At 43.0% G+C, this 119975-nt stretch overlaps 7 protein-coding genes across 13 annotated transcripts; 4 read left to right on the top strand and 3 right to left on the bottom strand.

Annotated features, from left to right (window-relative positions):
• Positions 1–6094: 6094 nt before the first annotated feature.
• LOC118795629 (ELAV-like protein 1) lies at positions 6095–13512 on the top strand. Of its 5 annotated transcripts, none has more exons than XM_036554255.1 (7): positions 6095–6185; positions 8945–9004; positions 9443–9644; positions 10714–10817; positions 11887–12040; positions 12512–12737; positions 13172–13512. In XM_036554255.1, the coding sequence occupies exons 2-7, from the start codon at positions 8969–8971 to the stop codon at positions 13494–13496; spliced, it is 1047 nt and encodes a 348-aa protein (XP_036410148.1). In that variant the 5' UTR covers positions 6095–6185; positions 8945–8968; the 3' UTR covers positions 13497–13512. The 5 variants fall into 5 exon arrangements, with proteins under 5 accessions (XP_036410148.1, XP_036410149.1, XP_036410146.1 ...); XM_036554256.1 differs by having other exon boundaries at positions 6095–6237; positions 9443–9620; XM_036554253.1 differs by having other exon boundaries at positions 6095–6237.
• A 5861-nt stretch (positions 13513–19373) lies between these two features.
• LOC118795407 (excitatory amino acid transporter 5-like) lies at positions 19374–28703 on the bottom strand. Its single transcript, XM_036553866.1, has 11 exons — positions 28530–28703; positions 27272–27351; positions 26269–26484; positions 23793–23835; positions 23477–23687; positions 22810–22909; positions 22230–22463; positions 21534–21728; positions 21045–21179; positions 20216–20309; positions 19374–19769 (listed from the first exon to the last, which is right to left on the bottom strand). The coding sequence occupies exons 1-11, from the start codon at positions 28695–28697 to the stop codon at positions 19374–19376; spliced, it is 1872 nt and encodes a 623-aa protein (XP_036409759.1). The 5' UTR covers positions 28698–28703.
• A 6000-nt stretch (positions 28704–34703) lies between these two features.
• On the bottom strand, positions 34704–40714 carry LOC118795710 (small glutamine-rich tetratricopeptide repeat-containing protein alpha-like). 3 transcript variants are annotated; one of them, XM_036554401.1, is made up of 12 exons: positions 40656–40714; positions 39492–39612; positions 39279–39382; positions 38871–38961; positions 38626–38725; positions 38416–38520; positions 37865–38003; positions 37706–37768; positions 37281–37318; positions 36923–37018; positions 36228–36350; positions 34704–35355 (listed from the first exon to the last, which is right to left on the bottom strand). In XM_036554401.1, exons 2-11 carry the CDS (start codon positions 39589–39591, stop codon positions 36239–36241), a joined length of 948 nt encoding a protein of 315 aa, XP_036410294.1. In that variant the 5' UTR covers positions 39592–39612; positions 40656–40714; the 3' UTR covers positions 34704–35355; positions 36228–36238. The 3 variants fall into 3 exon arrangements, with proteins under 3 accessions (XP_036410294.1, XP_036410292.1, XP_036410293.1); XM_036554399.1 differs by having other exon boundaries at positions 39492–39645; positions 40656–40708; XM_036554400.1 differs by having other exon boundaries at positions 39492–39615; positions 40656–40703.
• A 1022-nt stretch (positions 40715–41736) lies between these two features.
• Positions 41737–51342, top strand: LOC118795802 (thimet oligopeptidase-like). The gene is made up of 13 exons (XM_036554534.1): positions 41737–41806; positions 43555–43761; positions 45915–46063; positions 46480–46587; positions 46737–46839; positions 47105–47265; positions 47711–47846; positions 48261–48627; positions 49022–49223; positions 49595–49781; positions 50221–50349; positions 50517–50653; positions 51102–51342. Exons 1-13 carry the CDS (start codon positions 41794–41796, stop codon positions 51261–51263), a joined length of 2061 nt encoding a protein of 686 aa, XP_036410427.1. The 5' UTR covers positions 41737–41793; the 3' UTR covers positions 51264–51342.
• Positions 51343–53484: 2142 nt separating this feature from the next.
• Positions 53485–62291, top strand: LOC118795803 (receptor expression-enhancing protein 5-like). Its single transcript, XM_036554536.1, has 5 exons — positions 53485–53809; positions 59409–59502; positions 60169–60307; positions 60718–60886; positions 61184–62291. The coding sequence occupies exons 1-5, from the start codon at positions 53692–53694 to the stop codon at positions 61222–61224; spliced, it is 561 nt and encodes a 186-aa protein (XP_036410429.1). The 5' UTR covers positions 53485–53691; the 3' UTR covers positions 61225–62291.
• A 91-nt stretch (positions 62292–62382) lies between these two features.
• LOC118795385 (adenomatous polyposis coli protein 2-like) lies at positions 62383–87349 on the bottom strand. The gene is made up of 16 exons (XM_036553841.1): positions 87243–87349; positions 80547–80705; positions 78301–78391; positions 77907–78192; positions 77482–77590; positions 77282–77395; positions 76988–77092; positions 74978–75058; positions 74355–74745; positions 73650–73748; positions 72792–72931; positions 72567–72644; positions 71878–71994; positions 71302–71426; positions 70946–71035; positions 62383–70545 (listed from the first exon to the last, which is right to left on the bottom strand). Exons 2-16 carry the CDS (start codon positions 80685–80687, stop codon positions 64857–64859), a joined length of 7656 nt encoding a protein of 2551 aa, XP_036409734.1. The 5' UTR covers positions 80688–80705; positions 87243–87349; the 3' UTR covers positions 62383–64856.
• Positions 87350–91780: 4431 nt separating this feature from the next.
• Positions 91781–109445, top strand: LOC118795305 (GTP-binding protein Di-Ras1-like). Its single transcript, XM_036553705.1, has 2 exons — positions 91781–91960; positions 105897–109445. Exon 2 carries the CDS (start codon positions 105952–105954, stop codon positions 106537–106539), a length of 588 nt encoding a protein of 195 aa, XP_036409598.1. The 5' UTR covers positions 91781–91960; positions 105897–105951; the 3' UTR covers positions 106540–109445.
• The last annotated feature ends 10530 nt before the right edge of the window (positions 109446–119975 follow it).

The following is a 119975-nucleotide window of genomic DNA, read 5'->3' as shown; positions in this document are numbered from 1 at the left end:
ATTGCACAATGCATTCTGGTATTTGTAGGCCTGTTGTTATGTTTCCAACAGCATCTTATGGTGTGATTGTCAAATAATTTTGTTCTTGTTTTTGTTTGCTTTTAATATTATTTTTTATACTTTCAATTAATGTCTTGTTCTGGCAAATAAACAAATGGAAAAAGCTAGAAAAATAAAGCTTTGTCACAGCAGAACAGTTCTATGTCACATTTTGGATCAAAACTGAATCAATCTTATTTTTAAGGTCAATCATGCAATATAAGTCAACAACCCTAATAAGTGTCTGAAATTTCCATAGTTTCATTGTTCCAGTAAGAATTTGTTTCATTTTCAGAAGTCTGTATTAAGGGGTATTAACATTTCAAAAAATCTACAGGTTATAGATGTGAATAATATCTTTAAAAATACAGTCAAGCGTGAAAATAAGATTGGACAAGGCTCATGTGGGTGCAGCAGGTGAATGCTCCAAAGTGGTCATGGCTTCCATCATTTTCAAAACAGACGTCTCTCATTCTTTGGAATAGCCCTCTAGACTGCTACACAAATATCTCTCCCTTTTTAGAATGGCCAGTGAGAAGACATCAAATAGCTCTTCCTTTTTATACAGGCTACCAGGATGTAGCAAATGTCTCTCCCATTCTGAAAATAAACTGCCAGGCTACAGCTAATATATCTCCCACCCAGACCACAAGGCTAAAGCGTCAGGCTCCCACAGGTGTCCACGTTTAGCATATGTTTGTTTTTTTGCCAGGTCATCAGTGTGATAAAAATCCAAACAGCTCAACCAACATGGTATCCCCTTAAGCACTTTCCTTTTTTGTGCTAAAATGGACTGGGTGTAAATGCACGGTAGGGAAGGAGAAAATATCAATCTGTGGAATCCATTTTTGACATTCAGAATGTGTCTCAAACAACGTGAACCGGAGCTTATGGTAATAAGTGTAATTCTGCCCATACGAAAATCTGGTGGATTTTTTTTCCCAGTTTCCAGATATATATATTCCATTATTCCATGATCTATATATATATATATATATATATATATATATATATATATATATATATATATATGTCTTCCAATTACTTTTACATCTTTTTACATTTACAGCTGTGGTGTGTGGTGTTAAAAATAACCTACAATGAGCATATGACACAGAAAGTAACTGAGGAAATAGTGCGTACAGATATTGATAATTTGATAGTAATTTAAAATAACAGACTAAAAAGGTATATGTTTTCACTGAAATATCTGTTAATATCCCAGCTGTATTATTGGATGCTGACAAATGCCACATGCTTGTGTACCTTTCTAGTGGATAACAGTTACAATTCCTTCTGGCTGCAGTGATCTTTTCCTTCATTTAACATACAGTTTAGCAAGGTAATTAACACAGGGCAGGCCATATGCTGCTAATTGATTGTGTGATTACATTCACAGAATCCTCTCTTTCAGGATACTCTCAAAGGTTCAGAGTGGTGTTATTAGAACAACAGGAGTTATTCAATGTTGCTAAAGCATGTTACTGTATAGATAGCATATAGATATACGTGTGTGTAAGACCATGCCTCTCCTCTCTGCCCTATTCTCACTCTGTCTCTCTCTCTCTCTCTCTCTCTCTCTCTCTCTCTCTGTCCCTCTCTCTCTCCCTGTCTCTCCCTCTTAAACACAAGAGGGTGACAAGCTGGCTGGCTTTTTTAATGAGCACCATCTGTACCAAAATCACACATTGCTGAAAAACTTCAAATTTGACTAGGCAGCAGTTAACTTTCTAAATATTTCCATAACTGCCAGTCTATCTTCCCCTGAACTTGCCTGAGATGCCATTTCTGAATCTGAAGTGAATATTGTGCTCTTGTATAAACTGAGATTTTTTTGGCAGGTACGTAGCTTTGGCATATTTAAAACCATCTATATGGTTCTAAAGAAGTATATTGCAGTCTGAGAGGGGTTAACCACAGCCTGCACACTGATGTCCACTTTTGTAGGCCACAGTTCAATTGCTGGCACACTAGTAGTTGTTTAAAAATATTTCAGAAACAGTTACACAGCATAATCTATACACCCTGAGAATACAGCAAAATGCAGGAGACCTTGTGGAGCTGCCAAATCATTCATAAATGTATAACTCAATATATTGCCAGCTGCCTACCCCCCACCACACACACACACACACACACACACAGTCCCTGGCCTGTCCCTAAAGGATGCCATCTGCCTTGCCCTGGATGTTCAGCCAGCTAAAGGATCCTTGTAGGCCTGAGTAAGTCTGGACACCCTATCTGAATAATTGATGAAGTGTAGACGTTGCCTGACTAAAAATACATGGGGGCATGAGGGACTCCCGCAAAGAGGCACTGCACCCTAACAGTCCATACATTATCTCAGTAGAGGGAGCTAAAGAGTCCTGTGTGCATTAGTCATTTGGCAGCTTTTGCTCGTCCATCCATTTTCAAGAATCTCGTCTCCCTGTGGAGGGGGTGTGGTGTGCCAGCGCCAAAATGGCCAGACACTGGGCATAAGGTCAAACTGTTCCCGAGATGGGACGCCAGTCCATCGCAGCGGACACAATTCAGGGTAAGTCTTTGGACTGTGTAGGAAGAATCTGGAGTAGCTAGAGGCAGCCCACATGGAAACTGTGAGAAATAGCGACACTTTATGCAGATGGGGGGGGGGGGGGGGGGGTATTTGAATCCGTCTTCTCCTCTCTCTCTCCCTCTTTCACTCACATATATAAAGTATGATTTACCGCTTTAGCAGGGGATTTTCATTCTTCGGAGAGACGAGAAAAAACGAAAGTGAATTTCGCTCAGACAGCAGCCACATCAGATGAAACTAGACAGTAATGATGTGGCTTTCTGTAGCGGCTGGGGCGAGAGAGGCGATCCTAGGAGTCAATCTGCACAGTTTAATCCCAGGCCCTGATTGCTGCAGAGGCTATATTAATATGAAGGGTCTCCCGTGATAGCCAGTCTGTATCAGCTCCTAATGAAGATAAAATGTGGAGCGTGGTGCGTCTGCTGACACCGTGTGAATGCAAATGTAGCCCTGGAGTTTTTGAGGCCTCCTCTCACTTTCCATGTAATGACCAAACAAAGGAGCTGTCTTAGGCTGCCTCTGACACAGGGAAGCCTAGAAACAGTTTTAAAAGAAATGTTTGTATCTGTTATTGTATAATAATATTTGATATTTTCTTTTATTTTTTAAAATAATTTTAATAATTCTGCTCCCCATGTGAGTCACAGAGCTCAGTTATCTTCGCTGTTTACCCAGTGAGCCTTTGATCTCTCATTATTCCTTGTCTTATTGTGCTGTGGTACACTGTGGGCATTTATTTCAACTGACAAGATGTATTTCAAGGTCATAACAACACAAGTGTTTTAGGTCCAGTCTTCTGTCATCAAAGCATATCATTATCTTTTGTAGAATGTCTTTGTTGTAGAATTATGATAATTTAATTGTTTGTTTGGAACCTGATACTCATAAATCGCCTGTTTCTCTTCATCTGAAGCAGGCCATGACGACACAAGAGGGAACAGAACACTTTGGACTTCAGCGGTAATTTTAAATGATTAGATCTTGCATTTGAATATTATGGGTTGCGATTGGTTTGAAGTCCTGTACTCGTTGAATGGGAATCGGTGCAAAATTGTCCTGTCGAATTCTGCACGAAATTATAGAGGGAATTCTGGTTCATTAATCTAACTACACATAAGCTAGTTGCTTTTTACTCCTGGTTTGATTAAAATAATCATGTGAGGACTCCCAAGTGGCTCAGCTGGCAAGTCCTTAGTTTTGAGTACAGGCTGTGGCCCGTGGCCCATCATCCGCCAACAGCAACCGGGGGTCTGTATCAGCGGAACAAATGAGTTCCATTCCGCAGGGGAATTGGGCTGGGTAGGCCTGCAAGGGTCCCCTTGTCACACCACTCTTGGCTCCCTGCAGTTCGTCTGGACGACATCAGTGGAGCAGTGGCTATCCTCCAGTTAGTGTCCACACTACTGTAGTGTGCTGTAGAACTTGAAATGTGAAAAACAGCTGCATTGGTGTGTGTGTGTGTGTGTGTGTGTGTGAGTATGTGTCTGTGTATGTGTGTGTGTGTGTGTGTGTGCGTGTACCAGAGGATTGCACTTGTCTGTGCTCCCATGTACAGAGGGTTCTCATGGCAAGACACCCTAGTAATACAAGTAATACAACTGGCAAACATAAAAATAGTTGAATGCAAAAGGACAGAAAATTCTAGAAGAAGAAGGTCATTTGGAACTGAATGGAACTTACTGTACGCACTTTTGTATGTCGCTTTGGATAAAAGCGTCTGCTAAATAAATAAATGTAAATGTAATGTAGATGAATGGAAATAGTAAAATCTGTTATGTAGTTGGCGGCATTATTGTCAGGGGTCTTTAAGCTTACTGGCTACAGTTAACCAGACCCTCCACCATTATCATTTATTCAATCAAACATACACACATGCATACACACATCTTGTACAGTAATAGTTACCTTGCACCTACTCATTAAGACCAGTTTCAATTCTGGTAAACTTTCTGTAGTGCAATGGTTGCTGTGTATCTCCCAGAAGGGACTACATATTGTTGGTGGTCCAGCTGAGTTTGAAATCCTGGAAGAAATAATAAGACATAATTAGATGTAACATAATAACAACATAATAATAACATAATAACATAATTATGAGATATAAATTATTCCACATAAATAAATAATTTGCAGCCTTTACAATGGAAATGACACTGAGCCATTTTAAAAGTACAAAATGGAGATCTGATTGTGATGACATACCAATTACCATTTTTATCTTTCAGAAAAGAGATGTATGTCCTATGTGGCATTACACCCTTTCTCTTACACAGTACCAAACATGGTTAATTTACACGTTTAAGCTTTTTCACCTTAAAATGTAATATTTAAAAATAGTATGTACGTTAGTGATCGACGCAAAAGCCACCAGGTCTTTGCTGGCCCCTCCTGGTGAGCGGCTGAATTACAATCGATAGTTTTCACTGTACATGCTTAAGGCTTCTCGTATTTCCAGTCTATTTTATTATTATTGTTGTAAGTTCAAAGTGCTATTGAACGCAACGAAAATGAAACAACGAATAAGCAATGGATGTCACTTTGGTTATTTAAAGTGTAAATATTTCAATTGTTATCATTTATCATTTCATCAAGTGCTGAGAAATCTGTACTCTAAAATATTTTTTCGACAAGAAGCTGTCAACGTACACAGATAGCCAATATTTTATTTGAATAAAATTACTTGTTTTTGTTTTGAATTTGCGCTACAAATTTGTCCAGATAATTAGTTTAACAAAGTAATTTCAATCCTTTCTGCAAGCCAACAAAGCTATCAATTCAGTGTATTCAGCAAACCATATTTTTGCAATCGTCTTTTGTTTGTTTATTTCATTATACATCTACGAATTGTACACCTGTGAAAGTTTATAAATTAAAGCCTCGTCTCTTGATTTCGGGGTTCACACCTACGCCAAAAACTGGCAAATATCGGAGTGAATTCTTGCTGTCACGCACAATTCCACACGGAAAACAAACGCTAGGACCAGATCACGTAACCAGAAGAGTACAGGTGCAATTCCCAGGTGGGCCAAAGCAGTTGTCCCCTACGCCAAGCTAGCCGAGCTGCGTAACCTAATTGTTTCAGTAAATAGCTATAGAAATGGGAAACGCGAAAATGCAGGTGATAGAATCCGTACCAGAATAGATACGAACGTTTACCATATGAAAAAGTAATGTGACATATTTCTGCATATGCATTTTTTACTCTTTATTCATTCTTTTCTTGTTTTGAGTAAATACGCCTCCACGTATTGAAATGGGCGTTAAAATGACCAACGGGCATGAGACAGAAAAACGAATTATCCGTGGTGTTGTTGTTTTGACAGACAGATTATATATCCAGTAAAATCATTCGGAATGCCCGGCATTGCACTGGTATGGGCGGGGTTATCAAAAATAGCCAATAGAAGATAGAATACTATTTGATTGATAACACTAGTTCCCAATAGCACGCCTTCGTAGGCGTGTTCAGTGTTGGTCATCGCTGCTTGGCCAGACAGTCGCAAAAAAACCTCTACCCCTGTTCGTTGTGTCACGAGAAGCTGCTCAACTTGATTTGCTAACGGCGTCAGCGTCTGCCTTCAAGGAGCAGGTTACCTGTTCATTTATTTTTTCCCAAAAGCACCGGACTCACTAAGAAACAGGCAAGGTTGTTAATAGAAACTGTACTAGACAGCTATGTACAATTTAATGTGCGCGGGGTTGCGGCAGACTGGCTAGCAGCCATGCGGGTGAAACAGGATGGCGGCCTAGCCCTTGCTACCTAGGCCTAAAGCCGCCCGAGCGTGGTTTTGAGTGTTGGAGGGATAGCATCTTACAGCTCCCGTGAAAAGAAGGAAACAGCGAGGATAGGGGGCCTTTGTTACGATACCAGTTGGGAAGGGTCCTGTATTTTAATCGGTAATTTGATTGTTGTGTCTGAAATGTCTTTTTTCTTCTGTCGTCCGCTAACGATATCGCGGTTCTTGTCTTGCTTGCTTAACTGGAAGAAATCCGTATATTTAGCTTAGCGAGCTGGTTACACGCCCCCTTTCAAAGCACTTAGCGGGCCAGCCAGCGGCACCAGGAACGTCAGATAGTTTGGTAGCTAGCGTTCGGAATGGAGGGGTCTTTGTGTGACGAACGTTGTAATTTAAGCATGCTAACCAGCTAGTTGGACCTGCTAAACGAAACCGATGCTCGCAGAGTGGACTGGATGCTGCAGCTAGCTAACTTGGGAGTTAACCTTCAGGAGCTGACCAGGTGGCGCATGTTTTCTTCAGGTTCTTGGTATTTATCTAAATGCCTCGTTGGTTAGCTAACTAGCTAATCTGTTACTGGTGAATGAGATTGCCAAGTTAGCCAGCCAGCTAAATCATTAGCACATTCAGTCCTACTGTGGACGCTGGCATACTGTGAAATTAAACTAATTTTGAAGAGTTTATCGCGCGCCTGTATTGCAGACTGGACGCGTTTGCTTAACCATTTGATTTTTTTTTTAAAGGCATCAGTGGAAAGGGCTTCAGTTGTCTTGAATCGGTGGATTTTGAAATAAGCATTTTCTTTTTTCCTTAAAGAAAAGTGGTTGCCCGCACAAACTACCGTGCTGACCAAGTTAACCCATTGATATCTTAGTTAGGTATCTTCCAACATTCTAAATCGATTAACGCGCTCTTTTGGTGTCATCTGGCTACCTAGCTAATGTGGGTTGAAGGCCGCCGAACGGAGACCGGTGTCTCGAATATGTGTGAAACATAAGTGTAAAATAGCAGCAGGAATTGTTCTCTCTCATTGCTTGGTTACTGAAACTAGTCGCTCTTTGTAACAAAATGGAGTGGAAAGCTTTTTCTCAGGAGAGCACTTTGTATTCTCACCAATCGTGGGATCTCAGTGAGGGAAGAATTGCAGAACAGAGCACTTCAGTAGTAACACCTTTGATTCGCTTTAGTGCTGTTTCTTCAAATAAATGTATACTTTTTGAAGGATGTTCTTGTACAAATTTAAATTTGATTTCTAAAGGGTTTTGAAAACTAGTCAGCATGACATTGTGTGTCTGAAAGTCATCATCCTGGAAATAGTTTTGGGTTGGTGAATTTGGGGGGGGGTTGGTTATGCTTAAAGTCCAAAATACAAATTTAGTTTGGAATTTTCCTAGTTGTAGATTTCTCCCAAAACCTCCTGCGCCTTACTAAGAGTCAATAAAGGAGAAATGTATGCTTACAGTGTTAACAGAAAGCATTCTGCGGACAGCTCACTGACCATTAGTTTGAAAAGGGTGGAGGTCACATTTTGACTCTTACTAATTAGAACCGTCCAAAGGGCTTACGGGAAAACCAAAATACTTTTCTCTTGCCCTGTTGACATATTTTACATTTTTAATTTGTGTGGTATGTTAACCTTAAGTAAAGATATGGTGGAATTGTGTTCCTTTCTGAAGGGACGCCAACTTGAAAAGAATGCGCCATTTCTCATTTTATTTGATGGTCCACATAACAAGTGAACTCTTTTTTAACTCGTAAACTTCATTTGACACTAGAGTTAGGCTTTGTGTACCATAGCAGGGAACAGAAAAGTTTATTCCCCAGGTCAGGGATTTTGCTGCTTTAGACCAGGGTGACAAAGAGCTTTAAAATAAGATTGAGATTAAGCACACTTGATGAGAGGCCCACAAACCCACAGCGTTCAAATGCTCATCCATTTGTGCTGACAGCACAGATTTTGGGGCTGATGGGACACCAGACCAAATAAGGCATTTGATTCCTCCTTCCTGGGAGGATTCACAAACAAATTATTTAGTCATATTGCATATTATTTAGTCATTGTGCATATCTGCTGGTTCTGCAACTCTTCTGTGTCTCTTCTGGATCTTAAAAATGCAGATAATTGTTGCTGTGTTTTCTGATTAAAGCAGAAACTGAAGTAATTTGTAATAATCAATCGAGCTTCTGAGAGAGGATTGGTCATATGAACTACACAGTTCAGAGAAGCGCATTTGGGTTGCAGCAGCTGTAATTCAGTATGTAAACGGCATCCCGTATTTCTGGGACAGCCGTGAAATGTGGGGGGGAAAAGACAAATTTCTCTTACCTCGTTTTGCTCCCAAGAGATAATTATCAGAATGCAGCAGGAAGTTTAGCAAATTCCAAATGTGACAGGGCTCTGAGTGACTGACAGGACAGAACACAGACTGCAATGCACACTGAGCGCTCTCTCGTTCTCCCCGCAGGTATTTTCTCAAGAAGACTGAACATCGCTTTCTGTTTTTTCTTTTGTTTCATTTTGTTTTCAGAAAAAAAAACCCTGTCCCTTCCCTACCCTACCCTTTTTTTTGTGAGTATTTTTATTACCTTTTTTTGTTTTTGATACCTTCAGATTTGGGGATCTTGAAGTTTCTTCATGGCCGTCAGAAGGGGACACATTAGATACTTAAAAGTGAGTGACCGATTTGACATTTCCTCCCAGATAGGAATACCTGTATAGGCTAACTTACAATTGAAAACTCTGTAAAAGTTGACTTGTACTATGGTTAGTTCCATTGCTAAGATCAGTGTACTGTGATAGCATCACTGAATGCATTCTTTAAAAAATAGAAGTTTGAATGAATGTGTGACAGATTACATTTTATACACAATATGTGGTTTAATTTTGCTTGGCTGTATTAGCAGAGATGAAAGCAAGTGTAGCAGGACATCTGCAAATTGGTTTTTCAGGTGAAATGCCTGCTCTCCATATGAGTACGCTTTGCATCTTTTTAGGTTGTGTGCCTTTACAGCCAGCCTCACACCCAGCATCTTCTTGATTGCTCTCGGCACTCCCTTTGTGTAAAACAGAAACCGTTTCTTTTCCCCCGTACGTCTTTGATCTCTGCAGGAGGTTTATGACATGTCCAACGGTTACGAAGACCACGTGGCCGACGAGCCAAAGGATGCCAAAACAAACCTGATCGTAAATTACCTGCCGCAGAGCATGACACAGGATGAACTGCGCAGTCTCTTCAGTAGCATCGGCGAGGTGGAGTCTGCCAAACTCATCCGCGATAAAGTGGCAGGTAATCCTCATGACAGCACCCGGAGTGAGTCCAAAAAAAACCTTTTTTCTGTTGTTGGTTTGGTTTGGTTGGTTTGTTTGTTTGTTTGTTTTTTTTAAAGCCTTGATCTTTCGACCACCCTCAAAAAATGGATGCCGTCACCATCGTCCCTTTCAGGGAAGTCTGTTTTTTTTTTTTTTTTTTTTCTCATTGGTTCAGTAATGTTTGCAGTTCTGGTAATTAACTGAGATGATTTCAGAATACTTCTCATTTGAGTGATACATGTGTGTAGCTAACTGTTGAATATGTCACAATCCAGTGACAATCCCTACCCTTGTCCTGTATTTCTCAAAAAATGGGCACTGGAAAATATTTCCTTGGTACTCATTTGAATGGAAAGAGATGCCAACTTTTTCCCTTTTTGCAAACTCCCTCAGTGTGGAAGCCCAGTCTGCCCTGTCTTATGTTTTTGTTGCTGCTTTCTGATCTACCATGTAATGCAGAGATCAGATTATCACTCCGGCCATTTCTCAGTCTGCAAATAATTTGATTTTTTTCATCGCTCAAAATTCTCCAATTTTCTATTTGATATTTATGGTGCACTTTTGCACTGTTCCTGCTGTTACTTTTTACCCCCATGTACCACAATACAGCAAAAAGTGGTACAGTTTAACATTACACTGTCTTTTTATGGGTTTGGAGGCTTCATTTACATTGTGACAACATTTGACAGTTTAATCCTGTTTATTTTGAAGTTTTTTTTGAAAGGAAAGGCGTTAATAAGTAGTGTTTCTTTTCAGAAATTCATCTTTACAGTTGACTGAGTTAAAGAAGTCTTAAGGAGTATTGAATTGTTTTGTCATGTTATACTGATTGGACTTTATCCCCAATTTTAATTTATAACAGATCTTACTGTTAATTGTCTGTAATCTGGAGTAACTTCAAACAGAACATTGAAGTTTTCTTTTGAGTTAAGAACATGTTTTATATTAAGGTTAGCATGCATTGTTTAGATTTGTTTTTTTGTTGACAGCTCATTTGTCCAGTCTGCAAAAATTTGGAACAATTAAACGTTTTTTTATTTTATTTTATTGTTTTCCTTTTTTTTCTCTAGGACACAGTTTAGGGTACGGATTTGTTAACTATGTTAACCCTAGTGATGCAGAAAGGGCAATCAGTACTCTCAATGGACTGAGACTACAGTCTAAAACTATCAAGGTAACGTGCAAAGAGGTGTTCTTGTATACATGTGTCAAAATGATAGATGTGACCTATCTTTCAGATAGCCCCTGGGCAGCAGATTATTTGCAGTGGAGGAACACGGCGGACGTTCTAGTTTCAAGTCCAGCCAAGCCTAGTGGTAGCATAGCAGGAACATTAAGTTTTTCATTTGCATTTGTTCACTGTAATCTTTAATTTATATGATTTGGTGGCTTTTTGTGCCAGTTAAGGTTTTTTTTTTTTTTGTTTTTTTTTTTTTTTTTTTTAACTTTTTATTAATTTTGTTTTAAGAATAACAGAGTAGCAGTTATTTGATCTCGACGTGGGCATGTCCTGCAAGACTTTATTTTCGGCACGGCTTTATTCCCAGAGCACGTGTCCATTCCAAATCTGTAAAAAAAAGTCTTCAGTGGTTCGTTTGTAAGGTTCATAAATTGCAGTTGACCCCAGCGCGCGCTCACCTCTCGGTTGAGTTGCCGAACTGAAGCCTTGCAAAGCAAACCCGTCCACTTTGAATCCCATTTTGTTCCTCTTGTTTTATTTCACAAGGGGAATCAGATCCCTTTGAATGCAAAGACCTTCCTCCTACTTAATTTTTTGTAAGACATGAGCAAGCAGGGTTTTTTTTTTAACACCCACATCCTCAACAGAGAGCAGTGCAGGGAGCGTTGATTTGGTTTATTTTTTTGTCACTTTTTAGAAGGGTGGCCCATGGCACAGGTCTGGCATTTGCATGAGAATGTTTTATTTTAAATATACACTGTGCTTGTGGAAAGTAAAAACCCACTCATACTAAACTTTTAAGTGGTAGGTAATTACTGAAAACAAAAAGTAACCTACCCATGCAAAAATCTTAAACAACTGTGTTGTCATGTTGTTTTTAAGAAACCAGCTGTTAGTTTTCCCATAGTATGTTCACAAATGCTTCTAGTAGCACAGCTATAACTGTAAAAAGCCTGTATTTATATGAGTTGTGAATATTTCTTTTTTAATAATTATTATTGTTTTGTGTGGTCTGTTCATTTTTGGAGCCTAAACTGTCCCCTTTTTTCTTTTCTTCTGTCAGGTTTCCTATGCCCGGCCGAGCTCGGACACCATAAAGGATGCAAACCTGTACATTAGTGGGCTGCCCAAGTCCATGACACAGAAAGATGTGGAAGACATGTTCGCACGCTACGGGCGCATTATAAACTCGCGCGTGCTCGTCGATCAGGCCACAGGTGGGCAGAAGGGCACTGCCATCTTTGGTTTGGAGATCATGGGCGCCAAATTGCACGCCAAACGGCAGGCTTTCCATGTGGCATTTTTAAAGACACCTTTCTTCAGGGTGACATACGATGCATTAGATAATTCAGAACATGGGCAGAAAATGCATGGAACTCGTGAAAAGGAATGGCTAATATACCAGTAGTTTGATACAGTCCTGGACAGAAGCAAATGAATATGTCATTGCCAAGAAAGGTGCATGAACAGTTTAAATTAGCAGCATAGAATTATGTGCAAAGGTAAGAGAATTTCTAGGGTATTTGAAACCCAGAGGTGTTTATGAAAAGGTATCTCTTTCGGGCATTGTAAAAGGTAGGAAGGAGACTGTAGTTGTGTTCATTTTACCACTGGCTGTTCGGAGAAGAGAAGGAAGGAGGTCTTGCCACATAAAAAGGAAATGACAAACGAAATCGTTCCACGTGCAGGTCTGTCACGAGGTGTGGCCTTCATTCGGTTTGACAAGAGGGCAGAGGCAGAGGATGCCATTAAGGACCTGAATGGTCAGAAGCCCCCGGGTGCCTCTGAGCCAATCACAGTGAAGTTTGCTGCGAACCCCAACCAGGCCAAGAACTCCCAGCTCCTCACACAGCTCTACCACTCCCAGTCCCGCCGGTTCGGGGGGCCAGTTCATCACCAGGCTCAGAGGTTCAGGTGAGCCTGAGACGGCATGCATGTACGTGTACACACAAACACACACGCATATCCAGGTGTACATTAACACCTTACATCCACTGTACACATTCACACCCAGGGCTTGTTCAAGGGAAAACAACAATCTTCCGAACTGACAACATTTAGAAATTAGCACCAACACATCTCCAGTGGAACAAAGGAGATTGAATGTAGAGTTGCTATAAGTTACACATGATAGCTCAATCATGTGTAATTGATTTAGAGCTCAACAGAGATGAAAGAAAGTATAGCCCTCAGGGCCAGTACTTGAGAAACCATGATGTGAGGATTTTTGGTGTTCCCGGGGTTAGCAGACAGAGATGTGAGGCTTTTGTGAACACCCATAGCCAGGGTTGGGATACAGTGCTGAAAGCGTTTTTTTTTGGTCTGTCTCCCACCCCCTGCTTTCTTAGGTTCTCCCCAATGAGTGTGGAGCACATGGGTGGCCTGTCAGGGGTGAGCGTTCCTGGAAACTCCACCTCTGGCTGGTGCATCTTCATCTACAACCTGGGCCAGGACGCGGACGAGGGTATCCTGTGGCAGATGTTCGGGCCCTTTGGAGCCGTCACCAACGTCAAGGTCATCCGCGACTTCAACACCAACAAGTGCAAAGGGTTCGGCTTCGTCACCATGACTAACTACGAGGAGGCGGCCATGGCCATCGCCAGCCTCAACGGATATCGCCTAGGGGACAAGATCTTGCAGGTGTCCTTCAAAACCAGCAAGTCTCACAAGTAAAAAAAAAAAAAAAAAAAAAGAACGAGACGAAATGAAGCTCTCGCTCTTTTCTTTCCGTTTTCTACAACAGTAAAAAAACAAAAAAAAACAAATGAGAATTGAGCTGACAGTTGAAAAAGCAAATTCTTTAGTCATACTGTTGAGTAAATATCCATTCGTTGTCAGTTTTCACGTTTTCTTTGTCCTAGTCTAAACAAAGAGTGTAGAATGTTTCTTTTCATTTATAATCTGGGATGCTACTAATGTGTTTTTTTTTTGTTGGTTTGTTTTTGTTATTTTAGATATCCCAGGATTTATTGACCAATTCTACATTTTTACATTAATCTGTCCGTCTCTGTTAGATTTGGTAATGTCACTACGTGCCATATGCATGGTCTAAACACTTTAACAAAGTTTGCCAGGTCTTTAAAACTCTGATTCCCCCTAAAATTCAGCAGATTTCAAATTGTTTTACTACCGAGCAAAGAAAAACATGCCTTAATTCAACCCTCATTTCATTTGTGAGTAGTGTTCAGTAATATGTTATGAATCTAGAAAAGTTACCTTACCAAGCAGTTAAGAATTGTTGGTTAAAAATTGAAGGCAGTTCCTGACGTGAATCAGAGTTTTCAAGCATGGCGTTCTTGGCACTTGGTTGAAAGCCAGTCCTGAACATAAAAAAGACAGGCGTTTGTGAAACGTTGAGTTTGTTGCCAGCAAGGAGAAATTTATTTAATTTTTTTTTTTTTGTTTTTTTGAAGTTGGAATTTTTGAAAGGGACCTTGTGTGAAAGCCCTAATTTAAATGTAAAGGAGGACCAAAGAGATTGAAGGAAAGAAATGTATGATCATCCACCCCCACAAAATGTAGACTCACTTTTTATGGACATCCCATCGAAACTTTCCAAAAACATGTTTGGTATTTCAAACCTGGTTCATTACGAGGAGGTACGTGTTCAAAACTGCAGAAAATTTGGTGTTTTCCTGCATCCATTTTGTCTGCTTCTAATTTTTTTTCCTTTTGGTTTAAGTCAGGCTTTATGTTGGGTTATTCTCGATTGAGGGGGGGGAAAACTGAAAATAACCTTTCTTTTCAATGCAGTTTAGTTTGATAGCATGGAAGTCTTTAAAGTAGTTTTATATATAAAAAGACTAATCCCAAGCTTCTGGAACCTGCCTTGCAACGTTTGATTAATTTTTCTTTTCTTTTGATTTGGTGTTTTGTTTGTTTTTTGTTTGATTGTTTTGCTTTTTGCATATGTTGTGATCATTAAATTTGGTTTTGTTTTGATTAAATTTTATTTTTTTCCTTTGTTTTAACATTTTGTTTTTCCTTTGCTCTTACAGTTTTTGTTTGGCTTTCTTTCAGTTTTTTAATTTTTCGGTAGTTCACGGTAGAGGCCCAGAGAACCTTGCCTGCTCTGGTGGCTGGAGCCGGGGAGGGTGTCGGATAGGCAGGAACTTCTCTCGTTACCTTTTCAAAGGCGGCGTTCCTTCATTTGTCTTACAGAGAGCATAGCTGATGATCAGACTCCTTTTGCTTTTCTGACGCAAGTTTAATCTTGCACACTCGTTCTGTCGGACCAAACGATACTTACATCTGGTTACAGTGGGGAGGGAAAAATACCCCTATCAGGTAATGTTGTAATCATCACCTTTATTCAGCAGATAACATTATACCATTCCAAATTATTTTCCTCCCTTGAGGAATTAGAGGTTCTTGTGGATTCATATTTACTGGTTATTTTAGCCTGTAAATATGTGTAAATGTGTGTCAGAACATTTTTCTATGGACAGCCACAGTTGGATGAAAAGAAGTTTATTCTACTGAAATTTTAACCAGTTAACTCTTGCTGTTTCTTGCCATGCCCAGTGCTTGTTTTGAGAAATTGTCTTTGAAAGGGTAAGGTTTTAAAAATTATTTTACTTTTTCAGAATTGGAAGTCGGTGTAGTTTGTGTTATTTTGGAACTTTGTTCAGTTGGAAAAGTAAGCATTCGGATATTCTTGGTTGAAAAACTAAGTTTGCCCATGAAAACTATGATTTATTAGGAAATGAAAACGGCAGGCTTAATGTCGGTTTCCCAGTGTGGTAATTGTTAACACAGTGGTAATTTAGAGACACCTGGTGGCTTTCAGAAGAATTAGCTTTTTTCAAAGAGAAATGTGTGTCAAGATTTGTGGTTTCGTAATGGATCACAAAAGGAGATCTCATAAGCAGATTTTTCAGAGTAAATATTTAAAGCAACATAAAAATGTGGCCATTTTAACCTGAGGACATTAGCAGGCGGTTTAAATGAAGGAAAATATAGGTTAGTGTTTATATATATATTTGTATTAACATGCGGTTTTCTCCAGCACTTGGATCTCAGAAAAGACAAGAAAAAAGTTTTTAAGAATTAAGCAGAACATGTCAAACATACACACGTTGTGGAATTAGTTGGTGTCCTCCTTTTCCATATATAATGTGGCAAGAAATACTCATATATACCTACAGATACGTACATAAAGCATGTATTTGCATACACTTTGTTCATTGATAGACATGTAGATCTCTGAACTTCCCCTCTGCTCTAAAAAAACATCTTCAATGGATTTCAAAACCTACTGTGTCTACTCCTCTTACACAGAAGGCACATTCTGCCAACAGTATTGCCTGACTGTTCACCTGGAACCATTTAAGACTTGCCCCTTGAAATTATCAAAAAAAACTGCAGTTTTTAACTTTTAGAATTTCACCTGTATGATACTTATTGATTTAATGATTATTAATGAATTAGTGAAGCCTTATCCTTGACTAGGTGCAATATTTCATGGTGTCACTGAGCTCAAGAAGCAGGAAGCTAACACAATGTTTTCTCTGCTTCACCTTAAAATCATCCCCCCCCCCCCCCCCTTCCCGAACAGCTTACTGGAATATGATATGGTCTCATTGCCATCAGCTTTCACTGTTGTCCCTGCCCCGTTTCGGAAGTTTTACTAAGTGGATTTACTGGAACGAGTAGTACGCCACCCTTATTTTTCAGCCTTAATTTATAGCGGAAAGATCAGGTCCGTGACAGTGCTCCGGCTGAAGGTAGCGTAAGCACCCGAAGGCTTTATTTATTTTACACATTGTACATGGTTATACAATTTTGTAAATTTTTAGTTTTAGTGTGTTTCTTTTACTCTTTTTTATTATTAATTTTTAATTTCTATTTTGTCTCGGTTTTGAATAAATATTAAGGTATCTGTTCAAAGCTTTACTGGTTAAAATTGAATTTTTTTTTTTTTTTAAAGTGAAGAAATTATTTTCTGAAAGGAAATTGAGCCAAAACGCCGTCACCGGTTTTGAATCCTGAGCTGGTTGAGTACAATGGTGCGTTTCAGGGCCTGGAGTCATGGGTCCTGTACACTGAGGAATATGCAGTATTCACTGCAAGGAAGTGGTTGCAGTATATTAGGTTTTGTGTGGCCTTGAGTATTTCACAATATTCTACCTGTGGACAACACTTCAAATAAAAGCCTCTGACAAGACATTGGCAAATTCTCACCAAAAAAAAAAAATCCTCACTAAGGCTAAACTATTTTTGCTTGCTTCTGCAGCTACTAGAGGGTATTCCCAAAAGTCTGAAGGGCAAGAACAGCAGCCGTGGCTGTACTCTGCACTGAGTGAGTGACTGGTGGGCGGTGATGGTGGGGGGGCAGGGTCAAGATGTGGGATACTCTGTGCTCATACGTTGGTTTTTATATCATCTGGAAGGCTCCCATCCTGTTTTATTCATGTCTACCATATTAGCCAGTCTGTAATGGCGCACAGCATGAGGTCGTCAAACAAACGGCCAGAAAGAAACGGCTGGAAGTTTTCTAGGTTTAAGCTGCAGGCCGTTGCTCAAGGGTTGATGGTAGTTGAAGTCTGGGTCTCGGAGGTGCAGTTTCTCACAGACTGCCAGAAGCCGAGAAATCTGATTGCTCAGAATTGAGGGCCTGATCTCTTGGTTAAAATGCACCAGCGGGGAATCTCGGCGCAGGCCTGAATTTGCTCCCAGAAACAATTTCCGTGTCATTTGAGATAAGCTTTTACTGATTATTTTTATCGCTGAAGATCCCTTTCAGCAGTTTTAAACTGTGAAGTGTCTGCACTGCCCTCAAGAGGTGTTTGCCAGTATTACAAGCCCCATTTTCACAGCCTTATTGTGTTTTCAGAGTGTTGTTTGAAGGCAAAGGGGGAAGAAAAGCAGAGAGGAAACTGATATTTCACGTTTGTTTTGATCCCACTGAGAAATATGAGCATTCACTGAAACATGTGTGCCTTGAAGGAGGGGGGGCTCATACCCCCATTTACTGCTCGCAAAAAGCGAAGGGTGGGGGGAGCAGAAAAGTGTCATTTCTCATCGCCCCTTATTTCTTCCCAAAAATCCAGGAGGTCGGGATCTGGCATGTTCCGTTTTATTAGAAAAAAATACATGCACAAGAACCAAAGAAAATTTACATTTACAAACAACCAAAATAATTTTACACACATACATATATTTTACATTTGTCTGATTTGCAGAAAGTCAAGTTCTAGGTTGCGTGATTTAGGTCTTCTAAATTGGGTGTTAGTTGCAATCCAGACCAATGATGAGTAAGAAGACTGGAAAAAAAATGCACTGTAGTAGGTGTGGACAACCACACTACAGGTAAGTTGAACTTAATGAAAAATCTCTTTGCCCAGTCAGACCCTGTGTTTTAAGGACACATTCAGGAGCAGATTTTGCTCAGGCGCTTTGAAAAACTTCTCTGTCAACGTAGCCATGTTTAAACTTTTCCCTACTTTTCCTCTTTGTGCTACAACCAATTAATTAGATTCAAACTGAAAACTTCTGGCCAATAGCCTATGACACTATGGAACTGTAGCAAACAGTTGGCATAGCAACGCTTTACTGAATTCCTTCACAAAGTAATGTCTGGAGAAGATAATTGAAGCTCATAATTTGGTGCAACAATGAGAGTAAAGCCTACACACAAACTGTATAAAGTGCATTCTGTGAACATTTTGGCTCAGCTGAGCTTTCAGCAGTGCATGTCTGTTTAGACCATGCAATGCTTAAAATGAGACAAAGTATTGCATGATTATATGCTATTTCATTTGAGAAGTGAGTAACTCTTCCTATTCAAAACTATTTGATGAGACCGATAAAGGAATCAACATTCAAGAAGGCACAACATGCTTAGGTCTAAACATTTTGAATGTCTAAATCTAATCTGTTGGTAACCTCTTTCTCTGCTGCTTCATTTTTAAACGGAGATGTACTGTCCATAAAGGGCCTTTTCATATGAGGAAAAAACTGCACTATAACAAACTGCTGAAACGTGTAAGGCAACCCTAAAACTTGGTCTGAAAAATCCCAAAACGTTATGACAATGTAATACAAACTAGGGAACTCGTAAAAAAAACTGATGCTAGGACAACTGTATACATAAAAAATAAATGTATATTAATGCACATTTATATTTTCAAGATGTTCAGCAGGTGTTTGATAGCTTTTCCAAATGCATGCCAGCACACATTTGTTCCACATTCCTCTTCACAAATGAGGACAAACTCCAGGACCTAGGACAATGCCTTAAGATTGCACCAGTCGAGAGCTTTTCCGCTTTGACATGAGTGAATTACAGAAGCGGGTGAATCCCAGAGTGATAGCTATCCTGAGCATTTCCTTCAGAACACCTAATGCCAGCTCTGTCGGGGCTTCCCTGAAGTTCACCTGCTTTTTGTGTACCAGTTAAACCACTGGCTTACAGAAGACGTCCACTCACAGGAAGGAAAAGTTCACTCACTGATGCTGCGTGTCATGGCACAGTCGGGTTGAAACTTTAAAAAAAAAAAACCTTCCATATCCAAGGTGATGATCCCTGCTGTGGTCTCCACAGAGAGGTTAGACATGGCAGATGTTGTAGTAAAAGTTTGGCCTCTCTGTCACCAGGTCCCCCATCACCTCCAGCACACAGTCCTTACAAGCCAGCAGTGGTACATCTGCCACAGGCAAGCCTGCCAGAGACATGCCAGTTTGGGACCGGCCCATCAGGGGAACCCCTGTTTGGGGCCCTCCCACCAAGGGAACGGCGGTTGGGGGAACAGCCGTCTGGGGCCCGCCTATTAGGGGAACACTTGTCTGAGGAGTGCTCGTCTGGGGCCCAACTATGATTGGAACGGCTGTCTGAGGACCACCTGGCTGGGGCACGTCGGCCGGGGGCACGGTTGGCGTAGCTATGCTTGTCCGGTGTGCGCTCTGCATGCCAGAGAGGCCGCTGAAGGATGTGGCAGTGCTCCGCTGAAACACAGGTAAAGCTGTCATTAACCCCGGGGCGAACCTGCCCCAACAATGCCTTCCTCGACCTGAACTGTCGCTTGGGTAACTCTATTTTTAACAAGCTCAGCTCTATAGTTCCAAAGCTAGGCGAGATTCTGCTACATGGATCCAGACCTGAGTAAAATGTGTAAGGCACAGGAGTTTCTGATCCAAATGTTTTCAATGAATTGAACTGAAATTTAATGGACAAGGTTTTGATGCTGGTGTTAACAGGGAAAATCTTGTGGTAGATCTTGGTCTCAATGTGAGAATGACTGAGCGGATTGGGTGCGTTCTTATGGAAATGGTGAAAGGAAAGTGGTATGCTTGAACTTGTGGCAGAAACAGTTGGAATTGATACAGAAGGGATGAGGGTTTCACTGTAGGAGCATAGAAAATGGACGTGGCAGGACAGAACAGAGCCTTACCCGGCTGGTGGGAAAGTCTTTTCGACATAGGTGGGCCATGATGCCCGCGGCCAAGGCATCTCCAAGCACATTGATCATCGTTCGGAATCGATCTCTGGAAAATTCCAGAACAAGACAGGGAACTATGTTACATTTTCACCAGCTTTCAAAAAGCACTTCCCTAAACATTCCAGTATTGATCATTCATACTGCAGTGCCCACCTGTGATTCTAAAAGGAAACCTGGCTTCAAGTGGGTTTGGATAAATTTGCTGGCCTTGCTATGATTCCAATAGTGTGCTGGACTGCTAAAACACACACTTCTAGTAGTGATTCCATTGTAGCCTCTTTTTAAAAAAACAGTGGAACCATGTGATGGGGCTAAGTCCTACATTTTGTGGAAAGCAATGACTTAATTAATCATTTATATCTGGGTTTTTCATAAAATCTGGTCAAAATGCTGATCAAGATTTGTACAAGTAGCAACTGTTTCTATTAATGCACATTTAGGCCAGATATTCAATATTTACTGGACTGTGGATTTAGGGAAAAAGGGTTAAACATCTCACAAATTATTATGAAGTCAATTAACTTTCATTTCTAATATGCACAATACCCATTTCCATTGGGCAAATTATGCAAACGACAAACTTCCTAAAGTGGTATAACTGCACGTTCTTAGAGATGTCCAGTAACTATGATGTATGGATGTATAGCTTGTGCCAGACAAACTCAAATTATAGGTAAATGGTGTATTCTTGTCATTAAAACATATGTGCATGTTTTTGTGGGGCTGAAATGCTATGCCACACCTTTTGCACACGTAAACCTGTTGATCATGTAAAACTTACAGCACCCAGTCGATGGCCACAATGAGTGTGATGTCATCTGGTGGCAGGCCCACTGATGTCAGCACAATCACCATGGTTACCAGGCCGGCCTGCGGAATCCCCGCTGCCCCGATGCTTGCAGCTGTCGCCGTGATGCTGGAGGAGCAAAAAGACCAGGATGCACTTGTGAATGTACTGGGTGAGTCACACCTCCAGTCAACCGGTGTTTGTTACTGGTATCACAACAACAAAGCTATATTGGTGCAGTTAAAATCCAACCAACTACTGCCCTCATTTGGCTGTAGCACCATACAATGCTCAGTTGCAAGCATCTGAAATTCCCCCACAGTGTATGCCCTGTTACACAGAAACAAAGAGCAAAGTAACAAACTGAAATGAAGTTGTAACAGCTGCAAAGTTAAGTGCTGCCATTGATGCCTTGACCTTGAAGGCTCTTCGATAGTTACAGACGAATTACAGTTTAATTCTACCTTAATAATAGCAGTGTACCTTATGGTGACCAGCTGCCCAAAGTCCAGCTCATACTCATTGACCTGCGCGATGAAAATGGCCGCCACAGCTTCGTACAGCGCCGTGCCGTCCATGTTGATGGTGGCGCCCACTGGCAGCACGAAACGGGCGATCTGGCGATCCACACCACAGTTCTCCAGCAGGCACTTCATGGTGATGGGCAAGGTGGCAGAGCTGTGAGGGAAAGGGGAAGCAGTTAAGAAGCTGGGGATTATAACCAGGAGGTTGTGGGTTCAAACCCTGGATGGTACCTTAATAAAAAGGCATGGATCATGTAAAACAAAAAATCTAAAGCATTCAGGAACAATTGTAAGAGTGCCATCTGCTGACACATTCATTCCACCCAAAGTGTGTGTCTGTGTTCTGCAGTTTATGTATTCTCTCTGTGTTCTTCTGGCCCTTGTGCATATTATCAGAACTGGCTGCTCTTTCCACTCTCCCACAGTAGTTTCTGTACCTGTAGAATTCTGAGGACACTGTTTGAACTTGCTGTCATCACCAGATAAGCTTAACAAACTCCTCCATTCCACTCCTCCTCCTCCTAACATCAACTATTACGAGAGCAATGATCAAACAGACCTTGGACCAGCGCTTGCAGGTGTTTTCTACCCAGAACATTGTGTTCGCAAGCTCACTCTAAAAGGAACATGACCCAACAAGCAGGCATGAGCTCACCTGGACGAGGTTGCCAGGGCGATGACCAGGGCCTGCAGGAGGCCGCGGATGAAGGGGAAGGGGTTCTGGCGCGTTATGATGAAGTAGAAGCTGGGGAGCAGGATCAGGCCGTGCACGAAAAGCCCCGCCATGACCGTCAACGTGTACATGCCCAGCTTCTCCCCGATGGTGGCGGGGTCCTGCATGTCCAGGATCTTCCCTGCCACCAGGAAGATGATGCCGAAGGGGAAGTACCTGCAGGCAGGCGTCACAGAAAACAACACCATCAGGAGATACTGTAAGCCTCCACTCTGCACTGGTACACACCAAAGCCTCTACACAGGAAGCGGGTATGAAAGTCTATGTACGCCCTTTACACTGAAATTTTATTCCCCGACGCCCACATTTCCAGCAGTGGGACTCTTTATTGACAGCAGACATCCTTCACTCTACCACAGCTACCAAAGCGTTTGGAAATCCCTTTCCACACGCAGGGTGCTTTGTCTAACTAGCGCCCCGCAGTCTGTGCACAGTCCCTGGTTCATCTCTGTGCGCAGAGGCTGATTGGCGCGTCGTGTGCGCTTCACTCAGGTGCACGTACCACATGGCAGCGTTGATGATCTTCATGACGCACTCATTGATGCACTGGCACACGCTGACCAGCGGCATGCCCCTCTCTCCCATCCTGCCCAGCAGAAGGCCTGTGGAGGGGGGGGGGGGGTGCACAGAGCTCAACCTCACGCTCCAGGCTGGGGCTACACTACACTACACTGCCCACCCACACTGCTTTCTGCGCATTCTTTCGTGGCATAAAGTCACCCGTCCGCCGAGTAATAATTTCATTTTCTATCTGAAATATCATACATGCACACAGGTGAAACAAGAAATTTTGGTGTGACAACAGCAGTCATTTGCTGTCCCATCATGCCAGTACTAATCATAACACTTTTGTTCCACTCATACAAGGCGTGCATGGTGGCTGATAGCTATCTCACTGTTATACAGGTAAAAGTATTTTAAGAATTTAATTGAACCCTGATCAGAATTAAGTATTCACTAATCAAAGCTTTTTGTGATAAACCTCCCTGATATGAAAAATAATGATTTATCTTAATGATTGTTTTTTCCCTTCCCACATGGATTCAGTCTGTTAAGCTGTGTCAGAACAGAACTTGTACAGAATTCCCTGTGCATCCTGATCAATAAATACGACCCTGTGACCCCCCAGCGTGATTGGTCAGTGCTTCCCGGAAGGCGGAGCGGCTCACCCATGGTGGCAGAGAAGATAACGATGCCCAGCACATTCATCTGCTTGCTGCTGCCTGGAACGTTCTTATACTGGACCTCTGGGGCAGGTGTGAGCTCCAGAAACACCGGATGGCCTAATCTAGGGTCATTGTAGTCTGGCATGATGTAGACGTAGTTGGGCTCCACAGTCTTCTCAGCAGGTTTGACCACGGGCACCAGATCCGTCTTATACTGTAAGAGAGGAGCACTGGAGGGTTAACATCATGGCCACAAGCTGCACACCACAAAAGCGGAAGGCTGCATGCTTTTTTTTTTTGGGTGTTTTCTTTTGCTTACCTGTTGAAACGTGGCTTCAATCAGATTGGCTGGAATCATGTTCCTTAAAAGACAAACATACAACGAAGAAACAATCATTAAATGGCATGAAGGTCAAGTAATGTCTGCCATTTTATAGCTGAAATAGACAAATGTTGTCCAGCCAATCACAATAAAAGCGCCTAGCTAACATTCTGATATTAAATAATTGAAAAAAGGACGAATATATGAAAATGACCCGCCTGATACACTACTGCTCTCTATAATGTGGGTGTGTAATGTTTTTTCAAATGCAGGAGTGGGTTCTTTGGAGCTCGACAGGAATAGCTCACATACTTCCAGTCAGGTGACGTACACTTTTTCCAGGTAAAATCCCTGGGTTGAGGTCTGATCCATAGGATTGCTTATTAGCTGGGCTGAGCCAGATCTATGCGGACAGTCTGTAAGTAAGTGAATGAGTAAATACGTCTCACTGCAGGATGCAGCTTAAGGTCTCACTGAGGGCACCTGGGGCCTCCACGGGGTGTGTGTGTGTGTGTGTGTGTATGTGCGCCTGCGTGCGTGTGTGCGTATGTTCGTGCGTGCGTGCGTGTGTGTGTGGTGGGGGGTGTTGTAAACATCATCACAGCATTCACACCAGATCAGAATCATGTGAAGAGGGGCAAAGACATTCCATTTAGGCCCACAGTGAGGGACAAGGTACAAAGTTATGTAACAATTATTCACTCTCCAGCTTCTCCTAACTTAGCTGGACACCTTGACGACCCATCCTGATTGCCAAAGCCAGCTCAGGGTAACTAGCTTATTAGCCATTATTAGCTCATTATTAATTTATAATAAAGTGGTTGGTCTGAAGACAATGATGATGTTTACACTAGCCTCCATCCTAAGCCACAGCTTTCAGCTGTACACTCTGTGGCTGGACCTTTCTGGTGTGAGAGGTGAAAGTCAGTGTATATTTAAACTTAGTCACGCTGCATGCCCATCCCCTCTAAAAGAGCTTGTTAAATCTGCTGGAGAGATCCTCTCTGCTGCTTACTGCTGAGGCTCTCCCATGTGCACAAGTCATGCTTTCGGACGGATTACTAAAAATACCTAAATCCGCCCTGAGCTTTAATGGGATAGCGCAGCAGACCAAACGCCGGATTCCGCCCCTCAGTAAAGCACTGTGCAAAGTCACAGGTGCGATTAGAGCAGTTCCTGGAAGACACGCAAGGCCTATACGGTGAACGATCTAATGGGCATTTATTTTTAAGTTTTGAGTTATCCTCCTTGTTCAGTTTTTTTTTCTTTCTTTGTTTTAGACCGACTGCCACTGATGACACTGAACAAGAAAGGTGAGATGCTCTCTGTTCAGATGGTGTTTAAAGTCACTAGTTTTACATTTCTACATTTACACTTACATTTACTCATTTAGCAGATGCTTTTATCCAAAGCGACTTACAATACGAGGGATACATTCAAGCTACAGTATGAAAGGAGGCCTTGTAGTAGGCGTGAAGTGCTAAGGGAGCTGTAAGGGATAAAGCAAGACAATGCAGACAGAAAGGTGCACCGATAAGTGCTATAAGATAAAGTGCAACAGAATAAGGTGACGGGTTAGAAATGTTAGTATAAGGTCCCCACTAGTGTATTCAAATAGTCCATGAGAAGTTTAACAGAGCCACGCATGTGAAACTCCACTCTGACTCCCATGATGCACTGCGTGTCACTGTGGCCAGAGAACTGAATGGTCCTGATCCCACTCGGATTCCTTCTGTATCATGTGTCATCTGGCGTGACTAATTAATTCCATTAAACCCACTGAAGACTCTTGGAGCCAAGCCAGATAAAGCCATGCGATTTTAGCCACATTGTTTCCACAATCATTGCCACAGTCTTTGTTGTATCTTAGCTAATCGTTTCATTGACCTAGCCTATTTATTGGTCTGTGCTACTGACAGACAAAATAGCCCATATACCCAACAGACATTTAAAAACCTGGTTCCACAGCTATACAGTCATACTAATTCCCTGGGGGGCTGTGTCAGGGTGCATATGTGGGATTTTTGTCAAAAACAATTCTCCTACTTTTCAGTCCAGTTTGTTACCTCATACCCAGAAATTTCCAGATCACCTTCATATATCATCTGACTTCACAGCTCTTAAATAGTGTTCATTAAACCAAAGAGCTCAATCCTTAGTGGTGTCTTTAATGCTCCTTGCCAAAGGAAAGGACCTGCACTCCTTCAGCAATTGAAACAATTAAGAAATTAATTTTATTATTTTCAGACAGTGTAGTCCAATAAAGCTAATGTGTTTCAGTCACAAGACTCTCCTTCACTGAATAGGTGTGATATTTCCAAGGTCCCCCGTTTATCAGTCTCACATTGGTATGTTTTGACCCCACAATTTACTTACCTTCCCTTTGTTACAGGCATTAATGTCTGTGCTGCACCAGGTGAGCAGTGCGCAAAATCAGGCCTCTCTTTCTGTCTGTACGATGGGTGTGGCTTACCTGATGAGGTCGAGCAGGGCGTCAGCTGATGTCATGACAGGTCCGCTCCCCTGATGGTGGCCCTCCTTCTCTCTGCCGGTGCCCGGGTGTATGGCGATCACCAGGATGATGCCCACGATGACGGCGATGAAGGTGGTCCACAGGTAGTAGGTGATGGTGAGAACGCCCATGCGGCTGCTGGCTTTGGTCTCCATTGCTGACAGGCCTGACATGAGACTGCACACAGGACACATACGCTGACAGGAGGGTGGTGATGTCACCATCCTCTGGGGATATAATATGGCATTCAGTTAACCTGAGCTCTCTTCCAATCTGATCAAATTCCCTTTGCAGACAGCCCTCATCCTGAGGAACTAACAGAGCTTACGTCTGTACTTCTCAATGAACCAAGCGATCCAGATTAAGCATCGTGCTCAAAGGCACGTTGACTTGTCTGGGAATGGTGCCCGCAATCAAGACGATATTTACACTCTGTTCTTTAATCACAATGGTACACTGCTAAATGTGCTTGGGACAGCCTAACTGGATAATGTTTAAGTGACAAAATGAAGCATGTCACATGGGCCATACTGTCCTGACGTCAAGACCCAAACAATTACCACAGTGCTCTTCCATGAAATCTGCTGCAACTCGCTTCTCTTCTAAGAAATACGCTCCATGACAACTGCTTTGTTAGGAACGCCATGCCGAATTCTGATTGGTTTATTTAATGATTAATTGATTCATTGATCCACACGAAGGCGTGGTTGTGAAAGAGATTGGCATTTTGTTGGCAGATGATTTCAATGCTCCCTGTTTTGAATAGCAGTCCTTTACTGCAACAAGTGCATGCTTTTCAATGACCATTTGGACAGCAGGCCCACAATCACTGACTGCCTGAGATCTCCATTTTTACTGTCAATAATCTCTGCTTGTGTATTGCATCTGTAAAATTTCATTGTCATGTACATTCAGAGGTTAAGACTTTATTGCGGACAGATACAGTGGACACTGAGGGCTTTACCTTGATGTGATCAGAGGAAGAATCAGCATCTTCAGCATCCTCATCAGCAGCTCCCCAGGGAAAGAGAAATAGATTTTCGCCTGCAGAGAAACAGAATGCGTGTCTCGTGGACCTGAAAGCAATTCCTTCTAAAACAGTGCTCTGATTAGAGCAAAAAAAGACACTTGACTTTCAATACAGACCACTTCACTGGCTCTGCTTCTTGTCATTTAACTCTGTGACTGCACAGACTATGATGGCATATTCAAGTTCAATATATTCCACGGAGAGACCATGAAAGGCAGGTGTTGTTGTTGTTATTTTTGTTAATATTATTATATTTTATGGCACGGTTTTATTCATGTAGAGAACAGAGATATCTCTGTCGACTGTGCGCAAACACAGAATACACACGGCATTCACCAGCAAGCCATAAACAGCAGAAAGCTTAGCGGTTGTTGCATGTGAGGAGCCTTATTGTAAACATGTTGACATGGGAAAGTTTGCAGACACTCTATGCAAGTCTTGGTGCCAGTGGCACGCTATCGCGGTACATTGGGATAATCCCCTCCATTGACCAGGGGAAGACAACATTTGTTTACTGAACAAGGGGGTCTACGACCCCAATGCATAATTACGTTTGGGTGATGTGTATGTTATTTAATGAATGTAACGTTTCCAAATGCTTGGAAATGTTTCGTCCGTCCAGTCTCAATCTATAGTAATAATATGCTGGGATAACTGTGTATGTTCTTTAACTCTAGATTACGATTAACGTCTTAATTACTTGACTCTAGGATTTTAGAGTCATAAAGATAAATACCTCAGCTTTAAGTGCTGTAACAACTAAAACTTTGATTTCAGAAAGATTGCTTTCTTTTCACCCCGATGTAGGCCACATTTAAAACTGCCTCACAATAACTGGTCACTGTGAGACCAATTAATCAGAAAATTATATTGCGCCGATATATCTCCAAAGAGCATGTAATCACAATATCAATATCAAGGTCTTTCGTTTAGATTACATTACCTTCATTTATCACAAGAAAACTGAATTGCACCCATCCAAGTTAACAGTGCTAGACCTGGAGAACAACGCTCCCAGACCAGCAAGTGCACTACTCAAGTATCAATACTAGTTAACTTGTGTTAATTTGAAACTAAGACAAACAAGAAACTATGCGAAGTCTGCAAATACATACAATATTAATACCGTTTACTGGTACATATTTCCAGCTACAATTATCTGGAAAAACAGACCAGTTCAGAAGGTCCTTACCTGGGTGGAGAGATTCAGACTCCTCAGTAAGAAGCCTAGGACGCACCCCGTCACCACAGCGAAGATGGAGAGCGTCAACAGGCCGTTCCGCCGGCAGTACTCCCTCACCCATAACCGCAAATTCAGGGAGAATAGGCTGCGGAGCACCTTCTTAGCGTATTCCCGCATGGTTTTCCAGGGGTCCTCACCAGAGAGGGACTTCTGCTTGCTCTCCGAGTCTGCGGTTCTGAGACTAGTCAGCTTCACGTCCATACCAAAACCGTCCCGGACAGGAAGTGTTTTCCCTGCCAACTCGTGCAAAGCTTTTCCTCACAGGAGGGATTAAGCAATCAAGGATAGACTGAGGCTAATTCCGCTGAAAGACCTCGGTCAGGGAGGCTTATCGGGGCTGAGGGAGCTGTAATAGATTCTAACACCTTTTAAGTTCGGCTGCCAGTGACACCATGGAATGTAAAATGGAAATTGATTTCTTGATCCCAGTTGAACAGCTTTTTGATACAGTATCGTCTACAGTCTAAGGGTATTTTATCAGAAGTTGGCAGCTTTCTGTCTCATGTTCCAATTAGTGGACCACATAGCCTACATTTACATTTTGTCACAAGGATTCAAAAGAGTGCAAGAGTGAAACTGATGAAGTGAGGGAGACACTGGTACACACATAACATAGGGGCTTACAGATAAATTCTATAACCCCCTGTAAAGATATTTTTTGTTAACAGTACTCAGGGTGTCTAGACCTTGATGGGTGAGGTGACAGTTTTGATGACACAGAAGAAATTATTGTGACTCTTTTCAAGCAACTGTTTCCCCTTCTTAATCTTGTGCACAGTTTGTAAAAAACTTGATTAGTGGTGAATGCAGTATCTACCTTTTTTTTGTCTCAAAGCGTTTAGAAGAATCAATCATAGTGCTGTAGAAGGCAAGGCACAGGGAGTGTTGTTCCAATCTCTTTCTCAGATTCAACCAACAATCGAGCAGAACAGAATTCCTCCTTAGGACCCTAATGTATGCAGTGCGGTGGGCAAATAAAATCAATTTTACCCTCAATGATGGCATACAAGCAGCAGAGCAGTGACTTCAACACACACACACACACACACACACACACACACACACACACACACACACACACACACACACACAAACACACACGCTAGTGTAAACTGAGTTGAAAGCGTTGGGGTGCTGGTGGAAAATAGATGATAAATAACCCCTGTCCTGGGCCCTGGAGCGCTACTGTTCAATTCATCTGGGGTTTTTTTAAAAAAGCGTCAATATGTTCAGCTGCAGCCAGAAGACTCCTGTTGTCTTCCCATTACTTTTTGAAGCGCATTAGTTTCGTCAGGAATGTAGGTTGGGCTGCTATTTCCTGACAAGGGGGCACCTGCAGTGACCATTTAAACGTCACAGCTTAATGAGATTGTCCACATGGGTCACTCCCGCCCCACCCTTTCCGTAACCTTCGCATCAGTTTAATTCTTTGATTGCTGACACTGTGGCTCAGCAGAGATCTTGCAACTTAGCCAACACAAATATGTCTGTCATTTGCCTTTGTTAGGCATATATGCTCTGTGTTAGTATCAGATTGTAAAGGTTTTTCTGCACCTGCTGTTTAGTTCGAGAAAGTGTTGCTCTTTATGACATCAGCAGAGGTCAGCACATCAGGACAAGAGCACAGTGGCCAAGAGGTCACAGAGGTCAGAGATCCTTTTAAATTAGTAAATGCCCACAAAAAAGGGAGCAGGAAAATTTGAAACAGACCTTTTTACTTCAAAATAGGCCCTCTTCTTTTTGCTGAGCCCTCTTCGTTTTTCTGTAGCCTGTTGTCCCATGCTTGTCAGCTCCATGAGAATTATAACTGTTGGAATATTTCTTGAGAAATGCATTGGACTGCCGACATAAAGTCAAAAATGAGGAATGGGGAGCAACCTTGCACTATTACTTGTTTGGCAGATGCTTTTATTCTGAGGGACTTCATGGCCATCATGGTATGCTATGTCAAATTAAATTTATTTGTTATAGCACGTTTTCACAATTCAGACTGTCACAGTGTAAATATAAATGTAAATGTCACAAAGCATTGAGCAAATAGCATACTGGATTTTCAAGATGGAAAAAAAAACCAGGGCACTTGGGAATAAACTGTAAAATTATTTCCGTACCCTGGGAAATACAGCACACATAACGCTCGTCATAAAAGCTGTTAAGAAAATGGGCTTAGATGCAGAATGAAACCCATCAAGAAGAGCTTTCAGACCTCAGCCGTCTCTAAGATAATTTCAGGTTGTGTGGCCAATGCAATAACCATTTATGAAGCTAAGCTCAGGAAAGTGAGCCAGTTATATCTGAACCACAGTGGCATTCAGTACAGCTGAGGAGTGGCATGCTTGAAAATGCTAAATTTGGCATAATAAGTGTTTTGGTTTACCTAGGTACATTAATCTGGGACATTATGTTTAAAAGCAAAATCATTCCTGAAAATTGAGTAGATTGATCAAAATTGGAATTTTTTCTCATCTTATCTTACAAACCTTTGTATATATTGAATAGTTGGGGAGTGTTGTTAGCCTGTCCTCACTCTGCTGCACTGCTAAATGGATACACTTCTATTCTCTGGATGATATTGTCTGCTAAATGACAGTAATATATGTAATGTAATATATTTTTGTGACTTACCGTATTACATGTGTAGACTATATTCCACATTATATGTCTAAATGCCCTGTCCATCATGAAATATTTCCATATAAAAATGGTACCCTTGGCTTTGAGACCATAGGGGTGACCTCTGAGGTGAATCAAATCCCATCAGACTAAAATCCTTAATTGGGTAATGGCAACAAGGTCAGAGACTGTGAAGTCTAATTACGGAAAATACAGGATGACAATGAACAATAGACATCAGGGACACTAATTCTGTTCGTCACCTTGTCCACGGTGACATCATAGCTATACAGCTGGTCAGAGGGCATGTCTGTGGAAAACAAAAGCCTCCCTCTCGGCTGTTGCTGTGGAGTCCTGGTCACCCATAGGGTGCCACACAACCTCATACGACACGTCAAATGTCTTAGCCTGAACACAGCCTATAACTTAATAGTTAGCTCAAAGACATTTTTAAGTGATATTACAAAAAGGACAGCAAATAGAAGTTTTGGAGACAGCCCTGAGGAATGTTTGGGTAACATATTATCTGTCGCCTTCACTGTTTTCTTATAATAATTGAATATTACAAGCATTATGACCAACAGTGGACCTATGATCTATTATGCAAGCAAAGAGCTTAACATAGCTCTTTACCGGAGCTGAACGAAACACACATTTAGGAAAGACACAGACCCAAATGTCTGGAAAACACATGCTCACACACCTTGGTGAGCCACACTGCCTAGCCCACCCCTATGCTGCTGGGAGAGAAAGAGAACTGTAACCACGGCAACAGAGAACAAGGAGCCAAGCAGCACACCTCCGAATCCCGGGCTGGGAGGAAGGATTTAAACTTTTCCGAAAAGATTAAGGGTGCACTTGGAGTGGAGCTTCTGGGAAAAGAGGATTACTAATACAGTAACCCTCTGCTCTAGGCAAAGTGAGCACATCCACATCTGAGAAACAATAAGTGGCGCGTCATGGTAATTTTACAGTGCCTCTACTCCCCGGCCCCACAGTGCATAGTGCTCCACCTTTTCTGCCTGTTGAACTGGCTTTTGCTCTACATTACCATCTCACCCAGCCGTGATGAAGTTCCGCTCATTCACAGCAGCCTGCAACCTTCTGAGCCCTTTACACCACTTCCCACCTGCTGAGAGGGAGAGTTCCGTGTTTAAAATCAGGTTTTCGGGTCAACCTGAACTCCCTATTTTAATGGGTACAGCCCATTTTACGTGGTTCCTCTACATAAAAACCTGCAAATACATGACAAGCTCTTCTGAAGCCTGAGCTCCTGATCTGTTTTAGTACACAATGTGATGTCACTTCCTGTAGCAAAACTATGGGTCGTGTTAAATATACAAGCAATGTGCTTTGTCCTTGACTCAGACTAAGGGATTCATGAATGTGTTTTATTTTAGTATCACAATAAACATCTTACTGTTGTATACTTGGATAGTAGCACTGTTATTCTGCTTGATGATTTGTAACTGATGTTATTAAAAATTTGTTAAGGTCAGAATCTTAGAAATGCATAACACTGGGTAGATATTAATCATATTTCTTGTTTTTATTTTGATAGATCTGGGCCTCACTTGTGAATCCAGGAAATTCAAGCATATGGACCAGAGAACGTGGCTGTGTTTGAATGAGCAAAGTTGTTTACGTGGTTGCTTCAGAGAGTACATTACCAGGTACACTCATTTCTGTGCTTACTCAACTGTTGGTTCCAAATGGGTTGTGATATATTTGAACATTTCTTAGATATATTTATAATTCTTCTCTGAATGTTGTGGTTAAAGAGCACCAGGTATGTCAATTGCAGCATATTCACTCGAAGAAAATCAGTAATAAAATTGCAATTCACAGTGCGGCTTCATTCCCATCTCTATGCATCATACACATATCAATTAAACAATTAATGATTTAATGCATTAGCTGATTAATATGCGATAATAATAATAGCCCTAATCATCGTATCTACAATCTGCAAAGAGTTCTGACTTCTGACTGAGATATTAAAGAACAGAAAGCTTCTTTGAGCACAAGTTTTCATAAGGCTTTTAAAAGCTATTCTTCATGTTTGTCTCTATGGGTGTGACGTGTCTAAGTGTCTACATGCGAAGCATACATGTGTATAGGTGTGTGAGTGGGTATGTCAGCGTTTGCGTCGCTCACATGCAAACTAATTCCTCTTACGTCATAAGCCTATTTTTAGCTCTCTCCTCCTGCTTTCTTGTCTTTCCTTTCCACATCTTTGAATACAGGAGCAGGTATTCTATCCATGTTTTGGACAGAAAACTCAGCAAGGTTTGCAAAGACGTTCATTGCATGAATGTTCTTGCACTTTAACAAAAAAAGAAAAAAGATGATTCATGTCTGTACCCTTTTTCCACATTAATGCTTCCAGCAGCTTAGAATGGTGGAAATGACCTTTCACCCAAATGACAATATAGATTTAGATGTTTTAGAACTATTCTCTTTCTAACTGAGAAGACAGCTTGAACTGATTATGAATACTTTTCCAGTGCTTCTATGATCTAAAGATGGCTTGAAACATAAATCTTAATGAAATATAATGCTCTAATTCTGTTTCAGCCAAGATGTATGAGAGACAACTGAAAATTACTCAAAGAACTGATAAACTGGTGCATTTGCCTTTTTTTTTTAAACACATAATCCAAATCCATCTCTACATTCTCTCCTGTCTTTGAAACCACCAAGTACTGCAAAATCTATTTTACATAGCAAGGGAACATTCCCTTTCAACATGGTGAGATATTTTGTGAAAGAAAAAAAAAACGAACATGTGACATTTTTGCCAGGGCAGAATTAGACCTTTCATTTAACATGCAAAATATAAACATACCTTTGTAACTGGAGAGTTGGAGCAATTTGAAGCATTTTAGGGAATTTTTCAAGCTGAGTAGGCCTTCATCCAAAAATCTGGGACCATCAACCTTAATCAATGGATCAAAAGGCAGATCTTGCAAGAGGACAGCACATATTATGTATTGTCCTTTTGCAAGATCTGTCACGTTACTACATAACACCATAGTAATACTACATTAAAATCATAACCTGGTAAACACTATGAGGAGCTGAAGGGGAATGATAATCTGAAACACCCCTGGCATGTGATGAGAGCTCAACAGGCACAGATTCCACAAAATTCCAGGGGTGCTGCTGGGAGACGAAGTCCAGAGCTAGCTCAAAAGCACTCTTAACAGTGGATTAGAGTTGTTGCTGGCAAACTGTGGTCCTACAAACTGTGTAGTAATTGTGGTTGTAGGAATATCTGTGAAATTCTTCTTGATGTCTGGTTGCTGAACTAACCCCTGAAGTCCCCCCCCATCACTACCCTCATAGAATTAGGATAACGGAATGACCACTAGAGGTATTTCACTCCTGGCGGAACCACAGGCTTAGAACAATGTAAAAATAAAGCCAGATCAGATGAGTTCAATCTTTACTTTATTTGGAAAAACAAAAACAAAATCTTTACCAGACCAAAATAGTTTGGCACAACAATCAAACAGACTAAACCCGGAATTTCTGAATGTATTTCTGTTACAGGTGTTCATGGTTTTAGTCTCATTCTTTTCCTCAATGACAACAGACACCAGCCATAAGGAAAAAAAAAACTATCTGCAATTTTTCATTACATCCACAACATCCTACACATAATTCCTTGCTATTTCTCATAAATAAACGCTTTAAAAATTCAGGCGATTGAACTGACTTGCGTTTAAAAAAAAACACACACCAGACGTATTACGTAAGAAAGCTACAGTGAGGTGTTTCATCGTCCAGTTGGTGTTCCAGTTTGTTTTTTTTTTTTTGGGAAGCCTGCTTAGTGATTCGCCTCTGTGAGAGTCTGCACAGACAGGATTAGTTACACACATAACGCTTAAACTGTGCGCTACAACAGCTGAGGTGAAGTGTGCCAGAGTCCAAAAAGGTGGCTTCCCCAGATGATCCCGGTATAAACTGCTTGCCCTCGATGCACGCTTGCTGGCTGTTACTTTTTTCCCCCCTGCTTTTTATTTTGAATACGGGTAAGAAAAAAAATGGGACCAAACATGCAAGTATTTTGTTCAAAAAAAAAAAAACACTGTTTCCTTGTAGTTGCAAAAGTGATTAAAATGTACAAGGGCAGCCTATCTTCATGTCAAACTTTCATCTGCAAAAGAATATCAAGAAATAAATAACATTAATTTTGAGTGCATTCACATTTCATTACATACAATTTAAGGCACTACAACCCCATAATTCATTTTTTGTTATGATACAATTCAACCTGAGTAAACGTTCTCTATGTAGCCTTGGGAACTTGAAAACTGAAGCCACCTGTGGAGGAAAAAGGTCTAACCTACATGTATGTTGTGTAAATACGGTGTGAATGCAAAACCCCGAACAAAAGAAAAATGGCACGTCTTCTGAGCCAGAGCCCTCTCCAACTTAACCGGCGAGTCTGATGGATGGGACTGCACTGGGTAACCAGGCCAGCAGTCTTCCCAGCCCAGCCTCAGTTTTGAATTTTAAGTTTAATTTTTAGTCTTAGTAACAAAAAGAAAAAAGGCGAAACAGCAAGGTGGCATACACCCAAAGAATGTCAATATGACGAACAATTAGAGGAATCCTCTAATCCGCTGGACTGGTGCTTCCATCTGGAGACCAAGTCAGCTAAACAGTAGAACACAAATGATGTATGGCTATGTTAAGAACCTCATCAAAGCTGTGGGGCTATATCTTTTGTGCAATAAATGTGCAATAAGTCTTCTCCACACAAAATAAATGAGTCCACCAAACACCAGAATATCAGCAAGTTATCTCCTGTTCACAATTGCCACCATACATATTAATCCTTCCTTGTCTTAGTGGAAGAGTCCACTTTCATCACCTGCGGGGGGGGGGGGGGGGGGGGGGGGGTCTGCTTTGCTGCATTCAAGAAGACTGAGACACACAAACACACACACGCAGACAGAATAAGGTGTAGAGGGCAAGCTGCCTCCCTCTGGTGGCAGTGGTGGGGCACGGCAGGGCTATCCTTACCATTCAGAGGGTCATGGCTGCTCCTCGTGACTGGCGCTCGGCGGTCGACTACGGATTTGACTCCTCAGCTGCTCGATCAGCTCTGGGTTCTGCTGCTGCATCTGCTGTGCAAACTGCTGTCCCCTGCACACACACAGACACACACACACACACCATCATTCAGCATGCTTATGTTCAGTGAGCGGTGGTGAAAGAGCAAAGAAATGGCTTGCACAACTTAAGTTTAACCTAGATTAACTAAGAGTAACTTTTCCTACGTTTACAAGATACCTTTTATATTTTCAAACAAGTGACAGCTGGTTGTGGAACAAGAGATCAGCCAGTAGAACATATCCCACAGAAACCCGCTGTTCAGAATAAAATACGGGCTTGAGCTCATAAAGATGTTTGCACTATGTTCGCGCTACTTCCTCCACTGACTCATCACGGAAACGCTCACCTGATAAACAGGTTAAAAGCAATTTCCTGTAACTCCCGTGGTGACGGTCCTTTGCGCTGGAGCTAGCCGTACTGCTGCTGTACTGAAGACCAACTTTCAGCCTGTTGCTATATCAACGCCAACATCTTTTTCCCCTCTTGGCTCCACACACTTACAGGCAGACATATTTGTCCCGGCATCACTTCTGATGCAGACCAGCCTCCACGATGAATTCAGGTGAGTATATCGGTTAGTGTCTCTGTAAAGGTGAACTTACGCTTGGATGAGCCCGGAGAGGTCATTAGGGCCGCCTGTTCCTGGAGCACCTGCAGCCCCTACGGATCCGTATGCCCCCGACATCATGCCAGACATCCTGAAACAGGGCAGAGCAACTGGGAGGTTAAGGTACGCTAAGGCAGAGAGCACTGCCCTGCTAGCACACAGTGCAACGTCCTCGTTCCGTTCCTATAGCTTTATAGCAATGTCACACTACTAATTAGACACCATTATGTGTTTGCTGATATTACCAGTATGACTGACCTATGCACTTTACTAACATACGCACTTACGAGAACTTTAACATTTAAGTATGGCGGTCAAATCTCAATATTTAGGGCAATGCTTGAAAAACTTACATTTGCTGCACTTGAGGGTTGTTCATTAGACTCGATGCCTGAAAAAAAAAAAAAATCAGTAATTATAACTTGCAGCCAGACACATCCAAAAGTCAGCTTGTTTAAAAATGGTATCATTCCATGTGGTAGAAGTTTCTGTCAGCAACTGGAGCACCAAACCCTAGAGAGGATAGTGTCCCTCCATCTCTCCTTCACTCTGACTAACTGAATGAGTAGTACCATCCAAGTTACCAACAATAGTTCCTCATTTAACTACTAAATAAATGGATAAAACTGTTACCTATGTAAGTTTCTCTGGATAAGAGTGTCTGCTAAATGACAGTAATGTAATGTAATGTAGATGATGGTCAGGCCAACAGAGTCACTAAATCCACCAAACAGTGCCTGTTCATTTCTCACTCACAAATGGTAGCTTTCCCTCTTACCATGCTCATGAACCCAGGGTTACTTAGCAACCCAGCCAGATCCACGCCCCCCATTCCTCCAGTCTGTGAGAGAGAGAGAGAGAGAGAGATGCATTGGGTCAGAGCTAAGGACAAATCAAACCCCGTATGCAATGACTATAAAATGAGCCATCAACTCACCGGACTGGGCATCTCTTTCATTTTTTGCTCCGCTACTTTCAGGTTGGACCTGTACGTCTCGTTCTCTGGGTCCAGCTCCAGGGCTTTTTTGTAGTAATTAACAGCCTCTGTGTGTTTGTTTAAGCTCGCCAAAGCCAATCTTTTGACACAGAGAACGACAATGCATTTTACATTACATATATACCATGGGTAATCTACATAGCTTATATCTACTCTCCATTTATCCATGAACATTTCCTTAAGTACTTTACTCAAGAGATCCATGCATTTTTACCATGCAATCCCACCTAAAACAAACAATACAAACCTACAAACAAATGCACCACCTAATGCATCACACCAAAGGCTAAAACAATCTTTACACTTTACCATCAATGAATTAACTGGAACACGAAGTATCCACTTTCACACGTACTTTGAACCCACCATTACTGCAATGCCATATATCTAACCATTCAAGCCAATCTTCATCTTGACTGAAACAGTTTAGCTTCTCTGAATGGCACTCATTTCAATCCCGTGGACAGGCGCAAACCTAGCGCAGGACGTACCCCATTCTGCCGTATGCTTTGCTGTAGCCAGGATCAATTCCAATTGCACGCTCACAGTCCTGCACGGCGCCGGCGTAATTACCCAATTTGCTGTACGCCGCAGCCCTGAAACATCACAAAACGTGTTTCACAGAGGCGAGAGCAGTTATCAGCGTTTCTACGACTGGCTGCACTCTTATCAGCCACCGCAACAGCGATGTCAGCTCGTACCGGTTACAGAAGTAAACTGCATTCTGTGGGTTTATCTCAATGGCTTTTGTGTAGAACTCCACAGCCGCAGGGAAGTTTTCCACCTTCATCTGCTCGTTGCCTGAAGATGAGAGGAGAAATAACAGCTCATTTGTTATCTCCGCTGCCCAGAATGATGTGGAGTCTCTGTGATATTGATTGCCTGACTCTGACCATTTTACAGAGCACTGAACAAGGCAAACAAGCAAACTGGGAAAAGACCAAACCTTCAGTTTTGAGCCTCTCAGCTTCTGCTATCTCTCCCTCCGTGGGGGGCTGGGGGACAGGGCTCACCTTCACCTGGGGGGCATCTGGATACTGAAACAGAACCAACAGGAAGACGCAAATCTTTCTGGACTTGAAATGAAAGAGCAAAAATATTCCAGACTTAGCCTGCCCCCAAAGCTTTATTTCCATTTTACAACCCTTTACCTTCAATTTCATTACCACGTATGAACATTTATCTAGATATAAAAAAACCCCTAGAACTTTTGAAGTACCCCTGGAGTTACCCATTCCCATGGCTGAAAACCTCTGCCAGAGACTCAGCCTTATAAAGCTTAAATCCATCCCCTTCCTGCACACAGAGCTGTACAGCAGGGTAGAATATAATGTACTACCACCTGAGTTCTCACCTTGGCTGTTGCTGAGGCAAAAATCTCAGGCAACGACTGTGGCACTGCCAGGCTCTGGTCTTCAGTGGAGACCCCGAACGCTGTTTCCAAACACTGGATTGCAACTAGAGAGCCAGAAAACAGGTTCTGAGAACACTGGGAATGACTTTATCGAAAACTTTGTGATACACATCCGCACCAATAAGCAGGAAATATGTCACGGTCATATTTTACCTTCTAAGCTTTCCTGTGCATCTGACGACAAGCTCCCAGAGTTGAGTTGGTCATGAAGAAACTGAATGATGGAGTATGCAAGGCGCTTTGTGTCAGCCATCTTTGTCGGAGGTGGAAACCTCTGCTGTCAGAATGTAGAGTTTGGTTAAAAGCCCTGAAATATGAAGAAACATTTACCAAAAAATTATGAGCTGTCACTAAAATGCTGAACTTGCCACATCAGAAATTCTATATAACTCTATATTCTATAATTCACCATAATGACAGCTGGTTAAGGTGCTAACAATTTGCAGCCCGGTGCTGTTCCCAGTGAAAATTTACTCACACACTATTAACGTGCCGCTTACATCAACATGCGTCATCAATACTGGAAAAATGAAGGGTGCAATGTCTTTTTGCTGCTTCACCAAATTTCGCTACACTTGATTTAACATAACATGATTTTCGGCTGCCGTTATACTAAATATGCACCGCTTAGGAAACTGACAATTTCATGTTATAAGGAGGACGCTTTAAAAAAAGAGGCGCTGCTCGCTTCGCTGCCAAAACGATACTATACCTGGAAAAGTGACCCCTGACAACAACATATCAGGTAACACGTGGATTCGTAGCCAAAATATAGACTATACACTCTAAAACAATCACTTGTTACTGAAGTATTGTCGTCATACCTGCCAATATACCCATATTCTGCTGGACAGCTAGCAAGGGAATTTACCAAACTTCGACACAGCAAGCTGAAGCTCCTATGTTTCGCTATGCTATCAAACTGTGGAAAGGTTAGCTTGCTAACTTAGCCAACAAGCTACTCATTTAGTGTATATAGATCTAAGCAGCTATATAATGGAAAGCGGTAATTCTGCATCACAGACTAAGAAAGTTGGCTGCAACATAACAGCAGTCTGCGGCCTCAGTTCGGTTGGAAATGATAAGCTATCCCGCCTGCCAGATACCGAACACATGCCGAAAAAAACAAAGGCATTCATCCAGCTAGCTAGCGAGCTGGCTATTGTACCGCTGAACAATAAATCAACACACTATCTCTCAGAGTTCCCTTCGCCATTTTAGTTGTATAATCGTGGGTTTTCAAACACTAGGCCACGCTTCTCTCACGGCGTTTTGTTTTGACGATTTGTGGTTTGTCTTAAAAAAGTTCTTTCTTACCTCCCGTCTTTGGGTCTAAGCGGCTTCCTCACACTACGTGGTGGCTAGCTGCGTCTCATGTCAAATACGTCATGAGTAAGAGGGGCGTGACTCGAGGGGCAAGTTTTAGCAATGGTTGATAATGATGTCAGTGCAGGTCTGTAGTCTCCTCATTTAATTCAATCAGATCTAATTCAGCATTAGCCAAATACACACAAGTGCGCGCTGAACTCAATGACAAGATCAAGGTCAATGTCCGTATGTCTTGCAACATAGCCATTTCGTTTCAGATTCATATAAATGTCATATAATATCATTGATATTGATAACGGCATTTAAAAAGAACTGACATAAAATAGCACATATAATTCCAATCGTATATATAATGTACATAATTCTTATCGTCTATGCTGGCTCGACAAACTCCCACCGAACACCCACTCATATGCAGTAAACGTGCATTTTTAATGTGCTTAACTGTCACCCTTAACCAAACTGTGCATTTGCACATTGTGAATTTGTATATTTATATATTCGTCTCTATTCGTGTATTATTGTTTGTCAGCTATGTGTAATGTTAACTTTAATGTTGCGTGTACATCACTTGGCACGTGGCTCCATTGACCACATTTGCCCCCTGGAGACAGTAAAGTTTAATCGTACTGTTTTCATCCGACATTTTATGTATGTGTGGACTGCAATACTGACAGAGTCTGTACAGTTAAACATTTATACAGGCTCGTAGGCCTAAATGAAATAATGTACAAACAATGTACAATTATTGTACAGTCATTTATTTTATTTTACAATTATCTAACTAAAAATAAAAAATGACATAGGCTACTTGCATTCTATAGGCCAGCACGAATCACGCACTTATCCTTTACTCAATCAAGAAATTCATGGAAGACATATGCACATATGCTAAACAAATGATGTAAACTACAATGACAAATGTGTTGAAAAAGAAATCCTCTGTACAGAACCAATAGACTCGCAAGACAGCTAGCCAATCGTATGGGCGACAGAATGACTGGCGCACGGTTAAACTAATCAGCAACCAACGCTAACGTGTCCGGTGAGGAATGGGCCGTAGTTAGCCGGGAACCTATCTGAAGCGCGTCAGAAAAAAGTGACTGAACTCTACGATATCTGAATTATGCCTCCGACAGGTGAGCTAATTTGTCTTTTTTTGTGCAATTTATTTGGCCGCTATGCAAATCACAACAAAGCCACTCAGTTTTACACCTGACAAACGAGAGAAACAGCAGCATCTGTTGCTACATAGCCATTTTAGCGGATGCATGGATCAACATTTTTTCCCATGTGCAGATAATCCGTGGTATTACGCGTTCTGATATGGCGTTACCTAACCATGTAGCACGCTATCAGGTAATCCAAGGTGTTCAGTGAAATTATCAATCCTAAATCCGATTTTTCATTTTATTTTCCAAAAATAAAGACGGCTGGTGAAAGCTCAGTGCATGCTGCTCACTGAAAGATGCGTCTCCCGCATCCATGTTCAGGCGCAGGCTAACTGGACAGCTAAAATAATCCTCGTTTAGTGTTGTGTCATATTTAAATACCTAACAAACCACGATTCTTCAGCAGTTTCTACTACATGCGCAAGTTTATGGCGGTTACCTAGAGAAGATATTTTTTTCTTTTGGATGGGTCAGTGTTAAGGAGAAAAATCATTTGATTGGCGTTGATCATTTAAAGGGTCGAAGGGTTTGTGGAACATAAGACTGTCCTGTTTCTGCATCGCTGGCTGTCATTAAACAACTTTACCCTGCGTCCTGTTTACACTTTTCACACCAATTTACTTGTTATAGCTACTGATCACTGTAAACAGCCATTTCTTAGTAAAACGGTTTCAGATAGCAATGTGTCTTTATAAGCCGTTCTAGTTGGTAACAAATTCTATGTTTTCAAATTGCTGGTAATTTTTAGTGGAGGTCGTTGTTTGTACGTAGCTCATTAATACGAATAAGATTTTTTTTTTTAAAACGGCACGATCATTCCGGTACACCATAGTAATGCAGATTAAGCGCCCCGAATGGACGAATTAAGTAGGTGCAGATGGTTACACAATGGCTTTGTAAAGAGATGTTCTGAATGTCATAACTGTAATTTCCTTACGATTCTACAACCGAACTTGTAAATTTGGGGCTATTCTTTGTAGTAAACCTCCAGTTTGTTGGTAAAATTTTCTATGATGTGTTCATATTCGAAAGCTATGTAAAAAAATGAATAAGAACTGCATGTTTTTAGTAACTGCATAACGTTCATAAATCATGTAACAACTGACATTGACAGACATTGGGTGTGCTGTGTCACCAGCCATATCATAAGTGACATAACCCCAAATGTTAATGTTACAATTATAACTCAAGCAGTGTTTAGGAAGACTTTACATAGTGCTTATGTTGGACACATGCTATTGAAAGTTATCCCTAGTTATCATTTAACATTTGTATTTATAAATGAAGCTTGAAATTAGAGTGAAGTATTCTGGGATAAAATGCCTTAAGTGTTTGAAAATTAAACCTAGCCACAGTGTGGGTTAGAAGGTGTACATAACCAAGTAAGCATTAATGTCCAAGCATGCCTTTATAAAACAGATACAGCCAACCAGATGCATTCCCTGGATGCATTCCCAAATGCATTCCCTTCTTTTTCCCAGTATACCACCCAACTAGGTGAAAACAAGAAGTAGTGTCCTCAGGGTACACTAATGCTCCCAAGAGATTTTATTTGTACAAATAACATGGAGAACGTTGTGATCCCTAGGGCAAAGAGCATTAAATTGCCTGTGTAAATAACCAGTTAAGCGAGTGTGATGGACATAAGAGGTGCCTTTTAACTAACCTTCCTTTGCAATAAAATATTCATACGCATTGATACCCGACGCCGCCAGGGGAAGTGGTGTTTGGCAGCGATGTCCGGGTGTGTGCGGAAAACCGCCTGCGCTGGGACCTGACCCCCGATCAGATCCGGCAGATGTCCGACGAGCTGATCGCCAGGACCAAGCAGGTTTATGATACCGTGGGCTCCCTGGACCTGGCCGACGTCACGTACGAGAACACCCTCAAAGTTCTGGCCGACGTGGAGGTGGAGTACACAGGTGAGCAGGTCCCCAGCTCTGGGCAGGTGAGGGGAAACCTTCGCACAGTTAAAGGAGCTTGTGTGGCACTCCACTGCGTGTGTTTGTTTCCACGTTGTTGCTAAACCAACTGTACCGTCAAGGGGCAGAGGGCGAATTCTCCAGGTTTTCCTTATATGCATGCTCTTCATTTTCTGGACTTTTGGTTATTCAGATTCGGCTCTCATAAAAGAAGAGAGTAGATTGACATATCAAATGGCTGCCATCCAGTGTAGCTCAGCACCGTCTGTGTTTTTATATCCATTTTTTTTTTTTGCTGTTTTTTATCATTTCCCTATTTTTTCAACAAGGTACTCTTCATGTTCTATGAAGCTTCATTGCTTGTTTGTTGTGCATTCTGTCTATTCCTTTTGATAGAGCATATAAATTAATCTGGTTTACAGAACAGCAGTGGCAAGAGGGAGGGCGGGAACAGTGTTAAATTGAGTGAGGCGTGCTTTGTCATCAATGGTGGAGGTACACCGCACAGGGTCATTGCTTCTCAGGCATTCACTCCTACTGCCAGCCAATTGGTGCACAGCCAGAGCTATATTACAGTACTGAGTACTGTTTTGGAATCCCCCACACTGGAAATTCCATGGCAGTACCATTCTGTGCCTCACAGTGGAAGTGTATACATTCAGAGTGGATTAAAATGATTCTGTATGGCCTGACTTACTACTCTCTGGTTAGTGCATGTAAGCAGATGTAACAGGCTTTGTGCTTCATCATACTGTGCTTTATAAGGTTTCAGATGAGAAAAAAAGGGCAAATAACTAGAAACAAGACACTTTTTGAATTTGTGGTTATAGTGTGTGGTTATGGATGACACTGGTCGAAATGGTCTGTTGTTTATTTATTTGGTCCCTCAGATTAATTAAATATGGGGAGAGCCCCTCATTTCTTTTATTGTACAGTTCAAAACTATTTTTGAATTATATTATAGGACTTCCAAATATAATATAACATGGGCATGCAGATAAACAATGTAATATGAATATTTTTACAGTACTGTTATACCCTGGGCATTATATTTGACCAATAAATGGTAGATAGCTAGGGACGTGACAAAAACAAAAGCGACGGCCAGGTTTGCGTGAGTGGATAAGTCCAGATAAGTCCACATTGCCAACACGTTACACCTGCACTACTCCACTGCCATTGTGTGCTGCGCAGAAAGGCCTGAGTTGGCAGGAAAGCAGTACGCAATGGTATAGACAATTCAGCACTTTCTACATAAAGACTGCGTGACCTCTTGCCTGCACTAAACAACAAAGTGTATGTTGACGCTGTTAAAAAGTCACTGGCCAGGGTGAGGGAATATGGATTTTATTTCATGTGGTAGTACCTCCCCCCTCCCAACCCATACACAGACACACACACACACACACACACACACACACACACACACACACACTGAGGGTTCCCCTGTGAAAGAATGTTTGCTGAATGTATGCTGTTGGCTGTACTGCCTGGTTAGGCTCATTTACTTGGTGTTTGCTTGACAAAATGCTTAGCACTTTCCCCCAGGCTTCACTTTCTGACCTTGTTTTTTTTTTCCCCCTGAGGAATTAACATTCATTTTGAGGTCCAGTTATAAATACATAAATAATAAATACAAAAAATAACTGTATGGTAAAATGTTGATCATTTTTCAGGGAACAACCAGAGGTGACTTTAACTAAATGCAACAGTACAGGGAAGAGGGAAGTGTCCCATTTGATCTCCCTGTAGGAAAGAAAACTAAGACAGAAATGGCTGGTCTTATTAAGGCACCTCTCAATCTTACTAGTCCCCCCCCCCCCAGCCTTCAGGGAGGACTGTGTTCTGCACTCACACAGGAACAGCTCTCTTTTCATGTTAAATATTTTTAGCTGAGACTGGAAGAAGCGGACCTTGTAACAGTGGCAACTCACTCACTGAACAGCCCCTGCAATGAGTGGTATTTACCACTGGAGGCACTAGAGGGCAAAAAGGTGATTGGAGAAGTTGCTGTCAACATGACCAGTGTCTGTTTCATTTGTGTTCTGTGGATTAATAGCCTACTTGAGGCTAGAGTCATATTAGTTTTTGCCTTGTATTAGATCCCAGTGGTTGACCTCCACCTCCTGTTTCCTGTCTTTGTCCTGTTTTAGTCCAGCGCAACATGCTGGACTTTCCCCAGCACGTCTCTCCGTCCAAAGAAGTGCGAACAGCCAGCACAGAAGCTGACAAGAAGCTGTCTGAGTTCGATGTTGAGATGAGCATGCGTGAGGACGTGTATCAGAGGATCGTTGAGCTCCAGGTGAACCAACCGGGTCCTTTCTCGCTCTGATGTCATTACACGTAGCCCCCTGACTCTCAGTGCCTACACCAATCAGATTCTGCCTGCTTTAAATGACAGTAAAGTAAACTTGGTAGATCAGATCCATTAATGTTAAATGATAATTAACATTTTTACATGTTTTGCACAACTCATTTACCCAGCGCAGATTTCACAGATTACTGTACATTTTGGGAGGAGCCATTTCAACAGCTAGCTCTGTTAGTGAAATTTCAGGTTAAGCACCTCAGTCCCCAACACAGCAGTGACTGTGGGCTGACAAGTCCAGTTCCCTAACTGCTCGTCTTTCGGCTGGGATGAACAGCGTACCTGTAGAAATGGAAACATTTGGAGCAAGACTGGCGACCTGTTCAGTGTGTTTCTGTCCATTTCTACAGGAGAAGGAAGATGCCGACACTCTGACTCCCGAGGGGAAACGTTACATGGAGAGGCTGATAAAACTAGGCCAGAGAAACGGCCTGCACCTCCCCAAAGAAACACAGGAAGTAATAGACCTTCCAGCTCAAGATGTCAATACAGTTTTCAAAACGCCATTCACCTTTGCTTGCCCTGAAACTCAAGACAATGACACCAGCTGGCATTTGTCAGAAATCTTCGGCAACTGTGTGTTTTGTTTTGTCGGTTTGTGTGGTAGGAAATAAAAACGATCAAGAAGAAGCTGAGCACCCTGTGCATCGACTTCAACAAGCACCTGAACGAGGACACCACCTGCCTGTGCTTCGCCCGGGAGGAGCTGGGTGAGCATTTGAGTTCCATAGCTGTATCGTCAACAGCCAGTGAGAGGACGTAGCACTAAAGTCATGCTAGTAGTCACTCTCAAAGAGGAAATAAAGGAGGGGAAAAAGTCTCTTGAATAGTCAGCTTCGAGTGGCAAATAAGCTTGCTTATCTAGGAAAAAAATCAGGTGATCTCTAAATTTGAAGAGCAAAGATGTTTTTTTTAACAATTAAAAAGGTTAAATTGTTACAGCATAATGTAATAACCTGAAAAAACATATTTCAGGGGGCCTCCCAGAGGATTTCCTGAGCTCGCTGGAGAAGGATGACGATGGAAAGCTGAAGATCACGTTGAAGTACCCGCACTACTTCCCCTCTATGAAAAAGTGTCACATCCCCGAGACTCGCAGGAAGCTGGAGGAGGCTTTTAACTCCCGCTGCAAAGAGGTGTGACAGCAGATTTTTTTTGTCAGGATATTCAAATGAAGCTCCACCTGCTTTAAGAATATCTGTATATCACTAACTATAGCTCAGACGTCAGCACATCCTATGGGCTAGAGCTGTGGCTGCTTTTGACATTTGAATACCTAAAGGCAACATCAATGTCTTGATGAAACCTTGTGAAAATGGTTAAAAAAACACCTTCAAAAGGTAAATTTGAAAAGGTAATTTTATAGTACTGTCAAAGACCCATTGTGATTTTTCAAGAGGTCTGAGGTGTTACTAGAACAACGAGATTTATAAGACCACTTATCTAAGTGCCTTATCTAACCAAAATGCATTCAATTTAAGTGCAGAGGACAGAAGGAACTGAGTATCTGGTCATAATACAGAGTATCTGTGGTCAAAACTCTCCTCCACTCTCCCTCTGACAGTTTGTCTCCCCCTACAGGAGAACTCGAGTATCCTGAGGGAGCTGGTGGAGCTGCGGGCCAAGAAGTCCAGGCTGCTGGGTTTCAACACCCACGCTGACTTCGTGCTGGAGATGAACATGGCAAAGACTGGGAAGAAGGTCTCCCTCTTCCTAGGTACTTTTTTTATTGTTTCTCTTGTGAGAAAATATAATAAGAAAATCCCTGCAGCAAATTCAAAGCAAACACTCAAACATCCAAAAAGGTAAAAATATATAGGATGCAAGTCTACAGAGAAATATGAAGGACTAGAAAGAAATGATAAAGGAAGAACTCCAAAGTGAAATTTTATTTATTTTAATTTTGTTTAGATCTTCTAAAATGATGACAAGAGACAAAAAAAAACTTTGTCTCATTTTTCGTGGTCATAACTTGAGGAAATTTTAATGAAATATAGTCAATGGAAATTTCACTCTGTGTCCTGCTTGTCCACTTGTAGCAGCAACTGCAGACCAGGAAAATCACCTGATCTGTGGAGGTCAGTGAACTCACATGCTCACCTGTCTATAATTCCCTCTATCCACCAATCAGAGGAGCTGGCTCGTAAGCTGAAGAGCCTCGGGGAGGAGGAGCGGGCTGTGATACTCGCACTGAAAGAGAAGGAGTGCAAGAAGAGGGGTCTGGACTTTGACAAGCAGATACACGCCTGGGACACCCGGTACTACATGACCCAGGTGGAGGAGAACCAGTATGCCGTGGACCAGAACCAGCTGAAGGAGTACTTCCCCATGGAAGTGGTGACCCAGGGGTTGCTGGACATCTACCAGGAGCTGCTGGGCCTCTCCTTCGAACTGGTGGAGGGCGCCCCTGTGTGGCATGAGGATGTCACACTCTACTGTGTCAAGGACCGCAACACGGGCCACGTCGTCGGGCAGTTCTACCTGGACCTCTTCCCCAGGTGACACCAAGTGAATAAAGACGAGGAATGTTTTTCCTCATTCATTCATTCAAAAAAACAGTTTAAGGCAAAATTGTTAGCTTTTTCATTGAATACATTTATCTTGACCATGTTCTTCTTTAATATAGTGTAGTAATCCTAATTTTTTCTATTTTTCAGTTTATCATTACTTAAATCCATTCTTTCGCTGAACTTAAAACCCACATGTCCCTTTTAAGTACACATGACCATGTTCAAGGGATTTGGTGTTATCAATATGTGTTTCATATTGTAACTCTGAGCACATAAGGATTGATGTGATGCTCCATTTTGGCATGACTTTGCCATGATAATCATATGAGTTTGAGGTGAATGTAAAGTCCAGCCCTTCAGTGGTTTGTCTGTCTCTCCTCAGAGAGGGGAAGTTTGGGCACGCCGCCTGCTTCGGTCTGCAGCCCGGCTGTCTCCTGCCTGACGGCACCAGGCAGATGGCAGTGGCAGCCATGGTGGCCAACTTCAGTAAGCCCATGGCCGACGCCCCCTCTCTGCTGCAGCACGATGAGGTTGAGACCTACTTCCATGAGTTCGGCCACGTCATGCACCAGCTATGCGCTCAGGTGAGGAGGCAGTGTGTGTGTGTGTGTGTGTGTGTGTGTGTGTGTGTGTGTTTTTCACCCCTTATGGTAGTGCTTGAGGGGCGGGGTTTGTGTTTGTAATCCTTGAAGTTGAGCTTGAGGGGTCTGTCTGAAAGGTGGCATGTGACCGTGCTTGTGCATGTGACTGTTCTAACTGTATTCTACTAATGGCCCACCTTAGCATGTACCTCACATGATCAGATCAGGCTTTTTATATTATTGGTTACATTTTAATAACTGCGTGTGTGTCCTCCTCTCTTTCTCTTCCTGTCTCTCTGGCTGCTTCTCTTTTGTCTTTTTATCTTTCTCTTCCTGCTTCTCACTCTCTGCCCCCCACCCCCCTCTCTCTGCAGGCAGACTACGCCATGTTCAGTGGCACCCACGTGGAGCGGGACTTTGTAGAGGCTCCGTCTCAGATGCTGGAGAACTGGGTTTGGGAGAAGGAGCCGCTGCAGCGGATGTCCCGCCACTACAGGACTGGCAACCCCATCCCAGAGGAGCTGCTGGAAAAGCTCATCAAGTCCCGTCTGGCCAACACCGGTAATGACGCACTCCATAAACTGGCCACCGTGGGGAGCAGTGCACAGCAAACGCAGCAAACGCAAGCTACAACTACACAGATTTCCTGACGGTGTAGCAGGTGTCATTTCTTCTGTAGTACTCCCACCAGAAGGGTGGGTGAAGGGGGAAATACATTACAATACATTAAATTACATTCATTTAGCAGACACTCTCATAAAGAGTGACTTGCAGCACAATTGAACATAAGTGTATCCATTAAAATTGAATGTGCAACAGTGTGAGACCAGGCTAACAACACTCCCAGACCAGTGAGTGTGAGCATAACACTGTTAAAGCCCTGCCCCAAGTTAACAAGGGGAGCCAAGTATACTACCATATGCAATCCTCTCTTGTCTGTCTGTGAGTGAACATTGGACATTAATCTTTTGCTGCCCCTTTTGATCTGTGTCCCTGGCAGGGCTCTTCAACCTGAGGCAGATCGTACTGGCCAAACTGGACCAGGCCCTACACACCGGGACAGTGGTCGACCCAGCAGAGGAGTACGCCAAACTGTGCCATGAAATTCTGGGAGTTCCGGCATCTTCAGGTGAGGACCTGGGAATTTAGAGAAGGACTAAGAGTCTGGGATTACCAGCTGGTACATTGAACAATGTCTGCCATATATCAGAAATGGCACATTACCAGAAATGGCTCCCATAAATTGTAGCATCGGTAAAGTTTACACAGATCTTCTACCTCTTGTTTCCTCTGTAGGGACCAACATGCCGGCCACCTTCGGACACCTGGCAGGTGGTTATGATGCCCAGTATTATGGTTACTTGTGGAGCGAGGTCTTCTCCATGGACATGTTCTATGCACGCTTTAAACAGGAAGGTGTCATGAACCCCAAGGTCAGAAGAGTGTTCTTACTTTGTTTGCTTTTACTTTTCCTACTTGCACATGCAGACAATGCTGTTCCTTTTATTTTCTGCATAGCCAAAGTTGCAGCCACTTCTGGTTAAATAGTTTAAGGATGACCACATTTATTTTGTGTGCTCTCTTGTTATTATTATTAATACTAATTTGTTTAGTACACACACTTATTCACTATTACTTACTATTACTTACTCTATTACAGTGTCTGTTTTTATAGCTGTGTATTTTTGCTTCAGCAGTTAAGTATGCTTCTCATAGGTACAACAGCAGTACCCCTGGGAATCAGAACTACAACCTTGTGATTAAAAGTCATGTTCCCTAATCACTACACACTGGGTTCTTCCTGTGTGGAAATGTTGGACAGGCCAGCAGAGGCCAACATAAATCTTCCATGTGTAAAGTGAACCCTCATATCTCCCACAGGTGGGCCAGGACTACAGAAACTGCATCTTGAGGCCGGGCGGCTCTGAGGATGCAGAGGACATGCTGAAGAACTTCCTGGGTCGCGAGCCGAAGCAGGAAGCGTTCCTCCTGAGCAAAGGACTAACGGTTGAGCTGGGGGAGAGCATGCCATGTGCCTGCTGACCCCTCCCACTCGTACAAAACATGGCCAGCACCACCCCTGAGTCTGACAGCCAGCAGGGGTCAAAGGTCGAGCAGGGACTGAACTTCCCGGTTTTCCTCATACAAATATCTCCTTTTAGATCCTCATTCCCACACACACACACTCTCTTTCACAGATACCAATTGGGTTGCATTTGAAGTTTTTTCCCCACTTTGGAATTGAATTTGATCCAGTTTAGAGAAAAAAAAAATAAAAAAGAATTCATTCAGACTACATCTTGACTCATGTTGATTTTTTCTCTATGCGTATTTTATAATCAAAGTTATTTCAGTCACTTTCTGTTGTTTTTGCGCGATTACAATTAAATTTAATAAATGATAAAAAAAAATGGAAAATCTATGCACACTGTCAAATATGCCTTTATAAAATGTGCTCCTACATTTGATTGTTCTTTAATTATTGTGTTGGCTTTTAGTCATTTATTTTATGAAAAACAAACTCAGGGTGAGATTCCTGCATCAGTTATACTGGGGAATATACAGTGTTTTCCCCATTTGCTCCGTTGAGTGTGTGGTCTCATCTCTGAAAAATCTCAGGCAAAGTTGTTTGTCTCAAAATGATTGTGAGGTAAGTGCATGATGGTGTCTTCATTGATTTTGTGACTCAAGGTCTATTTAATCATGAGTAATCATTAATTGACTGTGTTTGGGAGTAATGTCTTACCAAGTTAGTGCAGCAGTACACCGATAATCTAACCTTCTGCATACTGATTGTACAAAGATGGTGTTTGGTTGACAGACAGCATATATTGCTTCTCTTCTGTGTTCTTCTGTCTTCAGTTTCGCAAGGCTTGACATTAAAGTGGTTAAATCAAATCAACAACTGTGCCAAATCACCTCTCTGACTAATAAGGTGATGTGCCTTCAGAGAAATAGATGTTACTCAAGTGTATTGCAATCAGCCATGAATGGTCAGTTAACTGATGCCAAAAATATGATGACATTTTACTTTTTCAAAAACATATGAACAAATGGAATGGTTTAGGCAAAGATCAGCTTTTGTCCTTTTGTCCAAGAAATAAATAAATGCCATAACATGTAAATGCTAGTGATTTGAGTACAAAACATACAAGTTTTGTACAAAGAGTATGAAGTACAAAACGATTATTTTTATTCGTCTTGATGACAGCTGACACCAAAAATTGTATGTTTTACTTTTTCCAAATACATATGCACTAATGTAATGGATCACGCATGGATCAGCTTGTGTTCTTAACTAAGAAACAAACGCGTACCATAACATGCAAGTGTTGTTGTTTTTAGTACAAAACACTATTCTTTTTTTTGATCTTGTTAACAGCTGAACTGAACTGTGTTTGTGAAGAATAACAGTAACACTTGCATTGCCCTGTGAATCAGAGTTAAAGACAACTGCTGTTAGAATACTGGCCTAAATTTCCTCTCAATGCAGTATCAGTTTACAATGATAAAACAGTGACATCTACTGATCATATGTAGAATCATAAAACAGGTCAGTCGGTCTGACTAATTTCATTGTGTCTTGTGGCGTCATGGCCCGTTCTCTCTCTCTAAAGATTGAGCTTTGGATGCTGTTGTCTGTGTACTTGGTGTGTAGAAACTTAAATGGGTGCAACCCCCTCAACAGTAAGAGACGCTACACCTAGCAAAATGTTCCCGTACGTTTTGAATATATAAAATGGGCTGCTTACATTTTCAAACAAATATGATCAACACTTATTTTGTACAGTACTTTTGACAAGGATATCTTCACACATGTTCTCATGCTTGATTGCGGTACCACATTGACAGAAGGATGACCGGCTTTTCATCGACTGCAAGTCCTCTGTCCGAAACTGGTACAACCACAATTTGTTGACCTATAGCACTGGAAAGAGTTACAACAAAAAGTAAATGGAACATATAGATGGAAAGTATAGAAAATAGATCGACACTACCCATGATTTTCTCCGAGATTTCTCCAACCAGCCTTCTCTTCCTAAACAGATTAAGTAACTAGACGCTCGGCTAAATGTGCACACGTATTGACTTTGATGTTGGTACTTCAGTAAACATTACCTGCTCCAAAATCAACACGGAGATAGCAGTCAGGATCATCACCTGGGGGAAAACTTACCTTTATCTGTACATGCTGCTTGTCCTCCGATTGGTCGGTGGCTGCAAGTGATGTATAGAGTCGTCCCCCCAAACAGTGACGCAGCGACTTAGCAACTTGGCAAAGGGGACTGACGTATTGCTAAACGAACGCTTTTTGTTCCGTCAGCGAACTTGTAGGTTTTAAATATACTTAACGTTTGCTAACCACGGCTATCGAGAGGGCAGCTCTTGCGGTGTGTATTTATATTTTCCTCACTCTATATTTATTGTCCAAGCACATTTAATCCTAAGGAGAAGCAACACGTTTTCAGCGATGTCAGCCGAACTGAGAGAGCGCTTTAATAAGTTTTTGAACGAAAAGAACTTTGTAACGGATTTGCTTGGGAAGGTCGAGCAGAGCACAGGAATTCAAAAACAGTACATTGCATCAGGTAAGTGGTTGACTAACCTTGTTGCTTAGATGTCTGTTTTTGAGCTTGCACCCCCATCTAAACAAGCCATTTAAAGCTCCGTTATGCAATGGTGTCTGGGCACTAACAGCTCAAGGTTCACCACGCTGTCGCGTGTACATATTCACCACGTAGCCTATCAGTACATGCATCATCTTAGCAGCAAGCTGGGGAAAAGAGATAGACAATCAAGCAAAACCTGTCTTTTGTCGTGCGATTATTCCACAAACCTACCCTTTCTCAGTAAAAGAATAAAATCTCTTGAATAGTTCACAGATGCTAATTTTAGAAGGCTTGTTTTCCTGATTAGTTTGTAATTTAATGGATTCATCCAAAATATGTGGTGTGCGACTCATTGTCGTTGTTACTCAAGTATTGTGAAGTAGAGATGGTTGTCTAACATGCTGTTCCAAACCAAAGTTTGATGACATTTGATATATGTAGGACATATTTTTTTCGCAATTGGAAGGCCCCTTAAGTAATTGGTCTGTTTCAAGTAACACTGAACCTTTAATTAACTGTAGTGAAAAGGCTGTGAAATTGAAAATATTTTGGTCACAGCACTGTTTTATTGTGAGAACACCTCTCAGTGACTTAAGTAGAGGATAGGGCTATATGTGTGCTATTAAATGAATTAAGTGTCTGCTTGTTAAGTGCCCCCCCCCCCCCCCCCCCCCCCCCCCCCCCCGACTTGTATTGTCACAGCGACAGCAGCCACACTACTGTAAAAGCATTGTGTAACCTCCGACTTATTTATTGCATAAAAATTGGGAATTGTTTACTTTACATGTTTTTAGTCAGAGTGTAAAAATCTAACAAACAAAATATGGTGATTTTATCTGTATGGACTTTCTTCAAGTAAAATAGTTTTAATTTTTCTGTTATATGGTATGAAGCTATCAATTTTGATAGTTACAAGGAACAAGGAAGTACTGTATGGCTATTTCATCTTTTTATCATGAAACTCCTGCTTTTAGGCTAGATACTACACTTGCATGATTGCACCATGTAGAGATAATGCAAATTGTGCAGTGTTGGCCTAATGGCTAAAAACTGACATTGGCAGTTTAATGTAGGGTATTATGTTCAGACAAAAATACTCATCACTTTAATTGTAGAGATCATGCAGCAAAGCTTTATTGCAGCTGTAATATTATCTGTGATATTATTAAGAGTATTTTGTGTTTGTGGATGGATTTTAAAAGATACCATGTATTTCTGCAGTGTTCTTTCCGTCTCTGGTTTATCTAGCATGGTTTTTGTGAAATGGAGGGTCATGTCGATGCTGCATTTGGTGGGGTTATTCCTGTAGAAGTCTGTGGTCCTAATTCCCTCTGTGCTAACAGCTGGTCCTGGGAGGTATTTTTAACACGGTAACATGGCCTTGTGTATCCACTTTCTGTGGTGTGAAGGGTGGGGCTGAACAGGAGCTGAAGTGGACCCTCTCTGCAGAGTCAGCTACACTGCCTGCAGTGTGTCATGGTCAGACACTTTTGTTAAATTGCTTTTGCTTTTATGAACTCACTGTTTGATTCACAAATCAGGTTTGCATTGTGCATAGCATTGATTAACATGGACCTTTATTGTGCGGAAGCAATTGAGTTTTTTTTGCTCAAGTGTATGAGTACTTTTGCTCAAGTGTATAACAACGGTGTATGTCTTGGGACTTTGAACCAGCAAAATTCTGGTTACAGGGCCATTTCATTGACGTTACCTCCACTCTCTCAGTATTTGAGATAATTTGGGATAATTTATCTCGCACTGTGTTGCAGCAGGTGTCTGGAAGCATGAAAGATTGTGTGTTTAAAAAAAAAAAAAAAGTCAAAGCTTTTGGGGTTCAGTTAACTCTGTGGCATCCAAAAGAACATTTGAGGAAGGTGGTGCAAATAGAGAGACACTTGGTTGGCAGCCTGTTGCTACTTTGATCTTCACTAGCTGCCAAGTGCATTCCCCTTGCCAGTTTCATTTTCCCACACTGCTGCTTAGCTGTCCACTACAAACATGCAAGGGCAGTGGATACATAGCATATAAGTAAAATACAGGTGCAACATATGTAGTTTCCTTAGACGCATCCTGGAGAATACAGTCACTTGAAAATGCAAATTTGGTCACATTCCTGTAACAGTGACAGAATGAGAGAACAGTGTCCAAACAAGCAAGCAAGAGAAGGTTTCTATCACGTGAGATTACTCTCAAGGTTAAAACCTGTATGACACCTCATATCCTGTTACTGAAAGTAAACACAGCATGGTGTCTTTGCAAAGCTTTCACAGACAGATATTGCACAGTATTCCGCAGTAGCTGAGGTCTTACATGGATATCTTGTGATTTGAATGCTGCCGTAACTCGTTTGGCATGTCAACAGTCTGATGAGACATTTTAAGGTTAGAATAGAAGAGAACATTATTGGCCTGTTCAGGAATTTTGCTTCTGTTTACAAAGTCACCAGCAAGTGCACAATTCACATTTGAAATTTATATGGGTTGGATTATAGACAGCATGGTTAAAATAATAGTGAAAGACATCACTCAAGTCAAAAGATGAGTAGAGTACAAAATTTAGTGTCGGTAAAAAAAAAAATGTGATTAATTATTAAAAGGTGGCTGCAGTTGCAGTGGGTGAGAATCATTTGGTAATCTGATGCTTCGTGGCATTAACAAGATGAAACCCTTTGCTTTATCCTGGGGCATGGAATGTTGAAGGAGGGAGGTAGAGAGTGGGCAGGACTGCATACAGTTCTCCTTCTCAGAGTGGTGTGTGGAAGCCAGTTTGTGGGCAGGACTGCATACAGTTGTCCTTCTCAGAGTGGTGTGTGGAAGCCAGTTTGTGCCAAACTGAAAATAAAAGAGCAGGAAAGAAAATGCAAAGTGAAATATATTGTTTTTTTTTCTTTTTGGAATGAATCACCACTGAGAAGAAAAAGCCATCTGAATATTTTCATTTGACTAGCTTTTCATTGTGCCAATTCCGATTACTTTTTCATACACACACTCATTTGTCTGTCATTCACTCCTTAGGGGCTGGCATTGCGATGTGTTCAACTCGCTGTGGGCAGGTCAGTTTTTTCCCTGGTAGGATGGCCATGGAGAGTTCACACGTAGCAATTCATTTTTCAGTCTTTGAGCCCTTTGCCAATCCACTTACTTTATACCCAGAATCTAGTTTTTGAACAGGTGAATGTCCTCACTATCCAAAGAGGGCACCACATGGGGAAACGTGGTCTAGTAGCACCTCTAGTCTCATCTTTGCCAAGTTTGTACTTACAGCTGGGCATTTTAAGAAGCTTGACACAGAATGACTGACAATGACTGTTCTCTAGCCAACAAGAGAACAGCATTTTAGAGATTCAGAAGTGACCAGCAAATATCACAACGGAGCAGCGATGGCTTAAGTTATTTTGGATTACAGCACAAATGGGCAATAGATCAATCTAATTCTTTATGTGTAGTAGTCCTAATGGACTGTTGATTACAGTGTGGGCCTTGGTTTAGCGTCCTGCTTTGGATTGCTGGGTCATAATAAACACTTCAAATTCCACAGTTTGCCAGGAGAGCAAAGGCCAAACGGATGATGACGGATCACCCTGACATCATCTGAGCACCTCATAAACCGTGGGTTGTGTTATGCCTCCACAGACTCCCAGTCATTGTTGGGGAATGACACAGCTCAAACCTGAGTCTGTGCTGTAGGACTCAGTTTGCGTGTATCTCTGTGAACACATCACCTGTCTCGCGGTGATCTCATTTGCCAGCCATGAATTGTTATATTGGCTTTTGTCAATAGCTGAACTATGGCCACTGAGACTGTACTTAGTCGGGGTGTGTCTGTGTTTTATAACTCTGAAGGTGAAGAGGTACTCAGAGAATATGCACTTACATTTTAAGGCCTGATAGCCATCCATTTTTTTGTGGTTATTTTTCATTTTCTCAATGTTCCAAACATTTGGCTTCTGCTATGATTTGGTGTATTCTGATTTGTGGTGAATTGTCAGAGCTGGTCTAAGCACAGTCCGTGTTAGTTTGAATAATTAAATTAGTAAGCTTTGAGACCAGGTCTGTTTCTTTGGGCACTGTCTTCGAATCTACTGAAATCACTGGACACAACAGCTCACAGCATAATTAGTGTGTTGTGCTTTCAAATCTTGGCCAATCATTAAAAAAAAAAATCTGTTTAACTCATTCAGTGGATATTAAAAGTGGAACTGACGTTTTGGTCATTGCAGGTAAATGTACATGTTTTGTTCCTAATAATTTAGAATCAGAATCAGAATCAGAATCAGACTTTATTGGCCAAGCATGCTTCCACACATACAAGGAATCTGACTGCAGTGTCTTTCGTAGTGCTTGCATACAATGTCAAAGTGACACTGACAACAAAACATACGAAACAACAGTATTGACACAACAAACAGCAACTGTAGAGCATACACTTACATGGAATGAATGAGGTATGTATGAACAGTTATTGCACAATGAACATAAGTTAAAGTATACATGAGTGCAGGCTGTGGATCTGTACAACTATTAGTTTTATACAACTATCGCACTGTGTTTATGCGGTCAGATTTCATACTTTGACATTTTCTTTCACTTTTAGTACCTTTGACAGTTTTAGCATTTGGTTTTGATTTTAAAAGTGGACTGTTGGCAGATGTGTTATATATCTGGCACATTCAAACAGTATTATTTGACACGGTCTTAGATGCGCTTTAATGGAAACACTCCACAGGCTGGAAGTAGGCCCGCACTTGAGGCCTCTATGTTTAATAATGACTGAGATGCCATTGAGCTTGATTTCCATATGCAAATAACAGTGCACAGCTTCATAGAGGCCTCAGGTCTGCCCAGCGCCTGGCTCATTATCACAGGAGAGCAGATGCCGCCGAATTGACTTGTCTGACGGGTTCTGGAGTTACAGTTAGGCTGGAGGTTTGGAATGGCGGGAGAGAAGCTGAATTTAGCCTGGGTATTTCGGAGGAATCTTTCATACCCCTGGGTGTAGCAGGGCTGCCCATTCACAGGTGTGTGATAGATTCTCTCGAGGGCCCTTCCCCAATAACAATAGAAGGCTTTACCTCCCTTTGAAGCAGTCCATGAATACTGTAGTTCCCATATCTGTATGTACTCCCTCTGTATTCCTTATACTGTTTCTTCATTATCATGTTGTTTTCAGTCCATTGATGTTTTCATTTTAGACTAAACCATTGAGTCAGATTTTTTGAGAGTGCTGTAGAAATGTCTTCCAATGTGTTATAGCTGTTCTAATTACTTAATCACTGTAAACATTTACACATGTGTGTTTCCCGTAACACACTGTAGTAAAAAAAAAACTTAAAGTGTTAAAAATACAGTTGTAAACTGGGGTGTATTATTTCTAAAACTGAAAAAATTGGAATAAATATTGGACGAAACAAGCAATGAAGAGGGGAGGTTGGAGCAAAAGCCAGAATGAACACCCACAGCACAACCCCCCAGGAATAAAGGTTGACACCCTTGCTATTGTCTGTGTGTTACTAGGAATTGATCATTTATTAAAGTGCAGCTGAATCACTCAAGCTTGTCTCCTGCTTGTGTTTCTGTAGGTGCATTGGGTATTATCGGGCTGTATCTAATCTTTGGGTATGGAGCTTCCCTTCTCTGCAACCTGATTGGATTTGTGTATCCAGCTTATTTCTCGTAAGTATAGCTACATTTATTGGTCAGGTTTAATTAAGATTTGGTGCTGTAGCAGGCTGTGTGATTCTCTTTTCATTTACAGTTTTTTTTCTTCAGAGAGCTGTCATCCATTTATTGGTCGGTTGCGCAACGTATTCGGTTTCAAAATAAGAAGTAAAGGAAAAGTAAAGGTCAATCAGGTCAATAATGAGGTGAAGGGGTAGACATTACACATAGTGAACTTAGGACTCTGTTCAACCCAACCACAATGTCCTTGTTTGTTAGTTTGGTGTATTTTTATTAAAAAGATGCAGTATCATGGGTCTGATGGTTGCCTGAATTAAGGAAAAATATTTTGTAAGTATTTTAAAAAGCCTAATGCTTTCTTACTTTCTGTAAAAGATATTAAAGACAGAACACACTGCAGTTTGAATAGGTGCCTGTCATACTTTCACACTTTGTCATACTCATGATGATCTCTCTAGACTCTGCAAACGTGTCATGTTCTAAGAGCAACAACATCTTTTTTCAGCTGTATTAGCAGGATGCTAATGCAGGATAGTGGATAAATGCACCAAATCGGAAGTATGAGTGGCATAATACCCAGTCGTACCGTAGACACCCCTGAGGGATGGTCTTCTGGATCATCAACAAAAGGTTATTTCATGGTTTCTGTTTTGCACTCAGCATCAAAGCCATCGAGAGTTCCAACAAGGAGGATGACACCAAGTGGCTGACGTACTGGGTGGTGTACGGACTCTTCAGCTTGGCGGAGTTCTTCTCAGACATCTTTCTCTTCTGGTGCCCTTTCTACTATGCTGGGAAGGTACAGTACAGCACATCACACATCATGCGTCAGGCTCCATTTACTTTCTTTCTCTGATATCATTAACTCTCTGACCACGTCCCTGAATTTTAATGGAAGGAAAATCCATTGTGGAGATTGAAAATACTGGAATGCCATGTTTTTATTCTATTCAGTGAACACATGAGGTGCAGGGACTCAGACAGGACTGCAGAATCTTAGATGTCAGTAGAATTATCTCTCTGTTCCTCATCCCTTTCTCTCTCTTCAAACTCCTTCTCGTCTTCTCTTTTTCTCTTTCCACCCCACTACCATCTGTCTATCACTCCTGCCCATTTCATTCTCTCTCTCATTATTCTCTCTGTCACTATATCTATATCCCCCTTCTCCCCCCCCCACCCACACACACTTTCTCGCTCTTTCTCGCGCAGTGTCTGTTCTTGGTGTGGTGCATGGCTCCAGTCTCCTGGAATGGCTCCCAGGTGTTGTACACTCGTGTGGTGCGGCCGTTCTTCCTGAAACACCAGGCGACGATGGACAGCGTGGTCAAGGATTTCAGCAGCTCCGCCAAGAATGCCGCTGACACGGTCACAAAAGAAGGTAGCGCTCTCTGAGGTTGTGAACCTGCAGGGGGGAAGGGGGTGTGGTGCAGAGAGGTGGAGGGAGACTTTGGGGTGCAGCTAATTGCTCTGTTGGATAGGAAGTAGAGATCAAATATTAGAAGATTGTTTTGGGTGAGACCCATCATGCACCATAGCTCATGGGGAAATTAACTCAGTAAGTGGGATGTGAAGTGTCTGTGCTTACATTGACTCTCAGTGTCGTGTTCTGACAGAAGTAGCATTCAGGTGTCCTCAGTGTATGGTTTTAAGATGTCTCTGTTTTGTTTCTTTGTAGCTGTCAGGATAGCCGCCTTCACCCACGACAAGACCCAGTAAGCTGACAAAGGAATGAAAGACCCGAAAACACTGCGCAGGACTTTAGTGTGATGCCCCTCACGACCACGTGGGGTTCTCACGCAAACCGAGCCACTGGTACCATACTCGCTGTTGCATTGTGGGGGATTAAACAGGATGCTCTCTCTGTAAGAGCTACAAGGGAAACCCACATTCTCACAAAGACAGGGCGAAATCACACACATGGAGTAGTGCTTCTTAAGGTAGACCACTAACTCACTAACTTCATAAAAATCATATCAATGAATGTGATTATAATTTTACTTTCGGTGAATCCATTGGGTCTTTAATTGTCAGTCAGTGCAATGTCTCATTTTCTTGGGTTTCAGAGGGAGAGAGAGCAGTGATTTTTACATTAGGCCCTCAGAATGTTTTTAAATGTTAACTGTTTACATTTTTAAAAAAATGTTTCTCTCCCTCAACCTGTCTATCAAGGCTGTTTTCTGTTTATCCCTGTATGTCTATATTTGTGTGTGTGTGTGTGTGTGTGTGTGTAATATACTTGTTTTGATCTTTGTCTTCAAAGAATTAAACTGGAACTAGCTTATGAATCCTCACATTGATTTATGAGGATGTTTACTTTGTACAATTTTATGTCATTTGTACAAATATCTCACAGGTACTGTAATCACATCAGGCAGGACACTGTTGATCAGCCACCTTGATGCTTTACTCTCAAGGGTAACAATGTAAAATAACTGTTATCTGGTTTACATTCAGAAGAAATAAAACCAGGAAATATGAATATGAATACAATGTTGTGCATAATTAATTTGTCATGGGGAAACTAAATTAAATGAACAACACAATATACTCCTGGTTCCCTCAGAAAGACTGAGTTTCATTGAGCCATTGCAAAATTAATCTTGTATTCTTGATTTTTATGCACAGCATAGGTAGTTTTGCACTACTGTGATAAAAACATGTGACAGGCTTGTCGCAAAAAATGTGTATGGTTAAGTGCCGTAGGTTTGGCTTCTGTTGTCATTTTCCAGCAATTACTTCATCATCTTTGCGTGATAATCTTTTGTCCTTATTGCTTTTCTAATAACTGCAGTGAATCAGAGAAAAAAAACTTTGAATAAAAAAAACCTTCAGTGTTGATTGGATGAAAACACGTCGTTTTATTCTTGACCCTCAAGTACAAATACATCAGCCATTGCCTCTCAGATGGCCAGCAATTCAATTTTCAACTTCATCCAAAACCATAAGCGGTTACAGGCAAAATACATTAAAAGGGGTTGCAGTTCCATATAGTACAACAAAGAAATTAACACTTCTTTCAGTTTCCTCTTTAGTATTACCTTCCTAGTTATGGAAGTGCATAATACTGAAACAGAACTCATGTGGAGGATCAAACTGCTAACCAGAAGCCACCTACCTGATCTCAACATACCAACTGGCGCCCTCTAGCTGCAATGCAGGTACAATAGAGGAATGTAGACTGATAGATGTTAGGGAAGGGTAAATTGTAAGATGTACAGTAGCTAATCAAAATGGCAAATTATTGGCAGTTTCAGTCCTGGGGTGCTAGATTCCTTTGGGGTTTCACCTTCAATAAACAGGTCTTTTACACCTTAAACACCAGGTGAAGTGATGCTTTGCAAAATTCAACCCAGTCTATCCATGATCTTCGAGAACTGCGTAAAGTATTGTCAACCGAGAGGGTCATTGAAAAGTCACAGAAAAGACAAGTGCTAAAATATCTCACTTTAACCACCCCCCCCCCTCAAAAAAAAGATAAAAAATATTTTTAAAGTAACATGTCTCAAAATTCATTTCCCCTACAAATTCATCTTCAAAGTACCTCGGTATCTCACAACTTTTACCATTGCCACAATAAAAAAAAAATATCAAAATTTTATATTTATCCTTAAAACATTCAAAATCATGGAAAGTACTAATCTGATTTGAGTGGGAACCCTGGATTAATGGCTGAGAATGAGACTCTGGTCCATGACCACAGCTGTCCTTTGCTTCTCAAGTACAGCGCACTCATTTCAGGTCAATGCTGTGCATATCTGCTGATCTTTACATCATCTGGATGGATCATTCTGTTCATTGAGCACAATCCATAAAACTGTAAAAATGCATTGTGATCTTTTGACCAGCTCATTCATACTCTTATTTGTACGGTCTTTTTTTCTGACATGTAAACATCAGCATGTTGACTTGGATGATTCTGCAATTCGGTCTCTGTGTATCAGCTGAGAGCGTAGATGTATCTTTTCTTCATTTTTTACAAATACATGCTGGGGCAAAAATATTACAGCCGTTCAAACTCTTACAAGTAAAAGCAGCCACTAACACATTTATCAGAATCCTGTCTAACTGCACTCAATATCTGCTGTTCGTAACATCCCACAGTTACCACAAACACTTTTTTGCTTTTGATTATAGTTATTTGATTCTAGAGGCCAACACAATAACATTAAACACAGCATACTATACACAGTAATCTATAGCTTACTGTTTTCTGTGGAAAAATTACAGTCACAAGGTTAATTCAGGAATGACTGCAGGAACGATGCTTTTTTTGTGTGGCTTTCAGTTTGACAGTTGTAATGCCAGCAATGGAACCCCGCCCCATCTTCCCCGTATTTGGTGAATGTTGCTGAGAAACAACTCCAGTCCAACATCCACTAGCTGTTCAGGTGGGATATGATTTCTGTGCAGTAGAGTGTGGCAGTAATGTGTTGTCTTCTCAACAGGAGGCTTGTTGGCAGATCTACAGGAGATTAATAATCGATCCGGCTAAAGGCAGTGTTTTACATAAGTTTCCAGCAGAACAGATCATTTGGAGTGAACTATGATGGCAGCATAGTATCTCAGTATGAGTCTCTGGTCAAGGGCAATGGCCCAACAAAGTCTTACCATACCCAAGAAGGTGCTATGCTCAAGTGCGGGCAGTAGTCCTTTCTTTGTCAGATCTCTTTCATTGTTCACCTGTCCTACTTTAACAGTTCCACTTTTAAATGTTTCTCCAGAGACAAAGTGATTATATCGACATATACTTGTATTTAAGCAAGCTGGGTTCTGTGCCAGTAATTTGCATATCATGAGTTCCAGCTGTGGTAATTACCAGTTCCACTGACAGCATGTTTGTGTCCAGAAATCTGAAGACATTTTTAGTATATTTTTTTCTTTTTTACACAATACGTCAATACACATCAAACAGGCAAAGGTATGTGTGCAAATATGAAAAGTAGAAAATAAGGTATAGTTCCAACAGATTTTAACAGATTCCAACAGATCCAACTTCCATCCAAAGCATCCCCTTCGCTCCAGTGTTTTCATCAGCCACAGGTGACGCATGAATAGTTTTGTGTGTACATACAGCTAACACATACAACTAACATATTGTAACACTGAAATCAGAAGAGGTTGTTCATAAATTTCCTCAGACAGTAGTACTTTGAGTCTAGTCATTTAAGGTTATCTGTGTGCATCCTTAAGGACGGATAATTCCTGAATGCAGTATTAGTATTAGAAATGTTAGATTCCAGAGGTATAAGGGTTGATACGTCTTTATCAGAAAACCACCTGAGTGCTTAAAGTTGTAGGAACAATAAAGGTAATTTGAGTTCATGGACAGACATTACTTTCTGTGCACTTCACTGAGGCTGAAGTTCCTCCTCTGACTTCTGGCTGAGTTTTGGAGCTCGGGCTTGGTTGTCTTGGGATCCGGCGGTTGTGGAACTGGGGATGTAGTTGAAAGGGGTAACAATGACCGCCTTGCTGGGGCAGCTCTGGCGGAAGTGCCCAACACCTCCCCCACTGTGCCCTTCCACCAAGTGAGAAGTGGAGGCAGGGATCTTCAAGGATCCATCCAAATCGCCTTCCTGCACCTGGACACTGCTTCCTGAGGTCAGGCTGATCCTCTTCAGGAGAGCCGCCTTGGCCTTCTCCCCGGAAGTTACAGGAGCTTTCTCCAAGGTGGGGGAGGTGCTTGAATTGGTCTTGTTGTTGGAGAGGTCCTCCGTCTGTACTGTGGCATCGCTTGTTTTTCGGGATGGTGATGGAATAGTAGGAAGCTTCCCTGGCAGTGGTGGGTTTTGTCCGTCTGGAGAAGGCACCAGGGGCAGCGCAGTAGACGGCAGAGTGCTCCTCAAGATGTGAGGCACATCCTCGTCCCGAATCCTCCTCCAGGTGACTCTGTCATCGGCTCGTGATCCTGGCTGCTGCCCCCTCGTGCCTCCCGCCTCGCTCCTTGCCCTCCCGCTGGAGTCTGAGGATGAGGACCTCATGGAAGATCGGCTGGTCGTCCTGTTTAGGACGTTTATGCTGGGAGATGAGGAGTACCGCTTGAATGTCTCATTCTCCCGTGGCCTGTTCCGCGGGGCCTCCACCTGAGGCAATCTGCACGGGCTCTCAGATCCGGCTCTTCTGACTGGACGTTTCACCGAGAGATCCCGGTCGCTGGAGCTGGTTCTGGAAAGACCGGGACCCCTTCTCAACACTCCCTGCTCCGGCACCTGGCCTCGCATTTGCCGCTGGCCCTGGTCTCTTACTTGCGTTTTCTGCTGCCCTTGAGTGCTGGCCTTCAGCTCCTGGCAGCGGGATGAGCAGAGGAACACAGCCGGCGCATTTTGACGTGCCCTGCGGGGAGATGCACACTGGGAGGTCGGCACGGATCGTGAGCCGGGTACCTCACGTCTTGAGGCATTGGGTGACTCTTTGATGAAGGTCAGCTGTCTCAGAAAGCCATTGCGGTCTGAGTCGCTGCGGCTTGACCGAGCAGTGGCCATACGTACAAGACCCAAGCGGCTGGCAGGTGGGGTTTGTTTCCCAGACAGTTCAGTGTTTTGCCTGCTGATGCCAGAGGGCTGGTTAGTGACTAATGGAGAGATGGTCCTTGAAGGCGCTGGTGGTCTGGTTGAATTCTGCATGAAAGGAATCCGAACAGGTGACTTGTGTGTTTTCCTCTCCACTGGAGGTTTGGAGTTTGCCAGCCTTTGTGCAGAAGATGTAGAGGTGGTCTCCTTCTGATTGCATGTGTCCTTTGCAACTTTTGTTGCTTTCTTTTGAATAGGCTTGTCTGTTGGTGAGGGGGAGCTGGGTTTCTTCTGAGACTGTTTCAACAGTGTAGAGTTTGAAGATGATCCAGATGATGAACTCTTGGGTATCCTTGCTGGAGGTGTGGAGCTCCTTTTAGGCAAATAAAATTCAGAAGTGTCACTCGGTTGCCCTAATCTGTGCAGGCTCTTTGACCTGTGTTGGGCTAGGTTAGGGTTCTTTGGCGGGGTCTCTGTCTTGGACGGCACTTTCTTCGGAGGTGGTCTTTGTGAAGGTGTCTCTTTCTTAGGTGTGTAGATCACTGTCCTTCCTCTGAAGATCATGGGCATATTTGGAACTGGTTTGCGCTGGGAGAAATCGAGAGGCTTCCCTATGTTTCTACCCTCTGTAAATTTGGTTCCTTTGTTGTTTTGGCCTTTGCCTGTCTTCTTTTTGTTGCCCTTTTCTTGTTTAGTATTGAGGCTGGATCCCGCAGACATGCCGGACATAAGTGAAAGGGTCGACTCGGACTCCGACGACGGCTCTTGGGACTTGGATACAGCCTGTAGCCGCATCACAATGGAGTGAGCTCCCTCCTGTATGGCCCGCCACTCGACACTGTTGAGGTCTGAGTCTTTGTCGGACGGCATCTCATCACTCCTCAAATCTCTGTCCGAGTCCCAGCTGTCAAAGTTTTTCTGCGCATCACTCTTAGGTTTCTGCCTCCTGTCTGTTTTCCTCTTCCGTGTGGAGTGCCTCTTCCTCTGCGCAGGCATAGCAGAGGTGATGCACTTTTGCAGCAGGTCATCTTCTGAATCCAGGCTGACAGAGCTCGGAGAGCTCTCCCGCTCATACTGGTTGTGGTTGTTTGGGAGCTTTGCGGAACTGCGGGTGTAGGTGGATGTCATGTAATGCCTACTTCTTGTCCATACTTTCCCTTGATTTTCATCAAGGTTGACATCGTTAAGTGATCTAAGGGAAGAACTGAGGGAATGACGGGAGGGGGTCTCATTTGAATGCTTGATCTTACCAGCAAAACTGTTATGAGCCATTTGGACTTTGTTCGCGTTAGACACCCTTTGGGTCACAACATTCTTGCTTCCTGTGTTTGTCGTCACCCCCTCCCTATTTGTCATTTTGCCCTCCTCATTTGCATCTGTGTGATCACCACAAGAGCAGCAGACGAGTTCATCAATAGGAGGTATTTGACGCCTTGTCTGGAATGTTAAGTTACGCTGAGCGAACTGCTGCTGCTGCAGTGCTTTTTGGTTCTGGCAGGGCTGCGTGCTCTGCTTTATGACTGGCAGGCTAACAAGTGGCCCATTCCTGGGCTGACTCAGATCATGCCTCTGGACAAGATGGTTCAGTCTGCCTCGAACCTGAGACATCGTTGCTGCTGTCTGTTGACCTCCCATCTGAATCCTCTGTGCCGGCATCACCCGTCTTATCACTCTGTTCATTTGGTTGTTCATCATGAGTGTTTGACCCATCATTCCAGCCGGCCTGTGATAGCGGGAGAATTTCCGTAGATCCTCGATCCTTTTTGCATCTTCATCCACCGGCTCCCGATTGTCCAGTCTCAAAGGCGAGCGTTCCTTTGAGCGCTGGGTTTCACCACTCAGGGATGTGGTGCTGGAGATATTCATCGGGGTGCCTTCTGCTGAATCGGTGAAGGAGGAGTCATCCTGGTAAAAGTCTTTTTCCTGCATCCCAGGCCTTCCACCAGGACACTTCTGAATTGTCTGTGAAGGAAGCAGCATGTAAATGGGCAGCTGCGTAGACATTCGAGCTCGGGAGTTCAAGACTTGTCTTGGAATGCCAGACATGAAGGAGGTTCTGGTCTTATTGAATCTGGTTGGCATTGCAGAGCTGATGCACTCCTTCAGGATTTCTATGTCGTCATCAGAGTTGCCTTCGCTGTACCTCTCTGCCTGAGTCTCCATGTCCAGGACAGAGGGATGCTCCCTTCCTTGCTCATCCCAGGAGTTGTTGCCCCCCCGCTGATGGAGAAGAGGCGTGAGTTTGAGCTCCACATCTTTCTGGACATAGTGCTCATGAAGAGGCAGTGCACTCAGGCTGGAGGCGCATGAGAAGTTCTCTGTGGGCTTTTCCACGGTGAAGTAGATCATATTGTCCAGATCCGGGGGGAGGTTGAACCTTTCCCTGAAGTCGGCGATCTCTGCAAACTTCCGCCAACTGCTCTCCCACTGCGGCCCCATCAACCCCGCCGCCTGAGTCTCCTGACCTCCTTGGTCTGCGGGGCAGCAGGGGGTCTTACTACGACTCGGGGGCATGGTCTGACCGGGACTGTCGGGCAGGTCACTCGGGCTGACGGTCCCGCTGATCATTTCACTGCAGGGGTCACTCTGTATGGAGCTGGCGATGGAGGGAGACTCAAAGCTGCCCAGGGAGCTGACGGAGCTGCACCGGCTCAGTACCAGCGGGCTCTCATGGATGCAATTCTCAGAGGGACTAGATGGCGTCCTGTCCTCCTGTCGAAGGAAGACTTTCTCACGTTTGATGGGGCAGGGAATCTCAACGGGTTGGGAAGCAGGGCCAGCGCCACTGCTGCTGCTCTCGCACGTCTTACGGTCCGTGACCAGTGACTGGCTCTCACTCAGGTCCTCCAAGGTGTCATCACCCTCTTCCCTCTTGACAAGGTCCCCCTCCTCCACCTCGATTATTTCCAGGGAAGCATCGCTGTCCAGCTCGTTCTCAATCTGGCTCTGGCTCTGGCCATCTACAGCCCCATCAGCGGAGGACAGGGAGGACAAAGAGCTGCAGCGGGAGAAGCAGATGGGTGTGTTCTCCACAGAGTACCTCTGTAGAGTCTCCATCTGCCCCAGGGAGGGGCTCCATGTGCAGCTAGCCGGGGACAGCTTGCTCATACTCCCACCTGTCAGCACGGTTGGCACCCAGGCTTGCCTCCTCAAGCTCTGAGGTGCCTGAACATCGATCGAATTCTTGCCAACCCCAAATTTAGCCATGCTCTGGATAAACGGGACGTGTTGATAAGAGGGGGACAGCTTGATTGTGGGTGTGTTAGCTTCAGCGGGGGCTTTGTCTGATACAGCAGAGGGTGTTGGCTGTGGTGTTTCTTGACTCTTCTCATCTGTACCACACACTATTGGTGTTTGTTCCCCTTTACTCTCCTCTGAGTCTCTCTCTGGCAGCTCAACGTCGAAGGTGTTATTCGGGACACAGCGCTGTTCCTTTCTGGGATCACTGTAGAGCGCCTCCTTTAGGTCCAGCTTATCAGGCCGTTTCTGTATGTTTCCTGAACCTGACGATGGTTGGATCTTGTCCTTGCTGCCACAGTAGCCGTCGCTGGCGCTGCCGCTGCCACTGTTCAGACTGTCAGTCGACAGGCTTGTATGCTCCTTTTTCAGGCGCATGAGGGCATGGTTGTTGTTCACCCGCTCCCTCTGCTTGAAGCTGCCACTGTCCCAGAGACGGCAGGGAGAGCAAGATTTGGCTCTGGCTTCGTGAGACTCATCCGCGCCATAATGACAGTCCACCAGGTGGTCCTCTGAGCTGAGGCTAAAGCTGTCCTCAGAGGACGTGTGCACCATGGCATCATCCATCAGCCGGTCCATCTTGCTTGGAGTGCGGGCCGTCTTTTTGGCGAGCTTCTCCGCCAGAGCAGACGCATCCCCATCCCTGTACCCGTCCGGAGCAGCGGTCTCAGCGTGATCTGGCTGCAGGGCGGCATCCCGCTCAGGGTCGCTGCCTCTCTTGCAGGGCCGGCCTGGTGGGACATTGGGGTTGTTGAAGAACACAGACAGCATGGAGAAGCTTCCCGTATCCAGGCTGACGGAGGCGTTGGTGGCCTCATCGTCCTCGAAGCAGCAGCCCGAGTCAGAGGCGTAGTCCTTCGCCAGGCTCTCAATTTGCCGGAGGGGTTTGATGAGCCTGGGGTGCTTGGCACTCCTCTTTTCTATCGACTCAAAGGTTTCAGCCAGGTGCTTGGCATCTAACTCCGCCTCCAGGGCCTTCTGCTTCCTCATGTAGAGGGAAGGGGCACAGGACCCAGGGGACACAACCGCTGCGTCCTTGTACTTCAGGGGGCGGTTGGTCAGGAGGTTCCGCAGGGCCGCCGCACTCCCCATGGCTATCATTTTGTGCTTGGAGTGGATGAGGTTGCGCAGCATGCTGACCGCCCCCAGGTCCCACAGCAGCTCCTGGTCCACAGGGCTGCGGGCCGACAGGTTCCACAGGGTGCCGCAGGCATTGCTCACGATGGTCAGGCTGTGGGAGCGCAGGTGCTGCAGCAGAATCTGCAGGCAGTTATGGTCCCTCAGGACTTGTCTACACGGAGAAGCAATGAGAGGAAACCCATGGAATTACACGACGGTATCACTACTGTGAAATTACAAACAAAAAATCCATTTCTTGGGTAGGTGTGCATATGAATGAACGTTTCTGAGAAACTACGTATGTTACATCTCTTACCTGACCCACCTGTCACAATGTACTATAATTGGGATGGTAGTTGATGCTGTATTAAATTTCATGATGTTACAAATAGACAGGTGATCTCATTAAGAGCTAATTAACATAATGCATTAACAATTAACTTATATTCCATTCATTGTGTGTTTGTGTGTGTGTGTGTGTGTGTGCGTGTGTGTGTTTGTGTGCGTGCGTTTGTGCGTGCGTGCGTGTGTGTGTTTGTGTGTGTGTGTGTCTGTGTGTGAGAGAGGCACACCTGTAATCCTCGCGGGTGGCGATCAGGCTGGACACATTACGCAGGATACCTCCACCGCTCTCCATGACAGCCAGCTGGTTGGTCTGGCACCTGCACGGGGGGCGAGACCGAACATACCAAACCATCACTCATCAGTCATTATGAATGGCCAGCTTTACAATCCATGAAATAAAAGATTGTCCATCATCAGTGAAAGTCGGTATTTAAACAAGAGTGGAGTTTAATACAGTACTTTGAGGCAGGGGAGCAGGTTTTGATTATTTGAATATTTGTTCTTGGCAGGCATTGAATATTCAAATACCAAAAATTAAAACAGCATTGGAAATATGAAGTCATTGGTAATGCAGATCTCTGACCTGTAGGTGAGTGTGCTGACCAGGAACCCGAGTGCCCCATCCACAGAGCAGATGGCCTCCTTGTTCTCTGTGCTGTGGGCAGACAGGTTCCACAGGGCACTCAGCAAACTCTTCAGGGTGGACTCCTGAAGAGCAGGGAGAAGACCGAAGCACCAGTGTGGTTTAAATTCTTAAAGCCTTTATGCACCATGGCAGTGGCAGACTGTTTTAACTGTAGTTTATCGATAATGAAAGTTGCATGGTGTTACATATTGCATTATTAATTTTCTTGGAAAATACCTTATCCTGAGTGACTCACATTGCTTGAACTTTGTATGATATGCATATATCTATATATCCACAGCTGTTTATTTACTGGAGTGAATTGGGTTAAACATGGAAATATGCTACGTATTGTATTGTATATATTGTATTGTGTACAGCAGCAAGTCAATCCCTACTTAAAAGCCTTTCTGAATTCTGAAAGAATTTTCTGAAAATACATTTTTTTTTACTTGAAAGTACTGATGCGCTAGTTGGTGAAAAGGACAGAAAACTAATGGTGAGAGTGGCCGCCATGTGGAGCTGTGTGCCCACCTTGGTGGCCTGCAATGCGCAGTTCATCAGCGCCGCCACGCTCCCCACGTCCCTCAGTGCCTTCTTGCTGTTGATATCCGCACGCCAGGACAGGTTCCTAAGAATGCTGGACACCACCTGTGGACAGGAAGAGGCAGGTGATCTCCGCTCCTCACATACGACATGTTGGGGCCCTGAATCCCACATCATTTTTTATTTAAAATTAAATGAGCACTACATATGCATTGAAAACAGTAACTTCCGTGTTCTTGCATGTCAAGTCAAAGGTTCTCCTGTGCATGCATGTGCATGTAATATTGCCTAAATGTATATGTGTGTACATGATGTATGTGCAATATGCTTGACACGGGTATGTGCTTTGTATTACTGTGAGATGACGGACATTATGCAAATATGGATGTACAATATTTTATATTAATGTGAGTATATCCATGTGTGAGTGTATGCTATGTATGCACTTGTTAACAGGGACAGTAGAAGGTCATACAGGTTCATGTAATGTTCCATACATGTGTTACATATGTATGTGTGTGTAGAAACATATTCATTTAAGGACAATTGTAAGACGCCCTTGCCCCTGGTGGGACGAACAGAATTGTATAGTGTCATATCACATCTAATAGTATCATGTTGTGTTGTGTTGCGTCTGGTTATGTTCTATCACGTGTCGTATCATAACAGCACAGTACCTGATGCAGTTCCTCGCTGTCTGACGCAAGCTGAGCAACAACAGCCTGCAGTGCTCCTCTCCTGGAGCACAGAGTAGCCTGATAAAGACAAAACCGCACGTCATTACATGCACTCTTATGCACCCCTCAATACAATAACCGTATTTCTCTTATGTGTCAACCTCCAGTGCTCCACGATCTTGTGGGCAGCACGGCAGCTGGCAGTGACCAGGTCCCAGCCCTCACCTTGTTGACCACGTCCCCGAATGTGAGGTTGGTTAGCGCCATGCCGGCGTAGCGGCGCAGCGCCATGTTGAGAGGGTCGTTTTGCATGCCGTACAGCTCCTGGTCCAGCTGGATCAGCTCCGCTACAGCCTGCAGCCCCCCTGGGGAGAGTAAAGGGCAGAGGGGCACGTCGTCATGGCGTCCGGCGGGGAGAGCGGGAGGGGTTGGGGTTAACCGAAAACACGGCAGGTCCATCTCCATGCTATCACAGGGATGGTGTGAGCGCGCAAAGTGAAATGCATTATAAACCGGAGAGACTGTCAATCAAATTCACATCGCAGTAGGAAGACAGCTTTCGCCATGAGTGTGACAGTATGTAAAGAATGATATACAGAGTAATACCAGAGTAACTGTGGAAACAAATGACTAATACAGCCACCGTCCCAATAACTAACTCAACACAAAAATGTAACCGGTAATCAGTCCACATGCAAGGTCTCACTACTTTTTGTCCTGGGATTATATGTAGTTGTTGTTTGTAAAAGTGTGAATGTGCTGTCTCTCTGGTGAGTGATTTACACTGCTTTTGTTTGGGCGAACAGAGTTGCTTTCTGGAGCTTGAAAACGTGTGCTCCTAATACTGTATGTTTTGGAACGTCATAGGAAATATTAATATAGTTAAAATGGGCTATTGTATAATGGTGATGCTTTTTGAATCGAACAGCGTCTTCAACAGGGTCGTTTCATGTCATGACAGTAAAATCAGGACCTCTGTTTTCCCCGTTCCTCTTGTGTTATAGGAGCACTTGTGTGGACCCAGGTGAGACTGTATCTGCAGCGTGCGGCAGCAGGTGCCTCGGGGCGTGGCCGGGGTCTTACCCAGCTCGTTCATGGCGCGCCGGTACTCCTCCTCGAAAGACAGCTTCATGATGGCACACATGGCCTGGCAGATCTGGGGCTCCAGTGGCTCTGGGATGGCTGGAGGAGGAAAGGAACAGTGTAAAGCAAAAACACATGGGTGACATTTTCAGTCCATCTCCTCTGATCTGCACAACCCCAGCGCTCTGAGTTTGCCTGGCGGTCTATAGCACTGCGCTGCATTCACTGTGTTACAGTTTGCCGGCCTGCATCGCTGATGCCCTAATTGGGGAAAGCTTATGTGGCTGACATTGTGCATGTTATCTGCACAGGTGGATATTTACGCAGGCAATTTATGTTGCCCAAGTGCCTATAAGAAACAAGAGTATTACATAAAGTACCTTAATCTAGGGAGCAACAGCAGCTGCCATATGGGATTGAACCCTGCAATCCTCTGGTTGCAAGTCTGGATCCCTAACTGCATGGTTATGAGAATTTCATGATAATTATTAGTATGATTATGGAAATGCCACCACTGCTTTCTCAGCCACCTGTGGTTTTGTTTTGGGTGCTCAAGGTGAGGGTTCTTTTGTCTTCATATAGTTTCATGGTCACTATTATTGTTATACTGAATTCTCCCCCCTCCACCCACCCCCCACCCCCCACCTTCCCTGTAAAGGTAATTGCTATTATTACAGTAATAGATTTCTCTGTTCTCTCTCTCACCTGTGGTTTTGTTTCCTCCAGGTGAGGGCGTTCCCAGATGGTTCTCAATCCAGTCCCACCCGGTGTCGCAGTGGGTTCGGATCTGCTCCAGCACATGCAGAACCCTCATCTCCCGCCGGGCCTGCCCCTCGTCCGGCTGGGAGTACACCACGTTGTGCAGCGCGGCCCCCGCCCGAGACCGCGCCTCCCGGCTGCTGCACCCGGTGCCCCCAGCTGCCTCACCAGCGCCCCCTGGCCCGTCGTGCAGGATCTGCACCAGCAGGGGCACGCAGCCGGACTTGCGCATGGCGAGGCAGCTGTCCTGGGAGCTGGACATGGCGAGCAATGTGCGGGTCATCTCCTCCCGGTCACGGGTGGCCAGCATGGACAGCAGCCAGAACACCATCTCAACCTGGAAGGGGGTGCAAGGGCAAGCACAGGATACAGGGTGGCATAAACTCTTTACTTTATTTCTCACCATTTTAAAGAAACTGGCCCCATCACAGCAGAGTTCCGTAACAACTCCCCATTACAGGTTCAGGGTGTTAATTGGGATTTTCAGATAGATGGTATATAAATTGCTACATAAATTCTAAACTGCTATACAAATGCTTAAATACTATACAGATTGTTCATGGTCTTACTTTGCTTCCTGTATCTCCAGGTACTTCAGCTACTGAGCTGAGGGATGCATTCTCGGCTTCAGTCTTTCCTCCGCCATTAGTCTGTGAGCGAATGACAGAGGAGGCATTAATGAGTGAGTGAATGAACGAGAGAAGAGACATTAGCTAGTGAGCGAGTGAGTGCATTAATGAGAAAAGAGGCATTTCCTAACTGAAAAAGTACCTAGTTAAACCCATTTAAAAGTGACAGCTGTTATGCAAAGATAAGATTTTAGTAAGTGATAACTGTGCCATTTTTATCAGGAAAACAATTACAAGTGGATGCATCTTTACTTTTGATATCCACAGGTTCTGCCAAACTGCATCGACAACGTCTATCCGTTTCACCTGTCGACTGAAAACTAGAACGTTCTGGCAACCTAAGCCTTCAGTCAAATTGCATTCATCAACATATTCTGGGAGCACAGGAGTAATTTGTGGTCATCCTTAAATTCTGAGTGTTAATCCACAGCCATTCTTCTGTTGACCTGACCAAAGCACATTCTCAGCAATGCGAGACCAGAGATCATCATGCTGAATTCATGCTGAATTCATTTTTCCATTCAGCAGCGAATGCTCAGGCTCTCAGATGGAGAACATCTCCTTTATCTCTACTCCAGTTCAATTTAGCCCTTCTTTCTCCTCCATTCTGATCCCGGTCTTGACAACTGTGCGGTGTTAAATTTTGTATGGATGTGCTGAAATATTAAGGTCCCGCTATTGCCGGGAGAGGTTCACCTCAGGGTGCGCACAGACACGCTGATATTGACTTTAAAGATGAAATTTAATGAAACCAGTTCTCCTCCACACAGAGGTTCAGAGACTGAGTGAGAGGACTATTAACTTCTCACCGAGAAACAGAACACACCTGGGAAATTACAACTGTAGGTTTATAGCACTGCTAGGAAAATGGAGAAACCTACCACCAAGCTCATCAATTTTTAAGAAATATCTCAGCGAAAATTCATTTCATTCTGAAAAAAAAGCAAATAAATCACCTCTCCGGCAGCACTTGAGCATGAAAAATGGGATCCATAAATTTGAGGGAAAAAAATGCCACACACCCCATGAAAGTGGAGTACAGTTTAGCATTTTGATTGCAGGTTATTAATTGTTTTGTGGAAGGAGCACCTAAATGGAGTAAATCTTACAGGAGCACCCGTGTGGTTAATCATGGATGACTATGAAAAGTACTGTCTGAATAAATCATGTTAGAGATTCTCAGCTTGATAAATCCTTTTGAAATTGTTAGGACAATTTATCAAATGCCCATTCCGTTTCTTGGAGAGAAAAAGACCACGATGCGTGTTTACTTTTCATAGCCATATATAAGCACTAATATTCGTTCACACAGTGTGCCAGGTTGAACTTGATCTCTCCTAGAGTACAGCATTCTGAATTTAAACACAGCATTTGTGCAAGACTATCAGAGCAATTTGAAATCATGGCAGAAGAATGGCTAGATGTGGTGAATGTAGGTTGGTGATGTCCATGGATATTGTAGCTAAGCCTCAAACAACCTATTCATCCAAGAGGTTGACCTTACTCTGACATTAAAATGAACCCAAAATTTCAGGCATGCACCCATTTTTAAATGAAAACTGGGTAAGTTTTATTTTATTTTTTTTTAAATCCAACCTCCATGTGTTGTGACTGTTTCACTGATTCCTGCCATCTCCTGATGTACATAAATGTGAAAGCAATTCCACACTCCCAAGCATTCTGATGAGTGTTCCCCGGTACTGAATATAAATGTCAGAATGAGTTTTATGCACCCAGAGATATTCAGGCCACCTAGTAAAGCAACTGCCTGTAACACGTGGCCAGTCCTCTCGTGCATGTGAAAATTATGATTCTCATGATGACTCCCTATAGCTAGACAAGATACAGTACATCAAAAGGTCAGTAATTTGCATCCCCCCCATTTCTCCTGCTCCCCCCTAGTATTTAGATGCATGACCAACCCACCCTACCCCCCTCAACCCCGCCTACCCCGCCCCGCACCCCTCCATGGCTCTCTGAGGGGGTGCTCCTCTCCTCAGGGTCCTGGACGTCCTGCAGCTCCTTCTCCAGCTGCTCCAGACGCGCCACTCGGATCTGAAATGGGGAGGGGCAAACACAGGCGTGCTGGTCAGGAATATACTGAGGGGACTCACACACTGCCCCACACACACGCATGCGCTCACACACATACTTGCACATGCAAACACACACACGTATGAATTCACACATACACATGCATACGCAAATATTTATAACTCCTTGCAGTCCAGACCCTCTTCTCACCTGGGTCCTCTGCACCATTTCATCACTGGTTCCAAACCGCTCCTCCATCACCGAACGCAGCTGCTGGGCCTCAAACTCCAGTTGCTGTCGAATCAGATCTATCTGCACAGAGAACTGGCGCAGAGAGCAGGGGGTTAGACCACACCAGAACCACACACACACGCGCGCACACACACACACACACACAAAGCCATACTCACTGTGTCAATGCGTGGCAGCTCAGCCAGTCGCCGTGACAGCGCCTGGAGCTGGGCATAGTACCAACACCGCTCTCTCTCCTCTCTCTCAATCTCCCTCAGTAGCAGAGTCCTGAAATGGTAGGTATGCAGTCACGGTACGGTCACAACACAGTCATGTCATGTCACAGCAAGGTCACACAGTCTACACAATGTCACTAAGTGGAGATCCCAAAAGGACCTCCTTATGACCACTTTCCGACAAACAAAGCAATAGGTAGTTAAAATCGGGCTTTCTCGCAAAGTATGACAAGGCCAGGCCCCTGAAAACAATTCCATTTTAGAGAAATATTACAAGCATCTTATAATTATTACAAAACATACCAACGTCCCCATGCACAGCTAAGAGGGTCAGCTGGAGGAAAGTTCAGCACTTCCGATCCCCTCACCTCTCTTTCAGCAACTCCTCCAGGTGCTGCGCAGTGACCCGGCCCTCAGCCCCCTCCAGGAGGTGCGGGGGTCCCGGGTGCACGGCTGTCCCCTCCCCCGAAACAGAGGAACCCTGGTGGGTGACAGGGGGGCGCAGGGGGCTCCTGTCTCTCCCAGTGACGGAGGCGGGGAGAGGCAGCCTGTCTGCACCCTCATTGGCCCGTGCCTGCTGTCCGTCTGAGAGTGCCCGCAGGTTGTGTGGCTGGTATTTCAGCTCATAGTAGTGGGTCAAATCCATCTGTAGTTCTTAAGTGAAATTTGAAAAACAATCTGTTTAATCACATTTGCATTGATTATTATACATACTATATTATATATGTCATTTCCAGCGCAGTTGAGGCTGGGTCTACATACCTCTCAGCTGGTCCAGTGTGTCGGTCCTCCCACTGGAGGCCATAGACCGAGCCTCCTGCTCGAGTTTACACTGCAGCTGCTTCAGGCCCTCCTGCACCAGGGACAAGAGTCCAGCATCAGAGCCCCCTCCACCTTAGAGTCCTCATCTCACACACAGGGGCCTAAATAATGGCTCATCTCCAATTGCTTTGCCCTGTCTCATTCATCACTTTACTCACACTAGTTCAACTAGTTCAAATGTTTCATTATTGTAGTAATTAGTCTGTTTTCAGTATGTCAGCAAATTGTTATATTATTGTGTCATGGACTGACACGTGTTCAGATAGATGTTTTCTTCATGTGCTGTAGTTCATGTGATCATATTACATGTACTTATGCACCGTGTTACCTTGTAAGTCACCCTAGATATGAGTAAATGTAAATGTGAAATTAGATGACACTGTCAGTCATGATTCATTACATAATGAAGAGAACACTGTATGTCATGTGGCAGATAATACTGAATCCTTATCCAATCCAGTCAGACTTCTGGTGTAGTGACAGTACAGTAGAAGAAGGAGCTCCATTTCACATCCTGACCCCTGTGAGTGAGCTGTTTGCACTCTGCATCTGATTGATCGTTAAGGATTGTGCTGAAACATCCAGATGAAGCAGTCTCCCTAGTGAAAGTCTAATGTGAGCTCCCAGTCTTGGCTTGCTGATTGCTTCTAAATATTTCACTTAGGAAACTCGAGTTAGGTGTCTCACCTGACTTTAAAAAAGCAACTCCTCACCAGATCACACACACAATCTTCCAGTACCGAGGAATGTCTGCTTACCTCTACAGCAAGTCTATGCCCTGGCTTGTAGTGAAGCGTGTGGAGAGTGAGGATTAAAGATATAGTGGGTATTAGCCCACAGTGGTCAACATGATCGCTGGGAGTGCCAGTCTACACTCAGGGGCACCTGCAGTGTCAGCTCTACTCAGATCACAGCCTTGAAGACTACATAGAGCGGAAACTAGCATGACATCATCACTTAAAACGTTGTTATTATCTGCTTGGTAGGCATTCTCAGGCAGGGAAACTGACATGGCTTATGTCTGATACACAGGGTTCATTTATACTGCTGGGTATTCACCCAGCCAGTTCAGGTTAAGTACCTCCTTCGAAGGTACAACAACAGTGCCCCACCTGGAAATCAAACCTGCAGTCTTTGGGTCATTTACATGGATGCCTAATGTAACATACAGTAGTTTGGCACCTCTTGCAAAATGGAAGCTGGTCTCAAGTACCTTTGCTGACTGTGTGATGAATGAGACAAACAGACATAGGGGCTTGGCTTTTTTTTTCTTTAGTTCCACAAGTGCTAGAAATCGATTTTCTTTTCAGATACAAGCCTGTACAGGAAATGTTGGCTGTCCTCTCTGTGAAATGTGATCAGTAAACCATGTCAGATATTGTATTAACTCTCATTCGCTGGCGGTGGGGGGGGGGGGGGGGGGGGGGCTTTGTTTTTCCTGAGAATGCTGCCTAGCTTGAACTGACAATGAAGGATTACCTGATTAACTAGAATTCAGACACGGAACTCCAGTGTTATAGGTCTCTTATTTCTCTGCTCATTTTCAGAGACATGACACAGGAAGCGTGAGTATGATTTTCATTGACTGAAACTTGAAACTGATCCTTTACAGGAATTGAGAGATTGAGCTGTGTGATAGGATCAGGACCAATAACAGGAAAATATGAGGAGTTTGAATTTGATTCAACATTTAATTGATCTTTAATGCATTTTCTGGCTCGTAATACTAATTTCATTACGTAACAGCAACATCTCAAAAGCACGGTAATTCCATCTAAAATTCAACTGTAGTGAGTCACATTAATGTACAGTAATGCACCTCTTATTTCCAATTGATTAATAATTTAATAATGACAATGGCAAATTGCATCAAATAAAATATTTTAGCATGCTTTAATTTTATTTTGCCATCCTTTATTAAAAGCAAAAATAATTAATATTATTTGATCAAAAACATTTGCTGGACTACAGAAGATCAATGGATCCTTAAAGGTAATGAATGCTTTCAGAGTAGCTCTGTGCCTTGCTCTCCATGTAAAGTTACAGTAAATGGCCTGTGCTGTAATTGCCAACACAGTAAATTGCTAATATTAGCCATGGGCAAGGTTGGCCAAATGAAATTCATTAGCACAATCGGAGGGAAGCTGTTGGCCCTCTGTGCAAATTGGTCCCCTTCCTTCCCTCACCTTCATGCTGGAGGTCTCGTTCTCCAGCTTGGACAGGTGGGTGGAGTTGTCCTCCAGCTCCCGGCGCAGGTGGGTGTTCTCCTTCCGCAGGTCCTCCACCTGCCGGACCAGCTGGTCGTAGGAGGCCGTGGAGCTCGACATGTTCAGGCCGTCCAATGTCTGGGGGCAGAGGGGGAGCAAACGGCTTACTCCGGTCAGAGCTGCACTGTGTTGCATTACATTGCATTACATATTATTGTCATTTAGCTGGCGCTCTTATGCAGAACAACTTACACAGGTGACAGCTTTTACAGGTTATCTGTTTACACAGCTGCATATTTATTGAGGCAGTTCTGGGTTAAGTACCTTGCCCAAAGGTACACGAGCAGTGCCCCAGTGGGGAACTGAACGGAACTGAATCAGCAACCTGTCAGTTACGAGCCCTGCTCCTTACCACTATGCTACACTGCCACCTAGTTGCCTAGGTTGGACACGGTGTGTTGCATTGCATCACAGCTCATATCGTATTCTGGTGTGTCAGTATGCTGCGCTTCCTCATCTCATATCGGGTTGCTTTGCCTTGTCTTGGCATGGCCACATTGTGCCGGTGATTTCCGCTGTGTCGCATTCTCTTGTGCAGTCAGTGTTATTCTGGCCTTTGTTAGGTTCGTGTTATCTGCATTGTGGCGAGTGTGTTATTTCGCATTGCACATTTTGGGCAGCAGCTGGAACACAGAGTTCTGTCAGGATACTGTAAGATCAAGCTCCTCTCTGTATCGATGTTTCCGCTTGACCAGGTCTGAATTCGCTGTCTGTGGTGCTAGTTCTACAGAGCTAATGCCTTAGAAAAAAACTCCTTCAAAGAAGAAAAAAAGCCGGCCAAGGCTGTAAAAGCAAAATGCGCCCTTGGGCACTGAAGGCTTACTGCTGTGGAAACAGAGCGGTTTGGGGTGTGCTGTGATATTCCTACTTTGTCCAGGATTACTGACTCAATTCACACATGCTGTGCACAGTACGCTACCATTGTTTCTGCCTGATGTTTGCACACCTGTGGAGTCATATGTATCTACATTTGTTTTTGGTATCTCTTTAGTTTGTTTATAGAAGCTTGGGTTGTACTCCTCCCTAAAGTGCATTACCACTCTGCTGATTTAGGCTCCTTTGTGAATTAATGTGCCCCTTCTTAATTTATGTGCCACTAGTTCTTTTTTTGGCAGGAGGACTCATTATTCAGTCAGGCAGTTTTATTTTCACACCACGCTGGTTTGTCTAATTATTAATAAAATGCTTTTGCTGCAGCAGCAGCAGGAAACAGGATGCTTTTCTCCATGGACAGAAAAAGAACAGAACGTTGCCGGGTGATGCTCTTTTTATTGGTCGGAGAAGCTGGTCTTTGTTGGAGAAATTGCAATATCATTAACCTGTGCAAAAAAAGGACTGCATTATGTATAGCATTAATGAGAACACTGATTTTGCACAATAACAGAAACACATGCACACATGCACAGACACGCTGATACACACACACAGACATGTAAAGTAAATAATTAAGCAAACATTATATTTGCTACTGTGCCGAAGGTCTTAGGAAAAATACAGGAATGAAATTCATATAGCTTAAAAGCCACAGAGCAATTATGAATTATGCAGTCTTCACTGAAGCACTGAGCGGAATCAAACGCAGTCTGTGCCTAATCTCCAACCCCAGACATCAGAGCCAAATCTGCCAGCAACACTCCTCGACACAGAAGGGCCTCTCTAGCAAGGCATTGTGGGAAAACGTCAAGCAAATGAATGCAGCACGCGCGCCTCTGGGACATGCGCGGGACATTGCGTCAGATCACTGGTACTCACAGCCTCATTGCCGAAATTCAATTAATTTTATTAAAAGTGAAGACTGCCAGTGCAGGGGGTTGGGGATTTATACCTATTGTCATAAATGCACATGGGTAGCATACATTGAATGACATATCCAATCCTTACATTTAACTGCCAAGAGCATTCATTTGCACTACTGAAACATATTAATTAGCCCTATTATTTATTTTAATTTTAACTCATTTTAACAGAATTTTGTAGTATGCTTCCGAGTGTAACTGAATGGCTCCTGCAGTAACTACCTCCTACCACAGGTGGCACTAGACTAGTGGACAAGAGGCCAACAGTAATAGTCACAATAGTCACAGCCAATTTGAACAGTTTTCAGGTCAGGTTTGTCAGCTGCCTGGCAGATTTTTTTGTCCAGTTTATTCATCAACACTGCTGCTATGTGTGATCATGCTAGGCTGGTGGTGATGCACTCAGTATGATGATGGATGTGTGATATTGACAAATCCTTCAGCCCAGTTCTTTTTACAGCCTTTATTTTCATTCGGCACATTGTCGCTCTACATGCTGCCGGTCAGAGAGCTTTCAGTGATGATCAATTCAAGATCAAATCAAATAAAGAGAGCCAGACTCATGAGAACTGGTCAGATGGGGGTCAGTGGGTCTGCAGTCGCGAAAACATTGCCTACAGCCCAGACAAGGGAGTGAAAATTCAGGCGCCCTGACCTGAGTGACCCCTGAAAACAGTGACTGATAGTCCTGTGAGACAAATGCCATTTTAGGGCATATTAGGGCTGCAGGCCATGTAGTCTCCACTCTCAGGCTTTAATAATCCATAAGAAATATACAGACATTACATTACCGTCATTTAGCAGATGCTCAGTGTGACTTACATATGTTACATATTTACAGCCAGATATTTTTCTGAGGCAACTCTGGGTTAAGTACCTTGCCAAGGGTACAGCAGCAGTGTCCCTGTGGGGAATCAAACCAGCAACCTTTTGATTACAGGCTCTGCTCCTCACCACAATGCTACACTGCTGCCCCACACACACATATATATGGGACAGTTAAGAGAGGTTAGCTATCCAAGACAGAACATTTTTGGACTGTGGAAGGATACCCCGTCGGACAGCAGAAGACAACCCAAACTTCAAATACGTGGAGTTCGGCTTGAATCCTGGTGTAATAATGTCACCTAAATGGGACTCTGAGAGCCCACCTCCCAACATTCATCTGGGATCAGAATTCTCCCCGTGTCGCAAAACCACACCCGGCATCGCGTGGCCACACTCAAAAGACCAGGGTCTAGGCGACGGCATTAAGACACTGCTCATCCAGCCCGAGAAGCAAGTGCGGCAAAGCGAAAAGCAACCAATCATGGCTGCCGTCTCGGAGGCATGACTCATCCTCCCAGCCGCAGCTGGGCTTGTGCGGGAGGCGAGCGCGACAGAACCGCACCAGAATCTCGGCGGCATTAATTCCATGAGAGCTCCAGTCCACCTTCATTATTCTTATCTTAACTGGTGTGAGCCATCAAGCAGCTTCGTTGCATTAGGCAGGCTTTTAATGGAGCATTTACACACCAAAGTGCCCATAATTTAGGGTGCTATGGCCTGAAAACAGAATTTGCAGAAGAAGAACAAGTGTGGGGCCAGAACAAAAGAGAATGCTGCAGTTATACTGCCCCCCCCCCCCACACACACACACACCCCACCCCCACCCCAGTCTTCTTCTGTTGCTATTTCTCAGCCTCCCATTAAATCCAAGACGGTCTGGTTGCCAAGGCAACATCATCCACCCTTGCTGGGAGAGGCAGTGATGCTGTGCTGTTTTTTTTTTTTTTTCCAGCCTTCATTTCAGGTGGGTGGGGTTTCGATGAGAAGGTGTTCCAGTCAGAGTGTATTTCAGATCAGCACAAGTTAGTATTTATAGCTAGCAGTAGAAACACTTGATTCTTGAACTGTAAATTGGCAACTAAGAACCATGTAAATTTGCCAGCTACATCAATCCACTAACCCCAGCAATAATCAAATACAAAACCACACATATGTACAGTAATAGTATGGCCAGGATCAGAATTAGGAAGGGTAAACTGATCTATTTTTAAATAATAAAATTTTAAATAATACAATTAATTATACTTAATATAAAATAAGTAAGTAATAAAATTCCAAAAAGAAACAAATGCCAAATATTATATTTCATTCCCGATGCAGTTTTCGGCATCCCCCGCTGTCACTGCTCAGGGAATGTATCTAAACCCCATACTTATACAATCATTTGTTTCCTCCTCATTTGCACACCAAAGTGAAAGCCTCCCAACACTCCCAGCCCCCTCCTGCCCTGGGTGACATATGCTGCCTCTCACATCTCATCGCACTCAGGAACACTGACGAGCTCCTCCATCTCCAATTTTAAAGCCACACATACACATAAAGACATGCTCAAAGCACATGAGAGACCCACAGGCCAAATCCTACCTACACCATAATGCCACAGTATTCTATTGTTACGATTCTGTGTTCCATTGGAGTGGTACTGTAATTATCTGGCAAAAATGAATGTAAATTTGTCATAAAGCAGTGCCCAGTGGGACACGCACACGTTTCATCTCATCTTTCCTCAAATTAAAATGGTACGTAAACTGTAATGCCTCTGTAACATGGGTAGGCCTTGCTGTAGGTTTAGTAACGGGGCCTTTCCTGTCCACACAGCATTACAAGAGATATGACTTGCTAACATGCTCACTCATGTTTCTTGGCTCTGCTACAGCATCACTGTGCTCAGTGGCTCCTTGTCCACTGACTTTAACTGCAGGGCAGGTCGGGAATGAGGGAATATTAAGAGTCTTCACCTTTTCCACTGAGCTGGTTGACATCAACTTGGAAATAACAATGGATTGGTGGGGGGGCAGATGGAGGATAACAGAATTCCATTACACATACGGACTGACACTGCACATGGCTGTGCAGAACCACTGCACCACACCACCTCCTCCACCCCCTGTGCAAACGCCCTCTCCATTTTTAACAAGTGAGAGGTATTTAGAGCCTTTTGTATCCAGGGCTCATCATCTCTGGTTGTAGCTGGGGTGGTCTCTCTGCATGACACTGCGATGCCTGTACTTCTGTCTGTGGGATCAATATTGTTGTGTTGTGTTATTACTCTCACTCTCATTTGCCCCCCCCCTCTCTCTCCGGACACTTCGATTGACTGTACCACAAGTGCTCTCTCTCTCTCTCCCCAGGGACACATCAATCAAAAGAATCCACAACATCCTGTTACACTCTACATCCCAAGCTGTGACTGAGGGCATCAGGTGTTAAAGACCAGATGATCTACCACAGTATGTTACATGCATGCATGTGTCCAATTTCAAATTTTCATGGGTGTGGGGTGGGAGGCGCATTTTAAATTTAGCTGATGTAGTATTTTGTGTTTGTTCCTGAATGACAAATCCAAATAAGTACTACATTTTTCACAGCAAACACTGAATCCCGGTTGAAACACATAAGTCTAAAAGCAATGGAATGCTAGCTTAAACCTGCTACTCAGTGGTAAGGAGAAAAACACCATAGCTGTTCGACTGAGAGACTTTGAGTCTAAATACGTTCTCAGACTCAGTCATTCTTGCACATTAAAGCTTATTATCTTTTATTCCATGCAAGCTTTTCAATTGAGTCTCTCCTCAGAAACTTCCACAGCCATTTCGCTGAAATATAGATTATGTGAATTGCCGTTTCACCGGCCTGTAGTTGTGTATGACTCGGGAGCTAATGGAAGTGAGAGTGTCTGCTCCACACATTAATATTTAACCACTAGATGCGTTTTCCAAACATCCAGTTTTGAAAGCCTGCACTAGGCAGACTGCACCGCGCCTCCATTGTGTGCGCCTTCTGGAAGCGCGCACCTAAAACAGGCGTCAGCCGCGGACTACTGCGACGATACACCCAATTAAAAATGACCTACTTCTGCCGACTGAAGCCACGATCAATAACATCCTTTTAAAATTTTGATGACTGAATCACAGACGTCTTTACAACGTTAAATTTGTGTATTTACAAAAAAATGTTGTGTTGTTTGTGTTTTTTCCCCTTTCCTATTATACCCCGACATTTATCACACATTGCAATTAACAGGAAAACAAGAAATTACAGCAAAAAAATATTGTGTAAATAGGATGCTTCGCGATATCACTACGTAGTGCACTTTGCCTACATATCATGCTCATATCTAATACCCTGTATTCCACAAGGCAAGCGCACAATAATGGAGTCTCGGGTATTTCTCCCGTCTTCCGTAAGAGACTCGGTGTTACCACCTCTGGTGCGTTTAAAACACGACTGGGGACGCACATTAACAAACTCGAAAACGTTCTCAGAGACGTGGATATACAAAAAACCCGCATCTTTCGGACATCTTTCCCTCTGATGGCCTTCTGTTAAATGTTCACAGTTAGCATATGATGTATTCACTTAATTTCATTGACGTCTTGGTGCTAAATAGGTAGTGCGCAAGACATTTTTTCACCATCGACCTTGATTATTTCGGTGTGAAATGTAACGTCATATGGTCATGGCACAACCGTTTTTAAACCCCTTAAAATATATCTGTTATCACGCAACAGTAGATGATATACGTGTCTTAAAAATAAATCACGACTGGAACCTATCGCGCCTCCATCTCATCCATTCCGTTCGTCCATTCCCATCAGGACCGCTGTAGGCGTAGACCGAACGCTCACGAAATCATTATTTTTACGCCCGTAACGCAATTATCCGCATGCCGATGCATCAAGGAACACATTTTAAATCGACTACGTCTTTACATTTTCAGATGATAAAACATTTACATGCATAATTGCAATAATAAGTCATGAAGTCTTACCACATTTCAAAACAGTCTTGATTGAACAGGGCGTGGAGCTACAGCTCCAGTCTTCCATACGATGTAGAAGGAAGATACTGCTCTCTCACTCCGTCTTTCTTGGTTGCTCGCTTGCTCCCTCTCTCTGACACGCAGTCTCTCTCCGCTTAGAACGAATTGAGTTCATTGTCAACCTTGCCAGCAGAGGGCGTTGATGTAACGTGGAGTGGGACCGCATCATGTTCAAGTCTTCAGTCTGAGAGATCGAATAAAGGGGGTTGGGTATGAAGCTGCTGGGAGAACTGGTTATCTCAGGGGACCGTTAAACCTCTAATTTAGGCCATTAGACCACTTAACTGTTTTGGGACTGTTTCCAATATGCGAGATTAGGACACAGCCATCGGAGTTCATAAAGTTCAGACGTCCAGTGGTCTGAAGATCATTACTGCCGATAAGATGATCGTTGCTGGTGGCCTTATGGCTCCTCAGATAGTTTGCTGTCAGCCTGTTCGAATGGTCAGTATTGTAACTGGTGTGTAGTAAGCTTGCATACACATTAAATAAAGAGTGAAACGTACAGCTTAGTATTGTACCTCTCTCTTAGCTAATAGTAGTGGCTAAAAGTAAATTAGTCTTCACTAAATTAGACAGAACTAAATTTCTGTCACTGTCCCTTCTTGTTGCTCATGTTTCTGCTCCAGTCTGCCAGCAGTCACCCTGTGGAGACAACAAGTGGTTCTTGACCTCGTAAAGGTTAACAACAGAGTGCGGTAGGGCTGCTCGATTATGGCAAAAATCATAATCACGATTATTTTGGTCAATATTGACATCACGATTATTTAACTCGATTACTCAGTGACTTTGAAAACATCATGCATTTATTGAACTTAAAAAACTTGTCTTTTTAACCCTTTCGCGAACCCTGTGCGATTAGAACACTAGATTGAAAAAATTCTAGCTAATTTAAGCTTTGATGAAACAGCAATTTATCGTTAAAAATACAGCAAATGCTAACTGAAAACTATGAGAAGCTTAATAACGCTACTGAAAACATAACGAACCATGTAAGGTAACACCGCTACATGGCATAAAAATAAGTTACGTGCGAAAGGGTTAACAGTGGACTTTCTTGAACTTTAAATATAATTCAACTGAAAACAAATTTAATAAACTGATAAATATATATATATGTGCCGCATTTTATATATTTATATAAAATGCGGCACAATAATCGTTTCATCTCGATTATCTTGTTTTCATAATGGTTGGAAGCCAAAATCGTAGCCTAATTGGAAATACAATTCAAATAATTGCCTCACTCTACAATGGAGTACAGGGGCCTTTCTGTTTACTTTTACGGGGCTGACAAGACTGAATGATCTACACAATGTATTTGTGACCTATGGCATATTTGTGTGTTTTTATGAGGTCATTATATTTATCATGTCTACCACTGAGGCTGCTGAAACCTGGAAAATACACTGAGCCAAAATAGTAGGGTTCTCTCAGCAGCAGACTGGGGTGCTTATGCAACCAAGAAGGTTTATAGGTTTATTTAAAATCATTCTGCATACTGTAGCAAGACAGAATGCTTTTTTAATGACTTGGTCTTTTTCTCTGAGCAAATACAGCGCCTTTCAAGTTGTATAATGTGTCTGAATTATTCAGCATGATTATGACTGATAGTCATTAATTGGGCTGAGGGAAGGAAGCAAATGGAAGAATCCATATGGGGGATGAAAGGGTTGTCCTTTCATAGCACTTTTTCAGTTTATAACTGGTGTGTGTGTGTGTGTGTGTGTGTGTGTGTGTGTGTGTGTGTGTGTGACAGGTGTGTGTTTGAGGGGATGGTGAAGATGTTGTGTCGTGTCCACATCCAGTGTAGAAGTCATGTGATTGCTCACTGTGTGTGTGTGTGTGTGTGTGTGTGTGATTGCCCCTTGTGTGTCCATCAGAATAACTGAATATGGAAGTTGTGAGTGGATTTGGATGATGCATGGTGAAATTACAAGATTTATTTAAAGATTCATTTAAGCATGAAATGACAAGATTTATGATTATGAGGTTTGCACTCCACCAAGTTCCGCTGCAGTTGCGAGCCAAGCTGAGTAGGGATCCTCGCACCACGGTTTTACCTCAGTGATCATTTGAGATTTGAGATTTTGACAAATGCTTTCTGCCTTTCAGCACACTGCTCAATTTTCTCTCTACTTTTCAGGATACAATGTCAAGCAGCCATTGCAACACTACTTTTATTCTAAGAGACTACACTACGTCCTCATGCTTTCCCCTTTATGCAACCCTATTTTGGTATCAGCAATTGTATACATTAATAGGCTTGTCTCACTGTGACAGCCTCAGCTCTAGTTCAGCCAACACACACACACACACATATATATAAAGTAAAGGCTGAATAATTTCGCTGGTTCTTGAATACCAACATAGACAGGATGTGCCCTCAATAAAAATGGTGGTGAAAGGTAACATTGTGTTCATGTTCTTAAATTAACTTCCACAAGTCTTGTGAAGTCTTGTTCTGAAACTATAAATACATATATATATATATATATATACATATATATATATATATATTTTTTTTTTGCACTGCAAGTCACTGCACGACAGCGGAGCGGGCATCCATTGGAGGATAGGTGCTGCTGAGCTGACCTCATCCCAACAACTTGCATGTGCCTGACCAGCTGCAGGGTGCCTGAGAGTGGTGAGGTGAGCAACCCCTGCAGACATGCCCACCCTACTTTTGTTAATGAAATGATCAAAGCTCATTCATTTCATAATCAAAACAATAGAAACAGAATCATCACAACTGTCAAGTGTAATGGCAAAATAGACATTATGTAGCTGCACAGAAACATTAAAAATGCATTGATCGCAGTTGTAAACTACAACACAGAACAGTGAAATAAATATGTTATTATTATGAGCCCTTAATTTCTGTTGATCTTGTCTCTCATTTATGTCTAGCTATAAATTTTGGGTCTAACTGCATGTTCCTGACCCATGCCTTGACAATGAGCATGACCATGTCTACCACAGCAAGGACTACCCAAGACATGTGACCACAACCACTTTTCTCTGTCCAACCGCCTGCCCCAAGTTTTCAGGCACTGCTGCTCTTTCGCACATTCGGCATTTGAAAATGGTCTACACACAGATAAAGCAATTTTTCTGTAAGTACAATAAGGTGTGGAACGTGATTTCAGCCTTAGCATTCTTTTCTAAACTGAAACAGCAGCTCCCAAGTGACTCTGTCTGCAAAAGGCAGCCTAGGCAGAAACCTCCAGCCCAGGTTCAATCCCAGATATGTCCCAGAAATCTACTAAATTAAATTGCAGCCCAGAATGTTTCTTTTTCAGTACTGAACAGTAAAGGCTGAATAATTTCGCTGGTTCTTGAATACCAACATAGACAGGATGTGCCCTCAATAAAAATGGTGGTGAAAGGTAACATTGTGTTCATGTTCTTAAATTAACTTCCACAAGTCTTGTGAAGTCTTGTTCTGAAACTATAAATATGACTATTTGGAAAACTGATTCACCTGTAGCCCTGCCATATGCAAGATGGCTGTGTGAGAAAAAGTAGTTTTTTTCCATGTGATATGGCAGCCATTTTGGATTTTGTCTAAAATCAGCTCCATTTGAAATGTCATGAAGTTTGGTTCAGTGACATTGGTTGACTAGATCTCTATACAACCTGCAAATTGTGAGTGAATATTTTCTAATGTTACCAAATAAAGACAGTTGTAATATTTTAATATTTCAAATCTAGAAATTAAGACAAAGTTGTAGTCTAACCCTGTGTGGCGCATATGTTATTTCAGGACTTTGACACTCTTTTTGGCAATGACTGACAGAACTTAAACTACAATTTTGGGGAATTTTTTTGCCTATTGACTGAGATTTGGCATATACTTCATCCGGGTTTCCATCAATTGTAACACTAAAAACTGGCAGATAAAATGGCCACTGGGGACTGGAGCAAAAAAAATGATTTTATGCTCCAGATCTTTGAGTATAACAGTGATGCCAAGGACAACAATAATATCTATCTATCTATCTATCTATCTATCTATCTATCTATCTATCTATCTATCTACCTATCTGTGATCATCATTATTATTACTTATTTTTATTATTTATTTGTTACTTTTATGTTGTCTACATTGCTGTAGATAAATAAATATCCACATTGCAGCGTTTGTTCTGCGTAATTGGACAGATTGGTCCAAATCTAGCATTGCGGGAGAGAGGAGGCTATACGTTACAGTATGAATGAGAGGGAGGGCAGCTACTGGGGGGGTTAACGTAGATAAAGGAACATAGATCATTACAGAGGACGTGAGCAGGAATGTTTTCAGTGAAAGGGAGGAACATTTTCAAAAGAAATTCATGGCAGAAGTATCCACCTGCGTCAGATTTCGATGTAGAGGGAACTAACACAGGGGGAGGAAGAGAGAAATAGAAAAAGAGAGAGAAGCACCGCCTATCTTTTGGTATCAAGGGGCTTAAATCTGAGAGAGAGAGAGAGAGAGAGAGAGAGAGAGAGAGAGAGAGAGGAAGAGAGAGAGTGAGAGAGAAAGGAGAGAGAGAGCTGCAGAGAAGAGAGGACAACATCAGCACCACGCGAATACTGTAAAATGCTTTAGGACGATTTCCCTGAAATTTATTCATATTTCATTCGGTCGAATCGAAAAAGGAGCAGGAAACGGGAGACTAGTTCAGGTATGTAAATCTCGTAACAGCCATTGTCACATTAATTGTTCCTCTATTCATTCGGCACTCGTTTATTCATTATTATTCAGGGATACGCACGACTGAAAGCGTCCCGAAATTAAGAACGTTTGAACAGTGCATGATGCTATTTATATCACATGTCAAGGAGATGTGTGTGTGTGTGTGTGTGCGTGCGTGTGTGCGAGTGCGTGCGTGCGTATGTGTGTGTGTGTGTGTGTCTGTGTGTCCGTTTTATGATGCTAATGTGTATGATGATGTTTCTTGAGTCGGTATTACATACGTGTTATATTTGAAAACAAAAGGAATGACGGAAAATGCATTGCTGACTCTCATTGTCCAGCGTAGGTCGATAACGGTGTGGGAAAAAATAGCTCTACGTAACATAGCAGTATACCCACGTCCGCTCTTTATGAATGAAACAAGATAGGACTGGAAACGTGAGCGGGTCGTCAACAAACTGCCGCGAATGGCTGGCTTGTGTTAAAATAAGTTATTTTGTATGAAAAGGCTCCTGGTTTACTTAATATTCAAAGCTACGCGGACATCTATTACAGCTTAGAACATTTAATTTCGTAACAGGTTTGACACATTATTGGTATTTCCAAATTTACGCAGGACTGCCAGAGTAATCTAAATCATTTGTTTATATCCGCTGTGTTTGAGTCGTTCGGTGAATTAAATTATCCAGACAAGTGACTGCAAGAGGGTCATTCTTGTCACACACAACTGATCATGTAAGCTATTTAACCACAAGATACAGCCACCCATTTTGATAACACTCGATTTAGTCAATGAGAACTACATTGCATTAATAAACATTTTTCAAAACTATGTTGGCAACAGCGCCTTTTTCATTATTTAGTAAAAGTGTTGAGATGAATCATAGCTGTGGACAAGGCAGAAGCGGCTCGTTTCCCTGTGTATGGTGTGCACCGTGTGTGTAGCTTCGGTCCGGCGTAGGAAGCCAGGGAGGAAACAAGTGGCGTTAATTCCCGTGATTAATAAGCTCCGAGGCGGGTTTTAGCAGAGCGAGTCAGCTGTGATTACAGGCTAATACTCTTGGCTTTGTTTGTGGGGGTGTAAAAGTCGAAGTCACGATCCAAGCAGCGCGATGACGCTTTTACAACCTCGCTGCCCACGTTTTTGGTTGTATAATCGTTGCCCATACTGTCGTCATGTCGGCCCACTAAAATGCAGTTAGAAATAGAAATAGTGCATACGTGCATGAACACGTACATACACTCCTCCATACATGCATACAGACATGGGACAAGTATGTTCATACATGTATGCATACATACACATATATGTGCATGCATACATACAGGAACATACATATTGTTCATACATATATTCATATATACATGAATAAGCTTACATAGAGTGTGGACGAAATTAGTAGAATTTTAGATTTTGTGTGGTTTAAAATGATTTATTTAGAGTAAGTTACAAGGCAAATAGAAATCATCCAGGCAAATGGCAACAGGGGTCTGAAATTGACAAAACAAGCAAAATAAATCCAATACTTTTTTATTTATCATAAAATGGGTTTAAAGTTGTTTTATTTGTCAATGTACACATGCATACTGTATATACTAAGACCCACGTATGTAGACACGCAGATACACACAAGTATGTAAGCACACAAAAAAGCAAACACATGAACGCACACACACACACACACACACACACACACACACGCACACACACACACGGCGGCCTGCACATACACACACAACCCATGCTCGACAGACCTGACATCTACAGGCCAAAACATGAATACATGAATCCATGTCCTGATGCTACAGCGCATACGAAGAATTAATCAGAATATGGTATCGTGTCATATTAACTGGTCACTTTCTACACCTTTAAACGAGTATCCCATTGAATTCAAAGCTGTCCACACTAATGGCGGAATATTGGTTAAGCAAGTAGGATTCTAACCTGAAGATTGCTGGTTTGCAACCAGGGCATGGGGCTGCTTGAGTGCTACACTTACATCGGTCTGAATTGCTTCAGTATCTATTCAGCTTTTTGAATGGATAATGTGTGAAATGCAAGCTTTTGCCTTGGGAGGGAACATCTGCACTGTTAAACAATCGGATAATGCAATGGAATTCTTGTGTTAATGCATGCATTCTCTCACACACACACACACACACACACACACATACAGACACACACACATGCCTGCACATTCATGCAATGAGCCGTTGTTGTATTGAAACGTAATGCTGTGCCCTGTTAAGCACTTCAAAATTCTCTCTGTAAACACATGTCCATTTATTTTGCAAAATGCCTTGTCATGTTACTTCGTTATGGGGCAGCAGACAACCAGTAATCATTGTCAACACAGGTTCATCCATTTCCACCGCAGAGTTTAAAGTGATGTGCTGAAATTATGCGTGTATGTGTGCTGCTGGTATCGAAGGGGTTAAGCCTTTCTCAGTACCTGCTTAGTCCCTCGGCCCAGCAGGCCGGGGTTTTAGGTGCCAGGTGCTGGTGTGATTGCCGCGTGTCGCTTGATTGGCCCTCTCATTTCCTGTCAGGAGGGAACAATGTCCTGTTGGCAGAGCAGGCTGTTTGCGCTTGAAGCCGGCCGGCGAAGCCAGCCAGAACCAAACCCTCACACAGGGACCCCAAACAGCCCCTACTGGGCGTCGGTCCCTGACTGCACGGGGAGACCTGGAAGAGTTATCTGATCCTAACTCCTCTCCTGTCAGAATAACGCGGAGATCTGCCATGTCACGGGCTTTAGGCCCATCTCTCTTGTCAATCACCGCTTTTGGGAAAGATTGGCACCTTTAACGCTGCCAAAAAACAACAGAAACAAATGCCATGGGGACGTTCTGCTGCTTGGCTTTAAAAGACAAAAAAAAAATCCTGTCAGACCTCGGTATCAGACATATGTAAATGGAGTAATAGAAACGTTGGCAGTTTTGAACCTGATCAGAGATCAGTGCCCCCCCCCCCTCCCCCCGCCCTTGCAGTACCACTGTGATACAGTGTGAGTTTGCAGTTCAGTAAGAAGCATTAATGTGGTGTGGCAGCAGAGATTTTTGTGTTGCCTTTTTCCACTTCTTCAGTACTTTGTCTTATCCAAAGTGCAGCAGAAGCTCTCCGATACCACGGGCAGGGGATGATGAAATCACAACAGGAAGCCGCTGGAGCCATTTCCTGTTTTACCTCGAGCCTCTTTAGCAGACTCTTGGAGCCCGCTGTTGCTCAGTTTCTGACCTCACTAGAGCTGAAATTGCAATGAGCTGACAGACGGTGCACCCGGGAAACGTTATTGCTGCCGTTTCCCAAATCCTAATGTTCGGTAGAGATGAATTATGGCCAACACATCTAACCTGTGTTCATTTATAGACACAGAAGTGGGGTGAGGGGGGTTGGGGAGGGTTAGGGATTGAGACAAGAGGCGGATTGGGGGCAGGTAATAGCGCTAGTTATTAATAAAGAGCCAGACTCATTAACAGCAGTCAGGAATGAACCGGGTTTATCGGGGGGACCATTACAGCATGTTCATCTTCAGTTGTCTGGAATCATTGCCATTTATGGTCATGTAAAAATAATTAGGGAGGCAGTGTCACATAGTGGTGATGGAACTGGGCTGATAACTTCCAGGTTCAATTCCCGGTGGGCCGTGGTACCCTTGAACAAGGTGAACTGCCTCGGCACGGTCCGTATCTGGTTCTATAAATACATCATATGTAAAATGTAAGCTGCATAAGTTGCCCTGGATAAGAATGCCTGCAAAGTGAGTAATAGTAATACAATTTCTGATAATAATTATCACACCACTTTATCATCTGTAATCAATGGGAGTCGAGATGCTATTACCTTATCATAGTGTTTTGATGAATTCATCCATTCCTTATTGAAAGCCAGTAAAGTGAAGTGTTGGGGTCGAGCTGACTATCATCGGCACATTGGTAACAGTTTTTTTTTTTTGACTGCCTGTATCAGGGGTGAATTTGATCTATGTTTTTACTTTGCATCGATTTATACAGCTGAATATTTACTGAATCAGTTGAAGATAAGTACCTGCTTAGGGACCAAAGCCAGTGCCCTGGAAATCAAACTGGCAACACTCTGGTTCTAGGCCTAGCTTCTTAACGCTGCCAGCCAGTAAGTATGGAATACTAGCGGCTGCAGCAAGAGCAGTGATGAATTCCTGATTGTCTTGTGAAATGCCTTGGGAAATTCTCGTCCCACAAACACACTGGTGTCAGCCAACCAGGTCACCTTGCAATCCAACATCTGTTCACCTAGTCAAGTATTTTTTTTTTTTTTTTTTGCACTCAAGTCAGGTCACCTTTTCAATCCAGCATCCACGGAGCCAATCAGGTCACCTATTCTTTCTTGACATCCACTCAGCCAATCAGCCCGCTTTTTAATCCCAAATTCCACCCAGCCAATCAGGTCACCTTTTCAATCCAACATTTACCCAGCCAATCAGGTCACCTTTTCAATCTGACATCAGTTCGGTGCTTTGCAGTCCTCTCCTCAGGCCACCATCATGAGCATAGCTTAAACATATCTCAGTTTTTGATGCTGTCCCTCAAGGTGATTTGTTCTCTGGTGTCATTGGGTATCTGCACATCTTCGACCCACTCCATGTTATATTTATGATTACTTTTTTTTTTCTCTCCACGAAACACTATCTGACAATTCCTTTGGAGAGCAATATTAAATTAAACAATATGACTAAGCTGATTGACTGTAGGTGCATAGACTAGAGTGATGAACTCTGGAGCCAACTCCCTGCTGTATGGTTGACTTTTATTTATTTGCTTAGCAGATGTCCTAATCCATCATGATTTACAAATTTTACGCTTTAGATGTTATCCATTCAGACAGCTGGAAAGCTACCTGCTAAAGCAATACAGTTTAAGTACCTTTCTCAGGCGTACAACACCCCACCTGGGAACCAAACCTGCAGCCTTCAACTCGCAAGCCCATCTCTCATCTCCAGTACAGGAGAGCATCTTTAATAAATGATTGCTAAAATTCCCTTCTCAGCTCTGGAGTGATTAGACAGCCTCACAGTCTGGACAGTAAAACTGACTGTGGGGATGATAAAGGGTGGTTTACACCAGACCAGACTCAGCTATACCTCAGCACAGCCAAGTTTTCTGTTCTGTTCTGCTTACATTTATATCACACTACATTTATGTCGCTTAGCACATGCTCTTATCCAGAGTAACTTAAAAACCAAGAGTACAGGACTGTTGTATTACATAACATTATTGGCATTTAGCAGACTCACTTATCCAGAGCGACTTACATGGGTTACAATTTTTAAGATGTTACCCATTTATACAGCTGGATATTTATTGAGGTAATTCTGGGTTAAGTACCTTGCCCAAGGGTACAACAGCAGTGTCTCAGCAGGGAATCGAACCTGCAATGTTTCGGTTATGAGTCCTGCTCTTTACCACAACGATACACTGCCATCCCCTATTATACAGTGCTGTATAATCAAGTTATATGGACAACAGCATATGCAGAAAGAGGCTGGGCACATCTGAACTTGTATCAGTCCACCACACAGTGCTGTAACAAACAGTGTCATCCTGAACACAGAAGAGCTGCCATGCAGAAACATTTATATTTCAACAATAAGCGCAGCAAGAGTCTATGGGCATAAGATTTCAGCATTATGCTTAGTTAGGGGAGCCAAGATGAGGTCATAAGAGATGGGCCTTCAGTATGCAGTAGAAGATGGTTAGTGACTCTGCTGTCCTGACCGCTGTAGGAAACTCGTTCCACCATAACAGGTCCAGAACAGACAGGGAGTGTGACTGGGATGTGCGACCCCGTAGGGGAGGAATGGCCAGAGCTCCCGAGGTCTTCACCTGTGATTCAGGTAAACCCAGGTTCAGGAGGAGACTGATCTCTCTGACCATGTTACGTATCACATCAGAGGGTGAGCCCAGAGCTGGGCGGAATGGAAGTGGGCGTGCCCTTGGATGGGGACAAATCAGGATATTCTCAATCGCACATTCCCTCCAAACAAAGAAAGGTCTCTGCCTTTTGTTTTTGCCGTGTTGCTCTGTGACACACCACAAAAAAAAAAAAAACTGGCCGTGGTCCAAAGCGCCTGTTTGTGAAGTTCAATATGATGAAATTCAGAATTGCTGAAGCGTTTCGGCTGGAATAGAGAGCAGATCGACACACGTTGAAACTCAATATACGCATTTCGAATTTCAGGCGTGACTGTGAACCATCGCAGTGATGGACGTAAATAGAGCTTTTCTGTTTTGTTATTACCGGGATGGCAATGTTTTCTGGCATTTCTCTCTTCAGCCTTTTGCTGGTTAATATAGGCCTAATGGTATCAGACATGTATGTGAATTCGGAGATTTTGACATTTGGTAGTTTGGCATAGATTTTAGCTGCTTGTCTGATAGTGAAAAAGGAATGTTTGTGAAAGTATATTAGTAACTGACACAATTCTACATACTGCTAGATTTGCATGTGTTACTGGAAAATGAGAATGGTAAATGTATAACAGCAACAAAAGGGATCCTGAAAATGATACAATTTGTCTCACTCTCTCATTCTCTCTTTTGGCTTGCTTTAGTCAGAGTATATGAAAGCTCTCTGCTCTTTGAAAAGCGCGTGAACTCTCTGGAGGGATTTGCGTTGGGGGAATGCTGCGAAACGGTAAACAGTATCTGAGTGTTTGTGTTCTCCGGCTCAGAACGAACGCCATGTGTTTTTCTGTTTGCCTTAAAACACAGGGGGGGACCCCCCTGTCCTTGTCTCTGTTAGCTGGCAGAGATGAAGATGGCTGCTTTTTTGGTTTGTGGGTCTGATACACTCAAAAGCTCTTGAGTGCAATAAATAAATGAGGTGTGTGGCGTTAACTGACTGTGTTCGTTGTGACAGCAGGGGGAACAGGCATGGCAGGCGTAGCCGCCAGAGATAGAAAGGGGAGAATATTTCGTGGCTGTGATTTTGCTTTTATATGGTCTGTGGGGTGAGATACTGGATGCAGGGGAAAACTGCTGTTTGTCCCTAAAAGCAGAATATGCGTTGCAACTGAAACCAGGCCATCAGAGTGTTATCTAGAGAGGCTCTGATAGGGAGCTCTGCAGCTGTCATATTTGTTTGTAGGTTTCTATGTCAGAGAGCTGCAGCTGTAGCTATAATAGCAGAAAAGGAAACCGAGAAGGAGCTTCCCAATGAGAGACAAAGTGTCGTGGGAGTGGAGCCACAGTGGGAGGATGGCAAAGGGACACGTGTGTGTGTGTGTGTGGTCCGTGTGCTTGGGTGTGTGTGTGTGTGTGTGTGTGGTGCGTATGCTTGGCCGTGTGTGTATGTGTGTGTGTGTGTGTGTGTGTGTGTATGTGTGTGTATGGGGTGTGTGTATGCTTGGGCGTGTGTGTGTGTGTGTGTGTGTGTGTGTGTGGGGTGGGGGGGGTGTATGCTTGGATGTGTGTGTGTGTGTGTGTGTGTGTGTGTGTATGGGGCATGTGTATGCTTGGGCGTGTGTGTGTGTGTGTGTGGGGTGTGTATGCTTGGGCATGTGTGTGTGTGGGTCTGTATGCTAAAGGAGGTTAGCTTAATCAGGAGTGAAGCTGATTAGGCTACAGAAATAGCCCATGTTGTTTTTTTAAAGCTTTGCTGATTTTGGCTCTCAGTCAGCATTTGGAATTAACTCCCCCAAGCATGTCAACAGAGAACTTAGACAGAAACAGCTATATATCTATGTGAGTTGAATCTATACTGCCTCATTATGTACTGTTTATGTATATAAATCTCTATATCAACAATAATATTAATTCATGTCCTTAATTGTAGCAGTATCTGTGTTATTTATATATAGTATCTGTCTCTTTCTACTGTATATATGCTCATGCATTCTTTGAGAGTGTATTCAGTGTAGAATGTCCATATGTATAGTACATGTGGATATTTGCACATGGGCATTGTACATTGTGCAAGACCTTAGATAATCCCTACAGCAATCATACCCTTTGCACCACTTGCCCTTCAGTGGTCAGAGACCTTTAACCTTTGACTTTTGATCTTTGCAGCCACTAGCAAGAGTCAGTGAGAAAGAGCCGTGGCTCAAGGGGTCACTAAATGAGACAGAAGAAGTCAAAATACACAGAATCAGTTAAAGTAAGATATAGTTGCAATTACTGCTGTATAGCAAAAAATTATGTGAAAATGAGCAGTGGGTGTGGAATCACAAGAGGTTAAATATACAACACATCCCTCTGGATATTTGTGTTTATTTTCTTTATTTGAGAAAAAAAAGAATACTGCATGATGCAAAAATGTGTGGGCATGTTGTCACGGTAACTGTGCACTGACTTGAAAGGTGTCACCCCACACACACACACACACACACACACACACAACATGCCTCCAAACACATGTACACATGTACAATCTCTCAGTCTGTCTCTCAGCTCCTGCATACCAAAGTGAACTGAGACTATGGCCACCCCCGCCTGAGGTCTGTTTACTTGGCAACCATGGGACTCCCATATTGATAATAAATATGTGTACATGTACAGATGTGCATAAAGAGAGAGGCATAGACACACACACACACACACACACACACACACACACGGACACACACATACACACACACACACGGACACACACATACACACACACGCGCACACACACACACACGCGCACACACACACACACACACACACGCGCACACGCACGCGCGCAGACACACACACACACACACACACACACACACACACACGTCCTCTCTCATTCTCCCTCTGTGCTCGAGTCCCACGACACCTTTTCTCTCATTGGAAAGCTCCTCAGGTTTCTCTTCTGTTATTATAGCTACAGCTGCAGCTCTCTCTCTCTCTGATAAAGACAACAATGTGAATTGTGTCTGTGGCTTCATCAGGAACATTTCAGAATAAACTCCTCGAGCATATGACCACTGAAAACAATGTTCAGATGCATTTTTTTACCTTTGCTTTGTTAGTTATTCTGGAAAAGAGCGCCTGCCAAGTGACAGATAGTAATTTAAGTTTAAACAAACACATACACTTTAGCACAAAACACACGCACATACTATATATGTACACATATATGAACGCACATGCACACACACACACACACCCCTACATGCCCACATAAGCAGACCCCCCCACCCCCACACACAGATGCACTTCCACAGACACACACACAGACACACACACCTACATGCCCACATAAACAGACCCCCCCCCCCCCCCCCACACCCACACACTTCCATAGACACACACGCTCTGATGCGCACAGAGACAACCCACACATCAGCACACAGATGCTCCCCACTGCCTGCGTCAGGATTGGTCGTCGGCGGTCAGCCCATGTTAAGCCAACAGTGAAATGAGATGAGCTATGAGTTTGCGGTTCTGTCCCATCTCTCCCTGGGGTGGGGGGGAGCGGAGGGGACGTGCCCTGCGTCGCTCTCAGGCAGAGGCACGCAGGAGGAAGAGTGTATCTCCAATCCCAGCCAGTCAGGCACTGGCCAGGCTGGGACGAGCCATCACCATGACTGGAGTGTGATGGGAGAATTCCCGGCTGTGGGATTCTTCCACAGGCATGCGATCAAACTGCATTGACATAAAACATGGGGCCGCTCTTCTAACTCTGTTTGGCAAAACAAATCTAAGATCACAAATAGCCTGTATTTTGTCCAAATATTTCACTCCACATTCCTTTTGTTTTCTGTATGCAGGAGATTCCCATTGGTAAAATAGCTTTTGGTGCTGTCCACACTCCTACATTAGCTATGGTTGTTCTGTGTTAGGCCACACCCCTTGAAGAATGTTCATAACAAGCCAGCAAATTATAACAGTTATACCTTCATGAATGGGGATGCAGCACCCTCAGTGTGAAGCACACAGTGCTGCATATCTGGTCAATATACATAATGTCTGGGGCATAATTATCAATCTGTGAAATTATATCGGATCTTTTTTTTTTTTTCTAAATAGCTGCAAGGCTGTAGACATATCAGTCAATAATCTTTTTTTGTTCTTGTTCATTGTTGTAATGTAAAATATGAAAAAAATAAACAAATACAAATATAAAGCTTTTATACAGTCTGCAGACAGTCACTGGTAAATAACCAAACACCTAAACACACCAAAGCTGGTAGGATTGTGAATTATTTATTATATATAGTCACGCCTTTATATCCATTCTTCCAGCCAGACAAACGATGAAGAAATTCAAGTACCTGGCTCGAAGGTGCTATGAAGGTGGTTCACGTGCAAATTACTGCCAGCAACCCCAGTAGGTCACAAGCCCAGGTAACATACACCTACAGTGTTCTATAGGAAGGGTTATTCCCAAATGCTGCTGCGTCAGCACATCCCCAGTGAACCTACAGAGGACATTGAAAGGGGACAGAAATAGCAATCAGCATGAGTGCCAAGCCCCAATCCGTAATGCACAGTTTGGCTGGATTTATAAATTGGCTGAAACCATTTAGAAGTTTAAGTGGCTATGGCCCCCTCTTTTTGCACACAAGTAACTGATAAAGTGAGAAATGAAAAGGCCTGGATGAGAGTGCAGGTGCTGATTAATGAATTGGTCAAGCAATCAGTGATTGAATCATTTTTTGTCAATCACACAGGGGAAACTGAGACCTCTTTATGAGGTATGACAAAGTGGGCATGCCCCCACCCCCAATACATACACCCTGCCTCCCCGAGTGCCACACACCCCCTTCATGAAGCTGATGTATGCAGACAGGCCAATTGGTCAAAGCTGCTGTGCATTACTGGCTTATTGATGTGAGGAAGAAAAGAGGGGCCTTGCTGGACAGGTAGTGACGTTTGGCCCTGAACTGGGATCAGTTAGGTTGTTTTACGGTGCTTGTGTATTGGATGTCCATATTGTCAGTCACACCTGGGATCATTTAGGTTCTTTTCATTTATATTTATTTTACGTGTAGTATTGTGATCGTGAAGTATTTTGGATTCTGTGTTCTAGAGAATGTTGTATCCTTAGTACACTTGGCCTCTGTCAGATTGCACAAGTCAACTTGTGGTAGGGTCGGAATAGCGTTATGCTCACACTCACTGCACTGGGAGTGTTGTTAGCCTGGTCTGAGACTGTGCTTGTTTAAATTAAATGGATACACTTATGTTCTATTGTGCTGGAAGTAGGTCTGGATAGGAGCACCTGCTAAATGCATGTAATGTAATGTAAATGTACATTACTGTGTTCAGTCACTCTATTCATCCTTTAGACTGAGGGCATCCCAGCTAGTGCTTTGATTATAATTCATTCATGTTACAATAAACCAAAAGGAAAGGCTGGCTAAGAATTTACATCTGAAATTCAGGCAGATAATTATATTAATGGAATTAATGTTTCTTCATTTTAATGTTCTTAGGCATGAAGTATAGCAGATGTGTACATTATTGTGACAGTATCCATGAAGGTTTGGGAGTATCAGCAAGCGGTGGACAGGACATCACAAATCACAGGCGTTTATTTAGCTGCAGGGCGAGCGAGACCATGCATACACTCATAGGATAAAATAAATCTTCCACTCCTCCTCATGAATTCACTGACTGAAAAAAAACAAAAATAAAAAAGACAACAAAACAATGACCCTTGAGGAATAAAAAGAAATTTTGTTGCTTTTTCAGATTTTTTGAGGTCTATGGAGGATCACTTTCATTTGTGGGCAGACCCAGAACCTGGCGTCTGGCGTGTAAGAGGTTAACCCTAGCAGATGTGCGCTTGTCCTCCTCACCTTGATCCTGGCACAGATCTCTGTGATTCATCAGCAGCTCGAACCCGTGGCCCCCCCTTGGCGCTCTGTGACTGATGCCCACAGCTCCGGCCCCAGCAAGATGAATGAGTCACTGATAGAGTCTGACTATAGTGCTGATGGCAGCAAAGGAATGGGATCACACACACGTACACTCACACACGCACGCGCATACACACACACACACTCAAAGCACAGACATACATACAGATAAACCACCACACCCACATTTACAGGTACTCACCCTGACATATTTCGCTTCCAGTACAATCACATAGCACTCCTACAAGCAAACACATACACACAAAGACACATTCCCTCACACGCATAGGCAGTACACATGTACCTCCGTGCACAGAAACACACACATGTTGCACTGACACAAATGAACAACCACAAAGACTTACAAAAATTCATGCATACCGCTGATGTTCATGCATTCAACAAAATGCATGAAAAAAAATTTTAATGGACACATACCTCCATGCCCCAGACGCATTTATGACTGTATTTCGTCTATGTACCGTGTATGAAATTGTGTACGAAAGGTTCATCGTCACATTACTTTCTACTGTGTGTACTAAAGTGGTCGTGTCAGCTGGAGGTCCTCGGGTGTCCGGAGCTCACTCTTCCTCTAACTGTAACACTTAATCTGGGCCATCGATTGGACGGGAATCAGAGCCACATGTTGCTGCGGGTGTCAATTAACTGCCAGACTGAGAGGCATCTCTGCAGCCCTGTGGACTGTGGGCCTGCAGGGGCAGGAGCGGGCTGTGCTGTGCTGGGCTCCCGGCCCCTCCGAGTGCTATCACCCGCTGCCACATGGCCGGTCACCCCGCAGGAGTGTGTGTGTGTGTGTGTGTGTGTGTGTGTGTGGGTTCACTCCGAGGCGCCTCTGCAGGTGCCAGGGCTGAGGGGATGGCGCTGACGGCTCAGGGATTCCATCGATCAGCTCTTCTCTCTCCCTCACCTCGTCCAGACAGACCATAAACCATGATAGCACGCTTTCCGCATTTCAGAGAAAGCAAGAGAGGCACAGAGAGGGGGCAGTGCTGTAGAGGTGTGGGACAATGGGCCCAAGCTATTTATTCTCGTGTAGCTTCTCCAGAGGAGTCGATTATTGTGTAGAGTGAGTCAAGAAATACACTTGACTATGGAACAGGGTATTTCCTTTGTGAGAAGAGAAAGAGTGAAGTGTCTTATTGTCAGGCATACGTAAAGTGCAGCATGCCAAAGACTTACAGAACACACAGCACCTCAGGGACTGGTCAGGAGCATCGTACGGAAGTCGTGTTTTCATCATTTATGGTTTAAAGCGCTTAGCTCTTCAAGTTTAAACAGTGAAGAGGGAGCTATTTTAATTAATGGAGGCCAGGCATCCCTCACATCAGGAACGGGCCTAACGCCTCACCAGGTTTTGCTTTTGCCTTAGATGATATGCCATTATGAATAATGTATTTTCAAGCATCTCGGAGAGAGGGAGAGAGAGAAAGAGGGAATGTAGACTGCTTAATTCCATCACTCAAATGCATAATGAGGAGTTAATGCTTGATTTTTTCCCACCTTCAAAGATGCTCAGTGTGAGAGGACATGTTTAATCTTTGCGCTCTCTAGCATGTGGGAGGGAGCCCTTCAATGGTTGCTCTTCGTCGGAGTCTATCAGAAGAGGACGTTGTGTCGACTGTTCCCACCACACTCTGGGCCCGATTGCACTGAATATGACCCTTCCAGAATGATTTTCAAGGAGGAATTTTCAATTAGGACGAGAGAGATAAGAGACTCCAGAAAGCGCAGGCCCTCTTAGATTCAGTGAGTCGTAAGTCTGCTTTGAATATAGAGACAGGGGATCTATGGTGCTGTAAGAATGGTGAAAATTGAAAGAAGAAAACTGCGTGCACATATATTGTAACTGAAATTTCCCCAGTTCCAGCTGAAGGGCAATGGTGTGGTTTAGAGGAAGCATGTAGACCTTGTAACCTGCAGGCATGTAGTTTAATTACAGGGAGCAGTGCTGTCATACCCTTGAGTAAGGTTCTTCAGCTGAATTGCTTCATAAATGGGCTATAGGTAAAGTACACACTTCGCTCTGGATAAGGATGTCGGCTAAGCAACTGCGTAATGAAGCCCGTGCTCTCTTTTCTGTCTCAGGTCTGAGGATCACAGGACAGGAACCAGACAGTGTTACTGCACCGGTGGGCCCAAGATGCCAGAGCAGAGCAATGACTACCGGGTGGTGGTGTTCGGGGCGGGCGGGGTGGGGAAGAGCTCGCTGGTGCTGCGCTTCGTCAAGGGCACCTTCCGGGACACCTACATCCCCACGGTGGAGGACACCTACCGGCAGGTGATCAGCTGCGACAAGAGCGTGTGCACCCTGCAGATCACCGACACCACCGGCAGCCACCAGTTCCCCGCCATGCAGCGCCTCTCCATCTCCAAGGGCCACGCCTTCATCCTGGTCTACTCCATCACCAGCAAGCAGTCCCTGGAGGAGCTGAAGCCCATCTACCAGCAGGTGCTGGCCATCAAGGGCAGCGTGGAGAACATTCCCATCATGCTGGTGGGCAACAAGAGCGATGAGACCATGCGGGAGGTGGAGACCAAGGAGGGCGAGGCACAGGCCACCGCCTGGAAGTGCGCCTTCATGGAGACCTCAGCCAAGATGAACTACAACGTCAAGGAGCTCTTCCAGGAGCTGCTGAACCTGGACAAGAAGCGGAATATGAGCCTCAACATGAGCTCCAGCAAGCAGAAGCGTACCGACAAGCTGAAGGGCAAGTGTAGCGTTATGTAGGCCATCTTGTGGGAAGGGGAGGGGTTGGGGGAGGGGGGCTAAGGGAGAGCTTGGATTGGAGAAGGTGAGGGATCTTATCATAAAATATTCACGCCCAACACCCATCCCACCCAGGCCCCTCCCCATTCCACATAGACCCCCTCCCTCACTGCTCCAACCCCCGAGGCCAGGATTCGCCCAAGGCATGTTCAGCCCATCATCCTTGAGTTTTTTTGATCCAAAAAAAAAAAACAAAAATTTCCATGCAATAAGGAACGCTTTTCACCAAGGGGAGGGGGCGGTGAAGATAGGAGTGTCGGCAGGTGGGTGGGAGAAGAGAGCAGAGTGGCCTGGACACCAGTATGTAAATCTGTCTGCACAGTCATGGAGCCACAAGCTGGAGAGGAATGCAGCCTGTGGTGACAGCAGAGGTGACGTCCGTATCACAAGTCCATTCGTTCTCAAAGCCATCTCTTTCTCTCAGCCACGCCCTGGCTTCTCGGCTCTGAAGAGCTAGTTGAAGTTTGGAGTCAAACAAGGGGGCGAAAGCAATTTGAAACCGAGGACAATAACAATTTTTATCTCATTGAGGGATTTTTTTTTGACCCCGGGCACTATAATTAAAGGAGGTTTTTTTCTGCTCTGTCTTACTATTAAACATGATTCATCTGTGTCGTCTTCAGAAAATCTCGACCATCTTTCTAATGCAGGGGGTGTTGAGTTTACAGTAGATAACAGTTACAAAAGGACTTGCTGAGGACTGCCAGCAATGGAAGAGGACAGATGTGTAAATATAACACTGAACTGAACAGAAGACGTGCTTTTAAGAATTAAAAAGAAAAAAACTTTTGCCAAGCACATTTGAGTTTCTTTCTGCCTTTCAACTGCATTTGCCTGATAATTTAATTTGCATTTAGACTCCACCATCGACCAGCTTTAGCAGAAATGAAAGCACACAAAGGCCGCTGTGAAATGTACGTGTGTTAAAAACAGGGAGCATTGGCTTGCGTCTCGGCTGCACACCCAAAGCTAATCCCAAAGCTGCATTTTAGACACAAAATCCAGCTTTGAATAAGCTTGATTCATTTTCCTCTCATATTTGCCTCTTCATTTAAGTCGCTGTTTCATTTTGAATATGGATCCTCATAACAGACGCTGTTTTCCTCGTTGCACATTGTTTCAGTGCATGTTGCTTTATTTTCACTTGTTACAAAAGTAAATTACCTGCACACCACGCTGTCCCACCCACTACACCCCCTCCAAAATATGTGTGCCCATGTCTAACGTCCTTGTTTTAGCAATATGGAAATTCTGCACTTTTGGCTTATTTGAGGGACTACAAAAAGGGAGTAAAAATCTTTTTTTTCCCCTTGTTCTACCACTCTGTGAAGTCATGCATGAAGAGGAATTCCTTCATTTGCTCCTTGTGTTTTTAAAAACCTGAAGATGGCATGAGAGCTCAAGAGGCCTGTGTTCAACCAGTTTCTGGTGTTTTCAACCCCAGACAACAAGTTCATGCATTACAAAACACAAGGAGGGAAGTCAGAGAGGGGCGTGCCTCTGTGCCAGCTCCAATGAGAACGGAGAGCAGCCTAAAACCATCCAATCAGAGTTCAAGGAACAGAAGAAGACAACAGAAGGCAACAAAAGAGGTGGCAAAACAGCACTTGTAAACCTCGGTATAAAGAAAAGTAATGAAATTGAAGTAATGAAATTATCTGTTGAGAAGAGTGGGCCATTGTGCTGGCATCATCTTGAACAGTTAACACTGGGCCAGCTTGCACTTGCTCTAGGTCTTGTAATCTGTCCCTGAGGCTGATTGCATTCCATCACTTTGCTTGTTGTGTATTTTATTTACATGTTTATTTTCAGCATTTCAGAGAATGATATGCCTGTAATGTGTGACACTGAACCCTACAGTTCATGAAAAGTACGTCAGCAGCAGAAACATGAGCAAATAAAAAATAAAGAATAAACAACAAAAAAAAAACAGGTTAGAGCTACTGTACACACACAGAGACAGGTATGAGAGAGCGTTTGGCTATGGTATTGGTACAAGCCCAGGGAGAGCACTGCACTTCGACCAGGGAACCTTTATTATCTGTTTTTTGATTAAAAGCACAGAGATGGTACTACACAGGAAAATGCTACCTAGGCAAAATCAGTGCTTTGGATCCCCCCATTCATTCGTTTACATTCTGAGATTAAAGACGCAGGGGTGGCACCAGTGGTGTAAACGAACATGCATTCAGCAGCCATGGATGCTGACGAGTAAAGAAACCCACTTCATTTACGTGCAAATTCGTCCGTAGAAGGGAATGACACGAATCTGTTTCCTCTGCCTGACACAGATCAGCTTTGTGTGGCTGTCACACACTGAGATCTGACTGACAGCTGATCCAGAACCACTTTTTAAAATCCAGCCGGAGAGCGCGCTGAAATTCTCTTCCGGTTCCAGACAGTAAAATGTGACTAAGGGAGCAGTGCCAGAATGCCATTCGTTTTAGTTTAACCTATAATGATAAGTGCATCACAGAATATTGGGATGGGATTATTTTTGATTGACAGATGAATCATCCCCATTCCTTGACTTTGAGTGATTTGGCTATGCATTATTGAAAGGGCAGGGTACACCTGGACAAGCAATGGGCATGGAACCCTCACTGTTCCAGTGGCTTGTTAGGCAAAAGCACACATGCGGGTTTAGGACTATGAAGAGTTTTTTCCAGGTAGAGTCCTGGGTCAGCTCAGATGGACAGGAAATGCTGGACAGTGAAGAAGAAGCCACTATGCATTGGCCAAACCCAAAAGAACCAGCACTGAAGATCAACACAATGGCCAGATGTTTGAGGGAAAGAAGCTAGCGTCAGAACAGCAGGGCCCGCTGGATGTGTGTGTGCGTGTGTGTGTGTGTGTGTGTGTGTGTGTGTGTGTGTGTGTGTGTGTGTGTGTGTGTGATGTGTGGTGTGCAGTGTGTGCTGTGTGCATATATATGTATGTATGTGTGTGGGTGGGGGGGCTGTCAGAAAAAGGGACAAATCAAAGATCACCCATCAGTAGCTGAATATGTTTTTTACTCAGTTGTCTTCAGTATTGCACCTTTACTGAAAATGTGTACATTTCACATGAAAACAAAGCATATGAGAGCAGACGAGAGCAATCGATACAGATGGGAGATCAGTTTTACTTTGAAACAAAGGAACTGCACCAGCTTAAGCAGACACCCTGAGGTTGAGAATATTTGATGCACAGCAGAGCACAGAAAGCCAACTATTCAAATGTCCATTATCTGTCTTTAAGTGTTACAAAACTGTAAGAGGGAATCTTGGTTATTTAGCTTTCTTTCAGATACTGTCGGTTGCTATTTGGTAAATAAAACGTAAAATCTCAGTCAAACACAGCCAAAGAGACAGGTGTTTGTGATGCAATTGAAAATAGTTTATTCTGTGTAAAATAAGCACAAAATTACTGACTACTGTACCCCATGTCACTATGACCTTGATCCTAACAATAACTGGGCACTTTACTGGCTTTGGCTGGGATTTAGACATTAAAGTGTGATTATTATTATGTGGTTATATATTTTATATGTGAATATTTTTTTCTATGACAGGTACCATCCCCTAAGTAATATACGTATATAATTCAACATATAATAACATATACTTATGCACAATGTGTTATGGCTGGCTGCTATCTTCATTTTTTAATTAAATATCGTGTACAGCATAGATCATATATGTTTTGATGTGACACTTTCATGTGGAATTCTAATTCATGTTTAAGTTTTGTACTTGTTTGAACAGCATACTGCCCAAATTCTGTATGGCCTTTGTGTTTTTTATGGAACTGACCCCAAAAATGATATATAAAATATGAAAGATATCATATGAAATATTTACTGCTCATACTTTAGTCACACATCCAGTTTATGTTTATGACTTACATATGGATAACTTTATGACAAACTGTCTGGAAGAAGTCAAATTAATTACGTATATTGGAACAGCTGTAGCCAAGAGCAATAAAACTTTATTCAACAGGGCTGTACCCACCTATACATGCTAAGAAATATCCCTGCATTTTTATGTCTGTTCAGTTTACCTTATAAACCCTTATTTTTAAATGAAGTACATAGCGTTGTAATCAGCTGACAAGAGTTGCATTACTTAAATGTGTGTGTTCTAGAAAATAAAATTAGAAATGTTAGTACAAATACTAAAAAATTTAGACATAAATATAAATATAATGTACCCTGTCTTATAATGCTACTATTATGCTACTACATGTTACTCTGGGTTAAAACAGTAGTAAAGAACATGGGAGAACGTACAGAACCCATTGTGAAACAATGTAGCGTAAACTGCAGTTATATAAACATTCTTCATGTACCGTATTAGCTTTCTCTCGTCTTGTTTATCGTTGACTGGATGGGCATATCTAGTCCTCTGTGGCAGGGGAGTCTTTGCAGAGTTTCTTCTCGAACAGCAAGTGATGGAGGCTCAGTCCCTGTCCAGGAGTACTCCGTAGCCCTCTCCCCAGGCGTTTTCTTGACTGCCCTCAAAAATCTGACACAAAGGCTCTTGCAAGCTAAGCGGAGTCTCTGCCATATTCCTTATATCTAGTCCTTTCAGGTCTGTGAGGAGGAAGGGGGAGGGGTCGGGGAGAGTTCTGGACTGGGCCTGAAAAATTCAGAATTTGAGAATCAGAGTTTGTTCCCTTTGTCTGTTTATAATGGTGCTGTCCAGGTGGGCGTGGTCACCTAACCCCATAAACTCTCTGTAAATAGGACTTGGGAAAAACTGCATTGGGTTCTGTATATGCAAAACTAGCGCTGTAAAAAAAAAAAAAATCCAGATACAAATTATACATCACTGTTATGATTCTCTGTAGCTTTTGTCTGTGTAGTGTCGAGTTCTAGGTGAATGGGTGAGTCGCACTGTATTTATAGAAATGATTAAATGTGCTTTTGGTTCTCCTTCCCTGTCTGCCCTGAGAGGTCATTCTGGGATCCCATCTGGGGGTTTTCCTCTCCTCTGCATTCTATAAATATGTTTTTTTTTTCTATTATTTCTTAGACATCTGTCAGAAAATTTCCTCCCACTTCCTGTTTTCTGTATGCATCATGTTATTAGCTCACTGAAAAGTAGGCTGCATTGTGCTCCTAACAAAGGCTGATGGGAGCAGTGGTTCCTGCAAAATATGAAGCACATATAAACCCCAATCATGTGGATTGTGTTTGCTGTCCTGCCCTCGGCCCGTGCGGTTCATTTCGACAATCCCCATCGATCACAAACAGAGCAGCCTCATTTCGCCGTCCACAGTGTTTGCTGTTCTGAGGATGTGTTTTTACCTGGGAGCGAATCGTAGGCTTCGGGGGAATATAAGGAGCACACGCCCACAAACAATCGATCGAAAAAAACACTGTGGCTGATTATCTGACGGATGGAAGGGAATGATGAAAGAATTAAAAAAAAAAAAAAAAAACGTACTCAAAGTCGTGTCCTCTCAGCCAATGGAAAAGCGAGGTCTGTCTGATGTAAGCAAACGCAGCCCTGTCACCTCAGATGAGAGCGAGGCGTCTTTATCTCCGAGGATGCGCTGTTCTCTCCTGTGACAGGGCCTGGGAGATGCGTGCGCCCTTGTGCGTAGACACATGTGCCAACGGAAAACCAGAGCGTTGGTGTACGACAGGCTCGGTTCTGCTGGATATCTCTCCATCCCCTGGGCACGACTCTGTTGTAAATAACTGTATACTTAATAATAATGATAATAATAATAATAAACTGTGTAAAAGTGTATGTGTGTTCTGGACAGCTATGCTGGAGGCATTGAGGGCAGGGTGAAAAGGGATATTAAAAAGACGCTGTGGTGACGCCATTCAGGATGGCCACCTGGAAGAGATGTTTTAAACTGAAGTCCTCTTTAGCTGCCTGTCATATCTGTATCTAGGACCCCAGGGTGGCAAAGCACACAGCCCAAGCTACGCTGACCCGGTTCTGGGCTTATCCAGAGATGGAGAATACGCCCGAAGGCCAGGATGACGTGGGGCTTGGGGTTCAACATGCGCTCTTTTGCCTGCAGCGTTGAGACGCTAGAGGCGAATAACAGAGACATGATAATGAAATGGAGGGGTTGAAGGCAGAGAGTGGTGTATAATAGTCATATTCCCTTTCACACTGTACCCAGCATGCTTCCTATCAGAGCGAACGCCAGCATGAAGGCGAGGACGAAAACTGTGAAGCGACTTATCACTTTTGAATCCCTCCGCAATTCTGTCTCTTTCTTTTTGGGAATTGTTGTTATTTTATTTGATTTGTATTCTATTTTTTATTTTTGTTTTAATGTATTTTTTTATTTATCCAAGAAATGATATAAGCATTTTCTTCTAGCAATAGTCTTCCTATAAAATATATACTGTGCTCATGCACTCCATGATTAACTGAAATATTGATAGTAATAAAAAAAAGTCTATTCATTATATAAGTCTGCAAAAAAGATTTTTTACTAATAAAAATAAAAATGCAACTGAAAATACTGTTCTGTTTCATTTTGATAAAAGTACCTTGGTGCTTGGTGCTTTTTCTTCATATATATATACATTATATATTATATACAAAAAGGTTGTGTTTAGTGAGCTCCCTGAGACAGGCACTTTTCACTGGTAGCATCTCAACATAAAGTCACATATTTTCACTTGGTCCATGCACTTGACAAGATAGTTTCCAAGGCAACATCATGATGGGTATCATGTCACATCACACACATCACAGACTCAGATGAGACCTCTTGAAGTGCAAAGCCAATGGCAACTGCATTGGCAACTGATCTTCCAAGCAATGGGACACCACTTGCCTATATTGTCAGTGTTAAGTGAATTCCCTCAATAAACAATAACCCTATTCTAATCATTCTGATCCTTATTGGCATGAACATAAACATAACAATATAAAACTGAACAAGGTGAAATTATTTAACAATTTTTAAATTAATGGTTTAATTATTCAATGCCCCCACTCTTTTAAACACAATTTGAGGACTTTTTGCACAGCTTCCCTTTCCAACATGAAGTCAGTAGAAAACAAATGTTTTTATTCATGTATACATGTCGTTCTTAAATTAAATTTAATACCAATTGATTGAAACATGCTTGCCAGTCCATGTCTGTATGGCAGCTGCTATATTTAGCAATCTGGAAGTGCAGGGGTTAACAGAAGCTCACTGTGTGCTGGAAGCAATTGGTCATGCTCCACAGTTCTCTCAGTTGATCTGTTTGGGATGATTTTTTTTTCTCCAGCTCAGAATGACCTTCAGAGAGGTAAGTAGGGATGAGTTCTCCAAGGAGAGGGATGAGTATTGAGACAACCACATATTCCTTTAATAACCTGAAATGCTACACAAAGACTGCACTATTCTATCCAACGTACCCCCTCTTTCCTCCCTCTCCTCCATAAGATTTAGAGCGCAGAGATCAAAAACAAGATGATGTTTCACCTTAATGTTAGAGACATTCTAACAAGGGCAGTTTGACAAAGTGTCCTAAATCAAAACTCTCATTCCACCACCATTCTGGAGTGCCAGGATGGTGGTGGAATGAGGGTTCCCCTCTCTCTCTACACCCCACATCTTTCTCTATTTCTGCCCCCTCTCTCTAACTCTCTCACACCCCCCCCCCCCCCCAACCCATGCTGTGTATATAATGAACTGGGTGCTGGAGAAGACTTTGATTTGCTTTGATGAACCCAAGACCCAAGAAAAATCCTCTCCTGTAATCTCACCACGCCAGCTGCCCTGACAGGCAACAGCACTGTAATTACTCCAAAGAGCTGTCACCACTCACATGACTCCACACACACAAGATGCCTCTGCTGTCTGTAGTCACACAAGTGGGTGTTATGCAGCTACACAAGCAGCCTATCCTACAACGTCAGACACCACAGCATAGTGAGCACTTAAGTATTCCAAATATGAAGTCACAAAATTCAACAAAAAAGCTACACCACTGAAAATATCATGTGTGTGCAAGCAAGGCTCTAGCTTATGACTCAAAATGTTAAAAGCAGGAATGAGAGTAATAATGTTTACACACTAAAAAAAGAGATTCCCACCAATGTCTCAATAAAAATGTCAGTCATGTATTGTGAAAATATGTGTTTTATTCTCAGCCTGTAAATTGTTTGAGCTTGACCGCCACCCCAAAGGGATGCAAGTGATACATTTTGGAGCAGCCAATCACATGTTGTGTGTTGTGTGTCTTTCCTTCAGTTTCGACACATTATTACCCAAGCCTCTAATTAATCATTTTATCTCATGATTGTGACTGGATGGTGAGATGATTGGTGTTCAAAGCGACTGAATTATACACCCCCCCCCCCCCCTCCATCCATTAATTTCACTCTTGATTAAACACGCGCTAATTACTCCAAAATCTCTGTGGAGCTGCTGAGGACTCAACAGCTGAAAAAGTGTGGATATTGATGCCGCTTCGCCTGTTTGAAACGCTGAATATCAAAGAGCGGAAAGTTCTCCTCGGTGGTCACGATGAGAGGAAAGCTGCAGAAATCGCCGCTGGAGAGACAGCTCATCTGAAACCTGAATTAGATAAATCTCATCCGACCCCGTGGGAGCTGATTCGTGCTGTGCCGCTCTGCTATGTTCTTTCCTGGGACGCACCAGCTCGCAATTTGCGGTTCCGCTGCTTCCGCGAGATGTGCTGTGGGTGAAAGACTTCAAATGCTGGGGAAAAAATGCATACACATCAGCATAATTTCACACTCCGGAGGAAATTGGGGCAATGCGGTAGAGGCTTTTGTTTGCTATAAATATCCTCTCCCCCCCACCCGCAAAATGAGTCAACTGAAGACGGGGCACGTGAGCACGTGTAAACGCAATGGTGTACGCAACGTGCACGGGGACTCGGCCACGCCTTGTCGACTTGAAGGACACCTTGAGGTATCAGACGCGACCCCACCACAGTGGGAGGGGAGTCGGGGATTCTCGATGACATTCCTGTACCCGAATCAAATAGAATTCCCTGTTTCTGCCAAAGGGTTAGAGTTTCAGTCTGTTTCTCCGTCCTTATAATATCCCCCTCATATTACAGCCCTGTTATACTGGTATTCAGCTAGAGAGGGGAGCTATGGAAACAACCACATTTTTCTTTCACAAATTTATTTGTGCACCACACATGTCAGTATGCTCCATGCAACACATAGTGTGTGACCACGTGAATTTAACTGTAAGCCACAGAATGTATGAATGATGCAAATGAATAAATTAACATGGGAAGGTCCTGTTTTTCACAGGATATTATTATTAAAACATATGCTTCCTGAATGCAAGGCTTGGGTCCTGTTTCTCAGAGATTTGAAAATGGTTGCGTGCCAGCTATGTCCCTGTTCTTTTTGTGAGGCTTTTGAGTTTTTCTCAAAACGTCTGCACATCCCGTGTGTGTGATTAAAAACACACATGCCATGCATAATGCATTTATTCAATGGGCAGGAATTTGATGGGACAATCCGTTATGTAGCCTCAGTGATACCAGTTTCTATTGCTTTGCCACGAATTGGCACTGTGGGCATGAGATTTTGTGTGCCTGTGTATGTATGTGTGTGTGTGCATGTGTGTGTGTGTGTGTGAGAGAGAGAGAGAGATAGAGAGAGAGAGAGAGAGAGAGAGAGAGAGAGAGAGAGAAGACCAGCATTGCATAATGTGATTTGCTCCATCTGTCAGCACAGTTTCCGCTGGGTGACCATGTTTAAATTTTGCACACAAATATGCTCTCTCCTTCCTACGTCAGGAACTGACAGCAACAGAAACAGCATTTTAATTTGCTGCGTTGGACGACTTGGTTGGGAAACTGGGATTCTCTCCCTTCTTCTGCTGCAAGATTTAAAGGTATCATCTGAATGTTTCATCAGCCTTTCCTCTAGCTTGCTATATCATGTTATGCTTTTTCTTTATAATTGGTGTGGCCTCATACTTAGTACATTCGGACATTGCACATTCAAATGGGGTATCTTGAAGATAAAATAATAAATTGTGTCTAATGTGCTGGGGCAGTAGTGAGGTGTAGTAATAAGGAATAAGGCTCATAATCCAACTGTTGCCAGTACAATTCATGGTTTGGGCACTACTGTTGTACCCTAACCTCAGTATATTTCCAGCTGTATAAATGGATAACTTTTATTTTGAGTATAAAAACATAAGCTATGTAACATGCTCTTGGTAGAATCTGATAGAATCTAAGCAAATGGAATCAAATGTGCCCTGATTCTCCACGGGCACTGATTTGTTGGGTCACCAAATCACCCCCCACCCCCAACCCACACACACACACACACACACACACCCGCTGCCACACCAATGTCCTTAGAGTTCCTGTTTCTGTGGATCTGCAGGCCTTAGGCACAGATGATGTGATCACAGACAAACATGTCCACAAGGCCATGACTCACGCCTTCCCAGCTAAACAGTTTATGCCCAGGCTTGGGGTGTCTGTGAGTGGAACAGCAGACAACAAAGTCTGGAGGTTTGGGAGCGGAACTCAGTACCAGAAGGTTACAGGTTCAAAGCCTATATGTGGGGGGGGGGGGGCATTGCCAATACACTTTGAACTTGGCACTTCACCAGAACTGCTACAAATCCGGTAGAATAGAGGCAAGCCATATAAGCCACTCTGAAGGAGGGTGTCTTTGCAGTTAATATAGTAATGCCGTGAGTCACTTGACTGTTGATCTGTCTCTTTATATTTCAGATCACCTGGGACAGTCTATGATATAGTGTTTTGGGCTTTGGGGAGAGTACATGGTACCCTCTTGTCACATTGTTTTTGATTCCCTTTCCCTATAGCCATGTTTAATGTCGAGTCCCCTTCAAGTCCATTGAGTTCCTCAACATATAGGATTTTCAAGGTCTTCTGTTTTAAAGGTATGCTGTTTCGGTCCTTTCAATGTTACAATTTCTTTATCTTTCTCGTCTGATCGGTTGTTTAAAAATAATGACGGCATTGCCACCTAATTACTTGTCCATGTATAGTCAAATGTAAAATGAGTCTAATAATCTAATAAATCATTATTTGTTCAATGTTAGCAAATATTACTTCAAATGAATGATAAGCGATTATTAGATCAGTAGCAGTAGTGCCTTTAGTAGATTTCCATATAATCGTCTTTACACAGGTTTTTCCAATTAAAACAGCAGATTTCAGGTAGAATGTATTCTTAAAATGAACATGAAAATGTCTGTATGACTGTGAAAAAATAATAAAATCGTGCATACTATTAAATAAAAATAGCATGTTCTGTTCTTCATCGTCGTGCTGCTCCACAGCCTGTAGCTACATTATGAAAGATGCGCAGGATACTTATTTGCATGTTGAGAAACAGCGCCTCGCTCGGTTAATACCCGTTACTGCAAATTACTGTTTGACAATACCACTGCTTTTGGTGCTCCAGATGCTGTCTTTCCCGAAATCAATCGCAAAAAACAGCCGCGAAGAGAAAATGTCAGCTAAATTGGAATAAAGACATAAAATCAATCGAAAATATACAGCGAAGGGTGGAAGAAAGACACGCAACCGAACCTCCTGCTTTTGGAGAGGGCAACTGTTGAGGTACAGATTGGTTTCCGATGTTAAATAAGGGCCATCCTTTTACTACGATCCGACACTTATCTTCCAGAGCGAGTAAAGCAAACTTGTGTGTCAAAACGGTAATAGAAGTCGTACAGAGAGCGGAGACTGGGCGGACAATGGAAAACGGAGGTAGAGCAGGGGTTTTGGGTGAGTAGAGAAAGACAGTTTATTTAAGAGAGAGACAGAGAGGTATAAAGACAGAAAGAAACCCAGGAGAACAAATCAGCGAATCTGGCCCTTTAAATTTCACATGTACAATATTCAGAGGTGAATAGATGAAAACAGCGCTGATTGATTTTCAAAGGTTTGAAAACCATGCATTTTAGGTTTCTTCTGTTGTTTTTTTAGGTAATGGTGAGGGCGGAACGCAGGACAGGGAGCCGGTGTTTAACTCTCTCTTTTATTCGGTGCCGTTTCGTTTTTGTCAGTTTTGCAACGGTGGGGTGTGGAGTAAGGAGGGAGGCATTAGACGCCAAGGGACCCAAGAACTCACACGTACGTTACTGTGTTTATTTAATCTGTGCATGAAATATCTTTAAAAAGTACTAAGACCAAGCTAGCTAGCTGACAACAAGACAAGTTTCGCAGCCAAGAGAATCCAGGGAAGATAGGTTAATCAAATCTTACAGCTTTGTGGCCAGATGACTGGAACGCCGAGTACGTGCCGTCTTTGTGACCATCAAAGTTGTTTGTTACGGGGTTCACACACCATTGTACTGTGTGAGTGGTGTGTTGTAAAGGCAGAGAGTCGGTATATTTGTGTATGAAAAACATTATTACTAGAGCGCAGTGTGTCAGGCGGAACGCGAGAAAGACGGACGGGCGAAATCACCGGTAAAATACACGCTTAGTTTCACGAGCTGTGAATGGGCCTACGGAGAAATGCAACATAAGGATCTGAGAGTAGGCCGATTATTTTTTCTTTAAAACTGAATAAATATATTTGCAAAGTGACTGTATTGGATAGTTGTAGTTGTAACGGAGAAAATCCATAAAGTTCACGTCTCTCTTAATGCGTAGTCACAGTTTATAATTCATGTAACGTCCGTTGCTTTCAGTGATTGTAAATGGAATTTATATGTCTAGACTATTTTCTTAAAGTATGTAATTAACCCTGTACATCAACAGGTCATATACATGTTAATGTTTTTCAAACACGCCTAGAGAATCTTTTCTTTACCGATAATAGCAAGCTCACTATTATTGTTAACTATAATGTGGTAAGAACTAATTATCAATCACACACAGCTTCCCATCAGATAAAACTGTGATTTTTATTTTCTCCTGTTTGGTACTGCAGCCTCCAAAAGAGCTGACCTAGGAATCAACAGGCTGATTGTCCTGGCCCAGATGGTGTTGCATTTGGCCCAGTATCTCAAGGTGAAGGTTGAGGCAAATGTGTAAGCGTCTGCAGTCTCTGGTTTCATTTAAGGTTGGAAGAGACCATAGGAACCCTTCCTTTAGTGCCTATACTGTAGACATTCAAGCATGAATCTATTCTTGGACTGTACCCATACTGATGGACTTGATTATACTGTGTTGTACTGTATTGACTGGCAGTCATGACATTATTTGGAACTGACAGAGAGAGAAAATGTAACGGAATGAGAAATGGTCTTTGTTCCATCTTGCCAAAACCCACAGAGGTTATGAGCCTTCTAGATTTTTGAAATCCCTCGTGCTGGGGCTATTGCACTAGTGAGCCTAATGAGTTTTTTTTTAAAAAATAAAAAACATTTAAAACAAAATTATTCAGTAAGTAGTGTTCTGGTATCATGCTGATTATTATTGTTATGTATTTTTCATTTTCTTAGTAGATTGG

This window comes from Megalops cyprinoides, chromosome 20 (genome assembly GCF_013368585.1).
Source record: "Megalops cyprinoides isolate fMegCyp1 chromosome 20, fMegCyp1.pri, whole genome shotgun sequence".
Taxonomy (NCBI): domain Eukaryota; kingdom Metazoa; phylum Chordata; class Actinopteri; order Elopiformes; family Megalopidae; genus Megalops; species Megalops cyprinoides.
Note: the sequence above shows the minus strand (reverse complement) of the source record. Positions and strands in the feature narration are given on the sequence as shown.

What these genes read in the sequence shown, in the direction of transcription:
- LOC118795629 (XM_036554255.1), top strand. Translation starts at nt 8,969, where the DNA reads ATGGCCGTCAGAAGGGGACACATTAGATACTTAAAA. An exon ending in GACACATTAGATACTTAAAA is followed by an intron (nt 9,005 to 9,442) that starts GTGAGTGACCGA and finishes TGATCTCTGCAG; the next exon opens with GAGGTTTATGACATGTCCAA. An exon ending in GCTCGTCGATCAGGCCACAG is followed by an intron (nt 12,041 to 12,511) that starts GTGGGCAGAAGG and finishes TTCCACGTGCAG; the next exon opens with GTCTGTCACGAGGTGTGGCC.
- LOC118795407 (XM_036553866.1), bottom strand. Translation starts at nt 28,697, where the DNA reads ATGCGGGAATACGCTAAGAAGGTGCTCCGCAGCCTATTCTCCCTGAAT. An exon ending in GCCCTGGCAACCTCGTCCAG is followed by an intron (nt 21,729 to 22,229) that starts GTGAGCTCATGC and finishes TTTCCCTCACAG; the next exon opens with CTCTGCCACCTTGCCCATCA. An exon ending in GTGGCCATCGACTGGGTGCT is followed by an intron (nt 20,310 to 21,044) that starts GTAAGTTTTACA and finishes GGAATTTTCCAG; the next exon opens with AGATCGATTCCGAACGATGA.
- LOC118795710 (XM_036554401.1), bottom strand. Translation starts at nt 39,591, where the DNA reads ATGGCTGACACAAAGCGCCTTGCATACTCCATCATTCAGTTTCTTCAT. An exon ending in TGAGAGGCTCAAAACTGAAG is followed by an intron (nt 38,726 to 38,870) that starts GTTTGGTCTTTT and finishes TCTCATCTTCAG; the next exon opens with GCAACGAGCAGATGAAGGTG. An exon ending in ACCCTGGGTTCATGAGCATG is followed by an intron (nt 37,319 to 37,705) that starts GTAAGAGGGAAA and finishes TTTTTTTTTCAG; the next exon opens with GCATCGAGTCTAATGAACAA.
- LOC118795802 (XM_036554534.1), top strand. An exon ending in AGAGGATCGTTGAGCTCCAG is followed by an intron (nt 46,064 to 46,479) that starts GTGAACCAACCG and finishes CCATTTCTACAG; the next exon opens with GAGAAGGAAGATGCCGACAC. An exon ending in GGGAGTTCCGGCATCTTCAG is followed by an intron (nt 50,350 to 50,516) that starts GTGAGGACCTGG and finishes TTTCCTCTGTAG; the next exon opens with GGACCAACATGCCGGCCACC.
- LOC118795803 (XM_036554536.1), top strand. Translation starts at nt 53,692, where the DNA reads ATGTCAGCCGAACTGAGAGAGCGCTTTAATAAGTTTTTGAACGAAAAG. An exon ending in AAAACAGTACATTGCATCAG is followed by an intron (nt 53,810 to 59,408) that starts GTAAGTGGTTGA and finishes GTGTTTCTGTAG; the next exon opens with GTGCATTGGGTATTATCGGG. An exon ending in CTTTCTACTATGCTGGGAAG is followed by an intron (nt 60,308 to 60,717) that starts GTACAGTACAGC and finishes TTTCTCGCGCAG; the next exon opens with TGTCTGTTCTTGGTGTGGTG.
- LOC118795385 (XM_036553841.1), bottom strand. Translation starts at nt 80,687, where the DNA reads ATGTCGAGCTCCACGGCCTCCTACGACCAGCTGGTCCGGCAGGTGGAG. An exon ending in GTCAGCACACTCACCTACAG is followed by an intron (nt 71,036 to 71,301) that starts GTCAGAGATCTG and finishes CCCCCCGTGCAG; the next exon opens with GTGCCAGACCAACCAGCTGG. An exon ending in GCCACCCGCGAGGATTACAG is followed by an intron (nt 70,546 to 70,945) that starts GTGTGCCTCTCT and finishes TTCTCCGTGTAG; the next exon opens with ACAAGTCCTGAGGGACCATA.
- LOC118795305 (XM_036553705.1), top strand. Translation starts at nt 105,952, where the DNA reads ATGCCAGAGCAGAGCAATGACTACCGGGTGGTGGTGTTCGGGGCGGGC.